A 101568-nucleotide genomic window follows, 5' to 3' on the forward strand; every position below is an offset into this window, starting at 1 on the left:
TTGTTTTCTTCATGTGATATAATAATCTCATACAAAAATTTTATCTGAAGATAATTTGATGTTATAATGATAAATTTAGTGGGAAACTAATCTCGTATCCAGATGTCGACACCGTATCGTTGTCATCGCAGATACGTTTCATTCCGTTTCCACCGTGAAGTGTATTTGAGAATCAGGCCCCTTGTCTGCAAATGTCACGAGTCGTTTTCGCCAAACGCGCAAACATGATTTACGCGTCAGCTGGCCGCATGAGTCATAGTGAACGATCAGGGTCGTGTATATTGGGGGGAAATCTTGCTCTGTAAAGGTTTCAGTAATAAGTTAAGCTCAGAATCTTATCGAGTATTACGTGCCACAGCGAGCATTACCGTCGGATTATCAACGAGTGCAATTCTACTGTTTTATAAGCAATACTAGCTTCGGCCTTGTGTATACAATCTGAGGCTAGCTTTACTATGTTCCTCTGGAAATTACATTGTTGAGCAATATATTAAATTGGTCTCAAGTACGATGCAAATGAAAAATATACATTTTGAGAATGTTCGACAAGCTGGTGTAAAGAGGATCTAATTTTTCATCATTTGGCCTTCACGACGGAGAATGTAGCACGATCGAATGCGATCATTCCGTGGGTGATTGAAATTTCCCAAGTGTCTCAACGAATCAAACTAATATGTCCATTTGCTCTCCATAACTTAACCCATGTTTAATACTGTGTTACTTTTCAATATGAGATGCAACATATGCTATGTTTATGTTTCAACACAACCACCGTCTATCGCTTCTAGAGCGTAAAAGAAAAGTTGTTTTAAACATGATACGGAGCAATTTACTGGACAAAAAGAATTGGTCCACTCACCTGAAAACGACGTAGTTCATCCTGGTTCCCTATGTATCGTCGATTATCATCGCTTGTTATTGATTTTGAAGTTTTTTTTCTCAACACCAAGACAATTGTCAACCACAAAACACGCACAAAGGAGGCGATGGAAAGGCCTTAATTTTTCCGAGAAAAACACACCCTACTGCACCAACAGGAGACCACTATCCAGCTAATTTTCCAGAATGAGCTGGACTCTGTTTTCATCAGTTCTCCATCACAATTTTCAGCCATTCTCACTTCCGTATGTCGATGTAAACCTTTTCCCCTGTCACTGCTGCTCCGCGCAAGACACAAGAAAAAAAGGCTAAATCTTGTTCCTTGCACAATCCATCTGCTAGCAAAATGCAGTCAATTTCACTGTTTCCAAATCACTGAAAATCGTCAAAACGATCAGAAATCAGTGTGTGTATACACACGTGCCACTTTTCACCTGAGAACTTCTTTCGCCATAAATGCCAGCCACCAGCCACTAAAATACAGTAAATGGATAAAAATCAAAAATCGAAATCGCACACCGTATCCACGAATACGACGATGACGACGTTCCTCACTCGAATGGTGTCTGTTTGAGAAAGCTACCGATTTGTTGCGTTGCACGAGTGAAAGGGAAGGGAAGTGTGTTGGAAGGTCAGCAGCGAAGAAGGCTACACAGAAAGAAACCCCCGATGACAACTGTGTCAAAGCGAGGAAACATTGAACGCACCCATTGCAATGGTGTAAATGGTGCTTAACTTCTAGATTCACCCACACTGAAATTAATTCCAATTCGATTTTTATAAGCGGTAAATAAGAAAAAAATCGAAAGGATTGTAGCTTGATTTTATGTACAGAGCTTAATAAACCTAAAATATAGCTGCCAATATCTAAGAAAACTAGCTGTTCCGATGGCTTGCAGTAGCTATTATCGGTAGATAGTAGCTCTGATAGACCGATTTCTTCTAACTTGCACAATGGTCACGCGTAATCTAGAGCTTACCACTGAGGGTACATTCAAGGCGAGCTATATGGCAAAACCAATCTCAACTAAAGCCGGGTTCAGACGGTGCGAGCAAGCATACGAGTCGGTCTAGTCAGTTACTGCAGTGCAGCTACTCACACCGTGTGAACACATCATGCCAGTTATTGTCATGTGTGATCCGGCGTGCGAGCTACTTCAAAGTTTTTTGAATTTACTCGCACTCGCATGCTTCAAAACGTCAAAAACAGAATTTAGCGTTCGAATCAGGGATGCCAAATGTAAAGAAATGTCTCTATTTTTAAGATATTTGAAAATATGCGAAGATATTTATAGACTTGAAAATTATTGGAAAAACAAATAAAACCCTCATAGTTTCTTAACGAAATCATTGTTATTCTGTTTTGCACGCTGGCGGGGCACGCTTTCTTTTTGAGATAGTTTTCTGGAGAATGTCTAATATAGAATCATTATCAGGCACAATTTTCATTCAAAATTCACTCACAACTTGCGAAAAAAAGTAAGGTTCTAAGAAACAGAATACATATTCGATTTAAAAAAGTACATTTTCATTCATTATTTTAATTTTTGACGCGTGTGAATAAAATTTTAAAAAGTCTTCTAGACTATCATTTAAAGCATCACATACTTCCGGAATTATCTTAGCTATGGATGCTTTCGAGATTCTAAAAAATATCGACAACAATCTGAACAATATTCCAGAAGAAAGGCATATCAATGTCATTTATATTATCACTCTTGCAGGTACAGCATCCTTCATGAGTGTATCTTGGCGTTGTATTTGTGGAGCAATTAAATTCAACAGTTTTTCCACTTGTTCAGGTGTTATTCTCAACACTGCTCTGTAATCTCTATAAAATTGTGTAATGATACATTCAACTGAAAACCTAAGATGAAAACTACCAATAAAGAAGTCGATTTCGGACCAATCATTTGACAAATTCGGACCTGATTGCTGTTTCTGACTATTTGATGGACATTTGAAAAATCGCCTGGCATCCCAGGTAAACCCGTGCCGTAGTATCTAGTTTCTCGCCAGCAGCTCACACTATGTGAACGGACAAGGCGAGTCAACCAATTGTCAAGCGAGTCCACCGGGTCAGTAGCTGCTCATTGTCAAGTCAGCTACTAGCAACGTATAAATGGGCCTTAAGGGGCTGTCCACATACCACGTGGACAAAAAAAGCACGATTTTAGAAAATTATTAGAAGTAATAAAGTAATTTAATTTAAGTTTGTTTCTTTTTTCCATGCTATGTTTTTACAGTGATAAAAAAGCTGTCATCCTTAGTGGAGAAAGTTTTGCTACTGGCAAACTGAACCAAATCACATACAAAATTTCAGAACGACATTTACTTTCTTGGTGACTAAATAAACGAAATAAACTCTATCTGTTAATCCCAACAACCTCGAAAAGAGTAGCACAGCTTCATTATGATCAAGATTAGCGCAAATGCAATTTTAGTTGAAAGCAGCATTAATAATTTAATATAACTTGTTGAATAATTAGGTATTCCCCAAATAATTTTTTAATGCACAACCTTAACGCCTGCTTCATCATAGCGTCAGTTCAATGCATTGATGACAGAAAACAAACAATGTTAACTGCTTGGAAAAAGGCTGAAAATTTACCTTAGCAGAGATTCATTACCAATACCCTAGCGTAAATATTTTCCGCCATCTCTCCTCCTTGTTTATATTTATCATTACGACTGCTTAATTTGCAACACCAAACAATCGTCAATCATAGCATAAAAAATTAGACGATTGTTGCATCGTTACAGCGCCAATGTACACGGGAGCAGATACAAATGGGGTTTCAGCGTAGCGAAGATGCACTATTTTTACGTACGGGTTATGAAGCACGCACGTACGCATACAAATATCCATATATCGATGGCTTGAAGCAACTAAATATACCCACATTTATCTCTGTTTTGCGTTCTTCTCAACAGAAGCCTTTTCTGTTAATATTGCCAGTCTAGATTAGCTTAGTTGTCATCCTTTGTGGAGAGAGTTTTGGACAGAACAAATGTATGAGGAAATGGGAATGCTTCCATTTTTCATCAATTTAAACAATATATATACTATGGAAATGTATAGCATATCAACCAAATCGCCAGAAACCATTCGCGGCAAAAATAGTAATTAACGTTAATTTTATTTCATAAAAACGTGACCTATTTTCTGATTTGGCACCCTTAATGAAAGACGTAGTTCTACGTCAAAATGGATATGGATCACGCTGTTCAAGATATTAAAATGCTGTGTGGTGTTATGTAGCCCTTCGCGCAACTTGAAAATTCCATCATCGCAGAACTTCTGTTTTTTGTCAAAAGACTGCGCAACGTTTATATCCAATAAGTCGAAATTCTTGTCGTATAATTATTTTTTCCACCGGCCTGGACAAATGATAATCTGAAGATGAAGTATCTGGGAAATACGGTTCTCCCGGACACGAGGTTTGGCATTATTCTGGGGGAACAGGACGCCTACCATGATGGTCAATGAATCGCTGATCTTGATTTGTTTAGTTACGAACCGTGCTTGTTGGAATCTATCGGCTGGTTGCTTGGTAGTAACTCATAATACAGAATGTCTTTCCAATCACTTAGACATAAAGAATGACATTCTCCTGGTGGAGACCGGCTTTGAGGATAGCTAAAGGCTGATTTAGACGATGCCAGTCAGCGCTCTAGTTGAAGTATCCGTTCGTCGAAGATGCGCCTCGCTCCGGAAGGCCTGTCGTCGAAAATTGCGACAAAATCGCTGAATTAGCCGAGAAAGACCGGCATAGTAGCAGCCGTAGCATCGGCCAAGAGCTGGGGATAAGTCATCAAACCGTTATTAACCATTTGAAGAAGCTCGATGTATGGGTGCCACACACGTTGACGCAAAAAAACATCTTTGACCGCATGTGAATGGCTGCTGAATCGCAACAAAATCGACCCGTTTCTGAAGCGGATGGTGACTGGCGATGAAAAGTGGGTCACTTACGACAACGTGAAGCGCAAACGGTCGTGGTCGAAGCCCGCTGAAGCGGCTCAGACGGTGGCCAAGCCCTCATTAATGGCCAGGAAGGTTCTGCTGTGTGTTTGGTGGGATTGTCAAGGAATAATCTATTATGAGCTGCTTCCCTATGACCAAACGCTCAATTCAGACCTGTACTGCCAACAACTGGACTGCTTGAAGGTAGCACTCATGAAGAAAAGGCCATCTTTGATAAACATAGGTCGCATTGTCTTCCATCAGGACAACGCCAGGCCACACACTTCTTTGGTGACGCGCCAGAAGCTCCGGGAGCTCGGACGGGAGGTTCTTTTGCATCCGCCGTATAGTCCGGAACTTGCACCAAGTGACTACCACCTGTTTTTGTCCATGGCAAACGAGCTAGGTAGCCACAAAAAAGGCCTGTGAAAATTGGCTATCCGAGTTTTTTGCCAATAAGGAAGCGAGCTTCTATAACAGGGGTATTATGAAGTTGGCATCTCGTTGGGAACAAGTCATCGAACAAAACGGCGCATATTTGACTTAAAACAGATGATTGTAACTAATTTTATGAACAAATGAAAATACAAAAAAAATACCGCAGGACTTTTTTGACAGCCTAATACATATGATTCGATATGATATAACCTAATACATTCTATGCAGTAGGATCAGTCATTCCTGGTTTCCGAGCCATATAAGAGCCACTTTTTTTAAATTTCATTATTTTATTATTTCGTATGTGTTCAAACATTGCTGTTATGAAATGAAACTTGTCAATGTTAAAGCATTTCATTGACATTTCAATATGATGTAATATGTTCTTTATTAGGAGCTAATATGATTTAGTGTTTCATGATTTTCTTCAGCATGCAACACGATTTACTGCAGTACTGAATCGATTTAAATTATGCGCTTATACGACACACAAACTGCATCAGTGTAATATACGCATATGATGCGGATTAAATATATTTTATGACAATGTACATCATAAAACGGATGTTTATTATACCGAATTGCGACTTAATTTGATAATGATATATAAAATCGAGTTTTTACATTTTATGCGATTTCAAATATACACGATACATACTTTGATTGATGTTATGCGATTATGATTTATTCTGATTTTTTGTAAGACTTAGCACGTGCAAAATTATACGATTTAATGTTTGCTGGGATGTACTGAGGATTATTCTTGATCAGCGTCTCGATTTGATTATCTTTACAAGACGGCATGTGTGAGGTGCGTGGGAAATGATTAAATCTACTCAATGTCCTACCCCTCGCAGTTGACAGTATAACAGTGATGTTGGTTTTATATCGTAGCAGCAGTAGTAGCACACATTTGACATTATTTCCGTTTTCAGCAGACAACGATCGAATTGGCGATCTAACGCAAAACGTAAACGATCGGTGAGACATCTGGATTTTGTTTTTGAACTAAGAAAATGATGCAAAGGTAACCTAAAACTCGAAAACAAATCACGTATATTTTACTTCCGAGCTTTATAAGGTAGTTCTCACATGCAGGAATCGTGCATTTTTCTACTTGTATTTGATTGTGCTCTCGAATTTCCTTCTTTAATTCAACCATTGTCAATATTTTTATAGTTTTCACTACTGAAAGAGGTAAATAAATAACAAGTTATATATAAAATTGCGGTTAATAAATAACATGTTATATATAAATATTTCTTCCAAACTCATCGCAATCAAATAATCTTTTATGAATATAACATTTTAACTAATGAAAAATACTACAAACCTTCCATAAGTTCACATGGAAAAATTTAAAACCATCATCACTTTCACAGCAGCGCCGCCTAGGTGTAGATTTGTACGTTAGATCGCCAATAGGTAAGTCGTGCTTAATATTTCCTCCCTATGCCAGGTGATTTCTCGCGTAACTTTTGAAAAGGTCCTATGTAACAAATGTAAATAAATCGAGTTAATGGATGCACGCTATTAGTTTTCAATCATTGAATGTATTACAAAAACAATCGTTCACGTATCTATCTTCTTCATCTTTTTATCGCCGATACAAAAAATATCCAATGTACAGATTCGAATTTTATGCGCCCGGCTGTTACTTCGGACGCCTCTTTTCTCTGACGCCCAAAACGTCCGAAGTAACAAAGCAGTCAAAACAATACGAAGTCGTACTTCGGTCGTTTTGAGTTTTTGTTTCTTACAGGTGTTGTTACCGATTTTAGTGCAATTAGACGAGTGATAACAATAATAATCTGCCTTTAGAATGAAATGCTGTTATTTGGATTGTTGTTTAGTAGTTAGTTTCAAATTCTTATCGTGCAACGTAATATGTCCAATGTGCAAATGCGGGCAGTCAAAAGGTCCAATGTAACATTTTTTCACTCCTAGCCTTCAACTTTAATCTCAAATCACGGAACAACAGTTACGATTGGTTTTTCAGAGTTATTCTTGACTGCTAGTGGTGAAAGTAGCGATAAAGATCGAAAGCTTTTAAGACAATTCGCGGGATAATGTTTGGGTCTTCAACTTCGTTTTTCTCAAGTTGACAAAAATGTTACATTGGACCTTTTCAAAAGTTACGCGAGATTTCACCGTTGGTATATACTGACGGCGTTGAGGAAACCTTGCAGTGAACATATGATGCTTCACAGCATGAGCTTTCTGGGCATCCCAATAGAAGCGTATGCCAGAAAGAAGAACAGCACCGCTGCTTAAAGCCGGGTTCAGACGGTGCGAGTAAACATACGAGTCGGTCTAGTCAGTTACTGCAATGCAGCTACTCACACCGTGTGAACACATCATGTCAGTTATTGTCATGTGTGATCCGGCGTGCGAGCTACTTCAAAGTTTTTTGAATTTACTCGCACTCGCATCCCTCAAAACATCAAAAATAGAATTTAGCGTTCGAATCAGGGATGCCAAATGTAATGAAATGTCTCTATTTTCAATGTATTTGAAAATATGCGAGGATATTTATAGACATCAAAATTATTGGAAAAACAAATAAAACCCTCATGGTTCCTAAACAAAATCGTTGTTATTTTGTTTTACACGCTAGCGGGGCACACTTTCTTTTTGAGATAGTTTTTTTGAGAATCTCTAATGTAGAATCTTTTTTTTTATCCCTTTTGTTTATTTTAGGCTCATTAGCATTTTAGCTGTATCAGAGCCGAATTTCAATCGTGTACATGTCACATGTTTATCATATCTATAATTAGCACATTACACAGTTGCCATGTTTTTGGCGTTAGAGTATTCCCTTCTATACCATTGCATATGGTACACATTTACACAGTTGCCATATAGGCGTAAGAGTTTTCGTTCTGTTCTTCCATTATCCAGTTAGACCGGACAGCGGAGACAGTTGATTGATCATTGTTGATTTATTTATAGAACAGCAGCCCGATGTGTCTTGCAGAGCAGAGCAGTTGTATGGATAAATCGATCTTATTTCGACCGTGGATCGATCTCCATCGCTGATGATTGTTGCGTGGACGTAGTTATTCTGTAACAACATAAAGATGGTCAATGAGGGCCCTGAGTTTTGAACTCACGATCGATCCCTTACTAAGCGAACGCGCAACCAATGTGGCTACGGAGACCCTCCAAATGTAGAATCATTATCAGGCACAATTTTCATTAAAAATTCACTCACAACTTTCAAAAAAAGTATTGTTCTAAGAAACATACATATTCGATTTAAAAAGGTACATTTTCATTCATTATTTTAATTTTTGACGCGTATTTATTCGACCTGTAAATCTACTATTATTTTCATTTCACACGAACCTGCAGGCAAGGTGAAATAAAATTTAAAAAAATCTTTTAGACTGCCATTCATAGTATCACATACTTCCGGAATTATCTTAACTATAGATGCTTTGGAGATTCTCAAAAATATCGCCAACAATCGGAACGATATTTCAGAAGAAAGGCACATCAATGTCGTATTTCAATTTCACTCGTGCAGGTATAGCATCCCTCATGAGTGTATCTTGGCGTTGTATTTTGGAGCAACGAAATCCAACAGTTTTTCACCTTATTTAGGTGTTTTTCTCAACACTGCTCTGTACTCTAGGGAATCGTCATTGTAGAGTTCCTTCAATATTGTATTTGTTACTCCTCTTATTGCATCCAATTCCTGGGCCAAATCCTTTTGCTTTTCTGCTTTTTTCGGATAGTACCTCCAGTTCGAAGAAATTCAACACGAAATATTTTTATATACGGTCAGCGTGTTTTTCGCGATAATCGCGATGATAGATGCAACTGAAAACCTGAGACTGAAACTGCCAATAGAGAAATCGATTTCGGATCAATCATCTGTCAAATTCGGACCTGATTGCCGTTCCTAACTATTTGATGGACATTTGAAAATAACCTGACATCCCTGGTGAGCACATGCTGTAGTATCTAATTTCTCGCCAGCAGCTCACACTGTGTGAACGGACAAGACGAGTCAACCAATTGTCAAGCGAGTTCACCGGCCCAGTAGCTGCTCACTGTCAAGTCAGCTACTAGCAACGTATAAATGGGCCTTAAAACATTCCTCGCGAAATACAGTTCGTGCATTCATAAATAAATTTGTTGTTTGTGTTACATGTTACATGGGAGTTTTCAAAAGTTGAAAGCGAAACGGTTTTTACGTAAAGAGCGGAAGTTGAACCAAAAACCCATCTAGAAAAACAATGTCGTGTATTTCTAACATTACAACATTCTATCATGCTTAGACGATGTCTTCGTCCTGTCATTGCGGCATTATCATCTCAAACCAATGAAAATAAATCGATCGCTCTGCGTTACTATTAGGATACACATTTCTGCAAAGAAGTTCAACGATATAAAAAATATGGATTTTCGTCCGGGGAGCACAACCATTTTATTGATAAATACCAATAAATTTCTAGGAAATGAAGAATAAATTTCATTTATTGTTAAATACAGATGTGATTTTTTTTTAAATTATGTGTTTAACTTGTCCATTTGGACATTATCTACAACCTCTCCCTCCTCTCCGTGGACAAGCGTGGACATTTTTGTCCACGCTTGTCCACGGAGATGTTATGAATATTGATATTATTTTTGCATTTCAAAACCATTGATTAAATTACTTTTTGTGGAATATTATAAAACGTGAGTCAGTGTTCAAGATCGGAAGATTTCTCGTCAAAAAAGTTCTTCCGACCTACACTGGTACACGCACATTCTAGAGCTTGTCACTCAGAATGTTTTAAAGGCTTGTTATTTGCCATAGAAATTTCAACTAAGTACTGATAAAAAACATGACCCAAGCAATACTGCGTTGAGACTGCGATGTTCCTCTAGGAACGCCTCTAGAAGTCAAGAGTACAAATTCTTCAGCACATATGCATCCAAACATTCGTTCTGGTGCAGGTTTTATTCCTCGTTTGGTATCTTCATCGCGAATAGCATTTGTGCGGTACGTTAACGTGAAAGCTTCAGAGGTACTGAACTGTTTGATAATTGGTTCATTCAAATTTGAATGAATGGTGAAAGCCGTGACCGGAATAAATCGCGGCAGCAAACAACTGCATCAGAAACAACAAAAAAGTGTAGTAGGCTTGAAATATTGTGGTGCGGGAAAAACATTATGTGTATAATATAATATATATACAACATTTCTATTATAAATTTATTTTCTCGTTTTCGTTTTTCGTTATTTATTCTAAGTCCAATGCAATGGGGACGAAGTCCTCATTGAAAGACGATAAGGAATTGAGATGACGCGATCCGAGTCCACCGCCGATCCGCCGTTGGAACAGCGGTTTCTCGCACGCAAACCTGTGTTCCACTGATTGCCCGATTAGTTTGAAACATAGGATACGATCCAGTTAATTTTTGTTTTGAAAAGCAACATCGCGCCACAATTTTTCTAGCGCTTTTTCTCAGTGATGGTTTCTGTTGCAGTTGTTTTCTGCGGCCATTTGTTCCGGGAACCGGTGAAGGCACAGGACATAGTAGAATTACCTTAAAACTCGTTATCAGAGAAAACAGTTCTTATTTTATAACCGTTGTATTGAAAAGTATATTCTTAAATGACTAGATATGTATAGTACAAAAGTCAATTTTCGAAACTATTTTTAAAAAAAATGGGTGGGTTATATCTATAATATAACCGCAAGGTTGACGTGGGACTACCTAAACTTAGCAATCATTTCAGTGAGCAGAAGATATGAAGGCATATTCTTCAATGCAATCTTGAATAACCGAGCCAAAGCGTTATGTTCGTACCCGTTCTTGTAATCCGTGTTGGGAAAACACATTTCGGAATGCAAAAAAAAACATGCGGGTGCAGAGGTACCTCCGGCTTGCGGTACCTCCGGCTTGCTATCAACAACTTCAACTTATACTTTTATACTATAGAGGATTTAAACCTGAAAGTTCATTCGTCTCTAGTGTCTGTACGATTTTCCCAGGTCCCTAAGTTTAGGAGACCGTGTTAAGGAAACTTATTCTAGTTTACACAAAAGCAAGCGAGTACAAAAATACTCGCAGTAGGTATTTATTGCAAAGCCGATTTGCCCAGACATCTTGGTTTTGAAGTCTGTGTTAGGCAAACACATTTCAGTCGGAACAAAAATTGTTGAAGAAAGACGTGTGTTCGATGTAGGGTTCATTATTATATACATTCTTTTTATATCCTCACAATTTCTATGAATCTTGATAATCGATAAGATTCATACCTGCGAGTGTAGACCCTTGGTTGAATAGACGAGAGATTTGACAGGTCAGAGATGAAGGAGAAGCCGTAAATAGTGGTGAGAACCAGGAATGATTGAGAAATAGCTGCGATAAACTCTACAATTGGCGACGAGGATGGGATAGATAACCGAAGTAAGTTCCGATAACTTGAATAATTAATATTGTTGTTGTTGTAGATACCCGTTCGTAATAGATGAAAATTCCTAGAATTGCATGTAGAAGAAGAACGCAAAATTGTGGAACTCAATGACGGTGAAAGAAAATAGATGAACTGCGAGAATAACCATTGAAAATTACGACCGTTGGCGACTACTATTTTGGAATTGGTATTTGGAATTTTGTATTTTTTGTTGTTGTTGTGCCCATAGCGTATTTCTGGTTGATTGTCTGCTGACAATAATTTATGGTTGGCAGCATGCTAATCATTGCCTGTGTAATAGTCTGTTGCCACGGTGGCGGATCACCTGTCGTTTGTCTGATGGTAACGATTCATGACTGTGGCGGATAGTCGACCATGACCTCCAAAGTCGTTTGCTTAAATGCAGTATTTGTGGACGTGGCGGGATGCCAGTCATTTGCTGAAATGCAGTATTTGTGGACGTGGCGGGATGCCAGTCGTTTGCTTAAATGCAGTATTTGTGGACGTGGCGGGGTGCCAGTCGTTTGCTTAAATGCAGTATTTGTGGACGTGGCGGGATGCTAGTCGTTTGCTTAAATTCAGTATTTGTGGACGTGGCGGGATGCCAGTCGTTTGCTTAAATGCAGTATTTGTGGACGTGGCGGGATGCCAGTCATTTGCTTAAATGCAGTATTTGTGAACGTGGCGGGATGCCAGTCGTTTGTTTAAATGCAGTAGTTGTAGACGTGGCAAGTTGCCGGTCGATTGCTTGAATGCAGTGGTGTGGTGTTTGTACTAGTTTCGGATTGCCGGTGGATGCTGTTTTGTAACGAATCTATGTATTCTATTTTGCGACACTGTCCGAGGAGAAGTGATTTTCGTAATGGTTAGAGTCCTTGAAAGGACGGTTTGGTTCTAGAGCATGCCACTCTTGAAACGCTAGTGTCTTTGAAAAAGAAGGAGTATAGCACGACGTGGTCTTGTTCGTTATGTAACATGATGTATGTTAAGAATTAACTTGATAGAGCGAACGGTACTGCGTAAGTATCTGTGAATGTTTCACGTTTTCAATCACACCACAACGGGAAAATCATCATCCCAGTTGAAACTTCAGTACCATACTTCGACTCCCCCAGTCAAAATTGAATATCAAATCAATACAAATAAAGATCAAATGAGGAAAGGTGAGGAGAGGCAGTATGCGGACATCAGGGAACCGGCAAGACCAAGTGGGATACAAGTCGATTATCAGGTATTAGGGAAATGAAGACCATTGTATTAGTGAAGACAGACAATAATGTAGGATCTGTAAGAAATAAGAGAGCTGGAGTCGATATTTTATAGAAGGCCTTGTAACTAATGGAATACGTTCTGTTTACTAAAGAAACAGTTTATTTATTGATATTATTCGTGGTTTTCTGTTTAAAGAAAGGGTGGGGTGTAGGGTTCATTATTATATACATTCTTTTTATATCCTCACAATTTCTATGAATCTTGATAATCGATAAGATTCATACCTGCGAGTGTAGACCCTTGGTTGAATAGACGAGAGATTTGACAGGTCAGAAATACGGGAAGGATGGAGAAAATTGGAGACTGAAGGAGAAGCCGTAAATAGTGGTGAGAACCAGGAATGATTGAGAAATAGCTGCGATAAACTCTACATTCGATACAAAGTCTGGTTTATTAATAACGGAAAAAATTACATTCTTGACTACGACTAACAACACCATGGCTACAGAAATCACCTGCAACTATGATTTATTTCTTCACCCCCTCTCAGTTGATGGTCTCCAATCCGATCTTTTTCTCGAATGAAGTGGAACTTTACATCTATATGCTTGACACGTTTAGTCTCCTCCTTCTCTGCCATAGCTATAGCGCCAGTTGACTCAACTTGGATCCCTTGTTTTATATAGTACGAATGCTGCTCGTTCGAAAAATATTCTTTTCCAAGATCACATCTTAAGTTTTCGATCTTCTTCCCGAATTTCGCCGTCGCCATAGCCTCGTATACTTTGAAATAATCAAAGACTTGGTGCTTGTGCTTCATTAAATATACCACAGCAAAGTGTGTATAATCATCAATGAATGACACGAAGTACTGGCACCCATCTACTGTTGTTGGTGTTATCTGGCCGCAAACATCCGTATGGACACGTTCCAATGGTCTTGTTGTTTTCGGTCGATTCTTGTTGAATGGCAAACGGATCATCTTGCCCTCTGCACAAAACTCGCAAAATTCAGCTCCATTCTTAATTTCTCCGATTCCACTTACTATTCCTTTTTGCTTCATTCGTACCAAATTCTTGTAGCTCAGATGGCCGAATCGTTTATGCCATAAATGCAACTCAGAAACTCTCGTGACCATAGCTAACTCTGACGTCATACACAGCATCTTGAGGAAGAACAAATTTCCTCGCAATTGCGCCACAGCTATTATCTTGCCGTTTCTAGATAACACTGCTCGTTCCGGATGGAACACTACTTTGACTCACGCTTTCAATAATCGCGATAACGACAACAAATTGAAGCTGAGATTCTTCACATACAGAACATTTCCTAAGGACAATGGGAGATTATCATCATCAACAGATGTTTTCGCCTTCACTGTGCCTTCTTTAGTAGCAACAAGCTTTTCACCTTTCTTCGCACTTTCAATAACGAGTGGAGTTTCGAACTCCATAAATTCGTAGAAATAGCGCTCATCATTTGCCATATGACGACTAGCTCCTGAGTCCAAGACCCATTCAACAGATGACTCCGATTTGAAATCTTCTTCCTGGGATGAAATCATCAACACCACCTCTCGATCTACCGGAACTGTTTCTACTTGAGCTCGATCACGTCGCGTTTATGATTATTTTTTCAATTTCTTCAAAAATGCATCCGACTTGTATGAATTTGCAATGCCAATTTCCTCAGACACTTTGGTTCTGATGTCTGTGTTGGGGAAACACATTTCAGTCGAAACAAAAATACCCCCGATCTGCATGAATTTGCAATGCCAATTTCCCTACACTCCATGGATTTGAAGTCTGTGTTAGCGAAACACATTTCAGTCGGAACGAAAATACCCCCGAATTTCATGTATTTGCAATGCCGATTTCTCCAAGGTTGCTTGGTTTTGTTAGGGAGACCGTAAATTGAGCCAATCAAAACGAGGTAGTTAGAGCGTTTAGATAACGCTTAACATTTTACAGTTTTACAATTGTTTATCTAATGAAAAATAACATTTTATTAATTGCGATAGAAGCGTAGAAATATTTCCTATCAATTGATGCAAACATCTTTCCGATCCAGTAAGGAATGTTCGAGTTATAAGCATTCGGAATCTTTCTTTTTTTCCTGCATGTTCTGTGCTTAGGTTTTCATTTTACCCCCATTATACTCCGGTTAGACGTAGTCCCACGTCAAAAATTGAATTAGATTTTCTAATTCACAAAATGATATCTTGAACCAAAAATGAGTTGTCTACGTTTTTCGTGTATGTATAAACACGAACTGTCAAAGCAGTAACCAAAAAACAAAAGCAGTATAATTAACTGGTTTGTTTTGCTAGCGCCTGTTGTTCCCTTATCAGCTTGAAACGTAGAATGTATAAATTAGATTACTCATTTTCCTTGGACTCATAATTTTACGCTGTTGAATATTTCAAGAAGAAAAACAAATAAGCCATTGTTATGGCGCTTATAAACATCGATGGCGATCCCTGGTAAGTACATTCCTATACGCCTACGCAAATGACCCGTATGTCCTGGGTCTCAATTTGAAAATGTCATTTTCTTCTGATAACTGCGATATCAGGCTCAGCGACCTGGATGCCTGTGAGCGGCTGAGCAACGAAATCCAATCACAGCTGGTGGCACGGAATCGTGAAAATTCTCTTTCACGAGAATATTCGTCCATCTCCGGTCAGATTCGGGTGCGGATAAAGCAGTTCGGATCCGAGCTCGAGCAGTTGAGCAAGAAGCTAGGCTACACCTCTAGCTCGCTTACTTCCGCCGAAGCGGAACGTAGACAGCGGCAGCTGGAGGCGCTGCAGACCAAGTTGGTCCAGCTGCAAAGGCAATTTAACACTGTGGAGGCTCAGGTGGAGAGAACAAGCCTATTTGCATCCGGCAGTTCCCGACTGTTCGATGATGATGACGATCCGGCGCTGATTAAACCGGAATCGAGTTACACCGTCGCGGATTTGAGAGCCCATCAGACGAGATTGTTGGAGGATCAGAATGAGGGTTTGGAGGCACTCTCGAAGGTGATTTCCAGACAAAAGGAACTGGCATCGAGAATTGGCACCGAAGTCGATCAACACAATGGTAAACTAATTTTGTGAGCGTTCTCTTGAGTCATGGGCATGCTATCAGCGTTTTTTTTTGTTGCAGAAATTCTAGATAACCTGGCGGTAACAATGGAAACGACGGACGGGCGCATGAATCGGGAAACACGCCAGATAGAAACGGTGACCGAACTGGATTCCACTTGTGGATATTGGACGGTGATTGGGATTTTAGCGGCGGCTATAATCATCGTAGCTATTTTGAGCTAGTTTTTGGATTTCTACTTTTCATGCAATAGTTATTTGCGATGGCCAGGATATGGATCTGGAACAGTGTCAATATATGCGAAACATAAGCATCGTAAACCTTGTATGTTTATATTATAAGACGAGATTGCAAATTTCATATACCATAGATAGAGAACATTATGTTTTAATGTTTATTGGTCAAATTCCATGTATATATTCGCCTGTCGCCAGGATAATAATGATCAATTGAAACGAAAAATAACAATACATATTTCAATTTTAAAGAATAGTGTTATTTTTGAACATACAAGAATACGACACTCATATAGTTCGCAGAGGAAATCATTATCTACAGTGACTGATATAATCATTTTCTTGGACACATTTAATTTTTTTCTCAAATGTTGTGAATATCATTATGAGGAGAAATTTTAAGATGACAGTTCCAGTACAACCTTACCGACACGAAAAATTTCTCGGGAACGGATTTTCCGGACCATACATTATTCAAATTCGATATGCTTGCTATTGAATTATCCAGAGTCCTGGATTCACTCCAATTGTTCTCAATACCTTCCGATGCTGCTGATCCTAAGAATACGGGTATGGTAACCTATATGATTGTAAACCACATTGTTCAACTGACTAACTTCCTTCTGAAAATTGGCAGCTTCCGCTGACGCGTAACACTGGACCGTGTTTTAATTATGGCGGTAATTATTCCTTCAGGAACCCACCTTCTCACTCACGAGATACGTTTTCCTCTCGAATACCAGAGTATAGCAGAACTTGCTCGGATGTTGTGTTGTGTTCTCCAGTGCTCGCTCAACAATGTCGGGAACATAACCGGAAACACGTAGGAATACACCAAGAGTTGTCATCTAGAAATAACTTATGAATAATCCCAAATTGTATCATGCAGCTCCTCTCGCAAAACGGTAACAAAAATTCCAAATCGACTGTGTTAGCGGCCACTATAGCAATCGCAGCGGAACGAATTTTATTTTTAACATCCAATGAACTCACTGTTGGAAAAAATCTTACCATCTGGCTTGCAATGTGTTGACGCCACTTTCGACCCGGAAACAATGCATGAATTTGCGAAAATTGAATGTTCGATCGGAATGTTTCCAATCACTAAAAAGCCCAAAAACATTCCTAATTTCACATAAGCTCTTCCCCAGCACACAAATTATAAAAAATCAAATTGCTTCACCCACATTGCGGAACTCGCGCGAGTTTAGAAATTTCACAATCCGATCGAGATCGACTTTTGCTGTGGTGGAAAAATTGGCGATCTAACGTACAGATCTACACCTAGGCAGCGCTGCGGTGAAAGTGATGATTTGCCTGATTCTCGAATACACTTCACGGTGGAAACGAAATAAACAGCACTCCATTGAACTACGTTTTACGAGTTAGTGAAGTGTCGAAGCTAATGATGAGTTTTCAGGCAGTATGAGCACTTTTCAAATAAAAAATCATTAATGAAAATTACCATCTTCGTATCAAACTGGTGTTTAATGAGTGGAAAACTTTGTTTTCTTCATGTGATATAATAATCTCATACAAAAATTTAATCTGAAGATAATTTGATATTATAATGATAGATTTGGTGGGAAATTAATCTCGCATCCAGATGTCGACACCGTACCGTTGTCATCGCGAATGCGTTTCATACCGTTTCCACCGTGAAGTGTATTCGTAGTGTATTCGAGAATCAGGCCCTACGTTTCATGAGTTAGTGAAGTGTCGAAGATAATGGGCCTGATTCTCGAATACACTACGAATACACTTCACGGTGGAAACGGAATGAAACGTATTCGCGATGACAACGGTACGGTGTCGACATCTGGATACGAGATTAGTTTCCCACTAAACTTATCATTATAATATCAAATTATCTTCAGATGAAATTTTTGTATGAGATTATTATACCACATGAAGAAAACAAAGTTTTCCACTCACATTCAACACCAGTTTGATACGAAGAAGTTAATTTTCATTAATGATTTTTCATTCTCATGACTCATTCTGCCTGAAAATTCATCATTATCTTCGACACTTCACTAAATCGTAAAACGTAGTTCAATGGCGTGCCGTTTATTTCGTTTCCACCGTGAAGTGTATTCGAGAATCAGGCCCAATATTGACGATCTAACGCAAAACGTAAACGATCGGTGAGACATCTGGATTTAGTTTTTGAACTAAGAAAATGATGATAAGGTAACCTAAAACTCAAAAACAAATCACGTATATTTTACTTCCGGTATTTCCAAGGTAGTTCTCACATGCAGGAACCATGCATTTTTCAACTTGTTTTTGATTGTGCTCTCGAATTTCCTTTTTTGATTCATCCATTGGCAACATTTATACAATTTTCACTACTGAAAGAGGTAATGAAATAACATGTTATATATAAAATTGCGCAGAATTAAATTTCTTAAAAACTCTTCTTCTTCTTCTTCAATGGCACTAACGTTTCTAGAGGAACTTCGCCGTCTCAACGTAGTATTACTTGCGTCATTTTTATTAGTACTTAGTTGAGATTTCTATGCCAAATAACACGCCTTGAATGCATTCTGAGTGGCAAGCTCTAGAATACGCGTGATCACAGTGCAAGTCGGAGGAAATTTCTTTGACGAAAAATTCCCCCGACCAGAACGGGAATCGAACCCGAACACCCTGCATGTTAGTTATGACGCTAACCACTCGGCCAAGGGAGCACATCTTAAAAACTCATTGCCATCAAATAATCTTTTATAATTATAACATTGTAATTTATGGAAAGAACTACAAACCTTTCATAAGCTCACATAGCAAAATTTCAAACCATCATCACTTTCACCGCAGTGCCGCCTAGGTGTAGATTTGTACGTTAGATCGCCAATTGAGTTTTCAGGCAGAATGAGCAATTTTAAAATAAAAAATCATTAATGAAAATTAACTTCTTCGTATCAAACTGGTTTTCAATGTGAGTGGAAAACTTTGTTTTCTTCATGTGATATAATAATCTCATACAAAAATTTCATCTGAAGATAATTTAATGATAAGTTTAGTGGGAAACAAATCTCGACACCGTACCGTTGTCATCGCGGATACGTTTCATTCCGTTTCCACCATGAAGTGTATTCGTAGTGTATTCGAGAATCAAGCCCGATGGCTTTAAAGTTTGCAATATGAGCATATGGAAGGTTTGTAGTTCTTTCCATAAATTACAATGTTATAATCATGAAAGTTTATTTGATTACGATGCGTTTGGAAGAAATTTAATTCTGCGCAATTTTATATATAACATGTTATTTTCTTACCTCTTTCAGTAGTGAAAACTGTATAAATTTTGACAATGGTTGAATCAAAAAAGGAAATCCGAGAGCACAATCAAAAACAAGTTGAAAATGCATGGTTCCTGCATGTGAGAACTACCTTGGGAAGCCCGGAAGTAAAATATACGTAATTTGTTTTTGAGTTTTAGGTTACATTAGCATCATTTTCTTAGTTCAAAAACAAAAAGACGGGTGGGTAATGTCGGGGACATAACCGAAGAGCATAGGACTACACTAAGGGGTGTCCATTATTCGATTATCATGGAGCAAAGATCCCAGAATGACCAACTTTTCATGTAAAAAATTACAGAAAAAAATCAAAGGATAAAATAAAACCTCAGAACACAGCAAACACTCGTGCAAATGTTGTAGGGGTTATTGTTCAGCCGGCAACGAACACACAGTAGATGGCAAGCATATCGTAATAGGAATTTACCGTCTGGTATCATGATATAATTGGGCTTTGCACTCCTCATGAATAACACTGTTCTACTAGTCAAGTCCTTCATTTGATACCCATATTGATAGGGTTTAGAAAAAATGTGTAACCCACCATTTTGTGGTGGCGGCCATTTTGGAATTGCATTGTCAATAAATAACTGTGTTTTTCTGGTCAATCCCTTTCATTTGATACCCATATTGATGGGGCTTTGAGAAAATATGTAATCCGCCATTTTGTAGCGGTCACCATATTGGATTTTCAAGATCATGAAATACGCAGTTTTATAATGACTGCAGAGATAAAGGAGTGTTCCAAATTTCAGATCAACCGGTCAACAGGAAAGGGGTCAAATTTCAATTAATGTGGTACAGCGCCATAGACAAACATGTTACATACAAACATACAAATATGTCACAGCTGAATAAACCCGTTTAAAAACTCCAGCATTCTATCAAATCGAGCGCGATTAGCCATTCATTCACCCGGCGCGCCGCTTCCACCGCTTTTAACGCACTGCGATAGGCTCTCCTGTTCCACATCCCATTGAAACTCCTGTCTCTCACTCTTGCGATATCGCACCGCATACATCCCCGGCAAATGCAGCGATATCTCTTTTGCTGAAAATCATATATCGCAGCAGGAAAGACGAGATATCGTCTTTCCTGCTTGGCGTCCGATGATAAAATGTGGCCAAGCCCCACCATCGCTCACTTTTTTGGCGATCTAACGTACAAATCTACACTTAGGCGGCACTGCGGTGAAAGTGATGATGGTTTTAAATTTTGCAATGTGAGTTTATGGAAAGTTTGTAGTTATTTCCATAAATCACAAACTTATAGTCATAAAAAATTATTTGAAGAAATTCAATTTTGCGCAATTTTATATATAACATGTTATTTTCTTATGTCTTTCAATAGTGAAAATTGTATTAATGTTGACAATGGTTGAATCAAAAAGGAAATTCAAGAGCACAATCACAAAAACAAGTTGAAAAATGCATGGTTCCTGCATGTGAGAATGTTGAAAACCTTGGTAGGCTATGATTTCCAGTTAGTTTCCTAGGTTTGTTTCATATAAGTTTCATAGCAACAACGGTTACTATGCATGATGTAAATAACAACTGCATAACAACCACTAGGGTATAAAAGAACCGTTCTCAATAGGTTAAGCATCAGTATTGTTAAATAAAGCCACCAGTGTATAACGCTGTTATCAACAGGTTATGGGCCCAGTCACACCATACCTGAAAGTAAAGTGAAAAGTGCAACAGTCGTTCCAGAATGTCCAGTGCGAGGAAAGCAGGAATCGTGCAGTTTGCCGGTGAAGGCTACGATACGTGGAAGTTCCGAGTGGAGACTCAGCTTTCAGCGCACGATGTAAAAGAAGCCATCACGAATGATCCCCCTGAGGAGCAAGAAGCGAAAGTGGCATTTCTGGAGAAGGACGAAAAAGCAAAAGCACTTCTGGTAGCGTATATTTCGGACAGCCATTTGGAGTATATTCGCGACAAGAAGACAGCAAGAGAGATGTGGACGTCATTAGAAAATACCTTTGCGAAGAAAGGTTTTGCTGCCCAGACGTACATCCGGCGGTCGATGGTTTTGTTGCGAATGGTTACAAGAATTTGCACAAGCTGAAGAATTCCAAAATGGTGAATGGACTGGACGATGTCCAAGGCGATTCCGAATTTTGTAATGCATGCGTTGAAGCCAATATGGTAAGGCAACCGTTCAACGGCACGAGACCCCAGACACGAAGACCACTGGAGCGTGTACACACGGAAGTGTGTGGGCAAATCACCCCAGCAACAACGGATGGTTATCGTCATTTTGTATCGTTCGTGGACGATTACACGCATTTCGGAGTTGTTTACCTGCTAAAGAGAAAGGATCAAGTACACGATTATTTCAAGGTTTACGAAGCGATGGTGACGGCTAAATTCGGAACGAAAATAGCAAACCTGCGGTGTGATCTTGGACGCGAGTATTTCTCAAAGGAGCAGCTGGCCTACTACGAGAAGAAGGGAATTCAAGTAGAGTCAACGGTGGGATACTCACCTCAACAAAATGGTGTGGCGGAACGTTTCAATCGCACAATTGTCGAAAAGATGAGAGCAATGCTGTTGGAGTCGAATGCACCAAAATATCTCTGGGGAGAAGCGGTCCTGAATGCAGTGTATATTACCAATCGAAGCCCAACTGAAGCGATTAGAGATAACCAAACGCCTGCGGAACGGTGGCATGGAGAGAAGCCAGATGTCACTAAGCTGAGAGTGTTCGGATGTCAAGCGTTTTCCTGGATACCCAAGCAGAAAAGAGGTAAACTGGATCCAACCGGACGAAATTGCGTTATGGTCGGATACGCACCAACAGGATATCGTCTCTGGGATCAGGAATCGCGAAAAATGTTTGTGGCTCGCGATGTTAGATGCAACGAAGCAGCATTTCCATTCAAAAGCGGAGGCGTCGATTCTGGATTGATTATTCCGGAGGAGGTATCACCAATTCCCGAGCAAGAGAGAGAAATCGAAAGACAACAGAAAATTGTGAACACGACTGTGGACGCTCATGATAATGTTCGAGAAGGCGGCTCCAATGCTGAAAAGGAAGAAGTCGACAAGGAAGGCGCAACAGCACTCTCGCCACAATCAGGAAGGAACGAACCTAGTGCTGATGTTCCGAGGCTTAGTGGTCGAGAGTGCAAGAGACCAGGTTGGTTTTCCGATTATATTCCATTTAGAGCCCTTTCTGCTGGTGTAAATTCCCTACAGGTTCCGGAATGTTACTCTGATGTTGAAGATCATCCGAACGAGCGTGAATGGAGGCAGCAATCCAAGACGAACTGATGGCGCTACGCAAAAACCAAACTTGGACCGTGGTTAAACGCCCTGCTGACGTTCAACCCGTACCGTGCAAATGGGTGTTCAACGTGAAGACGGATGCTGATGGTCGGCCTATACGCTGCAAGGCTAGGTTGGTAGCGAAGGGTTACGCACAAAAGAGACACGTTGATTTCGAGGAAACATTTGCACCTGTGGCGCGGTTGACTACAATTCGGACTTTGATGATTCACCAGCTAGATGTCAAGACGGCTTTTCTGAATGGTATTCTCACAGAGAAGGTATACATGCGGTGTCCAGAGGGGGTAGAGCAGCGTTCTGATGAAGTTTGCTTGCTGCATCGATCGCTTTACGGTCTGAAGCAATCACCTAGGTGTTGGAACAGCCGTTTCAACGAGTTCCTGATTACCTTTGGATTCACGCGATCAAAGCACGATTATTGCTTGTATGTTCGAGCTTGTGCGGACAGTAAGATATACATCGTGGTATATGTAGATGACCTTCTGATTGCTGCTGGGAATGAACACGATATAGAACGTGTGAAGAACAAGCTAATGCGAGAATTCGAGATGACAGATATTAAGCAGCTACACCACTTTCTTGGAATCAAGATCAACAGGGATCTGGGTCGTGGAACGACGAGGCTGTCTCAGACAGGACAGATCGATAAAATACTTTCGCGTTTCGCCATGGAAAACTGCAATCCTGTTGATACGCCTGCCGAATCAAGACTGCAGTTGAAGCGGGAAGATACAAAATGTGCACACCCTTACCGTGAGCTCATCGGTAGCTTAATGTATATCATGATGGGTTCACGACCGGACATATGTTTCATCGTTGGATATTTGGTAAGGTTCCAGGACGCTGCTGGAGATGAGCATTGGAAACATGCAAAACGAGTCCTACGATATCTACAAGCAACGAAGCAATTGGGATTAGTTTACCGAAGGAAGCCGAAGGAAGCGACAGTATCTGCCTACGTTGATGCAGACTTTGCAAGTGATGAATCAGACCGCAAGTGTGTTTCCGGATTTTTGCTGAAGGTTCACGGGAACATTGTTGCCTGGTCATCAAAGAAACAGCCTACAGTAGCGATGTCTTCTACTGAAGCAGAGTACATTGCCATGAGTTCCTGCGTAAGTGAGACTATCTGGTTGAATGGTTTGATTTCCGACCTCCAACAAGATGGACTACTGTTTCCGGTACCGATTTATGAAGACAACCAAGGAGCGATTGCGATGGCTGAACGAGAAGAAACAAGGCGAGTCAAACACATTGACGTTAAATATCATTTTATCCGGAATGCAGTTGCTGATAATAAGATTAAGATAATATACATCCCAACCCAGAAGCAACTAGCAGACATTCTCACGAAGTCGCTACCCAACCTAACTTTCAATGCTTTAAGAAGTAAGCTAGGATTAGAAGGAAACAACTGAGAGGGGGTGTTGAAAACCTTGGTAGGCTATGATTTCCAGTTAGTTTCCTAGGTTTGTTTCATATAAGTTTCATAGCAACAACGGTTACTATGCATGATGTAAATAACAACTGCATAACAACCACTAGGGTATAAAAGAACCGTTGTCAATAGGTTAAGCATCAATATTGTTAAATAAAGCCACCAGTGTATAACGCTGTTATCAACAGAGAACTACCTTCGAAATACCGGAAGTAAAATATACGTGATTGGTTTTTGAGTTTTAGGTTACCTTATCATCATTTTCTTAGTTCAAAAACAAAACCCAGATGTCTCACCAATCGTTCACGTTTTGCGTTAGATCGCCAATTGGCGATGGTTTTACTTCCGGACTTTCCAAGGTAATTCTCACATGCAAGAACCATGCATTTGATGGTGCTCTCAAATTCCCGTTTTTGATTCAACCATTGTCAATATTTATACAATTTTCACTACTGAAAGAGATAAGAAAATAACATGTTATATATAAAAATGCGCAGAATTAAATTTCTTAAAAACGCAATCAAATAATCTTTTATGATTATAACATTGTAATTTATGGAAAGAACTACAAACCTTCCATAAGCTCACATGGCAAAATTTAAAACTATCATCACTTTCACCGCAGCGCCGCCTAAGTGTAGATTTGTACGTTAGATCGCCAATTGACGAATTTACGTTGGAATTGCAACCAGATGGCGCTGCGAGTAAAATGATGATGTTTTGTTTTTTTGGTATGGAATTGACGAATTTACGCAAAGCTGAATCAGCAAAACTTAAAACCATCATCACTTTTACCGCAGCGCCGCCTAGGTGTAGATTTGTACGTTAGATCGCCGATAGGCTATCCAAAATCGAAATCAATATGGCGTCATTTGTTTACCAACATATCATTTACGAGGATTGAGATCGTTGAAATCACGGAGATAGTAAAAATAAAGAAAAATGCGCTGCTTTATTCCTAACTGCATGAGTGATTTTCATATTTCGGTTTCACATGGAGGCGTTCACATTTATCATGGAGTTTAAAGTTAGCCACTATTCGACTATATAACCGGACCGAGTTGTAAACAACAGTAATTGACAGAACCAAAATATCAGTGAACCGCAGCAATATTGGGTACACTGGCAATATGAGGGATTTGACGTTTTAAGTGCGCTACACATACAGCGTCACCGTCACCGTCACCGTCCCGTCAACTATTCTCTTGGACTTATTTTGCCGACGTCAAAGTGGCCGGTGATGGTGAATGTGAATGCTACCATACGATTTCCATGAGAGAATATTTGACGTTTGATTCCTTTACGTTGACTTCACAGTGACGGGACGTTGTATGTGTAGCGCGGGTACATCATGGGTATGACCCTGATTTGCGACGACAAATGTACAGTGTCGACGTCTGGTAGCGATATCAGTGCTTGGGAGGTAAATTATTCTCTATCAGATCAGAAGGGCCAAGTGCAGTGTAAAAATATAAAAGTTTTATTGAAATTGTTTACTTCATATTGTTTGATTACCTAACACATGTAATTCTGACACTCACTTAACCATTTGACGATGCATTTTCTGTTTGTTCCACAAATAATTACTATTATAATATAAAATCATCATTAGACACTGTTTTCGTTCAATAAGTTTCTGCGATTTCGGAAAAAAACCTCTTATTTCATCACATAAAATAAATATTCGATACGTTAAAGTGAATTTTAGTTCATAATTTTGATTTTGAAAGCATGTTTATTCCAACTGAATATCCATCATTATTTTCGCCTCCCAATGAAAGCACACGAAGCTTAATGCCGTCTACGCGAATAAACTCATCAAAATCAGAATTCGAATTGGATTACGATTCCAATAATACAAAAGCAAAAGCAGCAGGTTTTCCATTTACAGTCTTCATTTTTAGATTTTCCAAAACAATACTCGGAACATGACAGTTCACTGTACTTGTATTGGTGAACCCGAGTGCCAACCCCTGAAACATCTCAGTGCGAAACTAACAGCTTTCGGTTTGAACCTAGTGCGACACTAGGTTGAAATTGATAGCGAATTCGTTTTTGTTCAGTTTCAACCCCAGTGCCGCACTAACTGCGGTCAAAACGTTTTTTTATTCACTCAGTGTCGCACTAGTTCCCCCGAAAGCTGTTAGTTTCGCACTGAGATGTTTCACGGGTTAGCACTCGTGTTCACCAATACAACTATACTGAACTGTCAAGTTCCAAATATTGTTTTGGAAAATCTAAAAAAAAGACTATGAAAATGGAAAACCTGCTGCTCTTGCTTTTGTTTTATTGGAATCGTAACCAATTCGGATTCTGATTTTGAAGAGTATATTCGTGTAGACGGCATTAAGCTCCGTTTGCTTTCATTGGGAGGCGAAAATTATTATGGATATGCAGGATGAATAAACATGCTCTCAAAATCAAAATTATGAATGAAAATTTACTTTAACGTATCGAATATTTATTTTATGTGATGAAATAAGAGGGTTTTTTTTCGATATCGCAGGAACATTGAACGAAAACTGTGTCTAGCGATGATTTTATATTATAATAGTAATTATTTGTGGAACAAACAGGAAATGCATCGACAAATGGTTAAGTGAGTGTCAGGACTACATGTGTTAGGTAATCAAACAATATGAAGTAACAAATTTCATTCAAACTTTTATATTTTTCCACTGCACTCGGCCCTTCTGATCTGATAAAGAATAATTTACCTCCAAAGCACTAATATCGCCTCCAGACGTCGACACTGTACATTTGTCGTCGCAAATATAAACAAATCAGACTATATAACGCACACCAACAAACCACCGCATTCGTGAAACTGAAAACGTTTTTTTTATTACAGAGTCAGTGTGGCACTGACTCAGTTTGAAACCGAATTCGCTATGAGTGAATAAAAAACGTTTTGACAGCAGTTAGTGCGGCACTGGGGTTGAAATTGAACAAAAACGAATTCGCTATTAGTCTCGTAAAACTATTGGATGACACATCCATTTGAAATATCCGATCGCATTTTTTGGATGTCATACTTCTCAGCCATCTCTCGTCTCATTGTGTCGATTTCTTGCCCAGCTCTTTTCTGGAAAGAAATAAAATTTAACGATCGTCTTTACATATGAGGAAAGCTAGGATTTCAATCTGAGAATCTATACATACCATCAGTCGAGCCATTTCTTCTTGGTATCTTTGCTTGACAAGAGCATCCGGATCCTCCTTAGGACCTGTGGCAAAATTTGGGCAACATTAGAAAGAAAATAGATGTCTAAACACTCGCAAAAATGTCCAGCAAACCTTGCGACAAATCCTTTTGAATTTTCTCCAACTGATGTTTCAATTGTGCAATAGTTAAATTCTGCCCATAAACCTCTCCAGTTTTAACCAGCAATCTCGGGCACAATTCGATGAGTGTGGTCTTCAGCTCCGAAATAACTTCCGCTGCATCTTTCGAATATGTTCCTGAAATCGCCTGCAAAACTTGGATGCATTTTTTGAACTGTTAACAATATTTCGACTGTTAAATTTAATGCTTAAACTTGTCAATTTTGTAAAAGGATACCCCATTAATGTCTTCGTTCTGGGTAAATATTTTTTCATGGTCCTGATTATACTTCTCCTCAAATTGTAGAATGTCCTCAAACATTTTCTTCAGTTTCAACGCCTCTTCGAGCGTCGAAGTGTTATTACCTTCATTTGGTGGGTTGCATACAGGCTCAGCTTGGCTCTCATTTGGGTTGGCTTTGTTTGGATATGTGAGGATTCCCGTTTCCACGGTCTTAACCGATGACTCAGCAGATGTTGACCAACGACTCGGGGAGTAATTGAGGCTTCTCCTAGTTGGATGTATATCCTGCTTGAGTTTACGATCCAAATGGGACGAACTTGCAGCGCGAAGTGATGAACAGGTTTTCGGGCGAATGTTGCCCGTTGTCTCCGGCGCTAACGACACTTTGGGGATGTTGCTCTTGAAGCTTCCAGTTTGATTATCTTTCGGGCCCGGGATAGCAGAACTGAATTTCGAACGAACATTGGTAGTATTTTTTGATGGCGCCTTCCGACCATTGCTTTTGGCAGTTCTTCTCATCTCTTTTCCTTCAAAAGTTTTTACATAAAAACCGATCAAAACACTATTTATTGAATTATTTCCAGAACTTACCAACCGTACTTCGCTGAACTCCAGAGGATAGAGTAAACGATTTTCTATGTGTGAGCAAAACGAACAAAACACGGTTTGCTTAGATTGAAAATTAATCATCTTTGTTCTAGAACATGGGGAAACCTTATAGCTGATTTAAGGCCCATTTATACGTTGCTAGTAGCTGACTTGACAATGAGCAGCTACTGACCCGGTGGACTCGCTTGACAATTGGTTGACTCGCCTTGTCCGTTCACACAGTGTGAGCTGCTGGCGAGAAACTAGATACTACGGCACGGGTTTACCAGGGATGCCAGGCGACTTTTCAAATGTCCATCAAATAGTCAGAAACAGCAATCAGGTCCGAATTTGTCAAATGATTGGTCCAAAATCGACTTCTTTATTGGCAGTTTTCATCTTAGGTTTTCAGTTGAATGTATCATCACACAATTTTATAGCAAAACAAACGCTGATCGTGTTTAAAAATACATACTTTGTGCTGAATTTCTTTGAACTGAAGGTACTATCCGAAAAAGCAGAAAGAGAAAAGGATTCGGGCCAGGAATTAGATGCAAAGAAAAGGAGCAACAAATACAATATTGAAGGAACTCTACGATGAGGATCCCCGAGATTACAGAGCAGTGTTGATAATAACACCTGAACAAGTGAAAAAACTGTTGGATTTAATTGCTCCACGAATACAACGCCAAGATACAGTCATGAGGGATGCTGTACCTGCAAGAGTTAAATTAGAAATGACATTGATGTGCCTTTGTTTTGGAATATCGTTGGGATTGTTGTCGATATTTTTTAGAATCTCGAAAACATCCATAGCTCAGATAATTCCGAAAGGATGTGATGTTATAAATGGTAGTCTAAAAGATTTTTTTTTAATTTTATTTATTTTGTGAAATGAAAATGATAGTCGATTTGCAGGTGCAATAAATACGCTTCAAAAATTTTAATAATGAATGAAAATGTACTTTTTTAAATCGAATATGTATTCTGTTTCTTAGAACAATACTTTTTTTTGTAAGTTGTGATCTGATAATGATTCTATATTAGAGATTCTCAAGAAAACTATCTCAAAAAGAAAGCGTGCCCCGCCAGCGTGCAAAACGAAATAACAATTATTTCGTTTAGAAACTATGAGGGTTTTATTTGTTTTTCCAATAATTTTGAAGTCTATAAATATCTTCACATATTTTCAAATATCTTAAAAATAGAGACATTTCATTACATTTGGCATCACTGATTCGAACGCTAAATTCTGTTTTTGACGTTGTGAAGCATGCAAGTGCGAGTAAATTCAAAAAACTTTGAAGTAGCTCGCACGCCGGATCACACATGACAATAACTGGCATGATGTGTTCACACGGTGTGAGTAGCTGCACTGCAGTAACTGACTAGACCGACTCGTATGCTTACTCGCACCGTCTGAACCCGGCTTTACACATTGACCAGTAATTGGCGCCAGTTACATGAACGTCAACGGCACGCCATATTTAGATCAAGACGGGTCTATGGTACTAGGTGAGGCCGTTTTGTCACTAAGTTGGTCAGGGGAGCGGTATATGAAAACAGTACGGAAGAAAGCAGAAGGGGAATTATTTCCTTGAAGCGTGAAAGAGACAGACTGATCAGGAGCGAGCTTCGGCACTAGAGATGTGCCATCCGCTCATGAGCTGTTCCGAAGAATCGACTCTTTGAAGTGAGTTGACGCGGAACAGCTCGCAAAAAAAATCCAACAGCTCTTCAGCTCACTTTGATGATGATGAAGGAGAGAAAAGAGCTGTAGAATTGAAGAGAGAGTGTGAGCTGTAAGATTCAAATGAACTGACCGTCTCTCGCTCTTCGTGTTAAGACATCAGTTTAGTTTCATTTGTCCCTCGTCTTTTCAACTGTTATATTCGCGTTGACGGCATTGAGCTTTGTTTACCAGTTAAGGGGGGGCAAAAATAATAATTGACTCTCAGGCAGAATGAACACGTTTTTAAAATTCAAATTATTAATGAAAATTAACTTCTGTGTATCAAATGAGTATTCTATTTCAATGAAAAACACTTTGTTTGCAGGCGGTGCAAAAATCTCATAAGATTTTTTTTTTTTTTGAAGAAAACTTTCTATTGTAATGTAAAGCCTCAGTAAAAATGTCGGAAATGTTGTACTCGCCGAGTCTGTTGTAAATAATAGTCTGGAATACGTGTTTCAAGTAATTAATAATATGGTGTGAAAAATTTCATTTGAATTTTAACATTTTCAAACTGGCTTCGTGGCTATCGAGTTTGGGACCCAAATTGAAAGTCGGCACTGACAACTGAGCTGAAGAGCTGTTCATAAAGAACAGCTCATTTAGATGAGCTGATATGATCAGAGCTGTTCATCATGATGAGCTGATTTGCACACCTCTATTCGGCACTAGCGTATTGTGTTTTGTTTACAAACAAAACACAGTAGACTTCCAAGATGGCTGAAGAGTGGTTTTAGCAAGTTGGCCCACCTTAGGATATACTTCTACGCGCCTTGATTTAGATCACCAGTTGACTGGTGCTGTGCGTTCATACACATTTTCAGCAACTGGACACCTTGGCTGTCACTTTATCCTCGATGACGAATGACAGTGTCGACGTCTGGTGGCGATAACCATTTTGGGAGGCAAATTAATCTTTATCGGTTTTGTAGGCCCGGAGGCAGTTTTAAATTGTCAAAATTTGAATGAAAAATTTTACTTCTTGTTAATTTACTAATTAAAACACGTCGTACTGAACCTTCATCAGCTGTTTTTATATAAATTTCCTGATATTTCCATGATTTCATTGTCTATTATTATTTTCGCTTCACAAATCGAACACATGAAGCACAATGCCGTCAACGCGAATGAAGATTCTTCCATGTATACGTTGAGGGAATTGAATTTGATGTTCCTTGTACCATCGAACCATCTAGTGTTGGCAAATGTACAAACTTATCCGGAAAGGTATATTTTTCCAGTTTTGTTTGTTTTGTTCTGTACGGTAAGAACACAGATTTTTCTCATAAAGCACCGATAGGAACTGTATTTAAACGGTTTTATTTAGCTTACCCTGTAATTTGTATGTTTGTATGTTTGTACGTTTATATGTTTGCAACATGTTTGTCTGTAGCGCTTTACCACATGAATAGAAATTTGAGCCCCTTCCTGTTGACCGATTGATCCGAAATTTGGAACACACCTTTATCTCTGCAGTCATTATAAAAACTGGGTATTTCATTATTTTAAAACTCCAAGATGGCTGCCGCTACAAAATGGTTGATTACATATTTTCCCAAACTCCTTCAATATGGGTATTAAATGAAAGGGCTTGGCTAGACACAATTATTCATGAGGAATGCAAATCCAAAATGCCATTTTCTAGCGACGGCCAAATCAAATTTTCCATGAACATGGAATACGCAGTTTTATAATGACAGTAGAATTAAAGGTATGTTTCGATGTTTGTTGGGATTTTTCATGATCTACTGTGTTCTACCAGTCGAGCACCTTCATTTGATACCCATATTGATGGGCTTTGAAAAAACATGGCGCCATTTTATGATGGCGGTCATTTTGGATTTACATTTTTCATAATTTTCCATAAATTTCTGAAAATATGTAATCCGCCATTTTGTAGTGGCCGCCATTTTAGATTTGTATTTTTCACAAATAACTGTATTCTACTAGTCAAGCCCTTTCATTTGATACCCATATTAAAAGGGTTTTGAGAAAATATGTGAACGACCGTTTTGTGGTGGCGGCCATTTTGGATTTGCATTTCTCTTGAATAACTGTGTTCTACTAGTCAAGCCCTTTGATTTGATACCCATATTGAGAAAATATGTAATCCGCTATTTTGTAGCAGCCGCCATCTTGGATTTTTAAAATAATGAAATACCCAGTTTTATAATGATTGCAGAGATATAGGTGTGTTCCAAATTTCAGACCAATCGGTCAACAGGAAGGGGGTTAAATTTCTTTTATTGTGGTAAAGCGCTACAAACAAACATGTTACAAACATACAAACATACAAATTACAGAGCAAGCCAAATAACACCGTTTAATAATTGTCTTCACCATAGCCGAAAAAGATTTTTCCCCTTCCAGTACAAATAAATATATGGCACCACTGAAACTACCTGGCATTTCGATTTCACACAAATGTCTAATATGACGCACTGTTTGGAAGAAATTGTCATTTATCTATTGGCGCCAGTATCTAGAAAATTTTCTATTCGCTGGCGTGGTCAATTACTTGTGCGATACTTGCGCAAGTAACTGGAGCCGGGTGTTTACATGGCTCTAATAACTAGACTCTAGTGATTGGATTCTTCTACTAGCGCGTTGACTGGCACCGTCTAAATCAGCCTTTATTATCCGAACGGAAGCCAATTTTGCGTTCCGAAATTCGCGTTGACCACGATAAATATAATACGGTACCGCGACTTATGAGAAATCCCATTCAGCCATCTTGGCCATCAGCCGCAATGTGTGTAAAAAATCAGCAAAATTTTGCTTTTTGTGTGTGGAATTGTTTTGGTGGCAATAAGAGCATTGAAAAGTTGAAAGGTAAGACTTTTATGGTTAAGCCTAGGTTTTAATATACTCTATCTAATTATATGTTTCAGCTCAAGAGAACAAATCGACTCTCGGTGTTGGTTGGTGATGGAAATATTTTTCCCGCGTTTTGCAGTCAAATCCCTTTCCACAGTTCTCTGTATATTTATACCGTTTCCCCTCGCGCACTTATTGACGACACGGTCACACCTTCAGTATATATATACACACCTTGGGTTGTACATTGGGCCTGATTCTCGAATACACTTCACGGTGGAAATGAAATAAACGGCACGCAATTGAACTACGTTTTACGAGTTAGTAAAGTGTCGAAGATAATGATGAGTTTTCAGGCAGAATGAGCACTTTTCAAATAAAAAATCATTAATGAAAATTAACCTCTTCGTATCAAACTGGTATTCAATGTGAGTGGAAAACTTTGTTTTCTTTGTGTGATATAATAATCTCATACCAAAATTTAATCTGAAGATAATTTGATTTTATAATGATAAATTTAGTGGGAAACTAATCTCGCATCCAGATGTCGACACCGTACTGTTGTCATCGCGAATGCGTTTCATACCGTTTCCATCGTGAAGTGTATTCGTAGTGTATTCGAGAATCAGGCCCATTGTACTGCATGTCAAACTGACAATCAGAAATTTGACCAATTTTCACCTCATATTTCAATGTAAAAAGTTTTTATTTAGCATTTAAACTATCAAACACAATTGGCGATCTATCGCAAAACGTAAACGATCGGTGAGACATCTGGATTTTGTTTTTGAACTAAGAAAATGATGCTAATGTAACCTAAAACTCAAAAACAAAAAACGTATATTTTACTTCCGGGCTTTCCAAGGTAGTTCTCACAGGCAGGAATCGTGCACTTTTCTACTTGTGTTTGATTGTGCTCTCGAATTTCCTTCTTTAATTCAACCATTGTCAACATTTTTATAGTTTTCACTACTGAAAGAGGTAAATAAATAACATGTTATATATAAAATTGCACAGAATTGAATTTCTTAAAAACTCATCGCAATCAAATAATCTTTTATGATTATAACATTGTAATTTATGGAAAGAACTACAAACCTTCCATAAGCTCACATGGCAAAATTTAAAACCATCATCACTTTCACCGCAGCGCCGCCTAGGTGTAGATTTGTACGTTAGATCGCCAATAAACAAGTTTCCAATCTGAGTTAATTCAGGAGAAAGTCAATGAAAAGAATGTTTACCAAGGGCCTGATTCTCGAATACACTTCACGGTGGAAACGGTATGAAACGCATTCGCGATGACAACGGTACGGTGTCGACATCTGGATGCGAGATTAGTTTCCCACTAAATTTATCATTATAATATCAAATTATCTTCAGATTAAATTTTTGTATGAGATTATTATATCACATGAAGAAAACAAAGTTTTCCACTCACATTGAATACCAGTTTGATACGAAGAAGTTAATTTTCATTAATGATTTTTTATTTGAAAAGTGCTCATTCTGCCTGAAAACTCATCATTATCTTCGACACTTCACTAACTCGTAAAACGTAGTTCAATGGCGAGCCGTTTATTTCGTTTCCACCGTGAAGTGTATTCGAGAATCAAGCCCATTGTTTCATTTATAACATATGAAGAACGGCTTGATATAAGTGTTGTAATTTACAATGAAACACAAAATTCTGCATAACTCAAAAACTAATGAAGCAACTGGTTAGTTAGGCATGTGAATGTTTTAGGGCGCCCGAAACGTTTCTATGGTGAAAAGACACTCCTCTCCCATCTCTAATGGGGGGTTTTCATGTTCAAGATTCAGGTGCAGGGAAAGGTTCTTCCAGAGAAATCAAGGAGATGTCTAGTCGAGTTGACGGTTGAACTACTAATGAAGGGAAGGAAGGTATTGAATTAGAGAGACTTTAAACTCTGAGAGTTCATTCGTCTCTCTACTAATGAAAAATCTTTATTCTCTAGTTTCTTATTCTACAGTGGTCGATACGCTAAATATATAGCAACGGAACGATGTTGCATATGCGCTGGTTACCTTGATGCTTCAACACTCCTCATCAACATCGCATGGTAGAATCCCAATGGCTTCCCGTAATTGCCGCAACTTCATTGAACCCAAAGGCTTGGTGAGAGATCCGCTTGCATCTGCTCGGTGGGACAGTACCGAACAGACACGATACCACTTGCTGGTAGATCCTTGATCAAACAGTACTTGGTGTCGATGTCCCTCCCTTGGAATAGATAGGGGGTCTCGTAAAAATATTTCACATATTATACATAGTTCAACCAAACATGACAATTGAAAATTTTCGGAAAACTCTGCAAGAAAATCGGAAAATTCAATTCGCATATGTTCTACAATTTCATAGTGACAAGCGTTGTTGGTCTATTTGATGTTTGCGCTAACGAAATTGATCTTCGTTCGAAAGTGGAAATGGGACTTAGTGTGATAAAACACGATGAACGCCTATTGGCGATCTAACGCAAAACGTAAACGATCGGTGAGACATCTGGATTTTGTTTTTGAACTAAGAAAATGATGCTAATGTAACCTAAAACTCAAAAACAAATCACGTATATTTTACTTCCAGGCTTTCCAAGGATGCAGGAATCGTGCATTTTTCTACTTGTGTTTGATTGTGCTCTCGAATTTCCTTCTTTAATTCAACCATTGTCAACATTTTTATAGTTTTCACTACTGAAAGAGGTAAATAAATAACATGTTATATATAAAATTGCGCAGAATTAAATTTCTTACAAACTCATCGCAATCAAATAATCTTTTATGATTATAACATTGTAATTTATGGAAAGAACTACAAAGCTTCCATAAGCTCACATGGCAAAATTTAAAACCATCATCACTTTCACCGCAGCGCCGCCTAGGTGTAGATTTGTACGTTAGATCGCCAATAGCGCGATACACATACAACATCCACGTCACGTTCAAGTTCCGTCACTTCACGTTGCGTCAATCATTCTTCCATGCAATCCCTATTGAAACATTAACATACACCAGCAACGTAAAGTCGAAGTTGCCGTTGTCGGTGTATGTGAATGTTTGTATAAGAACTGCTTGGGAGAATAATTGACGCAACGTGACGGGACGGAACGTGAACGTGACATGGATGTTGTATGTGAATCGCACTTATATCGTCTTCTATCTATATATAAAAAAATGGATCGCCGAATGTGTTGATAAGAGTAAAACTCGAGAAAGGAATTATCCGATTTAGGGCTGGCTTTATTCCATCATATTTTCTGTTTCAAACATTTATTCCATGTAACGGAGAAACATGTTATTTGCAAATGGTTGGAAAATCTTGAAGGAGAATTGTTATAAGTACTATGAATTTTATAGTAAAAGGTTATTTTAAAGAGTAGATTGGAAGATCAGTCAATGAACATTTCTGCGATTAAACCCATGAACATGTGCTTAGTAAGAAAACGTGAATGTGATAACGAAAACTAAATTTTGGGCGGAACGAAGTTCGCTGGGTCAGCTAGTACCAAATAAATGGAAGGTATCGTCCAGTACCATGTGCACACTCAATTTTTCAATTGATAGGGCGCTTGCAGCTTGCAGAGTCCGAACATGCTGATAATCCTTTGCTGTTATTTTTTCGATTCAAATCTAATGGGAAAGTTCATCAATGAACATCGCGAAATAGGTGCTAGTAAGTTAAGCAATATGCGTCACACAAAAGTTCTTGTTCGGTAAATAGCTTGCCTAACTGTTTCACAAAGTTCATGTTCTATGGAATATTTCGCGCTAATAGAAAGATCGCAACTATATTTAAATCATCTACAAGAACTTCGATTGATAATGAATCCGCTTCTGCTGCATAGAAGCTACGAATGTAAACAAATGATGTTTGCCCAACAGATGCTCTGCATGTATGAGTAACAAGAGTCCTATTGTATGTGAATGGTGCCAACCTTCCTGATTTTTCAGGATTTTCCAAACTTTTTAGCACATTCCCTGATTCCCTGATGGAGGGACTAAGATAAATATATCTATAACCGAACCAAATAACATCATAATTAGGAAAAATCAACAAGTCTTCCACTGCTGATATGCTTTGCTCATTTGTTGAATAAAGATTCATTCCAAAGCATGGACGATGAATTCAGAGAAAAAAATTAATATTGATTCATGAGCATCCAGTGAAGCTTGGTTACGTACATCGTTACAATGTGAAGGTTGCACACAATTTGACCGAAAAACTTTTAAATCGCTTTTGATGAAAATCGTGACTTGTGATGAAAATCATTTCAATGTTGACCGACAAAAAAAAACTTGACGTAAGCGAAATGAACCCAAAATCCGAAATGAATCCCAAATCTTCGCCCGAAGAAAATCATACTCTGTTTCTGGTGAGATTTGGAATGAATTTTGTATTATGAGCTAGTACCAAGCAAACCTGTTATCCCACAAGAATGGCTTGCAACAATTTTCGCCGAGGAAGCAAAAAAAGAGAATATTTAAGCTGCGTGAAAGATGGGGAAAGATTGTTGAACAAAACTGTGGATATAAAGTTGAATTATAAGGCTTTGATTGGGAATTATGCTTTTGTATTCCCAAAAATCTACATCAACTTCCCGGACAAACCAATATGAGCTATCCTGATTTTTATATTAATTCTTCCTAATTTATTGTTCAAATGTCGAAAAGATTCTAAATTTAAAATGTATTTCTATTAGAAAATATCAAAACGTTCACGGCGGCATATTTATTTTTTTAAATATTTTTTTGCTTCAACTTCGTTTGGTAGAACCCTGCCTAGAAAGACATTAGCGTGTTTATATTCCAAGTGTTGTAATAAAGAACATAAACGTGAATCATTCGATCGCGAATCGTCACAAGATTTTCCAAAGACTTCTGACGAAACGAATCAGATCCTCAACTGTAATTTAAAGACATATGTTAGAAAAACGACAAGATTGTAGACCATAGATTTTCCACGAGTACTTTATGTTTCAATTTTCCGCCATATGAATTGATACAATAAACAGTTGCAACATGTGGAAATGGTAATTTCCTATCCAACTACAGACCACACACTGCGTTTCCCAGCTTAGTGCAAGTTGCACAAATATGGTACACTGGACAAATTGCCAACCGCGCCGATAGCCAGCTTTCCGGACGCAACCTTACGGGCAGCCTGCAAATCAAAAGGAAACATTAAAACTCGCAACACAAACGAAAACCCCCCTTTCTTCAGTAGACTTACAGCTTGAACATCGCTGGCAGTAACGGAATTAACAGCAGCGGCCAGCTCACCCTTTTTGTAAATTTGTCCCAGCAAGGCAGCCTGTTCGCCCAAGTCGAACGCCAAGGTGGAGTGATTCTCCAGATAATCCAGCACCCATGCGAGCGTGACAGCTTTTCCTCGTGCAACATCGGCATCACTCACGTTCAGAGACCTGAGCGCCTTGACGCCGTCTTCAACGGCCTTACCAACCTTCTTGGCTTTACCGGTCACGATGAATCCAAACAAGCCGTCGTCGGTGTAAGTCGGACAGAGAGCACTGGAAGCTACCTTTTCTCCCAATTGCTTAGTCAATGCACCGTTATTCGCACCCCTCTTCGTGACAGGACCCATTCCACAAGCCGATTGTAGAACGATAAACGCCAGACAATCCTTCAGATTATTCCACCCAACGCCATGAACAGCGACGGCCACAGACGCTCGGTTTCCTCCACGTTCATGGCGAACTTCACTGCTGTTGAAGGAAGACTTGTTCTCAGCACCACCGCCCGATTCCAGATGCAAACTTTGAGCGAACCCAACCAAAAGCTGATGATCGACACCAACTCCAGCAACGGCCGTACGGTTGGTGGTGCAGTTGTTGGCGAAGAAATGCTGCATAGTCTCCGACGAGTGCTTGCCGACATTGTACTTCGGACAGTACACCGAATTTCCCAATCCACTGTGGAAAGCAGCCTGATGCAGGGCTTCAACGGCCTTGACTTCCGCTGGAACGCGAGCAATGTCACCCCTAATCATTGTATTCAAATCAGACAGCTCCCAGGGCTTGAACACTTGCTGAGTAGCGGCCGATTCCAAATACTTCAAACCGGTCTCCAAGTGATCCTTTGTAACGGTCACCGTGTAAGTGATCAACTCACGATCTCCAGTGGCAGTCAACGATCCTCCAACCTGCTGCAAATTGCGCATAATCCCGAATCTAGTCGCAGATTTTGTCGTCAGACCAGCCGAGGTACGCAGAACGTGAGATGCGCCCAAATTGTCGGCAGTCTCGTTACGGGATCCAGCGCTGTAACAAGACAAAGGATGTAATCCAACAAGGAACAATTATCTTTTCTGGCATTAATTTACCGATAAACAATGGAAACCCGAGCCACGGCAGCATTTGGTTCAGTGGAAGCAACCGCCAACTTGTTCGGCAGGTTAGTGCATTGAACATCGGCGGAACTACGGCTAGCGGCAGCTGCCTGGGCCTGAGCTGCAAATCCACGGGCCTACAAACATCCCAAACTTTATTAGTTCATGGTTTTCGAGCAAATAGCCAGGCTCACTAGGCTAAATATTACACCAACTATTTACGTAACATTTTGACATGGTTTTACCCGATGTAGTGAAAAATTTTCTTCCGTCAAAATCAACTTACCGCAGCCGCACGAAGCATTGGGGTTTTCGCTACAGCGGATGCCATCCCTTGCCTCAAAGTATATTGACCTCGTAGAAGAATGTTCAATGAGCCTGAAAATTGTCGTGATCGAATTTAGCTTGAACTCCCAATCTATCGTGTTCAGTAGGAAAATATCTCGCCAAGCAAAACTCACACAACACTCGCACTGGATCGAACGTATGACAGAAAGTTTTTTCTGTCTTTTCTCAGTCCTGTCAAAACTTGATGCGTACCAACTGAGTAGAACAAAATCATTCCTGAGTACGGTGTATAATGATATGTGATTCAAATGTCTCCAGTGGAATGAGAATTAATTATGTATTGAATTATTGTGCGTCTATTCCCTAACTGGACACGACGGTTAGAAATCGTCGCGCTTTAAACGTTCGTAAAAATAGTTGGGTTTACTGTTGACAGACAAATATGTCGAGAATGACAAATCTTATTATCGTCTTTGCTCATTATTTTTCGAGTATTTTCGTCGAATTTCAAAGATTGCTTGAAAAAATCAATTCTTGAAAACGTACGTTGGGCCAATATCAGTACAATACATCATTATTTGTACGCCTATTACTTCCTGGGGTTATAACGATCACAATTAGACACAAACTACAAGAAGTTCAAATTAACCATAAGTTCCTGGATCGTGGGCTATTAATGAGAAGGAATAATAACTCAAGCAAACGGCAAAGAACTTTTCGGAAGTTAGATGTAGACAAACGAATATGTTTGATAATTTTAAAATCCAACTGAAGTTGTTTTTGGATTTATTGAGAGATATTTGAAGAGAAATTTTCTAAGAGAGTGATAATACACCACTATCGATTGCTGTTCTAGTTTTTGAATTCAATCCATCGGTTATCTATTCCGTATTATTCAATACCCTTTCCGTATTATTCAATACGTCACACATCAAGTGATTTCACTACTCTGCGTTCTAGCGCCCTATGTTATCCCACGAGTCACGAGTGAGACTCGATGTTGTACGGGAAAGGGTTAATAAAATACAAAAACGATAAATGTTTTTTAATTTAAATCATTCAAGGCCGTACAAGAAAAGCAGTGTTAAAATTAGAGACTGTAACTTTCGATGTAAAATTTCTGCTGAATTGATGATGATGATGATGATGATGATGATGGTCCCGCCTCCTTCCCCTACAGAGGTTTGAGCAAGACGAGTTATCTAAAAGATAATTTATTTATTTTTTCTCAACATTGAAATCAGTTTAGCAAACACAAAAAAAAACGCACTGATTTTATTCACAGATATAAGTTCAAAAAAATTGCAATTTCCAAAGACAAGCCAATACTCAGTCATGTCCGCCACAGAGCCGATACGGTCCCGACGAGGCCCTTGCAGCCAAAGGGTCCACCAGAGCACAAGTCCAACCGCCAGCCTTGCTTTGGATTGACAATGAATATCCTCATTCAGAGAAATCGAGAAAATTTCCTTTACGAAAATTTCCTAGACCGGCACTTAAAAATCTTTCAATTTAATATCCTTTATATCTGTGGTACGCGCGCGACGCTCAAACTTTTGTAGACTACTTTTATTTTTTTTTTTTCAACTAATACAACTATAAAAACAACAAAATAAAAATAAAAATAGTCCATCATCACCAGTCCATCATGACAGACATAATAGAGATCAATACTAATTAAAAAAAAAAGATAATTTAAAAAAAATTTAGATAGTCTACATAATATAATCCGTTCAAAAAACTTCGTCAGGTTACTCAAAAACATTGAAAAACAAACTACCAAAAATTGTCCACATTAATTATCCGTTCGTATAAAACTTCGTCAATAAAAATCTTCGTCATAAAATTAAAAAAAATCGTTCGACTGTTAATAAAACACAGTTTTCACGTGTGAAATACAGTGCCTCTTAAATTCTGTAAGTGTTGTTGCGCATTTAATATGTCTTGGCATCGAATTGAAAACATTTATTCCTTTGAAGTACAACGAATTTTGTGAAGCACATGACAAGAAATTAGGTGTTCTTAATTCATTCGCGTTTCTAGTGTTATATCTATGGAAATCACTTCCTCTTTCAACTCGATCACACAAATATCGAGGCAGCAAACCGTTAACTACTTTAAAAATGAACACCATAGTTAAATAAACAATTCTTTGCTTCACGGATAACCATTTTAGAGCGTCCAGCATCAAAGATGAGGAAGTGAATCTATTACATTTTAGAATCAACCGCATTATTTTATTCTGCAAACGCTGTAATCTCGATATTTGTGTATCATTGGCTAAAAATAATATGGAAGAACAAAAGTCTAAATGAGGAGAGATGATTGATTTGTATAGCTGTATTTTACTGCACATAGTTAAATCGTTTTTCAATCGGCATAAGATTCCATACTTCTTGGCAATTTTCCTGATGACATTGTCAATGTGAGTATTGAACTTGAGTTTGTCATCAATAATCACGCCAAGATATTTAATCTCCCGAACGCGATCAATGGTCTCATCATCAATTATAATAGAGACGTTTTCATTACCATTCATTTTCTTCTGGCAGCAATGAAGAATTAATTTTGTTTAACTTCTTTGTCTACCCTGGTTTCAAAGAAATATAATTCCCAATATCGGCCACATCCGGAGACTACTTGATTGTCCACCTCACACCTTTTTCAGCTTCAACGTATTCAACAGTCACTGCGCAAGAAACAAAATCCTTGCAAAATTGCCATATACACTGGCGTTATTCGGATAATGTACGTCCATACACATCGCTTTTGTATATTGGGGGCGACAAATGTTGTGTACAAAACGAACGAATGTGAAATCTTCCAACAAAATGAAATCGATACTATCTGTATTCTTTTGCCGATGGATTAATTGTGAGTTTTGTGCATCCATTTTTTTGGATCTACCATTTGCAGCTGGATCTTCGACCGAATCATAAGAAAAGGGTAGGATACTGTTATCAATGCTTTAGAGTTGAAGTTAGATGGCAATTATGTTATATTTTCTTACTATTCCCGAATATTCATTGTTTCATCGGTTTTTTCATAGCCATGATCAGGGTTTGCCACATTTAATTCTGTAAAATTTTCTGAAAATTTCTGTATATTTGTATTTTTAGTCAAAAAATCTGTATCGAAAAGTTAAAAGAAAATAAAGGTTCATTTTCACTTTGACCTTATTTTTTTCATTTATGATTTGTTAAAGTCGTGTCAATACAACAAAATAAATCATAGACAAGTTTTTCGCCTCTGAAATGTATGATGTTTTTACATGGTTTTGTTGAACTTTGCCTTCAAATTTTCCTTAAACTTCATCCTTGACGCTCCTCCTTGAGCCGATACATAGTGTTCGTGCTCAGTGTAGGCACTTTATAGCACTGGTACCTGATACCTTAGTGTAGACTTTAAGAGATAAGGCTACAACGTTCTACTCTCACTGCTCCTTATCAAACAACCATAATCGCTCTCATATAAGGCGAAAGATCGCTCGACATCCCGAGCAAGTTAGTTATCTCGCAGCCACCGAATGAGATAGACGCGAATTTTTCATTCTGTCTGGCGTCAAATAAAGTTTTGTTATAAGTTACAAGTTTCCCGCTAATTATTTCGAAGTGGTTTGATCATCGTCCGATCACCGATCGATGTGCCACAATTCCACCTACTACTGTGCAGCTTCGGTCCATCTTTAGCAGCTTCAATCGCTCCAGAGTAAGAACTGCGCCAGATACAACCGTTACCAGGTTTACCTCAACTCAGGTTTCCTGATCCACGACCACCGTTGGACGTTAGCGAAAAACGGAGCCCGACCTGCCCCAACACATAGTTTTTCGCTTCCAAAATAGAGTCCAGAATTGTGGGAGCCAACCGATTTCTGGACATTGTTTTGTTGACACTGTAAAGCAAAATATTCGCTCAACACATTCTGATGAATGTCATCAAAAAATGTCTTCCAAATAACCTTAGCAATGGATACAAAAAATTTCCATCATGTAGCATACCAAGAATTACCCCCTTTGATTCTATCTCGAATTTTATTCTATACTTGCGTAAGCAATACGCAGTTTTAATATCCTTCCAAAATCGTTTCCCCGATGAGTAAATTAGTCATACCCAAACATAAACTTCAAATAACTCCCATATGACTAACTCATCAATACCTCTTTTTATATTTTTCCTATGACTTAACTGAAACGGGCACGCGCTGCCCACATTTCTTTATTATCACATAAAATATAGAACGCTCGCGTTGCATTGTTATTCATCTCGCGTGCAGCTATTTCCTCATGAATCGAGTGCTATGTGAAATTAAATAATGACACATTGCACTCGCCCCGCTTTATCGCGCTCACTCGGAAGTGTGAGTAAACACAACTTCGATATTGACCCCGTTCACAGCGACTCAAAGTACGCTGAATGAATGTTTATTTTTATTTGAATGGTTTCCTCTTCGATGATAGAATTAAGTTATAAAAGCATGTAACTAGAGTTAAGTCGGAGACCCTCTGTTCAATTTCATTAGTGTAAGAGAACAAGTTGTACAATGAAGAGTTCGTTAAATAAAGCATATAGTTTCGTTATACTTGTGATGTTTGAAAAGAGATGTGTTTTATGGCGGCCGTGACAGGACACGAACCTGCAATCTTCGTCTTTTGACATCCAACAGCTGAGATCAAGTTATATCCGAGTCACTAAATTTTAGCCCTATAAGATTCGAATTGAGTAGCTTGAATTCATTATCCAAGCCTTGTCTATTTCCCGCTTCAGCGAAATGAGGCAATTGGCCATATAAACCTGATGCAGATTAAGACTCATCAAACCTGATACTCATTGTTTAAATCCGTTATTCCGTTCTTGAGTTAAATCGTGAGGAACGGAAACCAAATTATTTTTATTTATATAGATTGAATTTTGAAAAAAACTGTAAATTCTGTATCTTTGCTGAAAATTTGTAATTCTGTATCTACAGATTCTATATCTGAAATTTGGCTTAACTCTGAAAAATCTGTAGAATACAGAATATTTTGTATAAGTGGCTAGCCTGGCCGTGATAATCATGTCCTGACTCCAGGAGCTCGAATGACTAAAATCAGCATCTTCAGCAGGAATGACATCCATCTTTTGGAAAACTATAAATGTTTATTATTACAAAACAAAATAACACAGCTACTCATTTATTGACATTTATTGGAAAAACAAATACAACCCTCACATTTTTTAAACAAAATCGTTATTATTTTGTTTTGCACACTGGCGGGAGATAGTTTCCTTGAGAATCTCTAATATAGAATCATTATCAGGCACAATTTCCATTCAAAATTCACTCACAACTTGCAAAAAAAAAGTATTTTTCTAAGAAACAGATTACATATTCGATTTAAAAAAGCACATTTTCATTCATTATTTTAGTTTTTGACGTGTATTTATTGCTCCTGTAAATCTACTATCATTTTCATTTCACAAATTGGTACACAAAGCTGCTGGCAAGGCGAAATAAATGAAAAAATATTTTAGACTGTCATTTATAGCACCACATATTTCCGGAATTATCTTAGCTATGGATGCTTTCGAGATTCTAAAAAATATCGACAACAATCTGAACGATATTCCAAAAGAAAGGCACATCAATGTGGTTTTTTAATTTTACTCTTGCAGGTATGGCATTCCTCATGAGTGTATCCTGGCGTTGTATTCTTGAACCAATGAAATTCAACAGTGTTTCCACTTATTCAGAGTTTTTTTTTCAACACTGCTCCGTACTCTAGAGCAGGGGTTTTCAAATGGTGCTCCGCGGGAAATTTGTTCTCCGCAAAGTTATAGCAAATGCTCCCACATGAAAACCCACCTTGAAAATAAAAATCTTTAATTTAATTTCACTGGGCATATGGTAATCTATCTTGTTTATACCAGGTCAGATATCGTGTAACTGCGACGTGCAACTGAAACAGAATTGTTTTCAGCTGGGTAATGTCAATGTAAATAAGATTTGTTTTATCGATTAAAAATTGCAGGAACTCCATCAAATTTTGCTGCTATAAAAGGTGATCTGCTATAAAAAAAAATCTGAAAACCCCTGTGTCGTGACCAGGGTTGGACACTCAGAGGCTATCTTGGAAATATTTTCCTTCGATCCAAGAAACACCTACCGCTCCAGAAATCGTTTACAGAATGATTTCATAACTCGATGCAATGCACCATCCGTTAAAGAGAATCTAAATCTCTCCCGCTCAATTCTCTTTCATGTCTCTTATTATCTTGTAGTGATGCCAGATGTACGGCAAATCGTTAATCATAGAAAGTTGACTGAGAATCGCAGAATCTTTCATTTGAAGACAAATTTTCAATTTTATAGCGTTTATAGATACTGTTGTGCACATTATACAAGGAATGGGTTGATGTCAGTACACATCCAATGAATGAATAATTAATATGATGTATATATAGATGTATATTTTTCCATGTCTGCCTTATATCCCACACCCTGCTACAGAGGATTATCATCAAAGAGTTCCTTCAATATTGTATTTGTTGCTCCTTTTCCTTGCATCCAATTCCTGGCCCAAATCCTTCTGTCTTTCTGCTTTTTCGGATAGTACCTTCAGTTCGAAGAAATTCAGCACAAAGTATTTGTATACACGGTTAGCGTGTATTTCGCGATTAAATTGTCTAATGCAACTGAAAACCTGAAACGATAACTGCCAATAGAGAAGTCGATTTCGGATCAATCATCTGTTACATTCGGACCTGATTGCTGTTTCTGACTATTTGATGTACATTTGAAGAATCATCTGGCATCCCTGGTAAGCCAATGCTGTAGTCAAGGCGGTATAATAAGGTGGAACGTTATGTCAGAACTGCTGTTCAGCCATTACTTGAGTTCGAATTGACAGCGACCAAACGAACGGCTAGAGTTTTCCGAGAAAGAGGATAACAAATGGCATGCAATGATGAGTGCATACCGCTATGTGTTTGCTGCGTATAAACGTTGGTTTTGTTTACGCTGTTGGCATCATTGTTGTGTTTCGGTGACTGCTGCAAGTTGTTGCCTGCATTGCTGTTTTACGGAACGTGAGGGTTGTTGCTGTTGCTGCTGGGATTGGCATGTCAGCGATTGTGGGAGCTTTGCTAGTGGGTATATGAAAGGGCCACTACCGGCGGGCTTGTGCCGTACTGCTCTAAGTTCCATTCGCTTTGGTGGCATTAATCGTTGGCGACCCGTTAGGATTGAGTGATAGCGATACGCTGTGGATATCCATGCATATCGTTTCCCGGCGACTGCTGCTTTAGCTGGAGACTCACCAAATCGTGCGGGTTGTGAGACACAACAGCTAGTTCGATTGAAACCGGCCCAGCGTATGTATATGTTGGTGTGGACCGCTATGTAGCATAAAAATTAGACCTGCTTTGTTTATAAACAAAAATAGTCGCTGTCATTTTTTATCCCCTCTCGCATCTTCCATGCCTTATCCTCATACTGTCGAAAACGAACAACCTGTCAATTCCAGCTCCTTGCCTGTAGTATCTAGTTTCTCGTCAGCAGCTAGGCGCGTAGAAGTATATCCTAAGGTGGGCCAACTTGCTAAAACCACTCTTCAGCCATCTTGGATGTCTACTGTGTTTTGTTTTGTATTGTTCACCGGCCCAATAGCTGCTCGCTGTCAAGTCAGCTACTAGCAACGTATAAATGGGCCTTTAGGTTTTTCCATGATTTTAATTTCCCCTCGTAAAAAGCGACTATTCAAATAGGAAGGTAAAATGGCCTCAAAATCCAACAGTCAAGTAAATTTATAATAAAAGGAACAGAACAAAAAATCGAAAGTTGAACTATCTTTCCAGAATTTAACACAGTGCATACATTTGCGTATATGCGTTACCAACGCTAGCGAATAAAATTCAAACACTCTCAAAGCGATGGAACTCACGATGGGTCACTGAGTGCACATGACAGAGTTCAGTTCTGTCATAACAAGCAAATTTTTACTCATTTCTTGAGTACTAAGTACGCTGTATCATCAAATAGCTCTGCGTATTGCGGGGGACGGCTGAAAAAGTGTATGCAGTAACCGAGCAAAGCCGAAAAATCCAAACCGAGCCAGTTTTCCAGTGACGGCCGATTCATGCAATTCGCGTTGTGTTGTGTTTTGTGAGCTCAACTAATCAAGAAACTGGAAATTCAGATTGCTTTGCGGAGCACAAATGTAGTGTCCCAATGGGCGAACGAAGATGATGAATCATAGATCTTCCCTGCTGCTGAATGTTGTGTTTTCTGCGGTTGTGTGCACCTTGCTTGCGTGTGTGGTCCGCAATAATTGAGGGAGTGTTTTGAAGCGAACGCGTAGAACGCTGTTCCGAAGCAACAGAAAATTTGTCGCCGGATTCGTTGGGCGGAATAAAACATACGGGAAGACCTCAGAAGTGCTTCGGATTTGGATTGGGTTCATAGTTTCCTCTGGAATCGTCCCTTGTTACTGAGGTGTCGTGAACGAATCCAACCAAAAAAAATCGATCTAAGAGCGCTGGAACGAGTGGGAGCTACGCGGATAAGCGACGTTAGATAAAGATATATTTGTGGAAAATTGTGTTGGTTCGCAAAGGCTAAGAAAAAAGGAAATACAGCTGCTTGTTTCAACCAGATCCCCATCAGTATGACTTCATTCTTCAACGTGAGTGCCCTTGGGGGCAATCCTTTCTCGACACCAGTTGGGCAGAGGATTGGTGAGTTATGATTGTATACACACACAAGTATAGACATTTGTACGAGGACCGGTGATAAGGAATTGAATAACTGATTTTGATAATGGTTCGATGTGGATGGGATTTGAGATTGAGTGGATTCACGTATTGAAGGAAAATAGAATAGAATAAACGATGCCCACATAGGAAGCAAGGGATATCAGTTAGCAGCTAAGCTGTCGGTTTTAATGGTCACATGATATAATTGCTAATTCGTTGAAATGTTGTTCTGATTATGTCATCCATACTGGGACTGGAAACTTGACAAAGTATTTTGTTTGCGGTTTGAGTCGCTTTATTAGCTACGAGTTAAACTTGTTGTTTCAACATGCGTCGTGCGCAATATATGAAAACTTCTCGGTCGATCATATTGATTATTGAAACATTTCGCCTGTCTGATGACGAATGATTCAAATCACCAAGGATTGGATTCAACAAGAATCTTATTTGTAAATAACTTATTCGTAGAAACATCCAGAAAAACAGACGGGACAATCCGTTCAGTTTCCGCACAACGCATAAAAATATTAGAAAATTGCGCAATGCACCAAATGTATTTGCGGCTGCCAGTAACGGTGCACTTGTGTGTGCAACTGAACCGCCGAGTATCGACATATTCAGTAAACTGAACCAGGACAAAACAGCCGGCATCAAATAACTAACTTGCAATTGCATGCCATGAATAGTTTATATATTATGTTATTGGTGGTTTTTGTTTTGCTTCCGATGTTCCTCTCGTTGGCGGCGGCTGTTGTTTTGCTTCCCATTATACACAAGTCGCAGCACGGTTCGTGGAGCGATTAATTCCCGCAAGCCTAATAAGAGTCGGCGTTGTGGAACCATCGTGTCTGCCTATCTGGTAGCGAATATCGAGCGCGTAAGTGGAGCGCTTTCTTTTTGGCGCTGTGCTTCGTTACGTGTGCACATTCTTCATTAGTTTATGCGGCGTCTAATAAGCAAATCGGACACGAAGCGTTAAATCGAATTTGTTTTATTTTTTGTTGTGGCTGTTTCGAGACATTGATGGTAATTTTAGAATACAAATTAGTGTATAAGTAATCTTTCGATTGTAGAATTATGCTTTTTGTGACTACTTGTTTTTCTGTTAAACGTGTTCTAAAAATTAAGGTTACATTTTTTCGTCATTTTTTTGCCGATTAATCGATTCCTTTTCACCACTAAAATTTAATTGATAAATATTTATCTTTTTACACATCAGTCCTTTTTATCCTCTTATATCAAGCTTAATATTCTCGATAAAGAGTAGACATGACGAATATCAATTGTCCGATTTTTTTTTCATCCCATTTGTTTATTTCATGCTCATTAGCATATTAGCTGTAACAGAGCCGAATTTTTAGTCGTGTACATTGTATTGTATATTGTATAATTCATCTGACATTGTGTTTGTGTTAATGAATAAAAACTTAGACTAGTTTACATACATGAAACTCCACATAAATACACAGATAAAAACAGTCATGCTCTCCTCAATCTATTCCTAAATCGGTTTGACGGTTCTCCAAACTCAAACGCAGATTCCACCAAAGAAAATTCACGAATCATCGCTGTCATCGGTTCATGATATCCGTATAGAGTTCGATGGAAACTTGGCTGTAGCAGGAATGATTGCCACAAAGTCCTTCGGGGAACATGGAAGTCAAGTTGTGCAAGTAACTAAGTGCAGTCCACTTCACCGTTCAGGAGTTTCGCTACGAATACCTGTCGGTGCAGTTTTCTTCTGTCTTCCAGCGTGTCCAAGGCTAGTAACATGCATCGATTTGAATAGGGTGGCAAATTCAACGGTTCACGCCACGGTAGGTTGCGCAATGCGATTCTCGCGAACCTTTTTTGGACACACTCGATCCGATGTTTCCAAATTAAATCATATGGAGACCAGACGATAGATGCATTCTCGAGGATAGGTCGCACTAACGAGCAATACAGCGCTTTCGGACATTGCGGGTCTTTAAAGTCACGAGCTATTTTGGATATAAATCCCAGTTGTCGATTTGCTCTACAGATGATAGAAGAGTAGTGAAGATTGAAATCCAACTTCGGGTCCAATAGAACACCAAGGTCTGTTACACGATCTACTCTGCGCAGCGTAACATTTTCAACAGAGTAATCGTAGAGGATTGGGTTCATAGAGCGGTGAAACGTCATCACCGCACATTTCGGAACGCTGATATTGAGTTTATTGCGATGGCACCAGTCAACAAAAGTATTCAGCAAAGTCTGAAGACGATGGCAATCCTCAATCGAGTAAACAGCATACAGTTTAAGGTCATCAGCATAAATCAGTTTGCATCTGACTCCCAGCAGAGCTGCCACATCGTTGAAGAACAATGTGAACAGAAGTGGCCCCAGGTTGCTTCCCTGCGGTACGCCGGAAGTGCTACGCGGAAGAGATACACGAGCCAAGTCGCACCCGAAGAGTTCTTCCCGTCAAGTGCAATTTCAACCACGTTATTAGATGCTCGGATACTCCAAGTCGCGAAAGTTTGCAGAGCAGGATTTTGTGGTCGATCTTATCGAATGCAGCTTTCAGATCCGTATATATTACGTCCACTTGCACTCTTTCCTCCAGAGCGTTGATGCAAGTACTAGTGAAGTATAAAAGGTTGGTAGTTACCGATCGCCCAGTAATAAATCCATGCTGGTCAGTTGATAGCTACCGTTTCGAGCGATTCAAGACTACTTCACTCAAAATAATCTCGAACAACTTGGACGCCGCCGAAAGACTGGTGATACCACGATAGTTTCTTACATCTCGCTTGTCCCCCGCCTTGAAGACAGGAAACATAAATGACTCCTTCCATAATGTTGGGAATTTACCTTGCTCAAAAGATGCATTGAAAATGGCTGCAACAGGCTCAGCTAAAGCAGCTGAACACCACCGCCGGGATTCCATCCGTACCAGGAGTAAGCGAGTTCTTCAGTTTTCTCGTTGCTGAATGCACCATAGCTGGAGTTACTGTGAATGTGGACAGATCCAAGAAGTCAGCCGGAGTATCAGTTGCGGCAGATGTCGCATCAACATCACAAGTTGTTCTTTGTTCGAAGACTGACGCAAAATGTGTCGCAAACATTTCACACGCATCGTCAGGGGATACTGACTCTTTCCCATCAAGAATCACGTTGGACGGAATGCTCGAGTTTTTCCTTTTACTGTTGATAAATCCCCAGAAGCTTCGAGGGTGGCTCCTCAAATTCCGCTGAACTCTGAGTACGTGAGATTTATACAAAGCACTATTTAGCCTACAATAAGTAGCACTAGCGCGCTTGAAATCACGCTTAGTGTCAGGCGTTTTATGACGACGCAATTTTCGCTGTGCTGAGTTACAATCACGTTTTAGCTGTCTGAGCTGAGGGGTACTCCAAGCTGAAGAAATAGGACGTCGCTTGGGAGGGACATGTGATTCCAGCCAAAGTCGAATTATTTTACAGAAACGGACAGCCATCAGGTCAACATCTGCACATTCGGTAACATCGATCCAGTTCTGACTGAGCAGATATTGCAGTAGGGAGGCATAATCAATTTTCTTATAATCAAGCTGCCTTACTCCATCATTCACATCTCGAGGTATGTAAGATGGGCAAGTATGAGGCACGGCAAGTGAAACGACCAGAGGCGGATGGGGAGGATCGGTCGGCAACAATGACACGACAGATTAATCTACTTTGAAGTTATGTTCATCGCTACAAAACACCAAATCTAGAGTACGACCGCGTGAATTCCGGACTGAATTTCGTTGAATAAGATTGACGAACTCCATTCCATCAACGAGGGCAGAGCTTGCAGCACTCAACGACGATTCTTCGGAAAGGACAACCCTGTTATTACTGGTCTCCCATTGAAGCAGAGGCTGGTTATAGTCACCACAAATGAGAACTTTGTCCTCAATACTTGTCATGTCATACAACTCCTTGGCAGAGGCAGTGTGAGCGTAAATAGCGTCAACATCGCGGCTTCGATCGGGTGGGATGTACACAGCACATACGAAAAGCTTAAAGCCGGGTAATTTTACTAAAACACAGACTTGTTCTAACGTTGCACCGCGTTCAACGTTCACTCGATGGCTGGTATAGCGTTGTGATACAGCAACTAGCACACCACCGAAAGAAATTTTGTCGCTGTTATTTGCGTTACGATCACAACGAAAAACGCTATAGCCAGGTCAAATAGCTGAATCGAGTTGATGCAGTCGTCGAGTCCAGTTTCAGTCAATATGACAACATCAAGCTCGCAATCAGAGACAGCCAAGAATAAATCGTCTATTTTCGTTCGAGTCCCACGTACATTCTGGTAGTACAGCCAGATGCAATTTTCAATCGAGTCCGCCTGTTGTTGATGTTCCTGAGGTGGGAGTGGTGCGGCGCTGGAATCGACGGATAAATCAGGAACGAAACAGTTCTTAGCGACATCGTACTTGCCTTGAATTGGGGTTTGGAAGATCCCACCTCCGATCCTACACACAGGTCCGGGACGACTGCTGCTCGATGACTGGAACGGCTCGACTGTGGCAGGGAGAGGAGGGGCTTCCACAGTGTTAATTTCGATGCGTCCCATAATGGTAAGATGACAGGTAGAAATCAAAAATCGGAAGCTGATAATCGATGATCGATGAAGCGTCAACAACTGATGTACAATACGTTAAATCGGAGTCTGGTTGTTGCCTCCAGAATTGTTTGTCGGCCGAAAAGAGTTTTTTGATTGGTGCAGAAACTCTCTGAACACTAATCCGTCCAGCCAGGTTGACGCAAGTAGCGCCTTTTCTTGCAACGCCGGCTCGAGTCCAATTTTGCACGAAACGAACGACATTTTTGCGACATCTTTCCCTTTCGGGACCAACCGGATTACGTCACACGGTGAAGAGAGGTCAAGACATCGTGTAACAATTTTTTGCACATCATCGGGAGTAATCATAGGCTGAAATCCCGATAAATACAACCAAAATTTCGGTGGAATCGGAGCAGGTACGATGGGGCCGATGGACAGATCGCTGAGGTCTATAGATCTTGTTCCGCGATCCGTAGGCAAAGAAGTCGAGTCGTATTTTTCCTCACGAGGGCGTTTTAGTCCTGGCTTAGGCCATGTCCGACCGATAGGTGTAAGCAATGAATTAGACTTACTATCACCCGCATACGATTTAGCCAACGAGATACCGTGAACCTTCTTGTCCAATTTGTTCGCTGCATCGACAAGCAGTTGAACTTGGCTCGTTAAATCCTTCGAGGTAACAGAAGAATCGCCCTGGGATTTCGAAGTGTCTTCCATGTACTGCTTAAAACTCCGACCATTCAATTCAATTCGACACTCAGTGCAGATATACATTATCTTTCCCTGGGTGAGAGGGTCACGGAAAGCACGACTGTTCAATCCACAACAATGTTTCCTGATGTGGAGATAGGCCTAGCAAAAACCGCAGCGTATGGGATCAATATCGTTCACTTCCAATTTGCATTGTTGACACATCTTCTTTGCCATCGTCGCCTTTCGATTCGCAACAAACAAGAACGTTGGGACAGTGGCTGGTGTTATTACTTGCTTCGGCGAGATGAGCAAAAATTCACTGTCGAATTTAGTGAATTGTCGTTCGAAGTTTGATGTTCCAAGAGCACGATTTAAACACAAACGAAGTTGAAATCACAGTAAACTAACAATTACGAATATTCAATGAACTTGCACGATGAAAAACGGTTTAAAATAACGACGAATAGCGCAAACAGTGACTAACGTAAACAACAACAAACGGACCACATGGTGGTTATTGTAGAGCAGGGTTTCTCAAAGTGGTCGATATTAGTTGATTTTAGGGGTCGACGGGGTCTGAATACCGATCCCTATAAAATAACACAAGTTCTTATTTGAACTGCTCCATAAGTTGTGTTACGTGCACCACCCTGTTATAAGAATGACCAGGGTTGTCACATTTGATCCTGTAAAATTTTCTGAAAAAATCTGTATATCTGTATTTTGAGCCAAAAAACGGGAAAATGGAAAGAAAGGTTTATTTTCATTTTGAATTTGTTGTTCTTATTTATGGTTTGCTTAAGTCGTATCAATACAAGAAAATAAATCATAAAAAAGTTTTCTCATAATAAATTGTATGATGTTCATACATGGTTTTGTTGAACTTTGCTTTCCTGAAATTTTCCAACAATTTTATCCTTGACGCTCCTCCTTGAGCCGATGCATAGTTATTTGTTTTTAAAATAGGGTCCATCATTGTGGAAGCCAACCGATCTCAGAATTTTGTTTTGTTGGCATTGTGAAGCGAGAATATTCACTCAACACACGCTGATGAATGTGGAATTATCAAAAAGTGTCCCAAAAATATCCTTAGCAGGAATGCAGAAGTGATGTGACATTTCATAAGCGGACCTTAAACGGTCAATAGTATTGATAATAAGATGACATTTGAGAACATAATGACAGCTGAACACAGCCGACGTCGTAAAAATCCGGATTTTCTGATTTTCGAGCATCAATATCGTGACATTCCATACAAAATCACTTACCGCATTGAATTCTGATTCTTAATCCTTCCCACTAACAGCTATCCTTTCCATGATAAACGCTAGGGAACCACGCTATAGAGGCGACCCTTCTGGCCTTCGGGCGGCGAATATCATTCTACATTCCTTCCCTTCCACTGGTGACTGTGATGACGTGGCCAGCGTCGTTATTGACCATTTAAAGCTTGAATCACCGAAAATTGCTCAACGAGCATGATTTGCTAGTCCCAAGTGTCATTCTGTGTGTTCTTTGTGCAATTTGTTTGGTTCAGATCAATCAAGCCTCAAGCTCAAGCTCTTATATCAAGCTTAACATTTTACATTTTGGAACAGCCTGACAGGTTTCAGTGAATGTATGAGGTGAAAAACATTCACTGCGATCATTGATATTCAGTTGTATTCAATAATCATTTATTATACTTCTTCAGTTCCAATCCGACAAGACTAGACTCACGTTACTTCAACTTATCAAGCCTTTTAATCAACATGTTCTAAATATTCTTCCGGATTCAGTGCGACAAATTCGCCTTTCACTCGGTGAGCTTCGAGAATTTTTTATTCGATTCGTTTTATGTTCAAACCTTCAACATAAAATTGCAAATAATACAGTCAACTCTCCCTTACTCGATATCCAAGGGGACCATCGAGTTGGGGAGGTACAGGGAAACTTCGATATAACGTACCCTCGTTATAACCTAGGTAGTGCGGACTGAATCAAAACGGCTGTCAAAAAAGATCCAATTGAAATGTCAAAAGAGATCCAACGATCAGGAGTGTTATTTTTCTTATGATAATCAACACTATAAAAGAGGTATTGTTGTCAAGGGCAAAAATAAGTAAAATTATAAAATGAACGAACTACATTTTTCCGTCAATTGTTTAATTAACCATTGCATCTCTAAAAGAGCATCTCAGCCTTTCACTGAGCAACGCATTTTTAATATCCCCTCTCTTTGTCATAACGTTTTTCCGAACGTAATAAAAACAAACAAAGTCAGAGTCACGTAAATGTTTACTCCTGCGATTTGGAAATATTCGATAAAAAGTGGAAGGAAGAGCTGCCAGATGATTTTTAAAAAAGTCTGTAAAAACATGTGAATGTCTGTTAAAAATGTGGAAAAGTCTGTAAAAGTGTGCAGATCTTTAGAAATGTCTTTTAACGTTAATTTTCACTTATTCATTAATACTTTGTACATCACGATGCACGTAAGATTGTATTCTGTATATATATATATATATATATACAGCCATTCCATGCCAAACTAATATAGTGGTTCTCAGATCTTCGTCAAAAGTGGTAATTTTGTTCTTTATCGCAAAACATTAAACTCGTATTTATTTAATTTGTCATTAGGGTGCCCATTTCCATTTTAGGGTGATCCCAAAAATCAATTTTCCACTTTTTCCCAAAATAACTTTTTTCAAAAATTTATAACTTTCGAACCACTCAACCGATTTAGATGATCGGCATATCAAATTTAAGCCAATGAGCTTTAATTGAGAAATATTTAACTTGCATATCTATAAAAAAAAATATCGATATCAGAGATGCTATTTTTTCCGTTTTTGAAATATGATTTTGCAAGACTAATCGATGGTTCGAAAACAATTTTCCCCCATTTTTCCCACTACAAAAAGTCATAACTTTCGAACTATTGGACCGATTCATATCATCGACATATCAAATTGAAGCTTACGAGTTATTTTTTTTTGAAAAAATATTACTTTTGCGAAAAAAATGAATTTTGTTTTTGTAATTATGGATTGAGTTAGTTTTTCATAGTTTTCTCGGTTAAAGATAGGAGCGCTATATTTTTTTATATTTTTCATGGAAAGCTGAGGATTATTTACCTAACATATCTCGATATCAGAGATGCTATAATTATCGTTGTTAAGTTAGAATTTTGTAAATTTAACATGTTTTAAGTCTTCGATCAATATTCATATGTGACTAAACTAGACCTATGCTACTAGAATCCAATCTTCCCGCAAGTGTGAATTTTGCTTATTGGCTTCAATTTAATATATCGATCATCTAAATCGGTTCAGTAGTTCAAATGTTGTGTTTTTTTTTAGAAAGTTATTTTTGGACAAATGGGGAAAAATGATTTTTTTTTTAAATCATATCTAAAAAACGAAAAAATAGTAACCCTGATATCGAGATATGTTGTGTAAAAAATCCTCAGTTTTCAAGAAAAAATATATAAATATTTTTTTATATTTTTTCTTGAAAACTGATAATTACTAAAATATAATTATGTTTTTCGCAAGTTCAATATTTTTTTATAAAAGGCTAGGTCAATTTTATATGTCGATCATCTAAATCGATTCAGTGATTCAAAAGTTATTAATTTTCATTTGTCATTTTTGGAAAAAAGTGGAAAAAAATGATTTTTCGGACCACTTAATAACTTATGTGCTGTAAGTGTGTTTAAATGTTTCAACGATCTACACATACATACATACACATACATACACAAACATACATACATACATACGTGGCTGTCAAAGCTGCGGTTCAAGCGTACCCGGATATATTTAGGGCAACGCTGCAGAAATGCCTCGATGATGGATACTTTCCGGATACCTGGAAAAGACAAAGACTGGTACTGCTACCAAAACCAGGGAAACCTCCAGGGGATCCATCGTCGTACCGTCCCATCTGCCTTCTGGACACACTCGGGAAGCTGCTGGAAAAGATCATTCTCAACAGATTGATGAAGTGCACAGAACGTGAAGGTGAATACGGACTCTCTAAAATGCAGTTTGGGTTCCGGAAAAAAAGATCGACAATGGATGCTATCATGTCAGTAACCGAGACAGCCGGCAAAGCATTGAAGCAAAAAAGACGCGGAAATCGTTATTGTGCCGTAATCACGATCGATGTGAAAAACGCATTCAACAGTGCCAGTTGGGAAGCTATCGCGATAGCGCTACATAGGTTACTAGTCCCGGACTACGTATGTAAAATTCTGAAAAGCTACTTCCAGAACCGAGTCTTAGTTTATGATACAGTGACAGGGCAGAAATCGTATAAAATTACAGCGGGGGTTCCACAAGGCTCCATTCTGGGCCCAACACTGTGGAACGCGATGTACGATGGTGTGTTGTTGTTGAAGCTTCCCAGGGGCGTACAAATCACTGGTTTTGCTGATGATGTTTTATTGACGGTGATCGGAGAATCCCGAGAAGAAGTCGAAATGTTGGGTACAGAGGCAATCAAAACCGTTGAAGAATGGATGAACGACTCTAAACTGCAGATAGCACACCAGAAAACCGAGATGGTGTTGGTCAGCAACTGCAAAGTTGTGGAGCAAGCGAAAATCACCGTTGGGGAACACAGTATCTGTTCCAAACGGGAACTGAAGTACCTGGGTGTTATCCTTGACGATCGACTCAATTTCAAGAGCCACGTGAGATATGCATGTGAGAAAGCAGCAAAGGTCGCAACAGGGATGGCTAGAATTATGCCGAACAACGCAGGGTCATGTAGTAGCAAGAGGCGCCTTCTGGCCAGCGTATCCACATCGATACTCCGTTACGGTGGTCCGGTCTGGGTGGCAGCGCTCGAAGTAAGACAAAATCGGACGCTGCTAAACAGAACGCTCAGAGTAATGGCGATGAGAGTATCGAGTGCATATCGAACGATATCTGCAGAAGCGGTATGCGTGATAGCGGGAATGATTCCCATCGACATTATCCTGGTTGAAGATAGCGTACGCTACGAGGAAAAAACAACGGACGTGCAAAATAACAGAGAACTGCGAAAAAGATCACGACTAGAGTCAATACGGAAGTGGCAACAGGTGTGGAACAACACACCTAACGGTCGATGGACCCACCGACTAATTCCGAATATCACGAAGTGGATTGGGCGCAAGCATGGAGAAGTAAATTTCCACTTGACCCAATTTCTGTCTGGTCATGGATGTTTTAGGCGGTACTTGAACAGGTTCGGACACGCGAACTCACCATCCTGTCCTGAGTGTGGTCAAGTAGAAGAAACAGCGGAACACGTGGTCTTCGAATGTCCTCGATTTGTCCAGCAGAGAAGAGAGTTGATCGCTGCATGCGGACTCAATTTGAATGCCGATAACATCGTACACGAAATGTGTAAAAGCGAGAACTCGTGGAACGCAGTGAATTGTGTCATAGTCACAATAATGACGGAACTCCAACGAAAATGGAGAGCAGACCAAAGAATGAGCGTAGGAAACACAGAGCAATGAGTGCATAAGCACAGCCTCCTCCCGAAGTAATACCAAACGGTGGTTCCGGGAGAGAAACGGCATGAAGAAGGAGGTGGTTTTTGGTGAGTAGGAATCTCACACTATCCGGTCAACATGGCGACTGGGTGTCTATGCAAGATTTCCACCTTCTACAAAAAAAAAAAAAAAAAAAAAAAAAAAAAAAAAATCGCCCTCGCCCTCGAATACTCGCAATGTTCGAGGAAGCGTATCCAGAGTTCGTCGGGAGGCTTGACCAAAACGCGATGAACGCGAGGCGTAGAGCGATTGTACGCAACAATATGCTCTCCCAAACGCAAGTCGACGAGATCAAGCAGCAGGTGCAGAGAGAACTAAGCTCCAGAACAAGCAGAGCAAGCGATGTGTCGAGACGAAGTTCAGTACGGCTGAGCAATTCATTCGCGAGTGGGGCACGCGAATCAGCACCAGTGGAGGCCACAGTACAACAACCCCCTGAGCCGGAAGATCCACAGCCAGATCAACAACTACTACGCGATCTGGTCTTCCATTACGATGAGGCGATCTCACAGTTCCGCGACACGGACCCTTTGTCGCGCCCCAGGATCCCGAAGTTGCAGCATTCCCGCAGGCTGACAAGTGCAGTAAAGCTCATGAACGAGCACGTTCTTCCGCTGCACTTGGTTGATGCTGAGAACATGGAGGAGCTGCAACTGAAAGTTTACTGTGCTGCTGTGGCGACCGCCAAAAGTTTAGGATACCGTATTAGGCCAAGAGGCGGACTGCTCCAACATCTCCGTGAAAGGCGTGAGCCTCCATGGCGAAGGAGATTGGAGCAACGGATCCTAAACAAGCGCGCCGCAATTGGAAGACTGATGGCGTACAAAAGAGGCAGCAGATCGGCGAAATTATGTCGCCAAGTTGCTGTGATCGTGCGGCCTACTGAACTTCGCCAGCTGGGAGCTCACCAGCTGACGGAAAAACTCGACACACTGGTACAGCAATTGAGCGTCCTAACTAAACGGCTGAAACGTTACTCTGACTCTGCAAAGCGCCAGGAACAAAATCGGATGTTCAGAGATAACGAAAAAGCGTTCTACGACCACATTAGCGACGAGAAGCCCGACTACCGCGAAGGTTTGCCAGATATTAGCGATGTGACGAACTTCTGGGCTGGTATTTGGGAGACCCCAGTAGAACATCGCGACGGGCAAATGTGGTTAAGACGGGAGGAGGAGAGTTGTGGTGAAATTGGAGAGATGCCAGCTATCATCGTCGGAGAGAACGATGTCCGCGAAGCCTCGCGGTACCTGAGGAACTGGGCAGCACCGGGCCCCGATGGTGTCCAGAACTTTTGGCACAAGAAGCTGACCGTCGCACATCCAAAGATAGCTGAGTGCTTCAACAAGGTGCTACGTGACCCACACAACCTTCCTGAATTCGCCACCCGTGGCGTCACCTTCCTCCTCCCGAAAGACAGCAACACATTGAACCCATCAAAGTACAGACCGATAACGTGCCTATCGAGTCTGTACAAAATACTGAGCAGCATAATTACCGCCAAAGTTTCTGCTCACTGCGAACAGCATCACATCATCGCAGAAGAGCAGAAAGGATGCAGGAAAAATACGCATGGCTGCAAAGACCAGGCCATCATCGACGCAGCCATAGTCGGCCAGGCGGTATATAACCAGCGGAACCTAAGTATGGCCTACATCGATTACAGGAAGGCTTATGACTCCATACCTCACTCGTTTCTCGTCCGGGTATTGGAGCTCTACAAAATTGATCCCGTCGTCGTTAGGTTCCTGCAGCATGCGATGAGGCAGTGGAGTACGTCTCTGCACCTCAGTGATGGGGAAAATGTGTTGCAGTCTAGAACGCTGCAGATAAAGAGGGGGATATTCCAAGGCGACTCTTTCAGCCCGCTTTGGTTTTGTCTGGCACTGAACCCCCTCAGTAGGACGCTCAATAGAAACGGTCATGGCTATAAAATAAGGTATGGCGACGGCGCCCACGAAGAAGTGACCCATACCTTTTACATGGACGATCTCAAGGTCTACGCTGATTCACGTCAGCGTCTAGGTGTAGCTATCCGGGTTGTCGAAGACATAAGCAGGGACATCTGTATGGAGTTCGGCCTCGACAAGTGTCGCTGTGTCCACCTGCTGAAAGGACAACTTACCGAATCCGGAGGCTACGAGGTCTATGACGGCGAGTTTATAAGAGACATGGTTCGTGGCGAATCCTATAAATATCTTGGATTCCGACAGCTCACCGGGATTCGCCACTCCGACATCAAGACGGAGCTGCGAGACAAGTTCTTGAGTCGAGTGAACTGTGTCCTGAGGACTTTCCTCAACGCGGGGAACAAGGTACGCGCGATCAACACATTCGCGGTTCCCCTGCTGACCTTCAGTTTTGGTGTAGTCAAATGGAGCAAAACTAACCTAGAGGACCTTGAGAGGAGGATGAGGAAAGCATTCAAAGAGGCCGGAATGCACCATCCTCAATCGGCACTGGAGAGAGTTTCACTACCACGCAAAGAAGGGGGACTTGGAATCGTCGACATTTCTGCACTGTGTGTTGCCCAGGTACGACAACTGCGCGAGTACTTCGCAGAACGCGCCAACCAAAACGCGCTATACCGGGCTGTCTGCGCCGCCGACAGAGGATACAGCGCTCTGCACTTGGCGCAAGCGGAGTACCAACTCAACTGCAATCTGCAGACAGTGGAGGAGAAGATTGCAGCTTGGAAGCAGAAGGCAGTGCATGGTGCCCACCCCCATCAACTGGACCGGCCACACGTCGACAAGGCCGCATCTAATCTGTGGCTAACGCGTGGTGAACTCTCTTCAGTAGTAGAAGCCGACATGATAGCCATCCAGGACAGGATAATGCCGACGAGAAACTGCAGGCGGTACGTCTGGCATCAAGACGTTGATGACATTTGCCGGATGTGCCATCAACCAGGTGAAAACATAGAGCACATTATGGGAGGCTGTCCCGTTTTGGCCAACGCAGCCTACACCGAGCGCCACAACAACGTGGCCCGTATTGTTCATCGACAACTGGCGCTCCAATGTGCTCTACTGGAAGACAACGTACCAAACTACCGGTACCTGCCTGCACCTGTCCTGGAAAATGACCGTTTCAAGCTGTACTGGGATCGCACTGTTCTGACCGACCTCTCGATCCACCACAACCGCCCAGATATAATGGTTTACGACAAGAGCGACCGCAAAGTCACCATCATCGATGTCGCTATTCCACTAAACCAGAATCTGGAGGAGACCCACGGTCGCAAAATCTGCAAGTACCGACCATTGGCCGTGGAGCTCAAGGAACTGTGGGGGCTAAGGGAGGTCCCAAGAATTGTTCCAGTCGTTCTCTCTGGAACTGGAATTATCCCGAAGACACTTCTGGAAGCGCTAAAGGTGTTGAACATCGAGAAGGAATTGGCCGGCATCCAAAAGTCGGTCATCCTTAGCACCTGCGCGATTGTCCGACAATTCCTCGGTCAGGACTAAAACAGCACGAGCATGCAGATACGTGCATTCCGCAGAGCCTAGTCCCCCTTTGGCATTCAGAAGCCCGGGGGCAGGTGAAAATTCTGGCTAGGTTCGCCTAGTTAAGAAGTGAGATAAGTCTGCCAAAAAAAAAATCTCAAATGGGGATCAACACTAGGGTAGGAGCCTACCTGTTGGTCTCAAATGTTCCTATCTCACGCCTCCACGAAGATCATATGACGACATTTTTAGATCGGGCGTGAACTGGAAACACACACCTGGTCTTGGCTCCGAGAACGGGTGTCGAAAGTGGCTAAGTGAGGGGGTGCGAGCGAGTCAGAGCGCTATATCTCTCCCGGGGAAGGCCTCCCGGGTCATGGAGGCCTTGCCAACCCGCTGTCTCCCGGGCAAAGGAGATACACCCAGAAAATGGAGCTACGTTCACGAAGAATACTCAGAATGCGATCGCCCGAGGAGGGTCCCCGAACTGGAGCTGGTCCTGGAACGGGCGTAAGAGCGAGCGGCCAGCGGCTGGAGGGCGATGTGCAAGAGCGGGCCACCAGCCGGGTTCAACCCGAAGAGCTACCGCCACACGGAAACAGCAGCCATCGACATCACCAACGAAACGCTGCGCCTACGAGGCGTGTTGCGACTGTCAGACGACAGTCGTCCACACTTGTGGGTACTACTAGGCGACGGATCATGTGGACACATGAAATGAATGAATTCGTGATCCGCGCCTATTACATCTGCACTGCTTTGGAGACGGACATGAGCGGTCGCCCTCGAATACTCGCAATGTTCGAGGAAGCGTATCCAGAGTTCGTCGGGAGGCTTGACCAAAACGCGATGAACGCGAGGCGTAGAGCGATTGTACGCAACAATATGCTCTCCCAAACGCAAGTCGACGAGATCAAGCAGCAGGTGCAGAGAGAACTAAGCTCCAGAACAAGCAGAGCAAGCGATGTGTCGAGACGAAGTTCAGTACGGCTGAGCAATTCATTCGCGAGTGGGGCACGCGAATCAGCACCAGTGGAGGCCACAGTACAACAACCCCCTGAGCCGGAAGATCCACAGCCAGATCAACAACTACTACGCGATCTGGTCTTCCATTACGACGAGGCGATCTCACAGTTCCGCGACACGGACCCTTTGTCGCGCCCCAGGATCCCGAAGTTGCAGCATTCCCGCAGGCTGACAAGTGCAGTAAAGCTCATGAACGAGCACGTTCTTCCGCTGCACTTGGTTGATGCTGAGAACATGGAGGAGCTGCAACTGAAAGTTTACTGTGCTGCTGTGGCGACCGCCAAAAGTTTAGGATACCGTATTAGGCCAAGAGGCGGACTGCTCCAACATCTCCGTGAAAGGCGTGAGCCTCCATGGCGAAGGAGATTGGAGCAACGGATCCTAAACAAGCGCGCCGCAATTGGAAGACTGATGGCGTACAAAAGAGGCAGCAGATCGGCGAAATTATGTCGCCAAGTTGCTGTGATCGTGCGGCCTACTGAACTTCGCCAGCTGGGAGCTCACCAGCTGACGGAAAAACTCGACACACTGGTACAGCAATTGAGCGTCCTAACTAAACGGCTGAAACGTTACTCTGACTCTGCAAAGCGCCAGGAACAAAATCGGATGTTCAGAGATAACGAAAAAGCGTTCTACGACCACATTAGCGACGAGAAGCCCGACTACCGCGAAGGTTTGCCAGATATTAGCGATGTGACGAACTTCTGGGCTGGTATTTGGGAGACCCCAGTAGAACATCGCGACGGGCAAATGTGGTTAAGACGGGAGGAGGAGAGTTGTGGTGAAATTGGAGAGATGCCAGCTATCATCGTCGGAGAGAACGATGTCCGCGAAGCCTCGCGGTACCTGAGGAACTGGGCAGCACCGGGCCCCGATGGTGTCCAGAACTTTTGGCACAAGAAGCTGACCGTCGCACATCCAAAGATAGCTGAGTGCTTCAACAAGGTGCTACGTGACCCACACAACCTTCCTGAATTCGCCACCCGTGGCGTCACCTTCCTCCTCCCGAAAGACAGCAACACATTGAACCCATCAAAGTACAGACCGATAACGTGCCTATCGAGTCTGTACAAAATACTGAGCAGCATAATTACCGCCAAAGTTTCTGCTCACTGCGAACAGCATCACATCATCGCAGAAGAGCAGAAAGGATGCAGGAAAAATACGCATGGCTGCAAAGACCAGGCCATCATTGACGCAGCCATAGTCGGCCAGGCGGTATATAACCAGCGGAACCTAAGTATGGCCTACATCGATTACAGGAAGGCTTATGACTCCATACCTCACTCGTTTCTCGTCCGGGTATTGGAGCTCTACAAAATTGATCCCGTCGTCGTTAGGTTCCTGCAGCATGCGATGAGGCAGTGGAGTACGTCTCTGCACCTCAGTGATGGGGAAAATGTGTTGCAGTCTAGAACGCTGCAGATAAAGAGGGGGATATTCCAAGGCGACTCTTTCAGCCCGCTTTGGTTTTGTCTGGCACTGAACCCCCTCAGTAGGACGCTCAATAGAAACGGTCATGGCTATAAAATAAGGTATGGCGACGGCGCCCACGAAGAAGTGACCCATACCTTTTACATGGACGATCTCAAGGTCTACGCTGATTCACGTCAGCGTCTAGGTGTAGCTATCCGGGTTGTCGAAGACATAAGCAGGGACATCTGTATGGAGTTCGGCCTCGACAAGTGTCGCTGTGTCCACCTGCTGAAAGGACAACTTACCGAATCCGGAGGCTACGAGGTCTATGACGGCGAGTTTATAAGAGACATGGTTCGTGGCGAATCCTATAAATATCTTGGATTCCGACAGCTCACCGGGATTCGCCACTCCGACATCAAGACGGAGCTGCGAGACAAGTTCTTGAGTCGAGTGAACTGTGTCCTGAGGACTTTCCTCAACGCGGGGAACAAGGTACGCGCGATCAACACATTCGCGGTTCCCCTGCTGACCTTCAGTTTTGGTGTAGTCAAATGGAGCAAAACTAACCTAGAGGACCTTGAGAGGAGGATGAGGAAAGCATTCAAAGAGGCCGGAATGCACCATCCTCAATCGGCACTGGAGAGAGTTTCACTACCACGCAAAGAAGGGGGACTTGGAATCGTCGACATTTCTGCACTGTGTGTTGCCCAGGTACGACAACTGCGCGAGTACTTCGCAGAACGCGCCAACCAAAACGCGCTATACCGGGCTGTCTGCGCCGCCGACAGAGGATACAGCGCTCTGCACTTGGCGCAAGCGGAGTACCAACTCAACTGCAATCTGCAGACAGTGGAGGAGAAGATTGCAGCTTGGAAGCAGAAGGCAGTGCATGGTGCCCACCCCCATCAACTGGACCGGCCACACGTCGACAAGGCCGCATCTAATCTGTGGCTAACGCGTGGTGAACTCTCTTCAGTAGTAGAAGCCGACATGATAGCCATCCAGGACAGGATAATGCCGACGAGAAACTGCAGGCGGTACGTCTGGCATCAAGACGTTGATGACATTTGCCGGATGTGCCATCAACCAGGTGAAAACATAGAGCACATTATGGGAGGCTGTCCCGTTTTGGCCAACGCAGCCTACACCGAGCGCCACAACAACGTGGCCCGTATTGTTCATCGACAACTGGCGCTCCAATGTGCTCTACTGGAAGACAACGTACCAAACTACCGGTACCTGCCTGCACCTGTCCTGGAAAATGACCGTTTCAAGCTGTACTGGGATCGCACTGTTCTGACCGACCTCTCGATCCACCACAACCGCCCAGATATAATGGTTTACGACAAGAGCGACCGCAAAGTCACCATCATCGATGTCGCTATTCCACTGAACCAGAATCTGGAGGAGACCCACGGTCGCAAAATCTGCAAGTACCGACCATTGGCCGTGGAGCTCAAGGAACTGTGGGGGCTAAGGGAGGTCCCAAGAATTGTTCCAGTCGTTCTCTCTGGAACTGGAATTATCCCGAAGACACTTCTGGAAGCGCTAAAGGTGTTGAACATCGAGAAGGAATTGGCCGGCATCCAAAAGTCGGTCATCCTTAGCACCTGCGCGATTGTCCGACAATTCCTCGGTCAGGACTAAAACAGCACGAGCATGCAGATACGTGCATTCCGCAGAGCCTAGTCCCCCTTTGGCATTCAGAAGCCCGGGGGCAGGTGAAAATTCTGGCTAGGTTCGCCTAGTTAAGAAGTGAGATAAGTCTGCCAAAAAAAAAAAACATACATACATAGACATCCACCAAGGCTTGCGGTCTTGTCGTTGATGAAATTTATAAAAAAATGCAGTGTATATTTTCCATCCGCCATGCAAGGCTATACAAGTTTTAGATCACCACACGGCCATGAACCATGTCTGTCGTAACAATATCGAACAGTAACCCATATTTCGTCATAAGCAGACCCGAAAGCAAATGTAAGTTGTTGAAAATAGAATGAAAATTTTTATTCGATGTTGTTTAAATACTTAGAAGACATAGTCCTGACCCTAACTTAACTATTTTTCAATAAATCTCCTTGCATTTCAGCAAAACAATCTTATCTAGAACAGAAAATAATTATCAGAGACAATTTTCGTTCAAGATTTTTCCTTACCTGCAGAGAATGCAATTGTTTATTAATTGTGAATAACCGTATCCTTTTTTCGTCTGCAATGATGTCAAGGCAAAAGTACTTATGTGTATGAGTTCCAAACATCATACACACCAGATGGGCCAACAAGAAGGACTGCCGGGCCGCAGGTTGAGTATCGCTGGTCTAACGTCATGTGTATTGATATATACTAAATATAATAACTTTTCTGTATTAAAACTATGGAAAAATGTCATATGGTGAGTCAAATATTTTTGATGTGATGAATAGATGTGATGAATGTTTTACAGATATGTCTGTAAATTTACAAACATCTTTGTAAATCTGGCATCTCTGGTGGTCTGAGAATTTATTGCAAGAAATCGCTTGAAAACATGCCTGAATTTGCTTGAGAATGAAGTGGATTGAGTCCGCACCACCTTGGTTATAACGTACCCTCCATATAGCGTCACTCGATATAACGTACATTTTACCTCGATATAACGTACACATTTTCAAAGTGTGAATGAAAAAAAAAATCATTTTTTTTTCTGATAGAACAATGAATTATCTGTATTTTGATGCTAAAACAAGTTTTGTACCTTCAATCAATCCCGAAATACAGCTGGTTTTGTGATTCCGGATTCTAAATGAATCAAGCTTTAATCAACAGTACGAAGGGAAACATTATGAGAAAGGCTGGCTTCGTCTTCTGATTGAAGTTAATCATTAACTTTACTAAAACAGCAACACAATAATGTATTATAGACTACGTTTGTGAGTACTCTATTATGCTTCGATATAACGTACAATTCGATACAACGTACAATTCTAAAAGTGAAATGTACGTTATATCGAAGTTTACCTGTATTGGGATACAGAACATTTTCTTCATTATTTTTTCTATGTTATATTGGGTTGGGCAAAAAGAAATGTCGTATATTGTCAATATATGGCAACACTTAAACATATCTTGTGTTGTACTTATCGCATCGGGTCATACTATACGGCTATTTAAAGACAATCTGTGCTACAAGTGTCGTTTTGACAGTGTTGTGATTGTCCTTTTCAGTCTCAAGTTGTATCGCTTCAAAGATGGAGTCCACCAAGCAAGAAATTCGCCATATTTTACGTTTTTACTACCTGCGAGGTAAAAATGCAACGAAGGCGGCCAAAAAAATTCGTGTAGTTTATGGACCCGATACTGTAACGATTCGCACAGCACAGCGTTGGTTTGATCGATTTCGTTCTGGTGTAGTGGCTGTCGAAAATACACTCCGTACTGGTAGGCCAATCGTCGTGGAAACCGATAAAATCCTTGAAATCATCCAAGTAGACCGGCATGTGAGCACTCGCTCGATTGGCCAGGAACTGGGTATAGACCATATAACCGTTTGGAACCTTTTGCAGAAGATTGGATTCCAAAAAAAGCTGGATGTATGGGTGCCACAAGAGTTGACACAAAAAAAAATTATAGGAGGTTGTGTCCAAGATACGACCGCATTGTTGACGTAGAACTACACTGTTATTTTATATAAGTCGCTTGTTTCTACCTTCGGATATTATTCTATAATGCTGTGAAATTTTAGAAACTTGCAAGTATCAAATATCATGCTACATGTTATTTAGTATTGCCTCAAAGGAATCGCACCTCTAGGCATCGTTCGTACAACGTAAACCAAACGCCAAACAAGCGTTCGCCATAGCATGCATACAGAGCCATACATTGGTGGCTTGAAACTACTAGGAATATAAACACTTCTCATCATTTTGCGCTTTTCTCAAAAGAAACGCTTCTGTTAATATTACTGCATTACTTGCATTACTTTCTCATACTCGAGAGAAGCGCAGCTGTCACCTCTAGTGGAGGAAGTTTTGTTACTGGCAAGCGAAACCTAATCACATACAAAATTCCAGAACGACATTTACTTTCTTGGTGACTAAACAAGCGAAATAAACTCTTTTTGTTAATAACAACCTCGAAAACAGTAGAAATGCTTCATTATGATCAATATTAGCGCAAATGCAATCCTAGTTGAAGGCAGTTTTGCGACTGGCACGCGAACCCAAATAACTTATAACATTCCAGTAAGACATCAGCACGCGATGTTGGTGCAGTGAAAAACGCTCGCACTGAACCGAGCCTTCGCGAGTGTCACACCGCATCGAACAACAGCGGAGTAGGTGATTTCGGCACGTCAAGCGTTAAGCATTAAGGTTGTGCGCCAAGAAATTATCTGAGGAATACCAATCATCTTGAATGTCTTACTGGAATGTTATAAGTTATTTGGGTTCGCGTGCCAGTCGCAAAACTGATTCAACTAGGTTTGCATTTGCGCTTAGATGACGCTTGCCTCGAAATTTTATTGCCCCTTGCAATGCGTTTGTTTTTTGCAGGGCTCGAGCCTGCCTTCCTCTTCTTCTTGCTCATCACACTACGCGAAGCGTCCAATTTATGACGCGGAAAGAAAAACACACGATACGAATAACGCGAAAAACGAACAGAAAAACCAAACGACGATATACAAGTTGGATTACCACTGGTGGGGTCCAATCTTAGATCGAAGCGCAGCGAAAGCAATGTGAACTGGATTGCTCAACAGTCCGATGCCGAATGAAAGTTTGCCTCAGCGAGATCCACTGTTTATACTCTAGGCAAGTGTTCGCCTTCATTCTTTTACTTTTCCTTTGTTCACGGAGACTTTAAATCCTACGATTTCCCCTCCGTTGGTCGTCGATAAGTTGCTCGTTATTGACCGCTCTGTTCGGGAAAGCACACAAATGAACAGAACAAATGTATGGGAAAATGGAAACGCTTAAAGTTTTCTTGAAATTTAACCATTTACAAACCAGGGGATTCTAATGTATAACATATTAAACAAATCTTACGGTATTTCCGATTCGTTTAGTATGTAAATCGCCAAAATCCGTTCGCGGCAAAAATAGTTATTAACGTTAACTTTATTTCATAAAAACGTGACCTGTTTTCTGATTTGGCACCCTTAATGAAAGACGTAGTTCTACGTCAAAATCTTTTAGACCGAATCAACGCCTGCGATGCTCTGTTGAAACGTAACGAACTCGACCCATTTTTGAAGAAGATGGTGACTAGTGATGAAAAGTGGATCACGTACGACAACCTAAAGCGAAAAAAGTCGTGGTCGAAGCGCGGTGAGCCGGCCCAAACCATCGCCAAGCCCGGATTGACGGCCAGACCCTCAACTCAACTCAACTCAACCCTGTGAGCAGCTTGACCGTTTGAAGCAGGCGATTGACCAGAAGCGGCCAGAAATGATCAATATGAATGGTGTTATTTTCCACCAGGACAACGCTCGGCCTCACACATCTTTGATGACCCGCCAGAAGCTACGGGAGCTCCTATTGCACCCACCGGCAAACGGCGCATATTTGACTTAAATTGGATAATTTTAAGTATGTTAAATGAAGCGTCAAATTTAGATCAGAAATACGACATTTCTTTTTCCCCAACCCTGTATTAGGGTAAGTGTCCCAATTGTAGTATGAATTTGAATTTTCAATTCATCTTTTAATGTCAGAAACACCTTTCTCAGATGAAATTATTTTTTCCAGAATATCTCAGAAGGTGATAGACGGTTATATTAGACGAAAAAAATCCTTCTACGCATATGGTCGAATTTCAACGATGACAGAGTTATAGAACTTTTTTTTTTGTTTCGGACTTTGTTGCCTCAAACTGGCTCTATATGGAAAAGTACGTTACGTAATCCGTTTCTGTTGCTTTCATTTGAAAGATCAAATCAAATCAAATTAGCGTTTTTCTAAGCTTTTCAACACTTTCCAGTATATCGGTATCTGGCATCAAATTACAGCAAATCGTGTTTTGGTCCTTTTCGCATTAATCATTGAAGGGCGTTGAGCAATCGAACGGTACTGTACTGCCGACATCAGCAAGCTCACGACGCATTAATTATGCCAGCTGATTATCACCATCATCATTGAAGGAAAATTAAGCTTTCCTGAAACAATTTTAAACCTTATTGATCTTAGAAGGTGGAAGTATTTTGATTGCATCCACTACCGGTATATCCGAAGGGTCTTAGAGTGCATTTAACTACAGTAAGAATGCTGAATAACATGAAGGTTAAAAACGGAAGTAAAGATTTGTGGAAAAAATTTAAACTTATCGATTTGAGCTTTGGTCGGAGAGATTTTGAGTGCGCTGTACAGTTATCAACGAATATGATCACTTTTGGGAAGAAATAGATATAATGATGATACATTACCATTGCACATAATTTGTTACCGATCAATTTATTATTATCGGTCACGTAGAGTTGTCTGTTCAATGTTTTCTGTTTAGTATGTAAGTCAAATTTTGGTTGTTTTGGACTGGTTGAATTGTCGGTAAATGTAGAGTCTTTTGAGCAAAATAAATGTATCGTACTAATTATGCGTGAGTCCGACAACGATGGAAGGAGAAAGGTGAGCTGTCAGTGTTGACAGCACGAACGGGAGGAAGTTTCGGCAACGGCTACAGGAAGTGGAAGAAGAGAAAGTGAGAAAGGAAAAGGAGAGGAAGAAAAGACGATGAGAAGGGATAGATCAGATAGGCTCGGGCATTCTTGCTGGAACCATCAAACGAACGAGACCGACTAAGAAAGAGTTGATACCCAGTTGAAGTAAAAGGTGAAGAAAGGATTGAAAGGTGATATAGACGAAAGTTGATAGAAGTAGAGTGAAGTGGAAAAACGCTTGAGTGCAGCCGAGTGGAACGAGAAACGAAATCTTCCAGCTCGTGCACAGTGCAAATCACCCCAAAACGGCTAAGTTTTCCGGAAGCTATCTTACCGCCGATTGGTCTACTGTCACACCACGCCACGCCATCCATCGAAGAAGCGTGTCTTTGGAAAATTTTTCGTCAAGCTGCATGATCCATTTCTCAAAAAGCATTAAGGCCATCCAGGTCTTGGGGTTGCTCTCGTATATCACTGACTTGACTTGACTAATGACTTCATTTTAAAACATCGTGGGTTTTTACTCTTTCATTGGCCAGCGACGGTAGTTTATCGCTTCCTTCCATGTTGATTGTACTTGATATTTCTACGGCAAATAGCGTTTTATGAAAGCGTGATGTCTCAGGTCACGTTTGAGAATTTGTGCTATATACGGAATAATGCGACCGTGACCGAATAAATATGTTACACAACCATAATTGGTGTTCTGTGTCATTTGTACTACCGGTGGTAAACGCAGACTTTTTTGTTTTATAAAGGGTGTGTCACATCAAATTGTATCACGGAAAAAACGCTGTAAAAATTTAATTTTTAGGAATTATATCTTCAGCTTTCGCTTATAATCAGATAAGAGTGTATAGATCACGTTGGCCATGCTTCACTGTCAATTTTTTGTAAATTTGGAAAAATGTCGTCGAACGAAAAAGAGCGTCGTGAATTAATCCTGTGCACTCATTTCGAGAATCCGGAGTTGTCACATCGGGACATCGGTAAGATGCTGGGAATCGTCCAATCCACGGTCAGCAGAGTACTAAAACGATACTTCGAGAACCTAACCATCGACCGGAAGGTGAAGAACGGCAAAAATGGATACTCCGTCAGTGAAAAAGATCATAAGCGCGTAGTTAAGCAGTTTAGACGTGATCCGAGAAGTTCGGTCCGGGATGTCGCCAATAAGCTGAATTTGTCAAGTTCATTCGTCCAGCGGACCAAGCAGCGGGAGGGCCTGCATACATACAAGGTTCAGAAGGCTCCTCACCGCGACGAAAGGCAAAACATGGTGGGGAAGACGCGAGCCCGGAAGCTGTACACCGAAATGCTGACGCAGCCGCATTGCCTGGTAATGGACGACGAAACTACGTCAAAGCGGACTTTCGTCAGCTGCCAGGCCTGTTGTTCTTCTCCGCAGAGGACAAATTCAGCGTTCCGGAGGAGATTCGCAAGCAGAAACTATCCAAGTTTGCCAAAAAGTACATGGTGTGGCAAGCGATCTGCTCTTGCGGAAAGCGGAGCGCCCCCTTCGTGATGACCGGCACGGTAAACGGGCAGGTTTACCTTAAGGAGTGCCTACAGAAGCGCTTACTACCACTATTGAAGCAGCACGAGGGCCCGACCATCTTCTGGCCGGATCTCGCTTCGTGCCACTATTCAAAGGACGTGTTGGAGTGGTACGAAGCCAACGGGGTCACCTTCGTGCCAAAGGAAATGAACCCGCCCAACGCGCCGGAGCTTCGCCCAATAGAGAAATATTGGGCGATTATGAAGCAGGCCCTCCGGAAGAACCCAAAAGTTGTCAAATCGGAGGCGGACTTCAAGAGAAAATGGATTTCTGTTCAAAAAAAACTACAACCTGACGTTGTACAGAACCTTATGGACGGGGTAAAGAGGAAGATGCGAGCATACGGGCTTGGGCTCGAAGTATGAATAAAAAGAAAATGCCAAAAGTTGTTTAATAGTTTTTATTTTACTGTCTAAAATTTTCAAAAGGATCGGTCTACCGGGCGAATTTCTACAGCGTTTTTTCCGTGATGCAATTTGATGTGACACACCCTTTATGCTCAAATAGGTAAGGTAAACCAGGGCAAGTTGAAATTCGGGGTACGTTAAAACGGAAACTCATCCCATGTTTTTTTTCAAACCTCGGTTAAGTTGGAACCAGTGGAAATAGACTTTTTTTAAAACATTGCTGCAATGACGTTTTTTGCCGGTGATTGCTATATGAATGAATGATGATAAATTCAAAAAATAAGAATCATTCATATTTCGTTTCTCGGTATGTTCTACCGAGTTTATGACTACACAGACATGATACAAGTCAAATTTGTTAATTTTGCAACTAGGGGTCGTTCAAATGTTACGTAACGCAATTTGTTTACTATTTTAGACTACCTCTTCCCTACATAACATGTAACAAATGATCATTTGCATAAAAATGTTCAGATTGAGTTCCTCCCTTCCTGAGTGCGTTACGTAATTTATGAGTATTGGAATGATCCCATAAACCTCATTAGTTGCCGTTTTGAGTGGCTCTAGCCTGGCAAGAAAGCGTCTAAAATAATATTTTTGATGTTATTGTTTCGTATATTAATTTATAGTATGTAGTATGTGTGCCCACCTCCGAGCACCACATATGTACACCTTGCGGCAGTGTCCGACCTCATAAGAAGGACGTTGGTGCTGAACGTCAGCGGAAGAATGTGGGTGTGTGCGTAAGAAATATGTAAACAAAAATAAATTGTAATAACTGAATATTTATTGGATTGCTATTGCTAAGTGTATTGGAAAGTTTAGAGTGAAAAATCAAATTGGAACAGATTTGTGGAAAGACGCAGAATTTAAGAGCTACGAAGAAGTAGTAGTCGTAGAAGTGTAGAAGCGTGAGGTAAAAAAATGTAGGGTTCGTTTATTTTGAAACATTTATTGAAAACCAGAAAATTTATAGCTGTACTGGAATCGCGAGCGCCATAGCTGACCTGAAAATAAATAGAAGAAAGGATTAGGTTAAAAACTATAAATGTAAGTAAAAAGATGACCCTGAAAAGAAATAGAAAGTAATGAAAAATATTTCAGTTTAAAGCTGTGTGGAGGCGATCTGGCGTAGTGGTAACATCCATACTTCTCACGCAGAGATCACGAGTTCAATTCTCACTCCCGACATTCTTCCAAAAATGGAAGTAAAAGTGTCGAACCAGCCGAAATGTGCTGAAAGTCACTATAATAGAGAAAAAAAAAAGTTTAAAGCTGTTAACAACAAAACGCTGCTGTTTAAAATTGGTGTACCATACTGGTCCGAACAGTATGTGTGTATCAGACTACTTCCCCACATCACACGTGTACCAAAACCCTTTTTTTTTCAAATATTTATGTGTAATTCCATCAACTTTCATAAATCAGTTGTAGATGGCTCGAGAAGGAATACCGCTAACTTAAACTCATGATAGTTCCGCGTTTCAACTTACCCCGCTCTACGGGACAATTTGGAACAATGCATATGAAAACTAAACATTTTCGAAATACATGCTGCAAACGGATTTTAATTTAGTAGTTTAGTGATTTTTTTAGACAACTTTCAAGATGATCTTCGAAAAAATCGTTTCAACTCGCCCAGGTATACCTTATATGTTTATGACAAAGTTTATGATCACTACTCTAAACGAGGTAATTGATTTTTAATGATGATAAAATGAAACATTGTGTGAAAGGTAGGTGCTCTGCAACAGCTATTGAAATGGAAAATGGATATGGACATAGAAACTAAAGAAAGCTTGGATGAAGAAGAACACGACCCAATCGGTCAAGGAACATGCAATGTTCTGAAGCGATGGTCGAAAGTTGCAGTTCTAGCTTGGATAAATGATTCTTTCAACTCTTGAAGAAGAAAAATAACTCATTTCTGATACGCGTATTTTCTCCAATTCGACCGGTCCACAGTTACTGAGATAATTGATTATTACCTCCAATTACGGCATTATCGTGTTTATGTCGGTTTTTCATGTAATTATTGTTACAAAACCAAATTAGCTCATTTCATGACTGCCGCATAATTTTCGCGAATGCACATTGGCAAATCTGATCGGTGTTCAATTTTGAGCGACTTGATTCCAAAATTTGATGAACATGAAAGAGACCAAAGCAGACAAACAACATGGGTTGCAATGTACCATTTGGCGCAACAACAAACTGAAAGTGGAACACATTCTCTAGAAAATGTTGTATCTTGCATAGTCATAGCAAAGCATAATGCAATCCATTACCTTGTAAACGGTGCGATTTTCTTTCCGACTGAACTGTTCCTAGCCACTAACATGCATTAACTCCTAACTTTGTTTCCATAATCAAATAACAGAGCAAGCAACCGACGCGAGTTTAGCTTCGGAGAACTGGGCTCTCAACATGGAAATTTGCGATCTAATCAACGAATCGTCGGATGGCGCACGGGACGCGATGAAGGCGATCCGCAAGCGGCTGGTGCAAAACGCCGGCAAAAACTATACCGTCATCATGTACACACTGACCGTGCTGGAAACGTGTGTGAAGAATTGTGGTAAAGCATTCCACGTGCTGGTGGCTCACAAGGAATTCATCCAGGAGCTGGTGAAACTAATTGGACCGAAGAACGATCCACCTCCCATCGTACAGGAGAAGGTGTTGAGTTTGATTCAGGTTTGGGCGGACGCTTTTCGTTCCCAGCCGGACCTGAATGGGGTCGTTCTGGTTTACCAGGAACTGAAGAACAAGGGCATCGAGTTTCCAACCACAGATCTCGACTCGCTGGCACCGATTTATACGCCACAACGGGTAGGTTGGCCTTTGGAAGGAGTTTGCTGTAGTTTGAATAAATTATTACGTTTTTTTTCTTTAGAGTGTACCAGACGGAGCGGCGACTGAGGCCAACATATCTATTTCACCCCATCACGCGTCCCAAACGCCTGGATCGCCTGCCGTATGTTGACATTTTCGAAATGGTTTCACGTTAAGATTGTTCAATTGTTCTACTCCGGTTGATTTCAGATGCCACCGCCGTCTACAATGTCACAGGAGGCGATAGCGAAGCTCCAGTCAGAGTTGGATATAGTCACGATGAACATGACCGTACTGGGTGATATGCTGACAGAGCTAAAACCTGGATTGGAAAATCCCTCCGATTATCAGCTTCTGTCAGAGCTGGTGGTAACGTGTCGGTAACTATTATCTTTCAATTTAAAAAATATATGGACCCTTGATGGAGTCTGGAATTTTCAGAGAAATGCAATGCCGCATCGTCGAGTTGATAGGCAAGGTGAATCACGACGAACTGACGGCGGAGTTGCTGCGGCTCAACGATGAGCTCAACAATCTTTTTCTCCGGCACGCTCGGTTCGAGAAGAATCGTGATCCTAAGACGGCCAACTCGACCACACCGTCGGCAATTTTGGGTGCGGCTATGGGTGTGCCTCCGGGTGGAGACGCAGCCCAACCAATACCGGCCGACAAGAAGGACTCCCTGATCGATCTGAGTGACGAAGCTAGCGGTGGCGGTACAAACCTGAGCAACCAGTTAGCAGGACTAAAACTCGGTCCGACAGTTACCACTACCTCTCAGTTGTCCCAATTGAACAGCGTGTCGGCGCAGTCGGGTGCGGCGAATAGTACCCCCAACAAATTTATCCCACCGGATGTGGTTTCCGACGAGTTTGATATGTTTGCACAATCCCGAAACACCACGGGGTAGGATGAGTCGGCTTGAACTTTACCTGGGAAGCTGGCAACTAATTGTTTTTCTCAACTTCAGGGATAATGCAAAGGATACCGCAAAGTTGGATTTAGTTGGACAGACCAAATCGACACCATTGGTAGGTAGTATGTGTGGTTATCTTGGGTTCATGTTTCGTGGATATGTCTTGTAGAATGTTGGTTTATTTTGTATCATGGGTATCTCGAAAATTGCTTCAAAAGGGTTTTTTTTTGTTATTCGGAATATAAGTGATTTAAATGTTGTTGAAAGTCCATAGGAAATCAAAGACTCCAGCTGGTGTATAAATATTTCTAAAAGGGGCATGGTAGATCGATAGCTTTTCTGTACAAAACTGTGGTGAACACAATGCATTCAGAGAGAAGTGATTGTAATCTGTACCTATAGTGAGTCCTATTTTCGTGTTTCACACAGTAGGAGTATAGGAATCAAATTATAATTTCTCTAGATGGTTTTACCAAATGTATCGCTTACACAATCTTCCATTTCTCAGAAAGAGTATACGGCATTTTTTTTTAATATATATTTTTGGTTGTTTTGTTGTAGTTTCCCAAATGTATGAGCAAATTTATTGTTTGAAAACTCTTGTCGGGTAAATTCATCAAATTAAAATACCGTCTGTCTGATCTGCCCATGTTTGTATAGGAGACGTAAGCGACAAAATGAGCAAAATCGACTATTTCGACGTTATGCATTCTACGCAATGTAATACGTTTGCTCAACATGCAGCAAACATTTTTTGTTTGAAAACATTTGAGCAATTCTGAAAAAATGTTCTTGAAAAATCACTGTTTGTATGCATAACGGACGTAGTTCCATACAGTAGTTCCATCGTTCGAAAATCAACAATTATCAGTATTATGTGCTTTAAGCTAAATCCGCATTTGAATCGCATTCTTTGTAGAGTCCAAATGTGCCTTTCATGATAGTGTCTTATAAATTAGTGTTTCCTAATAGATAAGAAACCATTGAAATGCTGCTCATATAATTGCTATTTTCTGTATACTGCACTGCGATGAACGAAGAGAAGCAACTGTGTTTTTTAATGTTATAATTAATTACCTAAACCTCTGCCTTTGAATCTTTAAGTAGATAATTAAACAATCAGTAGTAAAATTAAAATAATATTGTTTCTTATGGTGCTGCCCCACGGCGCATGAAATTTATGATATAGTTCTCTATAACAAAGACGTGATAGTCATAGTTCTATGAGATTTCGGAAACAATTTTGGAAAGTTTGAGCTATGACATAATAGAAGCTATGTAGTAGAAAACTATCGTTTAGTACTATGATTTAGAGTTTTTTGGTGTACAAACGATTAATTTTTGTTTTTCTGTATTGTTTGGTTGACAGCCATAAATAATTCAACCTATTTTTGTGAGTGTCATCACAGAAATACTTTTATCAGAACATAAACATGGACATACATTTTAAACAGAACAAGAAAAAAATCGCGGCAGTTCTGACATACATACTTCTCCTCATTCTGATAATCATTGTTTTTGGGTTTATCATTCTGAAAGAGAAACAAGATTTTTAGTTTTTTTTTAATTTGGAAGGATCATTGATTCAGGGGAGTTTTAAGAATTTTGAAAAGTCTCGATAAGTAATAATGTGCTATTGGTAACATCAAAGATTGCTCTTTCAGCACTAAAACAGTTCAAACAAAAATACTTCAATTTAATCACTGTGAAACTGATATTCCGTGAAGAACTGGATAGCGATTTGAATATTTCTTCTGATATTATATAGGTTGCTATCGATTTTGTCCTAGTAATGGTTAAAAGATAAAAAACGAGAGCAAAAAAACCTTGCTACGACATCATATTGATCGGCTGATGTTGTACAAATAAACGAGTTAACATTTTAAAAAATCAAAATGATAACTCATTTTTTCAACAGACTGTGCACTCAATTGGATATCTGTTGAGCACAAAATAAATCTTCTTCTTGGTATTGTCATGTGCTACGTAATTGAAAATCGAGTTTTCTCAACACGTTCTATGCTTAAATCCGGAATAAAGTTATTTACCCTACTCACCAGTGAGTCAAATTCTCCCGATCCCGATTTTCCTCGGACCAGAAACTGTAATGCAGAATAATATATTAATTTGGATATATACAACTCGCTGCTACTAGCACCGCTCTTTCCACCTTTGCGCACTTGAGTATACTCTCCTAAAATCAATTAAGGTTATTGAACATTAAAAAAGTAATAATTTTTTTATTTTTTAATGATTTTACCTGAAAACTACGCCTTTAAACCGTTGATGGTTCTTCTGACCGTCTGACGTGCCATCACTGGAATCAAACAAAACCGCAGACAACAAAAACAGCCATCTGTCAATTGACAGGGTCATTGTAAGCTCCGTTCCAGCTCATCTGAGGGACCCCGAGTGTAAAAGTTGCCCAATACGCAAACTCGGTTGAGCGAAGGAATCAACCTTTCTAAGTCTGGATTGGCAATTTACAAAGTTGAAGTAGAAGAAAAGCGTCACGAGAAATAACCTATTCCTGGAATAAACTGAATTGTCTGCCTTCGCACTAATTCCCTACGGAACGAGCCACGAACGGAAGCTAATCAGACTTATTCCTTTCAATAAATTGAACTGACTGCCTTCGCACTAATTCCGTACGGAACGAGCAACGAACGGGAGCTGATCAAAATATCGAGCATCAACTAAGCGGGAGGATCAACGAGTACAAGATCTTCACGAACTCCGAGCGCAAATTATACAACTATTGCTGCGAACGTTGGAAGACTTGAATCTGAAGAACTCTCGTCAGTCGATTCAATGGAGGTGGTTTCGGACTACTTAATCGTAAGACACGATTCCAAAGACTACTTGCTTTATTCAGAGAACCTTGGGTTTTTATACAATTTTAGTTTATCCTAAATCTACCCTAAATTTAAGTCTAACGTGCGAAAGAAAGAGAAGACTATAAACGTCCTTGCTTCTTTTCATACAAGTCCTTTACCTATCGCTATCTGTATTTCAAAACATACGATATCCATAACTGCATTCTAAGAGCAACGGAGCCTAACGCGATAAGAAATGTGTGCGATTGTTTTCGGTTCCTTTCCTTTCTACTAGGTTTTATTGCACCAGGTTTTATTGCACCCGCTCCCGATAGGATTGTTATTTTAGGATCTTACACACGGTTCGCTCTTATCGTATAGTGTTTTTCTTCTGTCCTTCTTTCGATCGTTTACGATATTGAAATTAAATTGCTAAATTCTTTCGATTTCTTACATTTCCCCTTCCGTAAATCTACCTGCTCGAATTTACACTTCAAAGAATTAGCAATTGTATAAGTATTCAGTTGTTTTTTTTTTTTTATAAATTTTTGTTAGCTATTATCTAATTCACTTTTAATTATTTTAATTCACTAATTCACATTATTTATACTCTTGGTAAAATTCGTCCACAAATGGGTTGTGTTGTCGTATCTTCCATAGGTATTGCCGTCTCCCTAGTCGTAGCAATATTGATGTCATCAGATGGTTCAGTCTTCCTTGAATTGATTGATGTTTCACGTAAATGTCGTACTGCATTCCGGTGAGAAAGAAACGTTGTGAGTGAATCCCAGCAAGATGCCATCAATTGCCAGCCGAATCCATATATGTCGTATAGAATTCTGCCGTGCATGATTGTATCGACGATAAACTTTATCATCCTGCCCATCATATATAGACCAATCGCCGTTGATGTGATGTTTCCGAGCCATGTAGACCAAGACATAAGCCGCATCCAATACCTTGTTATTGCATCGTCGATTACATCTCCAGATACTAAGGCTCCGAAGTTGAATCCTTGATCATTGGGTCGTTGTCCAATCAGCACCTTGTGTATTACATTCGTTGCCACTCTACGATCTCCTTGTTCATAAATCATATCCCTCATCTTTTTAAGATTGTCTGCATCATAGACACCACTTTGCATTAGATTTGGAAGAGGTGTGTAGGACCATGTTGTAACTATGTCCGACACTAATTTCTCTGGTGGAGTTGTTTCACGTAATCGTCCATCAGTTGTATACCATTTTCCTCCGAACATGAATTTTGCTGGTATTAAAGGTGTGCAATCTATTTCAATCCCGCGGTTCTGGAGTATTCTTGTCACAGGTGCCAAAAACATCGACCTGTTGTTAAATTCAACTGGAATTTCTTGGAAGCATCGCGCTTCGGATCTTGGCGTAACAAATACTGGTTTGCATTCAATAACATGAAGCACTTCCCCAGCAACAACTGCTGTATATCCTGACCTCTTCATTATGCTCGATACAAACTCCGTTGGATTGATTCTTGCTAATGTCAATTTAGTTTCCAGTAGAGCCTTATCTAGTTTGCACATCTCTGTCATAACCGAATTGTATACGTCGTCTAATTTCTGACCAATGTAGTTTTCGACGAATGTTATTTTCGAATTGAAGTAAGTAAATAGATCATTATTTGAACCTGACGTAGGTTTTCTAACAAATGGCGATCTCATGTTGGATAACTCCAAAACTAATATTCTGGGATGGTCTGTTTTAAACCCAACGTGTCCACATATATATGTCCTTGCTGTAGTTTTTATCGAAAATAAATGTCGTTCCGATATTGTGCTGTACACTACAACCTCTCCAATGGTTTTCATTTGGTTATTCGTTGTTTTGTTGACAACTCCTTCAAAAATAACTTCAAACTCGCTTTCTTCACATCTACGGTTCATGTCGATGTCCCAAGTTAGATAGCCTTCTTCAGCGTCCAAACAACGTCCATGTGTGTATGTACACGTTAAACCTCCTTTCAACATTATCTGGCTACTTTCAATGTCTACAGAGGCGACATAATCTTGAAGTGTAATCGTATATTCATAATATACTAAGGCGTTTGTCCACGTGTATAACGGCGTTTTGTACACTCCTCCACTGCAGGAACTGCCAGTTATTGATCCTACCACCAATACTTGACCTCTATTTGTGCTGTTGAGATTCAATTCCTGAATAACAGTGTTATCGGCTAGTGTAACTGCTCCACTATAGTGAGCTTTTCGACATTCCTCGGATGAAAACTCCTTCACGATGTAGGCAAAGCCGTGTTGATAATCAGAAGTGTGGGAGTGCATACCACAGTGTCGAATCGACCTCTTGATGATGACTTTACATTGAAATACCTTTGTTTGAATTTTCGAATTTCTTTGTAACATTTGTATCCGAAGTTCCGTTGTTGTCAGGTTAGTTGTTGGCGGTAAGCAAGATGCCACATCCAACAAAGAATATGAAGTCATATTTACATCTGCATTGGCACAGTCGTATGCGATCAATCCATGAGATGTTGAGCCTAGTACACTGCATCCCACGAATAACATTGCAGCAATCAACAGTTGCATGAGCGTTAACCGGTTAACTGTATCTGATTTCCATCTTATTTTCCTTCTAGATTCGCCTTTTTGAGAGTAATCCGATTGTACCAAAACTTTTGAAGTTTCCGCTGTTAATACAGTTGTAGTACAAGGATTGATTCGTCGTTTCTTTTTCTTCGGCTCAAATTTCTCACAATTCACACTGCTGTTTCTTTCAATAACTTGATGGAGTGCGGTAAATGAGGTGTTCATTTTGTTTACTTCTTTAGACGTTATGTCTTTCAGAGCGGCATCCTTGCGTATATTCAATACTGCTAGCTTATGTGCTGCTCGTTTAAAGGTCCCTTTGGGTGTTTTAACGAACGCTGTACGTACTTGGCCGTCTTTTCCTTTTATAACTCCAGTTACTCGTCCTCTCAACCATAGGCCCCAACGTATAGTACTGTCTGTTATCAATACTATGTCGTCTATTTCAATGGGCTGAACTTTATGCGTCCATTTTTGTCGCGATATTAATGTTGGTATATATTGTTTCTTGAATCGATCCCAAAACTGTTGACTGTAGTGGTTCACTAGTTCCCATTGAACTCGAGTGAGGTTGTTGCTGTCCAAATTTTGAGGTGGAACGTATTCACCTGCCCGTCCAATTAGGAAATGGAACGGTGTTAGAGCCTCTTCCACATCATTATTGCACGGTATGTGTGTTAGTGGGCGACAGTTTAAGATAAACTCTACTTGTATTAGAGCTGCTCGTAACGTTTCAGGATAAGGTGTCCGACTACAACCTATCATATAATATAAATTGTCTTTAATAGTTCTGATGAGTCGCTCCCAAACTCCTCCAAAGTGCGGTGATGCTGGTGGGTTAAAGGTCCATTCTATCTTCAGTTTTACAGCTTCAGATTTCGACATCCTTTCGTCGATTTCGTGGATTAGTTTGTTTAGTTGTTTTTCAGCTCCAACAAAATTTGTGCCATTATCGCTGTATACATGTTTGATCTTTCCACGGCGGTTTTGAAAGTTTTTAAAACACATTAGGAAGTGATCTGTATCTAACTTCTCAGCCATTTCAATATGCACGGCTCTCGTAGTCATGCATGTAAAGAGCACGCCCCATCTTTTCTCTATTGATCGTCTTACCAATACTTCAAAAGGACCGAAGTAGTCCACTCCAGTATTCGTGAATGTATGAGCATACAAATCTACTCTAGCTGCCGGTAATGGTGCCATTTGAGGTGGCAAAGGTTTAGCTTTCATTATAATGCATTTAGAGCAGTCCGTTTTTATTTTGTTGAGAACTGTACGCATGTGTGGTATATAATACCGTAATTGTAATGCTCCAAGTACTACGTTATCCGAACGATGAAAGTATTTTTGATGATATTCAGCAACGATCAAACGTGTTCCATGGTCTTCAGCAGGTAAAATCACAGGATGTATTGTATTCATTTGCAATTTAGTTGCATTTTCGAGACGACCTCCAACTCTCATTACGTTATATTCATCTAGTATTGGAGTAACCGCTGATAACTGTTTATTTCTAATATCAACATAACCGTTTAATTCAATGTCATGAATTTCCTTAGCGAAATGTGTCATTTGTATTTTACGAAACACAACTCTTTCTGCAATTTTTCGATCCTCATATGTTATATTGCGATTAAAATTAGATTGTATATTCAATCGTTGGTTTTTCTTGTATTGCAGCCAATCAACATATTTTTTCACAACACATACATGGTGTATCAACACATTCCAACTGGAGTATCGTTTGATTCCGATGAATATAGAACTTGTTTGGTGCAATCCCACTACTTGTCTCAACTCTTCCGTTGACTCCTTAATCTTCCTGTTAGGATATTCGATCACTGGCTTCTTAAGGAATTGAGGTCCTTTTGTCCATATAGATTGCCCTTTGAAATCTTTTGTAGCTTCGTCGGCGGGATTTAATTCAGACGGTATATAACGCCATTGCTGTATATTGGTTGTATCTAAAACCTCAACAACTCGATGAGTGACGAATATTTTATATCTTCTATTCTTCGGTTGTAACCATGACAAAACATTTTCCGAGTCTGTCCAGTAGGTAATACTATCTATTTTAATTCGTTGCTCGTTCTGAATGGTATTTGTCAATCTGGTTCCTAGTAAGGCTGCTTGTAGTTCCATTTTTGGAATAGACAACTGATGAATAGGTCCGACTTTTGCCTTTGCTGCCAATAATCGTATATAAACCGAGCCGTTTGCAATACAACGTAAGTATATAACTGCAGCGTATGCTCGTTCAGATGCATCTACGAATGTATGTAGCTCCAATTTTCCTGCTCCATCCGGTATTATACACCTGGGTATTTTTACGTTAGAGGCTTGTTGAATTTTCGCAAGCCAATTTTGCCACTGTTTGCTCAAATGTTTGGGTACTTCATCATCCCAGTCTAACTCGTCTTTGTGCAGCTCTTGAAGCAAAATCTTTCCCATTATCGTATAATTTGATATCAATCCTAATGGATCATACAAACTCATAACAAATGCTAACACCTCTCTTTTCGTGGGTAATCGTAGCGTTTGTCTTACTTCATTGCTCAGCTTCTTCAACGATAATCGATACCCGATCAAATCCAGTTTCGTGTTCCAATAGACACCAAGAACTTTTTCAGCACATGAATCCTTATCCTCTATTACCTTAATGTCGGTAGATTGGATCCGATCGCTGGATAAATTGCTCAGTAATTCCTTACTGTTCGATATAAAGTTTCGAATGAAGAATCCGCCATGTTGGTGTATATCGATGACGTCTTTGGTAATAGCGGTTGCCTCTCGAATGTTTGTAAAACTATCCAGATAGTCATCCACATAGTGTTGTTTTTCAATTGCCAGGGCTGCTTTCGGTTTCGATTCCATAAATGCTGCAGCGTTTTTATTTTTCACTGCTTGCGCGCATGATGGTGAACATGTCGATCCAAAAATCATTACCTCCATAATGTATACATCAGGTTCTCGATTGTTTTCACAATCTCGCCATAAAAATCGTTGAGCATGCTGATCCTCCGGTTTTATTTTGACTTGGTGGAACATCTCTTGAATATCTCCACAAACTGCAATACGTCCCTCTCTGAATCGCAGCAATACTCCAACGAGTGATGTAGTAGCATCAGGTCCAGACAAAAGATTAGAGTTAAACGATACGCCATTTATTTTTGAAGCTGCATCAAATACCAATCTTGGTTTTGGAGGTATTTTATTCTGGTTGTGAACTATAAAATGCGGGAGATAGTATGTTCTCGGAACCGCGTTAATTAGCTCTGAATGTGCTAGTTTTCTAGCATATCCCTTTTTCACATAATCAGCGAAGGTATTGATAGCCCAATCCTTCAATTTTTCATCTTGTTTCAATTTATTCTCCATAATCACCAATCTCCGTAAGGCTGTATGATAGCTGTCCGGAAATTGTACATCTTTGGTTTTCCATAGCAGACCGACCTCGTAACGGTTGTCTTTTAGCTTGATGGTGTTGTCGAGAATCTGTTGTGCTCTTTCTTCCTCTGGTGATCTTGGCAGTTTTTCCACTAATTTCACTCCAAAATCGTCGATTGAGAAGTATCGCTGCATCATTTTGCTCATCTCCTGTTCTTCCTGGATGACCATTGTATAATCTTGACGGTTTATGTTATACTCCTTTCCGTATATCACCCATCCGAGTCGCGTTTTTACTGCCATAGGACCATTTCCTTTTACCGTTTTGATGGCACTCAGTAATTCGCTGTTGTCCAATCCAATTAACAATGTAGGCTGAGCTTCCTTATAATCTTGAAGCGGAATGTCCTTCAAGTAGGGATAATTCTTGGCAATTTGTTCCATGTCAACTGTTTGGATAGGAAGATTTAGATCATGCATAGTCCGGGCCATCACTGGTTTTCCTATGCCCTTTATCCAGAATTTTACCCTCTTGCTTGAGCAGGATTTTAAACAATCCTGTGTCCATTTTAATGTAAGCGGGTCAACTTTTCCTTCCAACTCTAACATGTTAGCCATTCTCTCGTCCAATAGTGTTACTGATGATCCTGTGTCCAGGAAGGCGTAGGTGTCTATCATTCTTTCGCCGTTTTGGACTGTTATAGGAACTATTTGATAGTAAAGGTGTTCCTTGCGTTGTCGATGAATATTCGTGGTTTCTTCGGGACCTCGTCGTACGTCAGCAGCCGTATCCTGATTTCTTTTATACTCCGATCTTTGATGAAGTAAGCGATTGTGCTCCTTGTTGCACCCATCGATTCCACATATTCCTTTCATGCTACAATTTCTCATAATGTGGTCATTGGAGTTTAGGCACTTGAAACAAATTCCTTTTTTAGCCAAAAACTCTCTACGTTCCAATGTTTTCATTTGTTTGAAATTCTTACATTGGAATAGCCTATGACTGGCTGAACAAAGTGCACATTTCATAGTTTGATGAACATTAACTCGAGGTTTCCTTTCCGTAGTCGACACACTGTTATTAGACTTTTGCATCATACGGGCTATTCTTGAATGTGGCAATAACCACTTATTCAAATCGTTGAGTGTTGGGATCGAAGTGTTGCTTTGGATCACTTCAACCCATTTCACTTGTATCGTGTATGGCAGCTTCTCTATGATTTCCTCTATTAAACGATGATCACGTAGATATTCCTTTTGGCCCAGCGCCTCCATATTCACCACCATGTTATCTAGTGCGTCTGATATATCCGGAACTACGGTTCGGCTGTCCTTTTTGATACGTCTCAGGTCGTTCAGAAGTTCTTTATATACAAGATCCTTCCTTCCAAAGCATTCTTCCAGCTTTTCGATTATTTTCGGAACATTCTCTGAGTTAATCATCAATTGTTGGACGGTTTTATACGCGTCCCCTTTCAGAACTTGTTCCAGGCGGTTGAGGTTCTCTAAATTTGAGAAACCTCCCTCTGCCGTTGTATCATGGAATGTTTTCTTAAATTTTGGCCAATCCTTTGATGCGCCAGAAAATCTGGGTAGGGTCGTCAATGATTGCCTCTTTAAATATATAGTCCAGTCACTAGACATACTCACTGTTTGGGTAAATGATCGATCCGTGGGCTGATTTGTTACTTGGCCCGAGGATGACGTTGAGCATTGGCCTTTCATAGTCGCCATTAATTTGTCCATTGCATCCAGTTGTTGTTTTATCTGCTCATCTTTCTTCCGAGCAGATATTTCCAATGATGCTAATCTTTGTTGGATCTGCACGCATTTCGGGCAGATCCATTTTTCTTCCGCTGTCGGCGCGACCGTTAAGTTAACACAACCGATGTGGAACCATCGGTCACAATCGTCGCATTCAACCATATCCTGTTTATGGTCTGGTTCCGAGCACAAACGGCAATTTCCGTTTTGATTTTCCACGAAACGTATCATGGTGTTGCTTTCAAGATACTCAGCCGTTGAAATAATGTATAATTCTCAGGATCCGTTTCCAGTTGTTTGTAATTACACTTTGCTCACTTTTCAAGGCGTTGAGCCTTTTTAAGCTTTCTTAAGCTTGAGAGATTTATTTTCTCGCTTTCAGGTTAGCACACTTTCAGAAAGCTTTTTAAACTTTTAGTCCTGTTGGAATTCTTTATCCAACTTATTCACTTCAAGGTGATTTGCACTTTCACAAGGCCTTTTAAACTTTTAGTCCTGTTGGATTTGTTTATCCAACTTGCTCACTCTTATGGCGTTGAGCACGCGCATAAGCTTCTATTAAGCTTTTAATCCTGTTGGGTTCTCTATCCAACTGGCCCTTTGCTCATTCTTATGGCGATGAGCACGCACTTATGAGTTCGTTGGTAATGAAAGGCTCCTCCTCTCTGGAGCCACCAAATGTAAAAGTTGCCCAATACGCAAACTCGGTTGAGCGAAGGAATCAACCTTTCTGAGTCTGGATTGGCAATTTACAAAGTTGAAGTAGAAGAAAAGCGTCACGAGAAATAACCTATTCCTGGAATAAACTGAATTGTCTGCCTTCGCACTAATTCCCTACGGAACGAGCCACGAACGGAAGCTGATCAAAATATCGAGCATCAACTAAGCGGGAGGATCAACGAGTACAAGATCTTCACGAACTCCGAGCGCAAATTATACAACTATTGCTGCGAACGTTGGAAGACTTGAATCTGAAGAACTCTCGTCAGTCGATTCAATGGAGGTGGTTTCGGACTACTTAATCGTAAGACACGATTCCAAAGACTACTTGCTTTATTCAGAGAACCTTGGGTTTTTATACAATTTTAGTTTATCCTAAATCTACCCTAAATTTAAGTCTAACGTGCGAAAGAAAGAGAAGACTATAAACGTCCTTGCTTCTTTTCATACAAGTCCTTTACCTATCGCTATCTGTATTTCAAAACATACGATATCCATAACTGCATTCTAAGAGCAACGGAGCCTAACGCGATAAGAAATGTGTGCGATTGTTTTCGGTTCCTTTCCTTTCTACTAGGTTTTATTGCACCAGGTTTTATTGCACCCGCTCCCGATAGGATTGTTATTTTAGGATCTTACACACGGTTCGCTCTTATCGTATAGTGTTTTTCTTCTGTCCTTCTTTCGATCGTTTACGATATTGAAATTAAATTGCTAAATTCTTTCGATTTCTTACACCGAGTTATTTAACAATGGACCAGCTCCCCACGAGTGACGCGAGTGGCTCTATTTTGGGTAAACGGGAAATGGTGGGCTACTGGAAAATTGTGGGTGGCGTGGTTCTGTTTGAGTGTTAACGAGCAGCTTATAACGACCCTGAGTAATCCCGAGCCGCGGAGAATTACAAGGTTACCGATGAAGAGGGGAACATGGCGAAAATGTAAGAACTCATATATTTCTGCTTCTTTCTACAATTCTTTCTTCTGTGCTGTTCTCCCTCTTCTTCTAGTTTTGTTTCGTCCGATGTTATCGCAACTTTTCAATCGACCACCGCGGATTGAAAAGTTGCGGTTTTAAATTGATGATTGGATTGATTTTTTCTATTAATCCTTTCCCGTACAACATCGAGCCTCTCTCGTGGTGTATTTGCATAACATATGACGCTAGAACGCTCGACAGAGTAGTGAAATGATGACATCATGACGTATTAAATAATACGGGAAGGGGTTAGTGAGATTTGAACTACAAGATTCGATCGCCTATAGCCTTGAAAAAGGCCAATCAGTGGAGGTCCTTGGATTGAGCCCACGATCGTTTCTGTCAACAAAATTTCCTCCGACTTGCACTGTGGTCACACACATTCCTAGAGCTTGCCACTCAGAATGCATTCAAGGCGTGTTATTTGGCAAAGAAATCTCAACAAAGTACTAATAAAAATGACTGCGTAGTTCCTTTAGGAACGTTGGTGCCACATTTAATTCTGTAAAATTTTCTGAAAAAATCTGTATATCTCTATTTTTAGCAAGAAAATCTGTATCAAAAAACTAACGGAAATATGTAAGGAAAGGTTTATTTTCATTTTGAATTTATTTTATTTTTCTAATTCATGGTTTGGTGATGTCGTATCAATACAACAAAATAAATCAAAAAAGTGTTTCTCATATTAGGCTGTCAAAAAAGTCCTGCGGTATTTCCGCGAGGTGTCGTTGTAAGCGCGTAGTTCTAGTTGTATTCATCGTATCGAGTCATACTATAGCTTGTTGGAAAGGTATTTTTGCGCGCTATAATACAGTCCTTGACAGTGTTTTGTTTGGTTAAGTCGTTCGTGAGTTAAAGTGTCGCAAATATGGAGCAAAATAAAGAGAAAATCCGACAAATTTTACAGTACTACTATGACAAAGGCAAAAATGCATCTCAAGCTGCCAATAAAATTTGTGCAGTTTATGGACCCGATACAGTTTCCATTTCCACCGCACAACGATGGTTTCAACGTTTTCGTTCTGGTGTAGAGGTCGTCGAAGATGCGCCACGCTCCGGAAGGCCTGTCGTCGAAAATTGCGACAAAATCGCTGAATTAGCCGAGAAAGACCGGCATAATAGCAGCCGTAGCATCGGCCAAGAGCTGGGGATAAGTCATCAAACCGTTATTAACCATTTGAAGAAGCTTGGATTCACAAAGAAGCTCGATGTATGGGTGCCACACACGTTGACGCAAAAAAACATCTTTGACCGTATCGACGCATGTGAATCGCTGCTGAATCGCAACAAAATCGACCCGTTTCTGAAGCGGATGGTGACTGGCGATGAAAAGTGGGTCACTTACGACAACGTGAAGCGCAAACGGTCGTGGTCGAAGCCCGCTGAAGCGGCTCAGACGGTGGCCAAGCCCTCATTAACGGCCAGGAAGGTTCTGCTGTGTGTTTGGTGGGATTGTCAAGGAATAATCTATTATGAGCTGCTTCCCTATGGCCAAACGCTCAATTCAGACCTGTACTGCCAACAACTGGACCGCTTGAAGGTAGCACTCATGAAGAAGAGGCCATCTTTGATAAACAGAGGCCGTATTGTCTTCCATCAGGACAACGCCAGGCCACACACTTCTTTGGTGACGCGCCAGAAAATCCGGGAGCTCGGATGGGAGGTTCTTTTGCATCCGCCGTATAGTCCGGACCTTGCACCAAGTGACTACCACCTGTTTTTGTCCATGGCGAACGAGCTAGGTAGTCAGAAGTTAGCCACAAAAGAGGCCTGTGGAAATTGGCTATCCGAGTTTTTTGCCAATAAGGAAGCGAACTTCTATAACAGGGGTATTATGAAGTTGGCATCTCGTTGGGAACAAGTCATCGAACAAAACGGCGCATATTTGACTTTAAACAGATGATTGTAACTAATTTTATGAACAAATGAAAATTCAAAAAAAATACCGCAGAACTTTTTTGACAGCCTAATATAAAATTGTATGAGGTTTATACATGGTTTCGTTGAACTTTGTCTTCAAATGTTTCGTCAATTTCATCCTTGACGCTCCTCTTTGAGCCGATACATAATTCTACGCTTGCTAAATAGAGTCCATCAGTTAAATTATTCGATTATTTTATTACTGGGTGGGTTGTCAGCACAATTTGTGAACAGTTCGCCTTAGTACTTCTCAAAAATTATATGAATACATAAACAATAGTGCCATCTGTGTATCACTGTACGAACTTATAATAGAGAACACATTGAACGGTAAAACCAATTTCTGTAAAAACCATTAAAATGTTATCCTTATTTTGTGTGAAAATATCGTTCATTGAAAAAATATTGTCTTAAAAAAAACTACGAATAAATATCATACTTTGAATTGTGTCTGAAATGTATCTCTAAATGATTTTTTATCATTTCAAATCATTAAATCATATGAACTGATTCTGTCCTCTTCGATATGAGAAAATAAGCTGAAATTAATTAAAACAATTCTCATGCATTCCACAAACATTTAATTGTAATTTACTTTAATACTTTAATCATATTGTGCTTCTCCAGCTAACATTCAAGTCAACAACCAATAATGAAAATATAAATTATTTTGATTTGACTTAAATTGTGGGCCTTGTACATTAAAGCTTCTACTTTGTTGGGGAAAATAAATTAATATCAGATCGATCCAAATTATTTCAATTTCGGTATATGTATATATTAATAACTATTCGGGTTTCTTTTATCTTCTATCTGGCTTACTTTGTGTCGTCAAAATATGTTTACAATCTTGTACATACATTCATTGGATCATCACCTGAACTCAGAACGTGAGAGATTCCGAGTTCGATGAAATGGAAAAATGGCTAGGCAATCCGGTAAGTGTGTCAACACTCTCGAAATCACACATCACTCGTTAAGGATAATCTTACTAACGTGCGTCCCTCCTCTTAACGAACCCAGGACGATGTTGCCAACCTGGATCCATCCGCGGGCACTGGAAACGGGGGTCCCGAGGAGAGTCTCACCAGCAAGGAGTTTGAAAAGTTCCTTGCCGAACGGGCGGCTGTGGCTGACAATTTGCCGACGATCACAAGCCAAATAGGCGGTAGCGGTGGCGGACCAGGCTCTACGAACGCCTCGAAAGATCGCAAGAAAAAAGAAGAGGACGAAGGTTTACTAGCTCTGTGAATTCGGCCGACGGGAAGCGACCGATTGGTTGATTGTTAGATACACGTTTGCGTTCCACACGATAGCACTCGTTCGGGCTTAATGTATGTGATAGATGTTTCCAAAACGTCTTGAAAAGTTAATTTTTCGTGGTGATTCGTATGCTTTCGATCGAGAAATGATAACGTTGTAAAGCGAGACCAGTGCAAGGAACGAGCATTAGTTATTCCAGCTAGGGCTAACACAGAAAAAAATTAGATACGCCATATTGTACTATATGAATTATTGTATTTATATTGTGTCTTTTAGTTCGGTTAATCGAAATGTAACGAAACTGACGGTTGAAATAACCTTGAATAAGTATATAACCTGTTTGTGAGCCCCTTAAAGGGTGGAGGTTACTAAAGTCTAAGAGTAGAGACTAAATAGCTACAGTGTTTTCACAATTTATCAACACACTACAGACCATTTTAAAACTTACCAAATCACTCCTTATAATAATGCAACAGAATAATAGTGCAGTCGCTTAGAAACAGATAATAAAAACTCTCCTAAACTTTGGGATAGAAGGCAGAGTCTGAGCACTTCTGACTGTAATGCTTTGGTTGAATACAAGAAGTAAATAGTTTGAGGATTATAGGTTTGCACTAAGTGTAAAGATTTAGACTGAACATTGGAAAGAGAAATATGTTATTTATTCGACATAGAGGATTATATTAATTGGTCAAAATTTTAGACAAGCAAATTATACCATTAGATGTTTCTATTTTATCATCTTAGATATATTTTATCCTTCTATAGGGAAGCCATTTTTACAACTTGAACATTTGGTGTATTATGTTACTGATTACTCGTACTTTTAAAAAACAAATTGTAGAAACTATGATGCTAGAAAATATGTGGAAATTGTATCTTTTAACTTGTCCAAGTAAGACTCTTTTTGCGTATGAACGCTGTGGGTAAAAAAGTGAAGCGCTTTTATTGTCACCGAATTTGTACTTGCAGCTATGGTAACTAAGCATTATCACAAATCGACAAAAACCTGTACTAAGAAATAAAAAAACTTGATGCTGATAGTGTTTTGTCTGTTTCTGATATCACATTCCTTAACAGTAAATGGTGGATTAGTCAAGTTTCTGTAATAGCTGAAAGGTTCTCAGAAAGATGTTTGTTTGAAAAGTTTGACGAACGATGCACCATTACGGTGATCACCCAATGTTTCAAATCCAAAGTAATCTTGTAGAAACAATTAATGGATACATGAAGACAACACTGTGGTATTCTCGCAAAATGACGTAAGCGCATTTTTGTGATCCTTCCAAAATCGTTCCAATGTAGCATCTTGTTCTGAATGGAATATCAAGTGAATTAGAATCATTTAGAATCTGGAATCACCGGTTCGTTTTATAGCAGGGGTCGTAATAGGCGCAACTGAAATCTTTTGACAGCAACTTGTTTGGAAAACCTGTGTCTGTTTCGACGGCAAAAATTTCACAATGATCCGTTTTGTTTTGAACGAGTTTTGCAGGATATAAGCCGAGAGAAGAAATTTGAGGCCACAAACACGTTAGAAATCGTGCGTGGTGAGGTGCTAAAATCGCGAAATCACTGAAACATTCCTGTAAACGTTCAACTGTTGTTCGGATGGTTCAGAGGGCGCATCGTAGTGCAACTTACAATCGGAAGCTGAAATTGAAGATTCATTTATTTATTAATAATGATCCATGAAGATCCATGATCCCATGAAGAGATTGGATCTTAGTCACAACATTGTTTCGCCAAAGAACTCCGTTCATAGCTAGAGGCGAATGAACTGAAAAGTTTAAAGCTTCTATAATTCGTTGCGTTCGTTCATAGCTGCAGTTCTCTAACCCCCGCCCGTACCGATTCTTGCCAATTCCTGCTGCACCTGGTCCAACCACCTCGCTCTCTGGGCTCCTCTCCTTCTTGTTCCTACCGGATTCGATGCGAACACCATTTTTGCAGGGCTGCTGTCCAGCAATCTTGCAACATGCCCTGCCCATCGCACTCGTCCAGCCTTAGCGACTTTAAGGATTCTAGGTTCGCCGTAGAGTTGCGCCAGTTCGTGGTTCTTTCTCCTTCTCCATACTTTGTTTCCCGTACACCACCGTATATTGTTCTGAACACTCGGGGTTCGAAAACACCAAGTGCTTGTGAGGCCTCTTCAAGCATCGTCCATGCTTCGTGCCCATAGAGAACAACCGGTCGAATTAGGGATTTGTACACGATACATTTCGTACGGGGTCGATAGTTTGTTGGATCTTAAGGATTTGCGGAGCCCATAGTACGCACGACTTACATTGACTATGCGTTTTTGAATTTTACGGCTGTTGTTGTTTTCAGTTGTTGTCGCGGCACTTTTGGGGGATCTGCCGCAGTATAAAAATCTGGTCCGTCGTCGAGCAACCGGGCATGAACTCGGCCTGATAGCTTCCCACAAATCGACTTACTATTGGCGAAAGACGGCGGAAAAGAATCTGAGACATAATTTTGTAGACACCAGTCAGGAAAACTAAAACTAAAACAACTTCAGAATATTTCGAAATATTTTATAAACTCGGCATCGAATCGCATTTGGAATCCAAATAGGCAAGCTAGCCAACGCTCTAGGCTTTTAGCGCACATCGAGATGAAATTGTAGAATAGACATCCCCTTTGTTGAATCACGCACCCAACGATAATCATGTCGATGATGTTGATGAGTTGTGATGAAACAGGGCGTGATTGAAATCAGAAACCTTCCGTTCTTTGTTCTAATTCATGAAATATTTACCTGTCTGTGCTTCGTTACTGGTTTATTGTTACAAAGAAGATGTTTCAGTATGCGACCATTCTTTTTGTTCTTTGTGGTATGTACTGCACGAAATGAATAGTACGAGCATCACAAAGCGTTTAAGATGAAATAACGTAGGTCACCCTTGATATTTTTCAAAATTATTTCCATCAAAAAAGACAAAGTCCTTTCACCGTGCCGTGATACACTGCGTTTCACAACTATAGAACCACTAATTTTTTCTGAGTTTCCAGAGATATGTAAGAAGTCGGTTGGATTGCACTGTATAGTGTAGGATATACTGACTATCTTAATTCAAAAGACTGGCCGTTTGAACTTGATTGTTGTGTTCAGGCGCGAAACAATCAAAAAACTAAAATTCCAGTGTTTTATAACTATAGAACCAGATGGAAAAATTCTCACTCCTTTACAAAATTAACGTAAATTTCACATGAATTACAATAAGTTTCTAATTCGTAGGTCATTTTAGTTCTCAATCAGTTCAAATAACCCATTCGAGGTGGTTTTACTATTTTAGGAGAACTTCTCTAATAAAAAGAAATCCAATTTGAATAGTATTTCTTCATACTGGAAGGACCTACGGAACGCGTCATGTATTTTTTCAGCTCGTAACTTTGTATGCGGCAATTTGATGGTTTGAGGAAAATATTTTCAAAACGGCCTGGTTCAGATAGTTTTTCATCAACACCAATGTACAGTCAGAAGCGCAATGAAGTACTTCAGAATCATTTACTTCTGTTTTTGTATCAAAAACACCGTGATAATTTGGTGAATTGGCATCAATCCATAACATCGGAAAAGTCAAGGCATGGTTTATTGAATGGGGGCTTCAGATTCTGAACCGGTCAACTTCGTTAACAGATCCAACCCCTATCAAGAACTTATGAGCAGTGATCTTACGAATAGTAGATGCAGCTTACAAGCAGTATCCTCTGCGTTGAACAAAATACACACTACAACATGGTGCAACTTAGTCAAAACCATCCCGAATGGGTTATTTGATCTGATTGAGAAATAAAGATGACCTACAAGTTAGAAGGAATGTAGAAGTGATCCTTCAAACCTTTTCTTCTTCGAAGCTTCCGAGTAAAAAAACATTGTACCTATCTATCTAACTACCGTTTGTTTCGATCTTCCCTTGTTCCTTTGATGAATAAAACATATGCCGACATAAGAACTGTCGGAAATCATTTGGAAAAAATGTTCGCCGATAGACCGCAATAGTTCGACACTGATGGAATTATGAAATTACCCAAAACATGACGGACGTTTATAAATAGTATTGACCGATGTCTGTTCGAATAAAAATAATTTTCAATAATTTTTTTTGGAGAAACAGTTGTTCTGTGCTTTTGGCTCAGCAATGGCATGCTGCTGGCAAGGTGTTAACTGCCATTTATTTATTTAGGTTGGTTCGGAGGAAGTAAATTTTCATATTACTTTTCGCAGCAATGGAGGTCTTATATTAGTAATAACGTGGCGAATATTCTTTCCCAAAGCGTCAATCGTCTGTGGGCTTTCGGTAGACCAGAGACTTCACATAGTACCGTCGTTGGGAGTGAGAATGGGTCAAAAAAGGAAGTTTTCGATTTTTTTTGTTGAACAACTATCGTAAAGTAGAACGCACTTCTGATTATGTAGATATGTTATCTAATAATGAACGAATGTTCAAAAAACGGTTGAAAAGTATTAATTTTTCATTGAACTGCGATTAAATGAAAGTTGACCCAATCTCACCCATTATAAGGGGTTACAATGGGTCAAAGTAAGGAATATTATTTTATTCTAAGAATTAAGTTTAGAAATCAATTTCTCACTAAGTTCAAGATAATTTGACAACATGTAAGTGTTTTGAATGATTATTTGAGGTATCAAAAAAAGGGCCAATCCACCTAGAAGGGCGATAAAAATGATTACATTCGAAGTTTACCTTAATTCTGCCGTGATACTGGTTCTTGGAGGGATATCAAACTTTTTCGTCGCTTTTGTGTGCTTTAAGGTTTTCAGTCAGAGGTTTCAGCAATTCTGGAAAATGTGGCTTCTGCAAAGTTTTCGCTAAGGAAATGCTTTTATCCTTATACTTCGAAGAATTTGCCTCTAATTCCTGTTCAAGGTCTGAAAAAAGTCACGTCTAGGGGCGGTGTAATGAGCGTTGAATTTGGAGGATTGCTACTAATTGTGAGTGTATTGGTGAATTTTACGCATGTACATTGAGCATAGATGTGCAATTTTTTGCTTGACCCATTCTCACCCCCACTTAGCGTAAATAAGATATTATTTCGAAAATTTTAAAATTCCCATGTAAAAACGTTTTTGATATTCAAAAACAACAATGATTCATCTAGACAAGTCATAAAAGAATCATTTTATGAGATAATTCACCTTGTAGTTTTGTATAATGCTGAGCAAGAGATTTTTTTTGGGGTGTTATTTGATGGCTGCTTACATATCAAACTAATACAACAACTATTTCTGCTACAGTTATGTATTATGCATTGGAAACAGTGAAAATATGTACCACAAAAATGGCCCAACAGCACACGCACTTCACAAGGATCGGATTCACTGGATTGGTGCAGAATCCTTTTGAAACAGTTCTGTTGTCTTTATTGTACAGTGATTGCTTCTCATAACATCCTTCCCATCGCCTCTAGTGCATAACTCGGTTGAACTTCACTCAAAATAGCTCAGTCACCGTGAATAATTTGAGTAGAAACAAGAATGAATAATTAATACTGCCCGATGGCATATTTTCGGGATTGTTTGCACGTTTCTTTTTAAACTAGACAGTTAATTTTTACTCTTTAAAGTTGCCTTCATTTTGCACCTCAATGGCGAGTGTCAATTACTAAATTAATTTACATGAACATAATGATGTAACATGCAGGTCTCGGCAAAGCCATATTAAACTGAGAAAAGTCAGGGGACTATGAAGAAATTCGCCTTCGTATTCAATTGGAAATCACTTTGGTCACGCTCGTCAATTTATTTTCTAGTCTATTCAAGTCATGTTGACGGCGGATGCCGAAGTAGTCCTAGTCGAAGTGAAGCTACTGAGAGGAGAGCCGATATTCATTTTTCATTTTCGAAGATTTTGGGCCCCGGTTACATGTTTAGCGTGAATATGAAAATCGATACAATTGTTCTTGGAATACAAATAGTAAATCCTCTAGGATGAAGTATACGATTCTACTTCAAGATGGCCCGTCTCTTAGACGGCACCAAATTCAAGAAAATTGTTTAGAGTCTTTCGCTGAATAGTCACCTGGTTTACCAAATCTAAATCCCTTGGATTACTTCGTATGGTCATTTATGCTGTCGAAGGTAAACAAGCAAGAGTCGTCTACTTTGGCCCAGTTCCAGACCGATATCCACCAATTGCGGGGTTAAATCTAATTGAAGTCGTGCGTGCGTGGTTAAAGACGATGTTATTCCGTTATAAAGGGTGTGTCACATCAAATTGCATCACGGAAAAAACGCTATAGAAATTTACTTTTTAGGAATTATATCTTCAGCTTTCGCTTATAATCAGATAAGAGTGTATAGATCACGTTGGCCATGCTTCACTGTCAATTTTTCGTAAATTTGGAAAAATGTCGTCGAACGAAAGAGAGCGTCGTGAATTAATCCTGTGCACTCATTTCGAGAATCCGGAGTTGTCACATCGGGACATCGGCAAGATGCTGGGAATCGTCCAATCCACGGTCAGCAGAGTACTAAAACGATACTTCGAGAACCTAACCATCGACCGGAAGGAGAAGAACGGCAAAAATGGATGCTCCGTCAGTGAAAAAGATCACAAGCGCGTAGTTAAGCAGTGTAGACGTGATCCGAGACGTTCGGTCCGGGATGTCGCCAATAAGCTGAATTTGTCAAGTTCATTCGTCCAGCGGACCACGCAGCGGGAGGGCCTGCGTACATACAAGGTTCAGAAGGCTCCTAACCGTGACCAAAGGCAAAACATGGTGGGGAAGACGCGATCCCGGAAGCTGTACACCGAAATGCTGACGAAGCCGCATTGCCTGGTAATGGACGACGAAACCTACGTCAAAGCGGAATTTCGTCAGCTGCCGGGCCTGTTGTTCTTCTCCGCAGAGGACAAATTCAGCATTCCGGAGGAGATTCGCAAGCAGAAACTATCCAAGTTTGTCAAAAAGTACATGGTGTGGCAAGCGATCTGCTTTTGCGGAAAACGGAGCGCCCCCTTCGTGATGACCGACACGGTAAACGGGCAGGTTTACCATAAGGAGTGCCTACAGAAGCGCTTACTACCACTATTGAAGCAGCACGAGGGCCCGACCATCTTCTGGCCGGATCTCGCTTCGTGCCACTATTCAAAGGACGTGTTGGAGTGGTACGAAGCCAACGGGGTCACCTTCGTGCCAAAGGAAATGAACCCGCCCAACGCGCCGGAGTTTCGCCCAATAGAGAAATATTGGGCGATTATGAAGCAGGCCCTCCGGAAGAACCCAAAAGTTGTCAAATCGGAGGCGGATTTCAAGAGAAAATGGATTTATGTTAAAAAAAAAAACAACCTGACGTTGTACAGAACCTTATAGACGGGGTAAAGAGGAAGGTGCGAGCATACGGGCTTGGGCTCGAAGTATGAATAAAAAGAAAATGCCAAAAGTTGTTTAATAGTTTTTATTTTACTGTCTAAAATTTTCAAAAGGATCGGTCTACTGGGCGAATTTCTACAACGTTTTTTCCGTGATGCAATTTGATGTGACACACCCTTTATATATGCTGTAAATCAGGGTTTCTCAAAGTGGTCGATATCGACCCCCTGGGATCGAATTAGGTTTCCCAGGGGTCGACATAAACGAAAATTGATTTTGGGGGTCGACGAGGTCTGAATATCGACCCCTATAAAATAACGTATGTTCTTATTTGAAATATTTAAGATGCTTCATAAGTTGTGCTACGTGAATGACCAGGGTTGCCACATTTAATTCTGTAAAATTTTCTGATTAAATTTGTATATCTGTATTTTTAGTAAAAAATCTGTATCAAAAACATATGGAAAAAAATTAATAGAAAGGTTTATTTTCATTCTGAATTAATAATTTTTATGGCGTTAGCCTCACGGGGCCGGGAGTCCAATACTTTGACAATTTTTCTTATTATCTATGTTAGTAATATGTAACCGATTACTCGCGGTTGGCTCGAGGTTAGTATTACAAGTGTTTTCGTAATTGGGATGTTGTTGTCTCCAATGCTCTGTACGTGTGCCCGACACGGGATACTTCCTATTGGGATGCAGCTGACCATTAATCAGCAACGCCCCCCTAGTCTGTAACCCATATCTAGCGTGGTGCATCTTTCTCGACTCGAGGAATCCAGGATAGAATGGTCACTACAAATGGCATGGTTAAAAGTTCTCTGTATTTTAATTTATTTTTCTTATTACGGTTTGTTTAAGTCGTATCGATACACCAAAATAAATCATAAAATGAGTTTTCTCATAATGAATTGTATGATGTTTATACATGGTTTTGTTAGAATTTTCTGTCAATTTCATCCTTTATGCGCCTCCTTGAGTCGGTACATAGTTCTTTGCTTTCAAAATAGAGTCTATCATTATGGAAACCAACCGATTTCAGAACCTCGTTTTGTTGGCATTGTAAAGGGAGAATATTCACTCAACACACGCTGATGAATGCGGAATTATCAAAAAGTGTCCCAGAAACGTCCTTAGCAGGAGTGGAGAAGTGAGGTTACATTTCATATGGTTCAACATTTTTATAAATCAAGCTTCATATGTTCATGACTCAACGATAAACACGATAAACGATAGTAAACTTCGAAGGTCAGGAGGATAAACGATAGTAAGAAGGTCAGAGACAGAGGAAGAACAGAGAAAATGCACTGTAATTAATTTAATATTTAAATGTGAATTAAAAAAAAATCTTTAAATTTTGTATCTTTGCACAATATCTGTAATTCCGTATGAACAGATTCTGTATCTAAAATTCG

General features: G+C 40.3%; 5 protein-coding genes across 14 annotated transcripts in view; 2 read left to right on the forward strand and 3 right to left on the reverse strand.

Moving 5' to 3' along the window:
- Positions 1–1466, reverse strand: part of LOC129771992 (transmembrane protein 184B) — a 99119-nt gene extending 97653 nt beyond the window's left edge. For 3 of the 6 annotated variants that reach the window (XR_008742515.1, XM_055776167.1, XM_055776171.1), the window contains exon 1: positions 1314–1466. The gene's annotated coding sequence lies outside the window, so the exon portion shown is untranslated. Of the gene's footprint in view, positions 1–1021; positions 1280–1299 lie in introns of those variants that run through there. The other 3 variants (XM_055776170.1, XM_055776169.1, XM_055776168.1) reach the window with 3 other exon arrangements.
- Positions 1467–15189: 13723 nt separating this feature from the next.
- Positions 15190–16555, forward strand: LOC129768783 (syntaxin-8). Its single transcript, XM_055770659.1, has 3 exons — positions 15190–15396; positions 15489–16000; positions 16067–16555. Exons 1-3 carry the CDS (start codon positions 15365–15367, stop codon positions 16228–16230), a joined length of 708 nt encoding a protein of 235 aa, XP_055626634.1. The 5' UTR covers positions 15190–15364; the 3' UTR covers positions 16231–16555.
- A 10538-nt stretch (positions 16556–27093) lies between these two features.
- On the reverse strand, positions 27094–28574 carry LOC129769697 (uncharacterized). 3 transcript variants are annotated; one of them, XM_055772114.1, is made up of 5 exons: positions 28435–28574; positions 27966–28370; positions 27573–27747; positions 27438–27502; positions 27094–27360 (listed from the first exon to the last, which is right to left on the reverse strand). In XM_055772114.1, the coding sequence occupies exons 2-5, from the start codon at positions 28005–28007 to the stop codon at positions 27256–27258; spliced, it is 387 nt and encodes a 128-aa protein (XP_055628089.1). In that variant the 5' UTR covers positions 28008–28370; positions 28435–28574; the 3' UTR covers positions 27094–27255. The 3 variants fall into 3 exon arrangements, with proteins under 3 accessions (XP_055628089.1, XP_055628088.1, XP_055628087.1); XM_055772113.1 differs by having other exon boundaries at positions 27573–27755; XM_055772112.1 differs by having other exon boundaries at positions 27573–27774; positions 27838–28370.
- Positions 28575–37938: 9364 nt separating this feature from the next.
- LOC129767281 (cytochrome b-c1 complex subunit 2, mitochondrial) lies at positions 37939–39846 on the reverse strand. Its single transcript, XM_055767986.1, has 5 exons — positions 39806–39846; positions 39631–39722; positions 39339–39481; positions 38229–39276; positions 37939–38159 (listed from the first exon to the last, which is right to left on the reverse strand). The coding sequence occupies exons 2-5, from the start codon at positions 39673–39675 to the stop codon at positions 38073–38075; spliced, it is 1323 nt and encodes a 440-aa protein (XP_055623961.1). The 5' UTR covers positions 39676–39722; positions 39806–39846; the 3' UTR covers positions 37939–38072.
- Positions 39847–47603: 7757 nt separating this feature from the next.
- On the forward strand, positions 47604–93853 carry LOC129767823 (TOM1-like protein 2). Of its 3 annotated transcripts, XM_055769049.1 has the most exons (8): positions 47605–48344; positions 76017–76468; positions 76533–76613; positions 76682–76851; positions 76913–77377; positions 77442–77502; positions 92435–92485; positions 92571–93853. In XM_055769049.1, the coding sequence occupies exons 1-8, from the start codon at positions 48275–48277 to the stop codon at positions 92796–92798; spliced, it is 1578 nt and encodes a 525-aa protein (XP_055625024.1). In that variant the 5' UTR covers positions 47605–48274; the 3' UTR covers positions 92799–93853. The 3 variants fall into 3 exon arrangements, with proteins under 3 accessions (XP_055625025.1, XP_055625026.1, XP_055625024.1); XM_055769050.1 differs by lacking the exon at positions 92435–92485 and having other exon boundaries at positions 47604–48344; XM_055769051.1 differs by lacking the exons at positions 92435–92485; positions 92571–93853 and adding an exon at positions 77606–91992 and having other exon boundaries at positions 47604–48344; positions 77442–77558.
- Positions 93854–101568: the final 7715 nt, after the last annotated feature.

Source organism: Toxorhynchites rutilus, chromosome 2 (genome assembly GCF_029784135.1).
Source record: "Toxorhynchites rutilus septentrionalis strain SRP chromosome 2, ASM2978413v1, whole genome shotgun sequence".
Taxonomy (NCBI): Eukaryota; Metazoa; Arthropoda; class Insecta; order Diptera; family Culicidae; genus Toxorhynchites; species Toxorhynchites rutilus.

Excerpts from the sequence above, each read along its gene's own strand:
- LOC129768783 (XM_055770659.1), top strand. The coding sequence starts at position 15,365 with ATGGCGCTTATAAACATCGATGGCGATCCCTG. Across the intron at positions 15,397-15,488 it reads AACATCGATGGCGATCCCTG|GCTCAGCGACCTGGATGCCT; the intron begins GTAAGTACATTC and ends CTGCGATATCAG. Across the intron at positions 16,001-16,066 it reads CGAAGTCGATCAACACAATG|AAATTCTAGATAACCTGGCG; the intron begins GTAAACTAATTT and ends TTTTTGTTGCAG.
- LOC129769697 (XM_055772112.1), bottom strand. The coding sequence starts at position 28,362 with ATGAGAAGAACTGCCAAAAGCAATGGTCGGAAGGCGCCATCAAAAAAT. Across the intron at positions 27,775-27,837 it reads AGAACGAAGACATTAATGGG|TTCAAAAAATGCATCCAAGT; the intron begins GTATCCTTTTAC and ends TATTGTTAACAG. Across the intron at positions 27,361-27,437 it reads AAGAAATGGCTCGACTGATG|AAAAGAGCTGGGCAAGAAAT; the intron begins GTATGTATAGAT and ends ATTTCTTTCCAG.
- LOC129767281 (XM_055767986.1), bottom strand. The coding sequence starts at position 39,675 with ATGGCATCCGCTGTAGCGAAAACCCCAATGCTTCGTGCGGCTGCG. Across the intron at positions 39,277-39,338 it reads CGGGTTTCCATTGTTTATCG|CGCTGGATCCCGTAACGAGA; the intron begins GTAAATTAATGC and ends GTCTTGTTACAG. Across the intron at positions 38,160-38,228 it reads CTGCCAGCGATGTTCAAGCT|GCTGCCCGTAAGGTTGCGTC; the intron begins GTAAGTCTACTG and ends TTTGATTTGCAG.
- LOC129767823 (XM_055769049.1), top strand. The coding sequence starts at position 48,275 with ATGACTTCATTCTTCAACGTGAGTGCCCTTGGGGGCAATCCTTTCTCG. Across the intron at positions 77,378-77,441 it reads CAATCCCGAAACACCACGGG|GGATAATGCAAAGGATACCG; the intron begins GTAGGATGAGTC and ends TCTCAACTTCAG. Across the intron at positions 77,503-92,434 it reads AGACCAAATCGACACCATTG|AACGTGAGAGATTCCGAGTT; the intron begins GTAGGTAGTATG and ends ACCTGAACTCAG.